At 34.1% G+C, this 144,179-nt stretch overlaps 5 protein-coding genes and 6 long non-coding RNA genes across 17 annotated transcripts; 7 read left to right on the top strand and 4 right to left on the bottom strand.

Moving 5' to 3' along the window:
• Positions 1-12,702: 12,702 nt before the first annotated feature.
• LOC139432284 (uncharacterized) lies at positions 12,703-14,646 on the top strand. Its single transcript, XM_071200772.1, has one exon. It carries the CDS (start codon positions 13,187-13,189, stop codon positions 14,597-14,599), a length of 1,413 nt encoding a protein of 470 aa, XP_071056873.1. The 5' UTR covers positions 12,703-13,186; the 3' UTR covers positions 14,600-14,646.
• An 18,422-nt stretch (positions 14,647-33,068) lies between these two features.
• Positions 33,069-51,061, top strand: LOC111421686 (vanin-like protein 1). 3 transcript variants are annotated; one of them, XM_071200770.1, is made up of 6 exons: positions 33,069-33,131; positions 48,897-49,551; positions 49,611-49,715; positions 49,781-49,975; positions 50,027-50,255; positions 50,320-51,061. In XM_071200770.1, exons 1-6 carry the CDS (start codon positions 33,084-33,086, stop codon positions 50,594-50,596), a joined length of 1,509 nt encoding a protein of 502 aa, XP_071056871.1. In that variant the 5' UTR covers positions 33,069-33,083; the 3' UTR covers positions 50,597-51,061. The 3 variants fall into 3 exon arrangements, with proteins under 3 accessions (XP_071056871.1, XP_071056872.1, XP_022910631.2); XM_071200771.1 differs by lacking the exon at positions 33,069-33,131 and adding an exon at positions 35,825-35,913; XM_023054863.2 differs by lacking the exon at positions 33,069-33,131 and adding an exon at positions 39,176-39,285.
• Positions 51,062-68,151: 17,090 nt separating this feature from the next.
• Positions 68,152-70,423, top strand: LOC139432283 (uncharacterized). Of its 3 annotated transcripts, XR_011642134.1 has the most exons (7): positions 68,152-68,486; positions 68,548-68,719; positions 68,806-69,163; positions 69,223-69,469; positions 69,525-69,654; positions 69,713-70,338; positions 70,392-70,423. It is a non-coding gene; the product is annotated as an uncharacterized lncRNA (long non-coding RNA). The 3 variants fall into 3 exon arrangements; XR_011642135.1 differs by lacking the exon at positions 70,392-70,423 and having other exon boundaries at positions 68,156-68,486; positions 69,230-69,469; positions 69,713-69,996; XR_011642133.1 differs by lacking the exon at positions 70,392-70,423 and having other exon boundaries at positions 68,156-68,486; positions 68,794-69,163; positions 69,713-69,996.
• A 6,481-nt stretch (positions 70,424-76,904) lies between these two features.
• Positions 76,905-87,731, bottom strand: LOC111416601 (fatty acyl-CoA reductase 1-like). The gene is made up of 8 exons (XM_071200768.1): positions 87,241-87,731; positions 86,942-87,187; positions 86,740-86,885; positions 78,077-78,186; positions 77,733-77,925; positions 77,445-77,681; positions 77,114-77,377; positions 76,905-77,058 (listed from the first exon to the last, which is right to left on the bottom strand). Exons 1-8 carry the CDS (start codon positions 87,427-87,429, stop codon positions 76,980-76,982), a joined length of 1,464 nt encoding a protein of 487 aa, XP_071056869.1. The 5' UTR covers positions 87,430-87,731; the 3' UTR covers positions 76,905-76,979.
• A 2,035-nt stretch (positions 87,732-89,766) lies between these two features.
• LOC139432294 (uncharacterized) lies at positions 89,767-94,703 on the top strand. Its single transcript, XM_071200786.1, has 3 exons — positions 89,767-90,065; positions 91,389-94,325; positions 94,523-94,703. The coding sequence occupies exons 1-3, from the start codon at positions 89,767-89,769 to the stop codon at positions 94,701-94,703; spliced, it is 3,417 nt and encodes a 1,138-aa protein (XP_071056887.1).
• A 6,543-nt stretch (positions 94,704-101,246) lies between these two features.
• Positions 101,247-101,789, bottom strand: LOC139432322 (uncharacterized). The gene is made up of 3 exons (XR_011642159.1): positions 101,696-101,789; positions 101,491-101,639; positions 101,247-101,440 (listed from the first exon to the last, which is right to left on the bottom strand). It is a non-coding gene; the product is annotated as an uncharacterized lncRNA (long non-coding RNA).
• Positions 101,790-103,918: 2,129 nt separating this feature from the next.
• On the top strand, positions 103,919-105,566 carry LOC139432293 (E3 SUMO-protein ligase ZBED1-like). Its single transcript, XM_071200785.1, has one exon. It carries the CDS (start codon positions 104,013-104,015, stop codon positions 105,564-105,566), a length of 1,554 nt encoding a protein of 517 aa, XP_071056886.1. The 5' UTR covers positions 103,919-104,012.
• A 5,432-nt stretch (positions 105,567-110,998) lies between these two features.
• On the bottom strand, positions 110,999-113,236 carry LOC139432288 (uncharacterized). The gene is made up of 3 exons (XR_011642136.1): positions 113,133-113,236; positions 112,033-113,051; positions 110,999-111,975 (listed from the first exon to the last, which is right to left on the bottom strand). It is a non-coding gene; the product is annotated as an uncharacterized lncRNA (long non-coding RNA).
• Positions 113,237-123,431: 10,195 nt separating this feature from the next.
• LOC111416595 (uncharacterized) lies at positions 123,432-127,757 on the top strand. Of its 2 annotated transcripts, XR_011642143.1 has the most exons (4): positions 123,433-125,195; positions 125,251-125,509; positions 125,566-126,319; positions 127,223-127,757. It is a non-coding gene; the product is annotated as an uncharacterized lncRNA (long non-coding RNA). The 2 variants fall into 2 exon arrangements; XR_002706572.2 differs by lacking the exon at positions 127,223-127,757 and having other exon boundaries at positions 123,432-125,195; positions 125,566-125,934.
• A 10,660-nt stretch (positions 127,758-138,417) lies between these two features.
• Positions 138,418-140,296, top strand: LOC111416591 (uncharacterized). Of its 2 annotated transcripts, none has more exons than XR_002706569.2 (5): positions 138,418-138,565; positions 138,615-138,779; positions 138,851-138,914; positions 139,203-139,404; positions 139,981-140,296. It is a non-coding gene; the product is annotated as an uncharacterized lncRNA (long non-coding RNA). The 2 variants fall into 2 exon arrangements; XR_011642141.1 differs by having other exon boundaries at positions 139,203-139,409.
• On the bottom strand, positions 139,744-140,014 carry LOC139432292 (uncharacterized). The gene is made up of 3 exons (XR_011642142.1): positions 139,955-140,014; positions 139,819-139,904; positions 139,744-139,762 (listed from the first exon to the last, which is right to left on the bottom strand). It is a non-coding gene; the product is annotated as an uncharacterized lncRNA (long non-coding RNA).
• Positions 140,297-144,179: the final 3,883 nt, after the last annotated feature.

Genomic DNA, 144,179 nt, shown 5'->3' with positions numbered 1-144,179 from the left:
GTTTTAGTTTTAATTTTAGTTCAATTTACTCCGGCCGTGAAAGCCTTCGTACTTACAAAAAAAGTAGATATTTCAAGTGTTCCAGTTTTTTGCCGCACTGTATCTAACAACCACTTCCGGTTGTTAGATATGCCTGAAACTTTAAGTCTGGTATTCTATTATTGTTATGCAAGTTTACACCAAATATACGAGATTTATCTTTTAAGAAAAAGAATATAAGCATTTTATATGAAAACGGTCAAATAACACACTCAGTCACTGATCATCTTTGATCGTTAATATCTTGGAAAGGAGAGCAAGATGTGGTTATCATGTTATATAGAGCACATCTCAAAGAATAAGAATATTCTAGCAACAAAAGTTCTTCTTGCGTCTTCTGCGAGATATATATGTTAAAACATTTGGTTGTAACTTCAAGTAGGTGTTAATTAGCTTTAAGAGAAGTGCTTATTACGTATTTCTGCAAAAATATTTTAAAAATTAGAAAAGTGCCAAATGAAGACCTTTCTATACTGTTCAAGATAGCTAGATATATAGAACACAATATATTTTCTTCATCTAAAGTTGTAGCATTTTATGATATTTAATACACAAGAATTGTAGTACTGTTTTATTGCGTACAGTTAGCACTAGAAAGTACATAACACTTTATTCCTTTCACCTCTCAGTCTATTAGGACCTAAAGTACACATAACATGAAAAAAAAAAAACGAAAAAAAAAATTTCGAAAATTTGATTTTCGTTCACATTTTACCGCTTGTGGACCACTGTGCGTCGGGGGTTCCTCAGGGTCTGTCCTTGGAACTATTCTGTACCTAGTTTATACTGCGTATCTACATAAAGTTTTACGATGTTGCAAAGTTCATATGTATGCTGATGATATCCAATTGTACTTCCCATTTGATATCACATATATTGGATTCACAAAATAAAATCAATTCTGACCTTAACAGATTAATTTCTGAGGTTGCTAAAGTAAGCTTGTCTATTAACGCGGCGAAGTCGTCAGTCATGGTCTTTGGACATAGGAAAGCTGTTACCATGCTAAAGACAAACTTGAGGGTTGCAACTGGTGGGGTGCAATTAAATATTGTTGATGATGCTCGGAATCTAGATATAGCATTGGACTCAACTGTAAGGTTCTTCATCTTCTTCAACGTGCGTACTCCACACTTAAACTATTGTATAGTAGCAAGCACTTACTGAATGAGCGTATACGATCACACCTTTGTGATGCTTTGGTGGTATCCATTTTTAATTACGGGGATGCTGTTTATAATTCGTGCCTTGATAGTCAGACCTCCCTTCGCATACAGCGGTTGCAAAACTCATGTTTGCGTTTTATTTATGGAATTAGAAAAAGAAGTAGAATATCTCATGCACTGCAGTGGGTTGGCTGGTTGGACATGTCTCGCCGGAGATTGTTACATTCAGCCTGTCTATATCATCGAGTCATAAAGCTTATGAAACCACCTTATCTTTATCAAAAAATTAGATTTCGGTGTGACGTTCACAACATTAATGTTCGACGCCGGCATGCCCTATCTATACCGAAACATAACTTACAAATTTTTAAGCGCTCATTTACATATTGCATTGCAAATATTTATAATTTGATTCCGGACTCGTTTAAGGGACTAAGTATGGGTGGTTTTAAGAATGCATTCAAGTTCTTTTGTTATGACGAACAGATTCGGTGAGCTTTGCGGGATTGGGAGTGTGAATCGGACGGGATAAGGCATCATATAACTCTTTTTTTCTTGTTTTTTTTAGTTATCTTATTATTCTCTCTCTTTTTGACTTTTTGTTGTTGGTTTCTTATAATCAGTTTTTTTTCTTTATATATTTGCCATGTGATAGTTTACATTTAATTTGATTTTTTTTGTTATGAATTTTAAAAGTTCTTTTCATTGATGTTTTTTTTCATTGTCGGGCCGATGAAAAACAAGTACTGAGATCTTCTCAACACATTGACTCGCTCCAAGTTGATGACAGTAAACTGTTTTTTCTTTTTTTCTTCTCTTATTTACTTTGCTTTATTTGTATTTCTGTAAATGTAATCAATAAATAAATAAATAAAAATAAATAAATGCAACAGAAAGTTGCAGTTGTTAATGGTAACACTTGGGAATTGGAACATGTTATAAAAAAACTTTTAGAACAAAACTTGTAGCAAATTTTATTCTTAACAATATTGCCATCTCCACATCCTCGACTCCTCGCCCCAATCACCTCCCTCATCTATCTTTTGCTCTCACACCCCTCTCCCAAAAGTCTGCTTCCTGTCCATCGCCTCCTCCCTGCGCTCACTACACCCTCTCAGCATGTGTTCCAGCGTCTCCCAATCCTCTCCGCACAGCCGATACCACCTCTTCACATTATCCGCCGAGTACCTGTTCGCTCTCTCCTCATTGCCACACTGAAATCTGGCCACCAACCTCTTCCCTTCCTCACTCCCCTCCTTCACCAAGTATTTTGGAAGCCCTTCCGTCATTTTGGCCCCATATCTTTCATTGTACCTTCCCTCTCTTATCTGCGTCCTTCTCTCCTTTCTCGGGACGTCCCTCTCCCTGTCGCTTGCCTCCCCACATCACCACCCCTTCCCTTCTTCTGTTGTTTATCTCTGCCTCCAATCCGTCCTTTTGTAATATTCCCTCCTCTCTCCTTTACCATCTAATCTTCCTCCCAACACTCCCTCGGTATCCCGCAGTATGGTCTTCTATCAATCATTTCTTCATATTTAACTGCTGTTGTAACTTGCTCTTGCCTTCCAAACCCGCCGTATACAGGCTGTCCCGTTAAGCGTACGGAGCGGCTGTATCTCAACAACGGTAAGGCCTAGAGGTTTGGGAAAAAAATCCTTATAAGCAAAGTGGGCAGGAGAAATACCTGGAAATTATTTTGAAGTTCGTAATTCGACCGCTAGGGGGCGTCACTGCCATAGAGAAATATAAAATTCCCGCTATCTCAGAAAGTTAGACGATGAGCTATAACTTTGACCACATCATTTAGTAGCTTGGATAATACCGCATCGCTTTTGTTTTGCGATATTTCTCATATCTGTCATAATAAGGGAAGGGGAGGCCAATGCGTTTTCAAATATTTACATTTGAATATCTCCTGGACCATTCAACCGATTTGAATATTTTTTCCGCATTTCATGCTCTTTTAAAAGATATTTTCAGTAAAACCGCTTGGTTTAAAACAAATAAGCTAGAGGGCGTTATCTGCAGCGGTTACATATTTTTGTGATTTTTAAAAAAAAGTTATATTGAGCGGTTCTGTTTACTTCACAGACCATTAATCACCATAAAATTTGCTAAATATTAGTGAAAACCGCATCTCGATATCTCCATCCATTCTCGAATTATAAAAGAAAATGTTAAAAATTCGTATATCTTAATCGGATCAAGTTACCTTAGGAAACAAATAAGAGAGAACAAAAATTTTATTATCTAGAACCTTCCTTCACACTTTATCCAAGCTTAGAATTGCTTCAAAACTACTTTTGAGGCGTGTTGAAAAGCCAACGGATCAATGAAACATCAACAATGATAATAAAACAAAATAAACCAAAACACTTAGAATAACTTAAATTTTTGGCAAAAGTAACTCACTAATGTGCGAAATGCCTTCCATAAACCTCGATGCATTTATTTAATCTAGTTTCGACGAAGAAAAAGCGCTGCTTAAGTCTCGGCCCTGGACACGTTTCTACTGGTATTTAGTGTTTTGTCATATTTTCCCTGGTTATTGGTTTTTCTTGAAAAGTCAGGTCGTTTAGTCTACCCAATAGATAAAGGGGTGAAAGCAATGTGGGTTTTGCTCGAACCAAGAATGCATATTATGCAAGTTTACATCAGTTTGTGGACAGATGCTTCATGCATCCATAGCATTTGTGATAAAAAGTTTGGATTTGCCCAAATCATATTTAAAAGTCAATGGTAATAGTTCAGTCTGTTATCATAATCGGTATCTGTTAAGGCCTGATGTAAAACAACGTGGTGGAGATATTATTCTCTTGAGAAATCTTGTGGACAATTGTTTTCGGAGTTCCCAGATTATGTGGGATCACATTGCGCACCAATGTGATTTACGAATTCATAGTGATGTCTGAATGGGCTACACGTTGCCAGTTTTCCGTAATCGTTAAGTCAATATTAAAAACACTTCTAAAGAAAAATGTCTTCGTCGTAATTGCATTGCACATTTTTGCCATGCAGTTGCATCGTATTCAAAACATTGAAATGTTTACAGTTACTATGGTTATGTGATTTGTTTTTGTCGATGAGGTAACTGGATCCGATTGATGGCACTCGAGTTTTTAACATTTTCTTCTATAATTCGAGAACGATATTGAGATGCGGTTTTCACTAAATTAATATCTCCTGGTCTAGGAGATATTAAAATGTAAACATATGAAAACGCATTGGCCTCCCCCTCCCTTATTATGACAAATATGAGAAATATCGCAAAACAAAAGCGATGCGGTATTATCCAAGCTGTTAAATGATGTTGTCAAAGTTATAGCTCATCGTCTAAGTTTCTGAGATAGCGGGAACTTTATGTTTCTCAATGGCAGTTAGGCCCCCTAGCGGTAGAATTACGAACTTTAAAATAATTTCCAGCTATTTCTATTGGTCACTTTGCTTATAAGAATTTTTTTCCCAAACCTCTAGGCCTTAACGTTCTAGAGATACAGCCGCTCCGTACGCTTAACGGGACACTCTGTACAGGGCAAAAAGGCTGGGGCTCAGTGGATATTCCCTTCACCCTCTTCCTCAGCACCTCCGTGTTTGGGATACCCTTCTAAAAATTGACATTTGGAGAGCTCCATAGATTCCAGATCTACTTCTTTACTCCAATTCCTAATATTTCTCCTCACAATGGATTGGTTTTGATTGAATGGTTGTGCTGTACAAAAGAGCTTTTATGGTGTTTATACATGACTTACTCTGGCGCATTTTGATAACTTTGCCGAAATTTGACGCTGTCAACCGTTTGCGACGTTCTTCTAGCCACAAAGGGTTCGAACTTTGCTTTCTGGTGGATATTTCCACCACAGAAATTTCTTCGGCAGTTTTTTTAAAGAATTTATAAATTTTATACATTTATTAGAAAACTTTTCCTCTGACATCTCTGTAATTGCAGGATTTGTAAGCTCTTCTTCCGTCTATTTATTATTCTCTTCTTGTTCGAAATATATTTTTTGGTAACACTGGAAGTTTTTTTATTCAAGGCATTGTGTAAGACCAGCAGCTTCACACCTCATTTCATACGATTTTCCCAAACCAAAATCAATTGTTTTGCTACCAATAAATTTACATACAATAGAATTGTATGATTCGGCAGAATTATTTGTCATGTTGAGGACGAGGCTGTAGGCAAAATATTCTAATCTATGTAAACATGAGTTTAGTCTTGAAAAACACAGTATTCGGCCATATCATGGACTAAATTTTTTTCTGTGGTGTGACCTGTGCAATAATACGCATCACATTTTTCGTGGTCACCAAAAATGTGATGTACACTATTTAATATGTCTATTAACCTAAAACTAATAGAAGCACTCTTTTGACAAAGTGTTTGACGTTTCGGATGCCATGTGATGAAAGCGGTAAAAATTTGGACAATAAATATTGTTACAGTCTAATTTATTCCAATGTTTTGTATTTATGTTACTTGTAAATTTTTTTTATATTGTAATTTCTTTTAAGCGACAGAATCTGGAGATCCTTTTTTCCCTTCCTATTATTCCTTCATTTGTACGGAATTATCATTATAAATTTTCTTTTCTTTCTATTCTTTTCTTATATTTCGCCTTCTCTTTAATAGATGTCATTTTCTTAATTCTTTACTTATTTTAAATTTCATACGGAAAAGTTATTGCGCGCAGGTCGAGTTTTTTTTTTCGAAATTGGATTTAGGTTTTCGAAGAGGAAGTCTCACTCTTTTTGGTGGCACGAGACTCAACGTGTAGCGTCGTTGTGTAGGCGTTTTGGTTGACATTTTGAGTGATTCATTTGGTCATAATTTGATTTAACGCATCCGAATTAATCGGGATCATCACATCGACAATTTATTTGAGGACAAGTTTAAGTTCTTTCTTACGGTTAACCCGGCTATTTTGCGTTTTGAGTCGATTTACTTTTCACACGTGCGAGGCCTTTAACATCTGAGGTATGTGATAGTAATTTAATAGAAATTTAATCATTCAATCATTTATTCAGACACAATCAATACTTATAATATTTGATAAGTCCAAAAAAAAAAATTTGTTTAACTTAATAATTTAACAATTCTTTTTCTTTCTTCTCTTTCTCCTTCTTTTTTAATTTTTGTATCGTCCTTTTACTAATTTTTAGGCCTCCTATTTTGGGATATTATTATTCCGGGAATAGTTTCTTTGGATTTTTACATTGGGATTTTTCCATTCCAAAAGAAAAAAAAAAATTCAAATAATATAATTGTATGGTGGAGTGCCTCCCCTCTGCCGACTCCGAATACTTTCCCTCTCCAGAGGAATCGCTGCATAAAGAAGAATCTTACCCATATCAAGGTCAGAACGTATATGTAAAGTTATTTTGTGTTCATTAATGTGTTGAATCGCTATAAAAAAAAAAGTTAATAATACTTACATTTGAGAATTTACTATAAGCATTTAAAAATTTTACTTACCTTGCAAATAAATTATTGCAGATTGTAAGGGTAAAATCTAACTTTTGGGGTGATTTTTTTTTATTTTTTTTCTCGTCGAATTTTTTTTTTTGGTTTTACTACGTTTCAAAAGACAAGCTTGTACTTTATACAAAACGTATCGGGATCAATTTGTTTCAATTTTGTTTTGTTGAATTTTTTTTATTACCGAATATTTTCTACAGTTTTTTTTTATTTTCATTTTAAAGTTAATTTTAACGTCTCCCAAAACAGTGGGTTTCCCATTTATTTAAATTTGAGTTATAAGTTATAATACTTTAGTTTATATTTTCGAATCTTCATTTTTTTTTATTATTCAATTTCTTTCTACAATTCAATTTTTGTTTTTAATAAACCAAATTATTTTTTTTTGTAATATCAGGTGTTTTATAGAAATTTTGTACATGTGATCCTTGTGTGCCTATTCCTATTCCTGAACATCTACATTTCGTAATTGATGGACATCGCTGTAATAAATTACGTGGCGCCAGATATAAATTAACGAACCTCCCCGTCTTCACTGTGCTAGTTGAGGTTCGGCGGTGTTTTCATTTTTTTTGGGTTGGCACGGAAGGGTTAAGGGAAAACCATCTTGGTCAAAAATTTTTTTTTGTTGATTCCGGTACGTAACGGCGTTATAATATGTAAAAAGGTGATTAATAACCAATTAGTATCAAATTGTCAACAAAGTTGTTTTGGTGGAGAAGGTTTCGTTGAGTTTACTAGCATCTTCCATGTGCGGCTGAGGTCCCGGCCGTCTTCTCTATTCATCTTGTTCCCATGTCGATGAATCTCTATTGCCTCTCTCGTCATTCTTTGGAAGTCATGTTCTTGCTAGCACTTTAGTAACTTTAGCAAACAATTTCCAAATCACTAACAGGCGTGTTAAACGATGTGTGAAACTTTCGCCATAAATCATATTTCAAAATACCGTCAGCTATACTGAGTAAAAATGAAGATGGTCAATTTTTTAACATGAGTTTCTTTTTACGATTCTTCACACGAAACTTGTTTTTTTCTTTTCAACGTACAATTTTTTTATAAATTTTACTAAACGTTCTAAATAGTTTGATTTGATACAATTACATTGTAGTCAATAAAGAAAGAGAATTGAAAATGATGTATTTTCTTCATATTGAAATGTGATTAAACCTGTATTTATAATTGAAGGAGTTAGATGCAAAAGGGTATAACAGCACGAAGGCAATAACAGCAAGCAAATATGACTGTTGTAATTTTGACTTTATCGTCAATTTACATACAGGTTCAATTTTATTTATATTTTTTTAATCTTTTTTAGTCTCTCCAATTCCCAACTTTATATAGATACAAGACAGAGCCAAAATGATGAACATCACGTTCATCGTTTTGTAAAAACAATGAACGTGATCGAAGGCCAATGGCGCAGAATATATAAGATGCTTGAGATGGGAAGGTCATGTGTATCGTATGCCAGATTCGGAGGTTACCAAGAAAGCCACGACAGGTAAACCGGAGTGAAGAAGAAATAGAGACCGGTGCGCGTTGGATGAATGGTATCAAGGATGACCTTAAGACCCTGAAAGTGTCCAGATGGTGGGAGATGGACAGAGACAGAGTAGAATTCAAATTTATCGTCCAGTTCATTCTCTTTGCCTCGTATACTTCTAATGTTCCATGATCCAAATCTCCCTTTCCCTTTACCTTTGTTATTGTCCTTTTAACCTTGTCTACATTTATATTTAGTTTTTGAATCTATATTTCCAAATCCATTTATTATTGTCGACCGTAAGATATTCCAATCTTATTTTCTTTCCTTTTCCCCTTTCCTCCATGGCTGCGTTTTTAACATCGTTTTTCAAAGCGTTTTAATTTGTTATAAAGTCGGTAGATAGCGAAAGATATGAAAAAGTTATACATACCCTAGTGCCCCATATAAAAAGACGAGAGTTATTTATTTCAGATTATGAAATGTACAGGTTGTTCAGAAATTGGCGGATAATCGACACGTAGCGACATTCTTCGATCGACTCTGAATGGAAAAATGTTGTTCTACTATGTTGCCAAATGTGTTTTTCATGAAGATGTGATAATGAAACAATGTTAAAAACGAATTTTAATGCTAAAGAAAATAACTTTAACAAAAAAACTAGTTTTCAACATTCTTTTTATTCTAAATTACAGCTTATTTATCAAGAGATATTGAATATTAATGATTATTCTAGACAAATTATCCGAAATATGAGAACCTCATATACAATTAAGATTTTCGCTTTAGATTCGAACGGAGAATGTCGGTACGTGTACAGGGTTGACCGAAATTGGATATTTTTAACGGGTAGCTCCTAAAAATGATATCAGTGTCTGAAGCTCGATTTTTATAAGAAACTTAATGGCGAAAACCGCATATCGATATCTCTTGGTTCCGAGATACGATATATAAAGGAGGGGGAGGCCAATGCGTTTTCATATGTTTACATTTTAATATGTCCTGGACCATTCAACCGATTTGAATATTTTCGGTGTTGTTTGAAAGAACATTTTATGCTCTTTTTAAAGATATTTTCAGTAAGACCGTTTGCTTTAAAACAAATAAGCTACGGGGCGTTATCTGCAGCGATTACATATTTTTCTGATTTTTGAATTAAAGTTAAATGGAACGATACTATTTACTTCACAGACCCTTAGTTACCTTAAAATTTGCTAAATTTTAGTGAAAACCGCATCTCGATGTCGCCACCCGTTCTCGAATTATAGAAGAAAATGTTAAAAACTCGAGTGCCATCAATCGGATCCAGTTACCTCATCGAGAAAAACAAATCACATAAACATGGTAACTGTAAACATGTCATTTACTAACGCAGAAGCGTATGATTATTTATTTTCAATGTTTCGAATACGATGCAACTGCATGGCAAACATGTGCAATGCAATTACGACAAAGAAAGACATTTTTCTCTAAAAGTGTTTTTAAGATTGACTTAGCGATTACGGAAAACTGGCAACGTGTAGCCCATTCAGACATTTCTATGAATTCATAAATCACATTGGTGCTCAATGTGATCCCACATAATCTGGGAACTCCGAAAACAATTGTCCACAAGATTCCTCAACAGAATAATATCTCCACCACGTTGTTTTACATCAGGCCTTAAGAGATACCGATTATGATAACAAACTGAACTATTATCATTGACTTTTAAATATGATTTGGGCAAATCCAAATCTTTTATCAGAAATGCTATGGATACATGAAGCATCTGTCCACAAGCTAGTGTAAACTTGCATAATATGAATTCTTGGTTCGAGCAAAACCCACATTGCTTTCACCCCTTTAGGTATTGCGTAGACTAAACGACCTGACTTTTCAAGAAAAACCAATAACCAGGGAAAATATGACAAAACACTAAATACCAGTAGAATCGTGTCCAAGGCCGAGACTTAAGCAGCGTTTTTTTCATCGAAACTAGATTAAATAAATGCATCGAGGTTTACGGAAGGCATGTCGCACATTACTGAGCTATTTTTGCCAAAAATGTAAGTTATTCTAAGTGTTTTGGTTTATTTTGTTTTATTATCATTGTTGATGTTTCATTGATCCGTTAGCTTTTAAACACGCTTCAAAAGTAGTTTTGAAGCAGTTCTAAGCTTGGATAAAGTGTGAAGGAAGGTTCTAGGTAATAAAATTTTTGTGCTGTCTTATTTGTTTCCTAAGGTAACTTGATCCGATTAAGATATACGGATTTTTAACATTTTCTTCTATAATTCGAGAATGGATGGAGATATCGAGATGCGGGTTTCACTAATATTTAGTAAATTTTATAGTGATTAAGGGTCTGTGAGGAAAATAATACCGTTCCATTTAACTTTTTTTCAACAATCACAAAAATATGTAACCGCAGCAGATAGCGCCCTCTAGCTTATTTGTTTTAAACCAAGCGGTCTTACTGAAAATATCTTTTAAAGGTGGGTTCATGCAAAGTGTTTTAGTTTTAGTCATAGTTATAAGCGTTTGCTGTAGCTGTAGTTATAAGGAAAGGGATTGGTTCATGCAATATTTAAGCACAGCAAATTAAAACATTTTGATATATAACCAGTCGTGCCAAATTAAAAAAAAGAAATCGGGAGTGTTTTGTTTATTATGATTAAAACGAAAATTGTTGTCGCTGCTAGTGTAATGTGCTTGAATGCAGCTCTATTAATCGCACAAAGATTAAGAAATAAAGGACGACGGCGTTTTGGCAGAAGACCTATCAATATAAATAGAGAATTAGAGAGAAATTATGCCACTCTGATTAGAAACATGTTGGAAAAAGAGGAAGACGACTTGCAATTTTTTAAGTATATTCGTATGTCGTTCGAAGAGTTTAAAGAATTGTTAAGAGTCAGCAAAAACACCAAATAAAGGTGCAATTTCACCAGCTCAAAAGTTGATAGTAACCCTACAGTAAGTTTTTGTTTAATTTGATATTATAAAAACATTTAAATTATGTAATAAAATTATTGTAGTTATTTGTCAGAAGAAAGTTCTATGCAAGAGCTAGCCTGGAATTTTCGAATGGGAAAATCCACTGTTCATTATATAATTAAAGAGACGACAGCTGTTCTGTCGATGGTACTACAGCCCAGAGTGTTACCAGAGCTAACAAGAGACGTATTAGCCTCTGTTAAAGATACTTTCTACAAAAGATGGAACATACCCAACTGTATCGGGGCTGTTGATGGGAAACACATCCATATACAAGCACCAAAAGCATCGGGAAGTGAGTTCTTCAATTATAAACATACCTTCAGCATTGTTTTAATGGCATGTGTAGATGCGGATTATAATTTCATTGTAGCAGATATTGGAGCTAGTGAAAGAAAGCATGACAGCACATCTTGAAAGAATCTTCTTTGGGGAGAGCTTTTTTAAATGGAAACATAGATATCCCTTTTCCAAACAAATAGCCTGGCAGCAACATTATACATACTTCCATATTTTGTTGTAACGAGACCATATCCCGGACAGTACTTTGGGCTAGAAAAAAACATGTTCAATTATCGTTTATCCAGGGCAAGGAGGACCGTTGAAAATGCCTTTGGTATACTCTGCCAGCGGTGGCGAATGCTACGGAGGCGATTCTACGGATTATAAATGGTCAGTGGCGAGCTGAACCAATGCCACTGCAAAATATAGGACGGGTTGGAAGCAACAATGCGGCAAGAAGGTTCAAGAAGAACAGAGACTTGTTGTGTGAATATTTTAACGGTATTGGAATTATGACCATGTATCGCGCGTTAGACCTTAAATTTTTTATATTAATAAAATATTCATAAATAATGTATTTTGTGTTTAATTTCAAAACAAAAGATAAATAAAAATAAAATTACTTTATAGTAAGAAACATTAATATTTATTAGTAAACTACAAAAATATCACAACTATTACACTAATGAGTTACAAAGTAAAAATAAATTATCACACATGATAAAACAAAATAAAAGAATAATACTAGAGTTAAAAAACAAATTAATTATTACTCATGGTAATATAAAACAATAACAAATTGAACTGGATGAACAACTAAAAAAACAAAAGCAAATTTTTAAATGATAAAATTAATTTAAGTGCTCTGTACCAGCTGTAATATTTTGGCTCTGAATCGCTGCTGAACCTCTGAGGGCTTTTCATTCACAAGTTTATTGATAAATTTAAAAAAAGAAGCATTTTCGTCTTCTTCTTCACTAATACAATTTGTAATTTTCTGCATTGATATTGTGATGCATTCTGCCAGATTGTCTCAGGAATCTGCTATTAATAAATATACCTACCATTCATTAATAACTTACTTCCAATTTCCACAAAAGCGTTTTCGGACATTAATTTATTTTTATGGTCTGTAAGACGGAGAATTTCGGTTCTCGTAGATGTGGATTGGTAATGTGGGTGAGCGCGAGGGGGATTGTGTCGTGGTTCGTTGGGAGGGGGGAAAAAAGGGACAGTCGGGGTTTGAAACCGTTTATCAAAAAACACGTGTGAACGGTGAAAAGTCAGTGTAAAAACATATCGTGAGTCGTTATGAGTGATGACGAAGGTGCGAAAAACGGCCGACGACGGCAGGAGTTGGTGGTTTTGCGTTCGAGTTACCGGATGGTGGACGTGAGCGTTCAACGAGCGAGGGAACCATGATTGCAATGATGGCGACGATGACGGAGATGATACGCGAAATGAGGGCGGAGCGCCAACCATCTTCACAATTCCAAATAATGCCGGATCTGACGAAAACAGTAAATACATTCGATGGTGATCGAGATCTATCGCGAGCAGTAGACTGGCTGACGAGCGTAAAAACCAGTGCGGTGCTTTACAAGTGGCCGGAATCCGTGAAAATTGAGACGGCATTTGGTGGGTCCAGCGGCGAATTGGTACCGTGCGCGCGCGACTGACATTGGTTCGTGGGACGATTTCGAACGATTGTTTAAAAAGACTTTTGTGGACACATTAACAACTAGCGATAAATGGGAGCGGATGAAAAGCAGCGTTCAGAAATACGGTGAAAGCGCGAGTGCTTACTTTCACGATAAATTCAAATTGTGTCGGGACTTGAACTTAACGGTTTCGGAAACGGTTGAAGAAATTTTGAAAGGGTTGATGTCGAATGAAATCGCAGGTAATCTGTGCGTTAAATCTTTCGCTGATACCGAGGAACTATATCGCGACATTTTGACGGCCGAAAGAATTAGTGCTGCGAGAAAAGACACGAGACCGAGGGGTACCGTAATTAAAGATGTTAAACAGGTGCATGGTGAACCAGACTCGAAGAAAGAAGAGAGTTCCTGGAAATCTGAAGAACCTAGACGACAACAACGTTCAGATCGATGTTACAGATGTGGTGAGCGAGGTCATATGGCGAATAAATGCACCCAACCGAGGATCGTATGCTTCGGATGCAAAGGGTCGGGTCACCTGAAGAAGGATTGTCCAAATTCAACAGGAGAAACAACACAAAAGAGAATCATGATGGTGGAAGATACGGTAACAAATTTAACTAAATATTTGAAGCGTGTATTGTTGAATGAAGAGGAACTCTTGGGTCTTATCGATCCAGGCAGCGCCGTATGTACGATTCAGAGATCAATGATTGGTGAGAAATTACAAAGAGAACAATGTGACTTGAAATTAACCGGTTTTGGGGGTGGATCGTCTGTAATCTGCAATGAAAAGGTTCGTGGAAGAGTAGTCCTGGACAGCGTTTTTGCGAATGCAGTTGAATTTTATGTTGTTCCGGATGAAGCTCAGAAGGTACCGTTAATAATTGGGAGACCATTTACTGAACGTCCAGAGATAGCCTATGCAAGGGTGAAAGATGAACTTGTGTTTGGGTGGCAAGATGCAAAACCTTTCAAAGATTTTGAATTTACACCGCCAAATAAGGTAACTGTTACGGTGAAAGACGATAACGTAGTTCTGCGTCCGAATTCCATAAACTTGATTGTGGCGGAGGAGCCGAATGGGGAGTCTATTCTGTTACCCGTGTACAATGAGACAAGCAAGGAAGTGAATATAAAACGGGGAGCTGTCATGGGCGAGATTCGTGAAGGAAAGAAGACTGCAGAAATAGATACCGTAAACGAGCAATGCAACAACCAAATCACCGAAGAAGATATCAATTACGACGGTGCAGGAGATGCAAAACATTCAGTGCTAGAGCTTTGTACTAAGTATAGGAATTGTTTCGCATTTTCTTTAAAGGAGCTTGGGTGTACAAATAAAATAAAAATGGATATTCGTGATACAAATATTCCAGTTAGACGAAAACCATATAGAGTAACAATCGGTGAACGCGAGAGTCGTGTACGGAAGAAGCCAGAATGGATGAAGGACTTTGTGACAGGGGATTTCGACCAGGAGGTCGAATACTGTCAGAATAGCCGAATGTAAGACGGGGAATTTCGGTTCTCGTAGATGTGGATTGGTAGTGCGGGTGAGCGCGGGGGGGATTGTGTCGTGGTTCGTTAGGAGGGGGGAAGAAAGGGACAGTCGGGGTTTGAAACCGTTGAAACCGAACGTGTGTGTTACGAAGAGAGGTTATGAGAAAGACTATTCAGAGATTGTCGTAGTTTATTCAATTATTATCATATATTATACAACAAGACGATCGAAAATACTCGATAATACGAGACGTATTGCCTGAAACACCACGAGACCGAAGGTCGAGTGGTGTTTTTTAAGGCAATATGTCGAGATTCGAGTATTTTCGATTGTCGTGTTGTATATGGCTAGACTATTTCATGAATAAAAAATATACATATTTTTAGGATTTTTATATTTTTTTAATAAATTACATTGATTGTTATGGAAACATTCATGGATGTCTCGAAATTAATGAAATGTCAAACAAGCGATAATACAAAGGTTCGTATTACAGCGATAATACAAAGGTTCGTATTATCGTTCTCCATGGTTACGGCTAAATAACCGCTGAAATACTCGCAATTGACGGAAAACCCCGAATTCCTATTGGCTGTTAACGAAATGAATGAAATAGTCATATATATACTTTTTTCATGAGGATATATTAAATAGAGTTCTCAGTCTTGTGTGTGGTATTTATTTCTTACAGGTCTTTATGTTGTGGATCATAAAGATATTGATATCCATGTATCAATTCTATTAATTTTAAGTCAATTTGGTCCACATTTGACTCCATTGAAATAATTGTCGAAACAATAACACACAACAACCGTAACACGTTCGCTGCCGAGCGACTCCGTTAACCATGGTTTAGATACGAGTTAACTCGTAGTCGGCAGCGAACGTGTTAATACAATAAAATACAAAACCTAACTGACCTAACCTCAATTTATAAAATAAAACAAAACACTGCTATATTACAAGGACACAAAAGAGTAAAGTGCGCATGCGTCACGTTACGACCGATTGTTTTAGCTTTAAGAAGTTAAAACTTGGGCAACTCTTAGTCGTAAGGTGTTGTATGAACAGTACTACTATAACACAATACCGTAACTTTTCACTCTTACGACTATGCCAACAATTAAGACTAAAACACGTTGCATGAACCCACCTTAAAAGAGCGTGAAATGCTCTTTCAAACAACACCAAAAATATTCAAATCGGTTAATGGTCCAGGAGATATTAAAATGTAAACATTTGAAAACGCATTGGCCTCCCCTTTTCTTATTATGACAGATATGAGAAATATCGCAAAACAAAAGCGATGCGGTCCGATTATCCAAGCTACTAAATGATGCTGTCAAAGTTATAGCTCATCGTCTAACTTTCTGAGATAGCGGAAGTTTTATGTTTCTCAATGGCAGTTATAATTTCCAGCTATTTCTCTTGCCCACTTTGCTTATAAGGATTTTTTTTCCCAAACCTCTAGGCCTTACCGTTGTCGAGATACAGCCGCTCCGTACGCTTAACGGGACACCTGTACAAATCGATCACTTTTCCGGGAAACATCTCAACTGATATTAAGAAAATTTAAATAGAAATAAAATAACGGTATCTTTCAAAAACAAAAACACTCTACAGGACATACTAATTAACAATAAAGAAAAAACATTCATCCTATCAAAGAGCGGACATGCTACAATGCGACTCCTGCTCCCCACCTACATTGGCCAAACCGGAAGAAGCCTAGGAACAAGATTAAAAGAATATAAAAACATAATACTCCTACACCAACTAGTGTCAATTCAATCGACAACTACCTTTCTTTAATTATAATTCTAGTTTATCACTATCTTATTATTCATTAATTTACGTTTACCTTTTGTAAAGGTTTTCTGATGTAAGTTGATTTTAATTTTGGTTTTAGAACGATTTTGAAATGTATATAGGTAAATTATATAGGTTATTATATACATTATATACGAAATGTATATTGTAGGATTTCTACTGATGATGGGCAGGACCCGAAACCTGGTATAGAAAAATAAATTAAACATATACATCATCTCAGTATAATTTTATTCAAAACCTACTGACTAATTAAATAATTCCCGAATTATTACAATCTTTCGATTCTTAAGGAATAATCCGATTCGCAATCTGTTGGCGGCGAATCGATGGCCATTCTCGATGATTGTAACCTTAAGGGGCTCTCTGTGAATGAGTTTCTTGTTTTAGAAGAATTTGATCGTGTCTCTAAGGACCTTGATGAATCGGGGGTTCCTCCACGAGACCTCAACAATCTTGAAGTTCTATCCGTGCTTAAAAAAATGAAATATATTAATGTATGTATTAATTTATTAATCAAGATAAGATTAAATATAGTATATAATCAATAAAGGTATTTAATTTGAATTATTTGACTTTTTTTAATTAAATAGCCGTACTTTTCGGATTTCTCCTCGTTCATTATACCGAGATAATTTGAAAACGGTGAGATCATCGGGTAAAGCAAATAAAGGTTTTGATGGAGTGCTTTACTATCTTTTCTTAATGATACACACGTGGAGGTGGAAAAATGGAGATGTTACATCGTTGGGAGAGGTAAAACTGGATGAAACGACGACTCACCTGATCTGGTTACAGAGGTATGACGACATGATGGCTGGCAACATTCACCTTACAACAGAATAACATTAGCAATAATCATTAGAATCAACTTAAATATTAAAAATCATTAGAATCAACTTAGATATTAAAAATCATTAAAATCAACTTAGATATTAGAAATCTTTAGAATCAACTTACATATTAAAAATCATTAGAATCAACTTAGATATTAAAAATCATTAGAATCAACTTACTTACTAAAAATCATTAGAATCAACCTACATATTGAAAATCATTAGAATCAACTTACATATTAAAAATCATTAGAATCAACCTAGATACTAAAAATCATTAGAATCAACTTAGATATTAAGAATCATTAGAATCTACTTAGATATTAAAAATCATTAGAATCAACTTACATATAAAATCATTAGAATCAACCTAGATGTTAAAAATCATTAGGATCAACTTAGATATTAAAAATCATTAGAATCAACTTACATATTAAAAATCATTGGAGTCAACTTACATATTAAAAATCATTAGAATCAATTTAGATATTAAAAATCATTGGAGTCAACTTAGATATTAAAAATAACTATCTACATTATTCTGGTTTACTTTTAACGTTAACAGATAAATAAATATTTACGGAAACCTTATTTTCCAAAATGATAATATACGATAACGTTTTGCTATCTATAACACATCTCTTTCCATTAAATGTAATTTGATAGCACTTATCATAATTCAGAAACCAATAGTTTTTGAAGCAATAGTCTTGGTGACGTTCCAGATCCTCCTCAAGTATCAAGCTGTGGGATATGGAACTAATCCTGGAAAAATTTTACAGTACCCGCATAAAGCAAAAAGTTGGAGTGGCTATTCTATTAACAATTTTCTTTGTTATAAAATACAGCAGACGAGAAACTTATTACACGGTGGTAAGAACAGCTCATTCTCTGTGTAAATCCTAAAATGACCAGCGGAAACTGGGACACTTAACACCATCCCATTTCTGTAATAGTATATTAAAAAACAAGTTTCGTAAGACACGCTTGAAATGCACGAATTCAAGTTGAAAAACGAGTGGCGAAGCCACGAGTTTTTTAATGAATGAGTGCTTTAAGTCTTATGAAACGTGTTTTTTATGCTATTTTTTGTAATTCGCGTTTTTATACTTTTTTTTAACAGAAATAAAGTAAATTTTGGCAATGTAGGGAAATAGGTATGTAGCAGTTGGTAACACCGGAACACTTGAAACTAGAAATTTTGAATTGACAATTAGAAACTGTCAAAACACAAAATATATTCACCTGAAAAAAATGTTTGATGTACACCTGCCAAAATAAGAGAAATTGCTCAGAGTCAACATGTCCTCATCATTGTGGACCTTGTATTCGATGCTAAGAACGTGTTTAAACATCCATAGACAAAAATTGTCACATTGACAACTAGAAAAATTAATGACCCAATGTCACCAACTTGAACTGGTTCCATAAAATGTTACTAAAATCTCATTACAGCATCGGATGCTGTAAGGAGTCTCATTACAGCACCCGTTTGAGTACTGTTATAGCTTCCATTACCGTAGCGAATTACAAAATAGTCCATTAACCTTTCCTCCAGAGGTGAAATATCTTGGTGTTATTTTCCATTTCGCTAGGGTCGTATTGCACGACTACTCAGGCTGAAATAACTGCTATAAGTATAGCAGCTAATGTGATCATCGACACCAAAAAAAGTTGGTAATAACGTCATAATCTGCACTGATTGCAGACATGCTATGCATCGAACTACATCAACGCTTGTGAAATCTTGTCGGCAATCACTTGAGATAAAGTCACCGGCTTCCTCTGAACCGTTTGTACCGCTAACTTTTAATACAGCATGAAAGCTGATCAACTCCCTCTCCCACGAGATTTTGCGATAGATGGGTTGAGACTGCAGTAGGTGTCTTTGCATAGACTTTGTTCTAGCTTGATCGGACTACTCAATTTCTGGGAAAATCAAAAAGTGACTTGAGACTCCTCATCCACTTTCTGACCGGACACTGACAGTTACGTAAGCACATGTTCTACATGAAGCTGGAAAACACATCCCTTTGTAGAGGATGTGAAATGAAAGACGACACGGTAAGTCATATTGTTTCTGACTGTCCCAACCTCGCGTACTTAAGGGAAACCATTTTTCGCGTACAATGGCCCCAAATTTCGAACATAAGGAACATACCTTTTGTTTTATATTACCGTCTATAAAAACCTTGGGCTGGTTTTCTAACCCTTGAATGAACTGTAACTTGGAGGTTGCTTGCAACCGAGGCGTTACAATATGATTATGATATTAGTATTAGTATATGATATTAGTTTTAGGTTAATCTAATGTTAATTACTGAGCCTTGTCCGCAAGCAACCTTAATTGGTTGATAAGGTCTAAATGGGTTAAAGAGGCTGAATTGTGAATTTTGCTGGGTTATACTGAAGTTGGGTATAGAGTTTTAGTAAATAACAGAATCATTGTAGCTAGACATATTGATGTTGTGGAGGAGAATGTTAAATGCTTAGGTATAAATACAAACGGAACTGAAAACTAGTTTGAAAGTGATTATTCCATTGACTCAGAAATGCAAAATGAAAGTAAAGTACACCAGTGAGTATAAACGGTGACACCGAAGTTGGAGAACTTCAATTAATGCAGCAGAGGTAAAAAAACAAACACCAAATAATCCTAATTGTACATCCAGTACAGCTAAAAGAAAATCTAGAAGGCTTATGAGGAGTTATTATTAGATATACTACGTGAAAAGAGAACGGAGTAAGTAAATAAAGATAAATATTTTCTTCTATCGCTACTTCCAGCGGTTAAGAAATTCTACGAAGGTCAGAATTTTATGGCTAAGGCAGAAGTTATGAACGTAATAAGGCTCGCCCGCATACCTGGACCATGCATCTCTTCTGCTAGTCCATCAATTCAAGATGCATTACCGTTTGATCTATGATGTCGTTTTTTGTACTTGAGTGTGTTCCTACTTGAGCGTTACAGACAATCTTTCCGGTATTCGCTCTACTAAGTGTATACGAGTATTTAGATGTACAATTCAATCTTGAACTACGGCCAGTAAGATATTAAAACTCATTTCAAAGTAATTGAAGAATTTTATGAATTCAATGATTCACAAAGTTTATAAAATTGGACATTAAATAGTCTAGCTATGCTATATAGGGTCGCTGATAAAGGGATAGTCCATGTTGAAATTTAAGACTACAGCAATTATCCAGTCGATAATGCGTGCTTGGTCTTAATTAGATATATAGTCAAAGACTGTGCACCTGTATTATTAGAGCCTCTTCAGCATATTTTCAATTTAATAATCAAACATTCTGAATTCCCGAAAATTTGGAAATTCAGCAGAGTTTGCCGTTTTTAAGAAAGGTGATAGATGCTGCGTAACAAATTATCGACCTATAGCCATCATAAATAATTTTTCCAAGCTTTTTGAGTGAGATTGTAACACGCAAAATCGAATTTTACACTAAGGCCCGTGTATCTGACCAACAACATGGGTTTTGCAAAGGTACATCCACAGCCACCAACCTTCTCAGTTTCACTCATATTGAATGCATTAGACTGTCGAGAGCAGGTGGATGTGATATACACCGACTTTTCTCGGGCTTTTGATTGCTTGGATCATGATTTGTTGGCCGAAAAGTTGTGGAGATTTGGATGTGATCACTTTCTCACACGACTCCTAGTATCGTATGTATCCAATCGCAGACAATACGTCGAGTTAAGTGATTTGAAGTCAAGACAGATTTATGTTACTAGTAGCGTACCCCAGGGATTAGGTACGCCACTAGTATCTAATCCCTGGGTATAAATCATTTACATAGATGTTGAACACGAATTCACTCTTATACGCAGACGACCTGAAACTATTTAGATCTATTAGTTGTGAGCAGCACTGTGAATCACTCCAGTTAGATTTAGATAAACTTTATTCATGCTGTTCTGAGAACAAATTAGCTTTAAATACTCTTAAATGTCAGGTAATGACATACAGTCAAAAACGTAATACCATACTTTTCGATTATGTGCTTGGAGTGGATTACTTGTTGCGTATCTCAACAATAAAAGATCTTGGAGTGTGGTTTGATGGAACTTTGTCCTTCAATGAACATATCGACAGAACATCGGTGCCCTTAGAACGTTGGGGTTTATCACTAGAAATACGTTGAAGTTTACGAATTTAAAAACAATAATAGATCTTTATTCTACGCTGGTACGGAGTAAACATTGCTACCATCGAGAAAGTACAGAGGAAGTTCATTAGGTTTATCCACTACCTCGATTCTGGGTATTATCCACCTAGAGGAGAACTAAACTATATAAATCTGCTACAACGATATGGCCTCCAGAGCCTTGAGGACCGTAGAAGATTGTTGATACCAGCTCAATTGAATGTGAGGGCACTAAATTGATTATTGTTGATTTATATAATATTGTCTCTTTATTGGATTGTAATCCGTTGGGATAATAAAGATTATTATTATTATTCCCTTTATTTCTCAAACTTAAAATTTGGTTACATAATTTGTATAACGACCCACAAGAAGGTAAGTATATACAATATTTGTGTAAAGTATAACATTAAATATACATTGTAAAAAACATATATATATATATACATATACCATTATCCCGTACAAAGACGAATCGCATACACATCCGGTCACACACAATTCCCCCCGCTTCCCCTCACACCATCACTACACGTCTCACACCACGCACCATCAACTCCCCATCACTCTCCGTATCCCGGCACGTCTGCAGCACCACCGCCTTCTGCATCCGAGTGTAGAGTTCCGGCGCAACGCCCATCTCCTTGAGGCTCTCGTGAAGCTTCATTGGGACCTCTCCTGTGGCTCCTATTACCTCAGGCAGGATACGCACGCTCTCGACGTTCCACATCTTCTTAGTTTCTTCAGCTAGCGGTACGTATTTGCTGATCTTTTCTCTGTTGGTTTTTTGGATATTTGCAGCCAGCGGTACTGCTACGTCGGCCATGGTTACCTTGTTTTCAGCCTTTTGGTATATCAGTATATCCGGCTTGTTGTGATGGATAGGCCGATCCGTAAGTATATGTCTGTCCCAGTAAACCTTTACTAATTCATTTTCTGTTACAGGTCTCGGTTCGTACTGGTAATATGTCCAGGTACTGCGTCGGCGCCAGCATTGTACATCCGGCCATTATATGGTCCAGTGATTCCTCCTTATTGTTACATATTCGACACTTAACAGAACCGATGTTTTCCTGCATTATCCTCTTTCCATAGGATCTAGTGGGGAGCACTTGATCTTGGATTGCGATAAGAAACCCCTCGGTTTCTACAAAGAGTCCCGTTCCGCGAAGCCATTGGAGACTTGCTACTTTGTCGATTCCCTCCTCTTCTATCATAGCTCTATATCGGCCGTGTAACGGTTTACTTTTCCACTGTTCCACAAGCTGCCCTTGGGTGGCGTACTGCGTCTCCGGATCATAATTCACATCGGCCAACCGCAGCGGAGTGGACTTTTGCTCTTCACCCACAATGGCCTTATGAATTGGGCTGCTTTCCGACTTTTCCGTAAAGTATTGACGTAGGTTCTGTATTTGTCTGTAGTGACTTCGCCCGACGCTAGGGATTCCCCTTCCACCTTCTTTTCGAGGTAAGTGAAATCTCTCAATTGCACTGTTCGGGTGGTGTGCTCGAAATTTGCGAAATTCTTTACGTGTTTTTGTGTCTAAAGCATCAAGTTCGGTTTCAGTCCATCTTATGATGCCGAAACTGTAGTTTAGTACCGATGTTGCGTACGTGCCCACAGCCTTCGAAATGTTCTGCGCAGACAGCTGTGATTTTCGAAGAGCTCTTGTCCTTTTAGCGTACGTCTCAGTTAGATTCTTTTTGGCTCTGACGTGATCAATTCCGCGCGCTTGTAGCTATCCAAGGTATTCGTATCTTTCACCTTCCTCCAAACCCGCTATTCCTTTCTCTCCTGCTATTTCATACCCCTCATGCTCTGTCCACTCCCCCCTAAACATTGAATGTGTCTTGTATTTATCAACTCCGAACTTCATCCGGATATCATCGCTAAATTGCTGCACTGTATCCAATAGCTTAGTAAGATGTTCTTTCTTTTCTGCGTACAACTTCAGGTCGTCCATGTACCACAGATGGCTTATGCAAACCTTGGAGCGACCCAAGTTTATTCCTTTCTTAAGCTTATTAAGTATCGATGTAAGAGGCTTTATGGCCATGCAGAACCACAGAGGGCTTAATGAGTCCCCCTGGAATATACCTCTTCGGATGTTAATCGTTCCGGCATTCAGAGTATTCTCCGGACTTCGCAGTATCAAACTGATGTTCCACAGCGACATCGCATGAGTCAGGAACCGGGTTAAGCGTTCTTCTACATTGTACACGGTCAAGCACCTCGGCGAGCCACGAGTGTGGCACACTGTCAAACGCCTTCTGATAATTAATGTACACAGTGTGTAAGGATGTTTTTGTTCTCTTTGCATAGTTCGTAACAATAGCGTCAATAATTAGTTGTTCTTTACACCCTCTAGATGCCTTCCTGCATCCTTTCTGCTCCTCGTCCAACAACTTATTTATTTTCAGGTGGTCATAGATTTTCTCCGATATTATGGAGCTAAGTATCTTGTATATTGTTGGCAAACAAGTTATAGGCCTATAACACCGCGGATCATCGGTGTACGAGTCGCCCTTTGGAAGGAGGTAAGTATTACCCGTTGTCATAAATATTGGTTTTTAATAATAATAATAATAATTATTTATGGTGCCAACACATGATACAACAAACCAAAAAAAAACAAATACAATTCATAATATTCAATAAAAAAAATACAAATCAATAAAATAATTAAATTAATCAATAATAACTCAATAAGATATATTAGCACAAATGGTGAAAGAACAGATAAAAATCTGGTTTAACTTCCACCGCGAGACAAAAAGAAAAGAATAAACAAACAAAACAAAAATGCATAATATAAAATAAAAAATAGAAAAAACTGAGCAATAATGAAACTTATTTACATAGTACCAAATTTCATAATCATTAAAACAAAACTAACCAAGCACGAAAAACCTATAGTCGACCATACAACCTGTCTCGCAACACTAAAAATCTAAATTTCGCGATAGAACCCACCTCACGGAATCAGGGATCACGTTCCACATCCTAGCCACTTGATACGAAAACGATTGCTTAAATTTGGTAGATTTGTGCCTAGGAATGGTAACACAGGAACGATGCCTCAAATTAAGGTGGTGAACATCAGTCCTGAACTTTATTTTATTACCCAAATAAGGAGGCTTCCCATGAAATAACACGGAATAGACCAGACACAGATAGTGAATAGTGAATCTCTGTCCCATATTCAGCCACCTACAGAGCAATAGCTTATCAGAAATATGCTCTCTACGCCCGATACTATAAATAAAACGTAAGCAAGAGTTTTGAACTACTTGCACCCTACGAGCACTGTCATACGATAAACACGGACTAAACACAGCACTACAATAATTAAAATGGGAAAGAACTAGTGAATCACACAAGAGTCGTTTCAATTCACAAGAAAGAATATTCCTGTTACCATAAAGCGCCTTCAACGATCCAAATGCCCTACCACAAAGCATACTCACATGACCACAAAAAGACAGCTGCTCATCAATCACCACACCCAGGCTTTTAACAGAAGTTTCAAATATTAATGGCTGATTTAAAATATCAATATTAATGTCAACTCTATCAACATCTGGTTTTTTTTTTATTATTATTATTAATTCCCTCTCTCTCTCTGGAGGCGGAAGATTGCAACTAAGTACGCTCTGTGATTAATTTATGAATTTTGTGGGTTTTGCGTGACCAACAATCTTAAATCAAAGTGTATTTCAAAGTTCATAACAATTATGACTAATGGAATCCTATATTCCGGTGTAAATTGTTGATATTGTGAGTGAATCTCGCGTTTTATTTCCACGTACTATTAACCTCGAGCCTGTGAGGTACAAGTTTCGGCATGAGACCGGTTCTTTTCCTTCTCTACCGAACTCTGTCAACTTTTGGATCTTCGATACGGCGAATTTAATTTGTGATTTAAAATTTTTTTTACTTTAATTGGTGATTTAGAAAAATGGATTACTCAGCTCTAAATGTCGATATTTGAAGCTTGTTGAGCATATTGTGTCAATTGGGAGGCGATACGACCGGCAATAAAAATGACTTAAAGTACAAATTGAACCAAATTTTAAAATTAAAAAATATATCTGACCAAAATACTAGTATTGAATCATTAAATGATAGCTCCGATAGTATCGAAACGATTGTCGAAAAAAATCTTAAATCTCTACCGGCTCCGAATCGATACGATAATAGCAATAAAAAGCTGGTTTTTCGGCTACTTAATAGGATTGAATATCTTGAAAGGTCAGTGCGAGCGTTGTCGATCCGTCTTACTAAAAGTCTGAAAATGAAAAACAAATTGAGGAACAAATCTACTAAACCTAGAACTAATAATCAAGTTGTTGCTGTTCCTAATGGTACCGAGCGGAGATCTATGGACATTCGGAAACCCCCGGTAAGAAATGTTGAATCAATAACCAGCCAATCGGAAAGAAGCCCAACAGTCCTCCGCGTCCAGTCCTCAAGCCTGACCTAGAGCTGGAACAACCCTCTTATAGAAAACGTAGAGTTCTGATCATCAGCGATAGTCACGGACGGCACTCGGGAAGTATTTTAAGTAATCACTTGCCGAATTTTGACGTTTTAACAATTTGCAAACCGAACGCCACCTTGCAAAACGTAATACTAGATTCTGAGAATTTATGTAAAGATCTCAATAAACATGACTTTCTTATTATCATGGGCGGGTCAAACGACGTGTTTGCAGGTAAAACGATTAGTCCACTTGTGTTTAAAAAAATTAATCATTTGTGTAAGTTATGTAATGTTATATTTTTATCGATTCCTTTTTGGCACCAGCGTCCTATTTTGAATAAATTGATTTTCGAGTTGAATTGTAATATATATGATGTAATAATGAAATATTTTAAAGACGGTTGTGCTTACATAGAAACTAACTCTTTGATAACTTACTACGACAAAACTCGGCACGGTTTGCATCTTAATCACGCCGGTAAATCTAAAGTTTTTGAACATGTTGCTACTTTTGTCAGGGATTCCTGTGGGCGCTATGTAAATCATGATAATCTAATAACCGTAAATTGTAAATCTTCGAGTTCTTTTTGACAATTGTCTTAATCTGTCTTCGGGGGGGCGACACACGTTCAGACTTTTACATTATAATACACAGGGTCTGGTAAAAAAAATTAACGAATTCGAATCTTACTTAATGAGCAATAGTTTTGAGGTGTTATGTTTAAATGAACATTGGTTAACGGCTCCTGAAATTTGTAATTTAAAATTTCCCGGTTACTCGTGTGTATCCCACTTCTGCCGTTCTGAACATAAGCGTGGCGGATCTGCTGTTTACATTAAAGAGGACCTTGCACCTGCTGTTTGCCCCTTGCCGTTTGATTTAGTTAATCTTTCCAACGAAATAAATATTGAGATTGCAGGCGTCGATTATCAGGCGGTACAACTCTTAACTGTCTATAGATCACCGCTCGGCGATTTTCAGATGTTTCTAAGCAAAAACGAACGATACGCTGTCAAAGCTTTCATACACACGCATTATTATAATTACTGGTGACTTTAATGTACGCTTTGAGCTAGATAGTAGAGAGGCTCAGAGTTTGTGCAACCTATGCGAATCTTATGGTCTGCACAAATGTGTTAATGATTGTACCCGTGAAACTTCATGTCTAGACAACATATTTACCAACCTTGATCCAACTCTGTTTTTGGTCAATGTTATCGATCCGTCAATTTCAGATCACCTAGCCGTTTCCTTTCAAGGTGACTGGTTGGGCAGTTCTCCAGTAATAAAGAACCGTATCATTTGTAGACCCATCACAGACGAGGGTCTCTTCCATTTTTATAACCTTCTCGAGTCAACTGATTTTAGCTTTGTCAGTGACACTAATTTACATGTAATCGACAAATTTTCAGTATTTATTGACGTGATTGTAGATTCTTTTCATCTCTGCTTCAGGGAGAAATCTAGAGTAGTTGACCATCTTAAGGATAATAGACCGAAAATATCCTGGTTCAACAACGAAATTAAGTCTGCTAGGAATGTACTTCACTTGCTGGTCGATATCAACAGACACCGGCCAACGGTAGTGTCGAGTGCTCAGGTCAGGTACCATAAAGATTTTTACCGGAAATTTATTACTGACTCTAAGAAGAGAGCCAACAGTCAACACATTGAAAACTCAGGAAACAAACAGCGTGCTATTTGGGAAGTTATTCGGAACACCAATCCTTCAATTTGTAAACGTTCGTCCGACAAACTCACGGCCTCAGACCTAAACGCGTACTTTGTTAATGTGGCTGAAAGTGTTCTTAATGATATTAACCTTCTTACACTAAACAATCATAATGTCTCTTCGGGTCCGTTGGTCAATGATCATAATAATAAACTTTTCGAATTTAAACCGATATCTTATAACGAACTACGTGACATAATTTCAAAATTAAAAAATTCGACGTCCAGGGATGTGCATCAATTAAACAGTAGGTTAATAAAAACAGTCTCAAATATAATTGTTTATCCATTATGTAAACTAATAAACCAGTGCTTATTGAACTCGATTTTTTCGGACTGCCTGAAAGTGGCAAAGGTTATTCCTATTCACAAAAAAGGCCCGCTACACGACCCCTGCAATTACAGACCAATATCCATTCTGCCAATTTTCGGGAAAATCTTTGAAATAATTTTAAACGATCAACTGGCAACTCACCTCAATTCTAATAGCCTATTGTTTTCCGGACAGTTTGGCTTTAGAAGAAATAGGTCGACATCGGACGCCATCCGCACTTTGGTACAATTTGTTCAGAATGGCTTCGAAGCCAATAATTATTCGGGAGCTGCTTTTTATGATTTAACAAAGGCGTTCGACTGCGTCTCTCATGACTTACTAATTCGTAAATTTAGTGCCTTCAATATGGACATCAGCAGCATAAATCTTCTCGAATCTTATTTGACGAACAGATCGCAGTATGTTTCCCTTGACGGTCTAGAGTCCGGTCGTCTTCCACTTAGGTTTGGTGTACCTCAGGGCTCAGTATTGGGGCCACTCCTGTTTTTGATATTTATCAACGACCTACCCAGTAACATTCCCCATGATTCCGACCTCATCCTTTTTGCTGATGATACAACCGTAATGGCCTCCTCAACAGATGCCGATGCTTTGCATCACCGCATATCTGAGTCACAAGCCTGCATCTCAAATCGGATTCAGGCCAACAGACTAAGCATGAATAGAGAAAAAACACAAACTTTAAACTTTTCACTTAAACATCTCAGGTCGTGTTCGGAGCCGGTCAAGTTACTGGGGGTCTATCTGGACTCTGGTTTGACGTGGAAGGCCCACATTGACCAATTGACGAAAAAACTGAATACCATTGTATTCGTCATTCGGAGACTGAGAGACCTTGTCCCGTTCAATGTTGTGATGAACACATACTACGGCTATTTCTTCAGCCACGTATCGTACGCGTTAATTTGTTGGGGTCACTCCGCCCATGCGGATCGTGTTTTTGGTGTGCAGCGAAGATGTGTTAGAGTTATGGCCGGTCTAGGTTTTCGGGACTGTTGTAGAGCCAATTTCATTGATTATAAGATACTAACTTTCCCTTCGCTTTATATTCTCCATTGTCTCTTATATATCAAGGGTAATATCTCCAAATTTAAAACTCTTAATAGTTATCATAATTACCACACAAGGGCAGGTGATACCTTAATTACGGACTATTCTCGGACGGCAAGGGCCAGGGATGGCGTCAATTATTTTGGCATAAAATTCTACAATGTCCTTCCGAAGCACATAAAATTGTTAGAGAGTAACAATTTCAAACACAAAATAAAAAATTATTTAGTGGCGAAGGCCTTTTATACTGTTGAGGAGTTTTTGACCAATGATTTTGATGACTTGCTATGACCAGTGTGTCGCCTCCCAGAAGCCTTTTTCTCTCTTTTTTGTTTGTTCTTTTGCTTACCTGTTGTTACTGATTACTACGTTTAGTGTACTTACTATTATTGAAAATTGCATTTTTGCGTTTATTGTATTCTTTTCTTTTATGACCTGTGAAAATCACTTTGATGCTATCACCAATAAAGTATTATTATTATTATTATTATTATTATTACATTACTTACAAGTACATGGCAATATTACACTTAAATTTTCTATTTTTCATCATTTATGAATTATATTATTATTGCTTATCTAAATTCCATCTTATCTTCGTCTGCTTTCAAGTGTTACTGTTTAGTACTTTGTCCAAAAATGTAATTGAGAATATTAGTTAATAACAATGTTGTTAAATACTTTTACCTTATTAGCAGAATAAAATGAGTCGGTTAAGAAATTAATGTAATCAATTTAATTATCGATTGTCTGCTAATTATTACTTGGTTGATATTGGTGTAATTATTATTTGTTTCCACCATTCGTATCAAAATAGAATAAAGAGTTGCACTTCTGGATGATGAATGGTCGAAAAAACAAAAAAAGATTGACAATTTACGTAAGGAGAAACACACAAAAGAGAAGAGATCACAGATTAATAACAACAATGATGTGATACATACATTCCATAAGAGAATCACAAACCTAACGGATATTATATTTAACCAACAGGAAATGAAATTACTCAACAAGGGACCGAAATATGCCTTACCTTCAAAACCTAATTTAAGAAGAACTGCCATAGAATTGGAAGCCATCACGAAGTATGTACCAAACAGAGAGAATATACAGAGAGAACTACGTCAACTAATTATTAAGGAAGACACAAAGAGGACAACAAAAAGAAAAAAAGAGACAATGCAATTAAGGATCCAAGAGGAAAACAAAACAATAAACAGTATCAAACTAAAGATCAAGCAGCAGGATCTGACAGTTACCAATGCAGACAAAAATGCAGGTATCGTAATAATGTACAAACAAGAATATATAGATAAAACCAAAAAGTTTTTAATGGACAATAATTTTAATATTACTACAAAGAACCCTACAACATCTTTCCATAAAAATGTAAAAAAGATCTTAGCAGAATCAAAAATGACACTAGAGAAATTTAACACAAAACCAGCTACATTGATACCGATGAACCCAAAAACACCACGATTATATGCTTTACCTAAGCTGCACAAACAGAACATACCTATTCGACCAATAATTGCATCAATTGACTCAAGCACATACAGAATCTCCAAGTTTTTGATTGGAATTTTTAAGAACATCACTAACTTTACACCCGACTATACAATAACCAATCGGAATGACCTCTTAAACAAACTTGAAGACATATCTCTACCTAATAATTACACAATGATTTCTTTCGACATTACTAATTTATATACAAACATACCAACTGATGAAACACTCAAGATACTGAAACAAATCCTAGATGAGAAGGTCACGAATGCAGAGGATAGTAGAAACTTTTTCAATCTCTTTAAAATATGCATACAACAGAATTTTTGTTCATTTAATGATAAAATATACACATACACCAAAGGTCTTCCGATGGGATCTCCGCTCAGCGGATTGCTAGCTGACATCTTCCTAAACAATATAGAAAAAGATTTCATTTGTAATGACATAAACCCATACAGAAATAATATAATATTATGGCAACGTTACGTAGACGATATTCCTGTTTTCATAAATACGAAGGAAGATACTATTATTGAAGGTTTACACACATACATAAATGAACTGCACGAAGACATAAAATTCACAATAGAAAAAGAACAAAACAACAGATTAAACTTTCTTGACATAACATTAGATAAAAATGATAACCACCTCCAATACAAAATATATCGAAAACAAACACAAACAGATTTAATTATCCCACAAGACTCTCACCACGAATATACCCATGAAATGGCAGCATTTAGAGCCTATATAAATAGAGCTCTAAATACAAAATTAGATCAAACCGAAATGAAAAGAGAGATAACAATAATTAAGCAGATTGGTGAAAATAACGGGTATAAACCAGATTTTGTTGATAGAATGCTTAACAAACAAATTAACAAAAACGCTCTCAACAGCATGACAACACTTAGCAACCGACAAGAAACTCAAACCTTGTCATACAAATCTATAGAATATCAGGGGAACATTAACAGCAAACTAAAGAAAATCTTTAAGACATACAACATGAAACTAACATCTAAAAGTAACAACACCATAGGACGAATATTAACCAACAACAAAGACAGGATAAAGAAATTAAACAACAACGGAGTATATAAACTAGAATGCGGAACCTGTAATGCTACATATATAGGAGAGACAGGGAGATCACTGAGGACACGGATTAATGAACACAAAACCCAAGATAGATCTAATTTCGGCAGACATTTGATCTTCAATAAAGACCACCAATTCAATGAAGAAGAAAACACCACGTTACTTCATTCCAAAAATAAGAGCAACTTACTCGAAGCCCTCGAGAATTACGAAATTAACAAATTCAAATATAATTATCCAGAGAAGATCTGCCTAAACGACCAGATCACAACCAGTACCCGACCAATATACACCTTTCTCAGAACACCATATACTCCCCCTAAAAAACCCCCAGACGAACGAGGAACTCAAGCTAGGGTAGTAGCTTGAGTGTCGCAACGTCTGGGCTCCTTGACTACCAACACCTCCTTTCTCTCCCAGAATTCCTACCTATTCCCATACCCCCAAAGAAACTATCACACCATCCCTCATCTTTATAATTCGACATTTAATATTCTCCGATCTCCCATTTTGATTGTTACTAAAAACACTACCTTGTGTCTATATCCTGGTGTCTTTGTGTCAAGTATTTTGATTTGTGACGTGAGATTTTGAGCTTTTTAATTTTTTAATTTTTTAATTTTCTAAAAAAAAAAAAAATTTTTAACTTTATTTTGTTCAATTCAGTGTTTAATAACCCAGTATGAACGAGGAACTCAAGCCAAGGTGGCAGCTTGAGCTCGCAACATACTGGATTCCTTTGGCTACCTATCCCTTCTCCTCCCCAAAATATCCCTCAAGATCCCCCTTTTTCTCCCTTAAACTTCACCATAACCCCCCCCCCCCTTCCTTTGAATTGTGTTTTTTAAATCGTGTTTTCTACATACTATTTATTACTTTTTGAAATTTGAAAATTTATTGATAACCGCAAACTTCAGGATATAAATTTGACCTTGACAATCACGTTCCAGACAACCATTTTATTCATCGCATCCGCCCATAATTACATCTTTATTTTTGATTTTCTTAAGTTTTTAACCACAAACAAATGTTTAATATTGATACCATGCCCTTTTTTCAAATCATGACGTAAGTTTAAGTTCATCTATTTTGTTTTATTATCTTTAATGAAAACATAACCTATAAATTTTAAGTGAACACATGTATCTATTATAACTAATGATCTATTCTTATTTCGTTGTAACATTAGGCGTTCCTGAAGATGACTCTATGTTGAGTCGAAACCGGTAGAACATAAATATAACAAGTATCCATTAAAAAAGTGCAACTCTTTATTCTATTTTGACTTGGTTGATGTTTGTAAACTAAATGAAGTATTTGTTTTCGGCGACGTTTAAAGATAATCACGTATTAGTGATAAATAGAAGTGAGAATAACATTTTATGGAATCGTTTATTTGATAGTAATAAGAGGTGTGGCTAAAAAATAAAGAAACGGGAAAAATGATTGTTTATCGATTACTTTTTAGTTTTGTTGTTTTAATACAAACGGTAAGTCTCTTTAATTTTTTTTATATACGACTGCTTGGATAAGTCATCATTACCACATCCATTTGAGGTGATTTGAGTTACGTAATGAAGTTCATTACCGAACTGGTTTCATTACGTAACGCATTTTTAGCGCAATCAGAACAGACTTAATTCATTGAAACGAGCAACAATACAAAAGGAAAAGTGCTACCTATTTAAAGAGAAACAAAATATTTGTTATAAACATTAATTGTTATGTTTTTAGATTTCGAAACACTTATTCCAGATGAGTAAACATGTTATTGAAACTGACATTAATTTAAAATTGTTAACAATCATTTCAAAATATTTTTATAAATGTCAAAATAGAGATGATTTTTAAGTAATTTTTAGCAGTCGTAGAAAAAATGTTGTACTCGTATGATTACACGACTCGGTCTACAACCTCGTTGTGCAATTCTCCACACTCGTACAGTAATTATGTTTCTAGCCCACTTGTAATATAAATAACTATTTTTCTATATTTTCTTATAGTTTATAATATTGACTATGAAAATATTTAAATTCTTACCTAGAAAGTTATGAATGTATCAACATAAATAAACATCAATATAAATTTTTGAAATTGTTGCTTTTGTGTATATTATGTGGGTTATGTGTTTATTGTACAGGCAGTCCCAAATTCGCTGTCCGTATAGCCTATCTCCGAAACTAAAACAGATAGAAAAAAAGTAGCTTACTTGTCATCATCTCGTTTTCCGACAAACTGCTAATGCCGAAAACTCGGAACAGCTCAAATAAGTGAGATATTGGCGTTTATCGTTTTCGAAAACAAAAGACGATAGCTGTTCAGAGTTTTCTGCATTAGAAGTTTCTTGAAAAACGAGATCATGACATGTAAGCTACTTTTCTTCTATCTCTTTTAGTGTTGGAGATAGCCTATGCGGAAAACGAATTTGGAACACCCTGTACAGTAATAAAATGCGGTCATTTGGTTTAAAAGCGATACTGATTCAATTTAAACTTTAATATTGGTCATTTTTAACAGTTTTAGTGAGTAATTTGTTATGATTGTTTTATTAATCTCTATACAGGGTGAGCAAATTTGCGTGTTATTATGGGCTATCTCAGAAACTATAAGAGATACGAAAAAAGTAAGTGCCATGGCCCTGTCTCTCTTTCCAAGACTAATCCAACACCGCAAACACCAATCATCTATCTTCTTTTGTTTTTAAGTTATAGCCAAAAAGTCAAATTTCCGTGATTTCAAAAAATGTTCATATTTCGTTTATTTTTGAAATTAGAGAAATGAGATTGATACGTTCTTAAGACACTTTTTTGCGGCTTTTGGGTCAGACGTCTTGTTCAACTTCACTGCAATATGTTCATGGTTTTATCGCAACTGAACTCTACACATTGACTTCATCCTTCTGAAAGTCATTTTGGTATGTTTTTGCTCGTGGTTTTGTGAAGGACCAAAAATCCATTAAATTTTTCTGATAACCGAGTAAAGGTTCTTGCGTGCGGTTATCTTCTTTCCGGTTACTTTGTGAAATATAATTCTGCGGCTAACATCGCATTCTTATTTGATAGCATGGCATTCCATCAGGTGACATTTTTCATAATTTTCGAAATTTATTGTAAAGTTTTAGGGTAAGTCCGACAGACAACTTATCAGGATTGATTAGTTGCGGTTTTTTTTCTGTTACAAAAAATGCCTACCTTTTATAAAAGAAAAGGCATGTCTGGGAGAGGAGAATGGTGTGCAGATAGTTTAAAAAATGCAGTCAAAGCTATTGAGAATAAGGAAATGGGAGTTAATGCTGCCGCAAAAATGTATGGCATACCGAAAACCACTCTAAAGAGGCGTCTCAACTCACAAAGTTTTAATAAAGGTTATATGGGGAAAAACTCATTATTGGGAATTGAAAACAAAAAAGAATCATTAGAGATATAAAAAAATTAGAATCAAAAGGGTTTACTCCAACTGGAGATTCAGTACGTTAAATAGTTTATTATTTAGCAGAAAGCCTACAATTGAAACATAATGCAACTGGCTTTCTTCTTTTCTTGTACGCAATCGTGAACTTTCCATCCGGTAATCTGAAGGGGTGTCTGACATGTGTAAATGGAGAATGTACCCTATTCTTGCCACCTTGTGGCATAATGAAAGGAAAGAATCTAAAGCAGGAGTTTTGTAACGGTTCGCCACCTGGAGGTGAAGTAAAAATGTCTTCAAAGTCTGGCTGTGTAAATAGTGATTTATATTTTTATTGGATGGAAACCCATTTTACACCAAGAAAACCAGCAGGAAAGGCACTCCTCCTGCTAGATGGATACACATCGCATACTACCTGTGTTAAAATGCTGGAGTTGGCAGAAAAAAATGAAATAATTTTGATGAGTATTCCTCCCCACACCAGCCTTTGGTTTCAGCCATTATATCGTGCTTTCTTCAAGTCTTTAAAAATGAAAAAAAAAATAAAAACAGTTACTTTGACCTTCTTAGCAGAATAAAATGAATCGGTTAAAAATTAATGTAATCGATTTAATTGTCGATTGTCTGCTAATTATTACTTGGTTGATGTTTGTAAACTACTAAAGTGAAGTATTTGTTTTCGGTGACGTTTAAAGATAACGTTTAAGATTTATCACGTATTAGTGATAAATAGAAGTGAGAATAACATTTTATGGAATCGTTTATTTGATAGCAATAAGAGGTGGAGTGCGGCTAAAAAATAAGGAAACGGAAAAAATGATTGTTTATCGATTACTTTTTAGTTTTGTTGTTTTAATACAAACGGTAAGTCTTTTTATTTTTTTTATCTACGACTGCTTCGATAAGTCATCATTACCGCACTCATTTGAGGTGATTTGAGTTACGTAACGCATTTTTAGCGCAATCAGAACAGACTTAATTTATTGAAACGAGCAACAATACAAAAAGAAAAGTACTACCTAGTTAAAGAGAAACAATATATTTGTTATAAACATTAATTGTTATGTTTTTACATTTCGAAACACCTTTGAGATCTTATATATAATCTAGAGTGCGTATGCTGTTGTCCCACCACGTCTAAAATGAAGCCAGAAAGGTCGCCATGTTAGATGTACCAACTTAGGGGGAAATTCGAAATTCTTATATATAGTTATGCAAGAATTTACATTATTATAAACTGGAAACACAGAAAATAATAACCAAAACAAAATACATTAATATTTTATTAATAAATAATTATTAATTATATAGTATTTTAAAAGAACTTAATAATTTTTAACAATAACACTTATAATTAACATAAACTAAAAAGAAAATATTTAAAACAATTCTGATTGATCACGTTAATCTTTTGCTTATAAATAATTGTTAGTTTATTTTAAAAGAACTGAACATTCCTTAATAATAAACTTTACTTGAACTTCATTGTTAATTTCAAGTCAACTAACCAGAAACATTTTATGGACTTTGTAAATAATCTTCCAACCAATCAAATTATAAACAACATATGTGAATCAAAAAGAATTCGAAAACCTTCAATAAAATTTTAATAAAAATAACAATATATTTATAAGAATTGTGAGGTTATAATTGTAGGTACAATAGAGACTTGAAACTATAGCTAAGTTCGGGTCGGTACATCCAACATGTCTGACTTTCTGATTACCCCCACCACCACCACATACGCACTCTAGATTATATATAAGACATCAATGCGAAACACTTATTCCAGATGAGTAAACATGTTATTGAACTGACATTAATTTAAAATTGTCAACAATCATTTCAAAATATTTTTATAAATGCCAAAATAGAGATGATTTTTAAGTAATTTTTAGCAGTCGTAGATAAAATGTTGTACTCGTGTAATTACACGACTCTGTCTACAACCTCGTCGTGCCATTCTCCACACTCGTACAGTAATTATGTTTCTAGCCCACTTGTAATAAAATAAATAACTATTTTTCTATATTTTCTTATAGTTTATAATATTGACTATGAAAATATTTAAATTCTTACCTAGAAAGTTATGAATGTATCAACATAAATAAACATCAATATAAATTTTTGAAATTGTTGTTTTTGTGTATATGTGGGTTATGTGTTTACTGTAAAGGCGGTCCCAAATTCGCTGTCCGCATAGGCTATTTCCGAAACTAAAACAGATACAAAAAAAGTAGCTTACTTGTCATCATCTCGTTTTCCGACAAACTGGTAATGCCGAAAGATCGGAACAGCTCAAATAAGTGAGATATTCGCGTTTGTCGTTTTCGAAAATAGGAGTTTTCGGCATTAGAAGTTTCTTGAAAAACGAGATCATAACATGTAAACTACTTTTCTTCTATCTCTTTTAGTGTCGGAGATAGCCTATGCGGAAAACGAATTTGGAACACTCTGTACAGTAATAAAATGCGGTCGTTTGGTTTAAAAGCGATACTGATGCAGTTTGAACTTTACTATTGGTCATTTATAACAGTTTTAGTGAGTAATTTGTTATGATTGTTTTATTAATATTAAAGAAAAAAGTAAGTGCCATGGCCCGGTCTCTCTTTCCAAGACTAATCCAACACCGCAAACACCAATCATCTATCTTCTTTTGTTTTTAAGTTATAGCCAAAATGTCAAATTTACGTGATTTCAAAAAATGCTCATGTTTCGTTTATTTTTGAAATTAGAGAAATGGGATTGATACGTTCTTAAGACTCTTTTTTGCCGCTTTTGGGTCAGACGTCTTGTTCAACTTCACTGCAAGATGGTCATGGATTTATCGCAACTGAACTCAACATATTGACTTCATCCTCCTGAAGGTCATTTTGGTATGTTTTTGCACGTGGTTTTGTGAAGGACCAAAAATCCATTAAATTTTTCTGTTAACCGAGTAAAGGTTCTTGCGTGCGGTTATCTTCTTCCCGGCTACCTTGTGAAATATAATTCTACGGCTAACATCGCATTCTTATTTGATAGCATGGCATTCCATCAGGTGACATTTTTCATAATTTTCGAAGTTTATTGTAAAGTTTTAGAGTAAGTCCGACAGACAACTTATCAGGATTGATTAGTTGCGGTTTTTTTTCTGTTACAAAAAAATGCCTACCTCTTATAAAAGAAAAGGCATGTCTGGGAGAGGAGAATGGTGTGCAGATAGTTTAAAAAATGCGGTCAAAGCTATTGAGAATAAGGAAATGGGTGTTAATGCTGCAGCAAAAATGTATGGCATACCGAAAACCATTCTAAAGAGGCGTCTCAAGTCACAAAGTTTTAATAAAGGTTCTATGGTGAAAAACTCATTATTGGGAATTGAAAACAAAAAAAAATCATTAGCGATATAAAAAAATTACAATCAAAGGGGTTTACTCCAACTGGAGATTTAGTACGTTAAATAGTTTATTATTATTAAGCAGAAAACCTGCAATTGAAACATAATGCAACTGGCTTTCTTCTTTTCTTGTACGCAATCGTGAACTTTCCATCCGGTAATTTGAAGGGGTGTCTGACATGTGTAAATGGAGAATGTACCCTATTCTTGCCACCTTGTGGCATAATGAAAGGAAAGAATCTAAAGCAGGAGTTTTGTGACGGTTCGCCACCTGGAGGTGAAGTAAAAATGTCTTCAAAGTCTGGCTGTGTAAATAGTGATTTATATTTTTATTGGATGCAAACCCATTTTACACCAAGAAAACCAGCAGGAAAGGCACTCCTCCTGCTAGATGGATACATCGCATACTACCTGTGTTGAAATGCTGGAGTTGGCAGAAAAAAATGAAATAATTTTGATAAGTATTCCTCCCCACACCAGCCTTTAGTTTCAGCCATTATATCGTGCTTTCTTCAAGTCTTTAAAAATGAAAAAAAAATAAAAACAGTTGCTTTGACCTTCTTAGCAGAATAAAATGAATCGGTTAAGAAATTAATGTGATCGATTTAATTGTCGATTGTCTGCTAATTATTACTTGGTTGATGTTTGTAAACTACTAAAGTGAAGTATTTGTTTTCGGTGACGTTTAAAGATAACGTTTAAGATTTATCACGTATTAGTGATAAATAGAAGTAAGAATAACATTTTATGGAATCGTTTATTTGATAGCAATAAGAGGTGGAGTGCGACTAAAAACTAAGGAAACGGGAAAAATGACTGTTTATCGATTACTTTTTAGTTTTGTTGTTTTAATACAAACGGTAAGTCTCTTTAATTTTTTTTATCTACGACTGCTTGGATAAGTCATCATTACCACACCCATTTGAGGTGATTTGAGTTACGTAATGAAGTTCATTACCGCACTGGTTTCATTACGTAACGCATTTTTAGCGCAATCAGAACAGACTTAATTTATTCAAACAAGCAACAATACAAAAGGAAAAGTGTTACCTATTTAAAGAGAAACAATATATTTGTTATAAACATTAATTGTTATGTACTTAGATTTCGAAACACTTATTCCAGATGAGTAAACATGTTATTGAAATTGACATTAATTTAAAATTGTCAACAATCATTTCAAAATATTTTTATAAATGTCGAAATAGAGATGATTTTTAAGTAATTTTTAGCAGTCGTAGATAAAATGTTGTACTCGTGTGATTACACGACTCGGTCTACAACCTCGTCGTGCAATTCTCCACACTCGTACAGTAATTATGTTTCTAGCCCACTTGTAATATAAATAACTATTTTTCTATACTTTCTTATAGTTTATAATATTGACTATGAAAATATTTAAATTCTTACCTAGAAAGTTATGAATGTATCAACATAAATAAACATCAATATAAATTTTTTAAATTATTGTTTTTGTGTATATGTGGGTTATGTGTTTATTGTACAGGCCATCCCAAATTCGCTGTCCGCATAGGCTATCTCTGAAACTAAAAGAGATAGAAAAAAAGTAGCTTACTTGTCATCATCTCGTTTTCCGACAAACTGCTAATGCCGAAAACTCATACGCTGGTTACGCGTACCAGTTCCAGATACGCAATGCTGGTACTTTAGGTTAAAAGCTATGAGCATGTCCCTCGAAGTTATTGAACAAAATACATCCAGTGCCTTGTGTCAATAAAATTCAGACTCTGAAAAAAGAAGGGTCAAACTATAGCAACTGTTTTAAGCTCTCCGGAACACATAATTGCCCTTAAAAAGAAAAAAGATGAAAAAGAGTTAAAGATTAAGATAAAAGAAGAAAGACAGGAAGGAAAAGAATAGACACAGTTAGTAAAAGGAAGAGAAAGCAAAAGAAGAAAGTATTTACGTCATCCTCAAAATCTGAAGATATAGATATTAACACAATTGGCAACGATAAGCTGTAAGAAAGTGACTGCGATGATCAAATCAGTGCACAAGATTCGAAAATAAATGCGATTATTGTGGGAAGCGAGATTCTCGAAAGAAGAAAATTGCATAATGACTAAATGTTCTGAACCATGTGAAAATAAATCTGACTACTTTTATTTTCTAAGTATATTGACTATTATATTCACTTATCCCTTTTTAAATAGTTTATAACTCTATATTAATCACTTTTCAATCCGTTTATAACTTTCCACTTTGAAATAAATAATGTTTATACCTTTGATAACCTGTATTTCTTGCGTAATACCCTGATTTAGTAACGTATACCAGAGGTCCATCAATCCCTAGCAGGTGGTCCATCAAATCCGAGTACCTTCGGGATAGATGGATTACAGAGTAAAAAAAGGAAAAAATCATAACTTGAAGTGTGATTAGTGTAACAATGTGCTTACAATTGTTTAAGGTCATATACATACATATTACACATATTATAAAAATTTATCCTGAATCCTAGATATTGCAAAGTTTCGGAAAAATGATGTTCAATAAACAGCAATTGTCGAGCGAAAAGAAAGTTTATTTTAATAAACAAAGCAAAAACTTCTTCAACAAATACAATCGATAAAACTTGATAAAACCGTTAACAACGTTTAACCGCCTTTTTACTTTTCTAACTGTCTAAAATATGTAACCAACTACTGCTAACCACCCAACACCAAAAATAACTATATTGATAAAACTCCCCAACTTAACCACACACCCCCTCAATAAAGTTATTTGATGTTTTTACACTAATACCATCTCTGAACATTTCAAATTTAATTCTACTTAGCGCCGATGTTACAAAACAGTTTATACCGCTCCGTATACCAAGAATAACTAAATGTTGGTATAAACACTAAAATAAACGTCTTACAATATCGGCGTATAGCATAAGTAACGGTATTCGGCGCAGGATATCTATACCGTGCAATTCAATGGGAATAGCTTATACTAGGAATAAGTCAGAGACTGTTTGACATTGATTATAATCAATCAGACGTAATAATTATTGTATGGAATGGCTTCAACAAATAAAGAAAAACGTGTGGGATGTGCAAATTACAGTTACGATGAAACAGAATCTTTATTAAGCCTTGTCTAAAAGAGCATTTTATTGAGCCTAAAAAAAATCTTTTGCGATTACGATATAATTCCGCATTTTCGCCAACTGGGGACTGAATGCGCACATGGGTACAGGCAATAGCACCTATGACATACGGGAATTTTGCTATGCGATAAAATTGCAGCTTAACGCTAACCAGTTCTTGAGAGCCTCAGATTTTGAGACATAAAAATATATTGTAGCCTTAACGATGCGATTGCCAACGTCACAGCCTTTACGATCTGTCGAGTAGATGCTTTACTGATGCCAACAAAATCTATCATTGTAAGGAGCATAGAACCAGAAACGTAAAACCGTAACGTCAGCAGGGGCATTTCACTGGTAATCGGTTTCTGGTTTCTATTAGTAGGATGAGGTTCGCCCTCTAATTTGATCAAGAATAATGTGGATTGTATTTTTGGTTAACCTAAACTGCATCTTAAACTCGTCTTCTGATAATGTTTCCAAATAATTTACCCTGAGAAGAAGTACATAACTACAGTCATGTTCACGGGAAATGCACACTCAAGGTCAAGCGCTGTTGTGAGATCCGACATGCCGCTAGCTCGGCTGGCTAAACGGGCTGAGCCGAACACCTACGAGCCACGAGCTTCGTGTGCGACTGTACATAGAATAATTATAAACGGACTAGTAATAAGGCACTTTTACCGTATTTTAGATTGTTTCGCACGTCTAAACCGTTGTCCCCTATGACTAATCTCGTCATCATTATCGGAGTCAAACACATCTACGTCCATATTCATATTCGTAAGGACGTAAAATGAAAATGAAACAGAATAATGGTAAACACCGCTGATCAATTTGACAGTCGCTAAACGTAAACAACGTAAACAAACCACATGAGCGCTGCGCGTTATACCCACAGTATTACCAACTTCAACCAACCATTGTAATAACTATTCTGGCATAAAAAAGGCTTTATAAGACGCATTCGTTAAATTAATGCCGAGAAGAAATTATTCTGGGAATAACTATTCCACTGATTATACTAACACTTGTAAGATCGGCCCTTAGTCAGTCTTAATATGCACTATTTTAATAATATTATTATCTATTTTTTCTTTCAGAAAGCAAAACTTTACATCTACTGTTTGAGTCTTTTAGTAGTTAGTAGTATTGCCTTCATACAATACTATCGGTTCATCACATATTGGTAAATTGAAGTCTATAATATGTTTTCGTAACCAACAGATCTCTGCCACGGCTAAACTCAATGCTACATACTCAGACTCTGTTGATGAGATTAATACATTTTGTTGTTTTTTACTCAACTACGAAACGGTACAATCAAACATTTTAGAAACATAGCCTGTGATCGATTTACGATCAATCTCCCCCCAATTCGAATCTACATAACCGCACATCACATAATTATTGTCAGGTCTCAACACCAAAGCACAATCTAAACTTCCTTTAATATATCTCAAAATTCTCTTCAATGATTTATACAAATTCACATTTGCTTTATCCTGAAAACGACTTAACAAACTAACACTTTGGCACAAATCGGGTCTAGTTCCTAATGCTGCGTACATTAAACTTCCGATTATTTTTCAATAAATGTTTTGCATTTTTGGATCATATTTATCACCTTTTAAGTTTTCATAGTTAACATTATTTTCTAACGGTGTATTTACAGATTTACATTCTTCCATTTTAAATCTTTTTAATACATTTTTTAAGTAATTTCTCTGACTCAGTTCGATAACATCACCATTCGCATTGTGCACAACCTTTATCCCTAAATATTTTGATATTATCCCTAAATCTTTCATACAAAAATTTTTATTCAAAATTTGTTTTATCGATTCCACATCACTCTTATTACTTCCCACGACATGTATAGGTATACATGTCTTCTTCTAAATCTCCATACAAAAATGCACTTCTCACGTCCATTTGTTGTACTTGACCACTGGCGCATACACATCGTACGTTTCTTTTTGACCGTCCTGTTGAAAAACCTCCTTTTCTCTTTTGGAACATGTACTGCAACAATTGATCCATATTCCTTTAGCAATTTAATATCATATTTTCTATCTAACCATGTTTCGTATGGTGTTTCATCTTTCTTTGAACGATTGCTTGTCCTATTTAACGTAAATACAGCTACAATCACAGCTTCAGCTCAAAATCTTTTATCTACATTTTTGCTGTGTAATAGAGTTCTTGCTGCTTACACTATAGTTCGCATTTCGCGTTAAAACAAAACAAAAGCCCCACTTGTCCTTAACTAGTTTATTATTAATATTATAACTATTATTTCCACTTCAATGAGTTTATTTCACTTATACTATAACAAATCTCTGCGTGTCGTCTTCTCACATCTTTACTCTATGCCGTCTTCGCCATCTTCATCGTGTGTTCCCCTTTTTGGCTGTGTCGTCTTGTGTGTTCTCCTGGGATCAGTGTTGCCAACGACATCGTAGAGTAAAACTCCATTGATGCTTAAAAAAAACTGTAGAAAACTGTAAATATTAATTTAAAAAACGGTTATCTACAGCTTTCCTTTATGTTGTATAACTTAATATTAAAATTAATATTAATGGTGGTAATTATAGTAAAAAAATTATGAGTTCCTTAAATGTATTAAAATTAACAAATGTAACAATACTTATGAAGAAGTTAGATATTATTAGCTATTATATCATTTTCAATTTGTAAATCTTCTTTATTCTCTGTTTCATTTTTTTTAAAGCATACATATTCAAACTTCAAACTCAAAACAGTTTTTAATTTCTGATTTTGTGTGCAAAGTACCCTTTATTGTGGTCGTAGAAAGCTTATTTTTAAGTTTCGTCTTCATAATATTAACAGTTGAAAACAAACGTTCTACCGTAGCAGTACTGTGTGGTAGACACAAAAGTTTTTTTGTTAAATTAGATAACAGTGGAAATATTGTTGATTCATCGCCTTTTTGTAATCTGGAAACGTGTCCCCAAAATTTTTCCACATTAAGCGTGTCAGCTTCGTCAAAATTCAAATTGGTGTTGCGAAGAGTTCGCCATTCCCTATCCAATTCCGTTATATTTTCCGGGCAAATACTTGGGAAATAATATAATAGTTCAGCAATTAAAGTTATTTGCTTTTTGTTCAAAGTATGGTCTAAAATCGCTTGTGAGTTCAACATCTTTAAACACTTTAAAGCCCTACGTTCTTTGTCATCGAAAGGAAATCTCCGTCTGATTTGGGTTGCTGACTCAATGTAAAACTCTGTACATTTTCTATAAAAATTTGTTAGTTTATCGTCATCCAACTCTTTAGTGTCCTTTTTTAACCGAATCAAATTTAGTATCATTCCGCCTACATATGTTTCAAATAACGGTAAATGGGTCCTAACGTCGTTTACATCAATACTTTCTGTTCTTTGGCAGTTGAAATATTTTTTGGCATTGTTTTTATCTTCTTCTGTTAATTCTAAATAAATTGGTTGTATAAAGCAGTCTAACATAGTTACATACACAGTGTAAATTTGATCATATAGTAAGTACAACTTCGGTTTCTCTGCTTGCATTTCTTTATTTAAATCAGTGAATATAGGTAACGCAAAAAACTCCAAGTATAATTCAGTTGTCGGTTCCAGGGCTTTCGTTAAAATACCTTGCGCAGAAAGAAGACGATCTGTAAAAACTGCCGATTGAAAATATAGTTTAATAGCCGGGAGCTGTTCTAGCAATCTATTTACAACATCGTTAAACGACAGCCATCTGGTTTGTGCAGGGTGTAATATTTTATGTCGTTTTATATTTGCAAACGCCTGAAATGTTTTGAAATCACCAATGCGTTTCGGTGAGTTTTGGATGTGATCAAAAACTTCGCGACAAAAGTCCTGAAGGCCCCTCGGTAATTTTTCACATGCATTGGACGCGCAAAGCGCAAATGAATGACATTTAATAATGAAAAGATTGGGTATATCGTTCTTTAAATGAGTAACCATCGAGTTATTGCCTCCAAACATTACATGGGCGCCATCGGACGCAAACCCTATCATATTTTTCTTGTACGGGATTTGTTTCTCAATAAAATATTCGACAGTTTTATTGTATAAACCATTAGAACTGGTAACTGAACCGTCGGTAACTGGTATTAACGTTAGAAATTTATCTTCTACTTCATAATTTGGGTTGACTAACCTCGCGATCAAAGCTAAATGCTCGACTTATCAGTACTGTCATCTACCAACAATGAAAAATGGTTTTGTCTTAAATTTTCTGTCAAGTTTTCTTCAGCTGTTTTTCCTGTTATATTTACTACAATTGCGCGCGCTTTAGTTCTGCTCATAGACAATTTTTCAGCAATTTTTGAGTCTGGACATACAGATTTTACTAAATTAGTTTGATGTGAGGCAACATTAAATGCGAGGTTATGTTCTGCAATAAAACAAGCCAGCTTAATTTCACCGGCTTTTGCCATCCGAATGCGAATTTGAAGATGATAAAAACAAACATGTAAGTTTAGGTTGCTTTTGTAATATCTTACAATTCCCTTCATGCTTAGACGAATTTTTATGCCGCATCAGTTCTTGAATACCGCATTTCCTATCACAGTCGCATGCAGAACAATAAAAATACGTATTACCTTTTTTTACTTTTTGCAAGCCATCCACTAAATTTTTCATCTTTGAGCCAAGAATCAATAAATTTTTGCTCATATCTGACTACTTTCTTCTTTTTAGGTGGTGATTTAGCAAAATCTGACTCACTGTCACTGCTACTAACCATAGTCCTAACTTTTTGATTGTTTTCAAAGCACTTATTATTATAAAAATACTCAAAACAACAATCGGTCGCTAAAAAATCTAAACAAATGACAGCTCTGGCAAGACAGGGGATTTCTGCGTCACAAACAATAGAAAACAGGAACTCTGTTTTGTCTCTATTTTCTATCGACTAACGCCATCTATTAAATCGATTAACAGTTACATAGAAGGAATATAGATGTAAAGATGAAAATTTTTTTTATTAACTATTCAGGATCTGTGCTACATATGTTTCGACTCACCGCAGAGTCGTCATCATGCACGACTAAAATAATATATAAAGTAAATAATATAAATAAAAAATATTAAATTAATTACCGTCAAATGGGTTCACAAGTAAAGGTTGTAGAATAATGATCTCATTATAAATCTCAATGTTTAAACAATGTTTTCTCGTGTACAAACAATACAACCAAATATTATGGTACTTTAAAACAACGGAAAAATCCTCGAATAATCAGATACAATCACAAGTTAATTTGCTACACATTAAAAATTAAAACGAATACGAAATAAAACCGGATTAGGCGGGAGTTATAACCTGAAATGCCAAAGTGTATGGCAGGAATATGGTCACGTGAACGAAATAGAGTGGCAGAATCAAATTAAAAATCACTGCATCAGTTTTAGAAATATTTTGTTGTTATTGATATCAGTTATATCATTTAATAATAGCTCTGGGAAATTCTTTTTGTTCAGCGTTATATAGTATTCCTCATATAGGTCTAACAATTTTGATTTTTTAAGATTTTTAATAATATTTATATCCATTTTATTAGGTTTATGTTTATATTCATAGTTTATATATAATGTCATATTTTTGGTGACATTTCGATTCTTCTTCCATAGAGCTACACACATTCCACTTAGCAATATAAACAACCTAATTTTCCCTAGACGTAAACAAAAACTAACTTATTTAAAATTACCTTATCAACCTAGTCTACAATACAAATTTAAAGAAATCCTATTCAAGCATAACATTAATGTCGCCTTCACAAACATCAATAACATGAGTCAAATGCTTATAAATAACAAACACAAATTTGAAAAGAACGAAATGAGTGGTATTTATAGATTAAAATGTAACGACTGCGAGAAATTTTATATAGGACAAACAGGAAGAAATATGACTACAAGATATGGCCACATGCGGCTCTTTGAATGTTTATTTGTAGCTCTCGATAAATGTACTCGGGGTCCTTTTTTTTTTCTTTTTTTAGTATATAAAATATGATTTCTCTAAAAAAATTGTTTTTAATACCTTTTTTGCATACCTTTTTAATATATACGTATTTAATTGCGGCTCGCGAAAAATTTCGAATTTTGAAAAATGGCTCGGACTATCAAGGAGCTTCGCCACCCCTGCTATATAACGCTGAACAAAAAGAATTTCCCAGAGCTATTATTAAATGATATAACTGATATCAATAACAACAGAATATTTCTAAAACTGATGCAGTGATTTTTAATTTGATTCTGCCACTCTATTTCTATTTTGTCTCCTCTATTTCGTTCACGTGACCATATTCTTGCCATACACTTTGACATTTGAGGTTATAACTCTCGCCTAATCCGGTTTTATATCGTATTCGTTTTAATTTTTAATGTGTAACAAATTAACTTGTGATTGTATCTGATTAATCGAGGATTTTTCCGTTGTTTTAAAGTACCATAACATTTGGTTGTATTGTTTGTACACGAGAAAACATTGTTTAAACATTGAGATTTATAATGAGGTCATCTTCTACAACATTCTACAACCTTTACTTGTGAACCCATTTGACGGTAATTAATTTAATATTTTTTATTTATATTATTTACTTTATATATTATTTTAGTCGTGCCTGATGACGACTCTGCGGTGAGTCGAAACATATGTAGCACAGATCCTGAATAGTTAATAAAAAAAATTTTTCATCTTTACATCTATATTCCTTTATCTATACATCAAAGATGAACCTGGAGAATCTAATAGCTATATTAACATTTACGTAGTTTGGTCTCCTAGATTTTAGATGGCAAGTTTATCTGAAGCAGAATTAGTGTACGGGCGATATGTAATACGTGAAATAGATGGCATTACAATATTAACTAAAAAACAGTAGATTTGTAGGTCTAAACTAAAAACTAGGAAGATTTTAAAAAAACTGCAAATCTACAGTTAAAACTGTAGTGTTGGCAACAGTGCCTGGGATCTCGTCCTCAAGAGTGGTGGGGGTCGCCATTGGCGTCCCTACAATAATATGTATGGTTATCACCATAGCAACATTAACTTTTAAATACATACATTAGTTTTAGATAGAATAAAAAGAATTTTTCTAAATAAACTATATTTTTTTAATAACTATAAGAAATATACTCAACAAACTATAGTATATAATATATATTATCAGAAAAAACATAACAAATTCTACCTATATAATGTTTTACTTGTAATACTCCATTTTTGGTAATAAGTGAGATATGCGCGTTTGTCGTTTTTGCAAATCGGAGTTTTCGGCATTAGCAGGTTCTCTCAGCTACTTTTTATGTATCTCTTTTAGTTTCGGAGATATAACGTAATTTTTTCTTTTAAGTGTTTATCATCAAACGAAACCCACTACACAGCGGCCGTAATTGAGTACAACTTCTCAAATTTAAACTCAAACCAAAACCAATCCTACGAAGATAGCACCAACGAAATAATAAACGACTTCGTAAATTTAATCGCATCGGAAACCGCAAAATCCTTCGATATAATCGTGCTTCCAGAATCCGTAATCACCACCGATATCAATACTCGCCAAGATTTAATCGATCTCTCCCCCCTAATCGCAACAGGAAACAACCCGTGCAATAACCCACAATTATTCCCGGATTATTACCGAACATTATCATGTTCGGCTGCAAACTTTAACACTTACATCGTTGCAAACGTCGTCGAAAAGTCTTTGTGCGAACGCGAACCTTGTGCTTCGGATGGATATGATTTATACAATACTAACGTGGTGTTCGATCGAGCCGGATTTGTAGCGGCTAGATACAGGAAGTTCCATCTTTTTGGGGAATATGAGAAAAATGTTACGGAAGAAGTTGATTTGACCACTTTTAAAACTGATTTTGGGGTTAATTTTGGAACTTTTATTTGTTTTGATATTTTATTCGAGGAGCCAAGTTTATGGTTAACTAGAAATGGGACGAAACATTTGGCGTTTCCATCGATGTGGTTTTCAGAAGCTCCATTTTTAACCGGTATTAATTAATTAATTTATTTATTTAATTATCGTTGATATAATTTCCAATTTTTGTAGCATTACAAGTTCAAAATATGTTCGCTGTGACTACTGACAGTGTTTTATTAGCTTCCGGGGCGAATTATCCTGCAATTGGTAGCGGAGGATCAGGATTTTACATTGGTATAAATCTATATATCTTTTTAAATTAAAAAAAACGTTTTAACTAATATTTATTAATTTAATAGGTGTTGAAGGCCCCAAAAACATCGGAATCGTCTCCCAAGGTGGTACCAAAATCTTCATTGCCGACCTCCCTAAAGATTTAAACAGAAATTCCAAAAGAAACATTCAAAACAATCAAAGGAAAAAATCCGTGGAGGAAATCGATCAAGTTGCAAAAAGCTTGGATGAATTTTATTTAAAAAGGGATCAATTAGATGGTAACACATCCTTTCAATACATCTTAATCTCTCTTTAATTATTATTTTCAGTTTACACAACACATTTAATAACGGAAAACATCAACTCAACGTATTGCCACGAAGATTTCTGTTGCAAATTTGTTGTCGAGTTTACAAACACTCAGAAATCTTTAAAAAGTTATTATTATAGAATATTTATTTATTCCGGTGTTCGAACTTTCGGTGGAATTTACGGTGGCGTTGATGTTTGCGCTGTTAGTTTTTGTAATGATACTTCTTTGGAATCTTGTGGAAGACGGTGAATAATTCCCACTTTCTCACTAATAAGCCTTTATTAAAAGGATATTTTGCCTATATTTTAGGATTATTCCGTATGAAGATATCGAATGGAACTTGATTTTCGAAAATATTGAAATAACCGGAAATTTTGATGATTCGAAACGAAAACAACAATACCCTAATAGCTTATTAAGCGATTTAGAGCCATTGCAAGCAGTTGAATATGCTTGGGAAAGTGATGAATCAAACTTGTTGAGTAACGGAAAAATCGAACGGAAAATTAAATTATTGACTTCTCAAGAGCGATTATTGACGTTTGGTATTTATGGGCGGGATTTTACTAGAGATAGTTCCATTTGAAGATGGGTTACCAGCAAATTAAGACTACTTATATTGTAATGTTATTGAATTAAACATAGTCGATATGATTTTTTGAAAATTTCGTCGTTTAGTTTCTTCTTTAATAATTTTTTTATATACAAATTTCAATAATATTATCTAATAGTTTTTAAATCACATCATAAACTAGAATCTTTAAGCGTCAACTTGATACTTATATCATTAGTGTCCGACCGAAACCTACATTTTCCTCCGAAACCAAAATTCGACTTTTCTCTCAGAGTTTCAGACTTTCCAACAAATTCAGTTTTTCCAAATTTTTAAATAAAATCAAAAGAAATGTAAATTCTTCATAATTTCGATTTTGTAACACATTATCATCGACTCTTTTTCTCGTCGATGTTGTTAATGAAAAAATTAAACGACTTCTTCTAAATATTATTGTTTATTAAAAAATTTTCTTAATTACAAATCATTATCAATCTTTTTATTGACTTTCCAATTTATTTATTATTTTAGTTGTTATTTTATTTTATATCAACAAGGGTGCTTTTAATAACACCTACGAATGCGACTGAATTCAGCGTGGGTTCACAAATTAACAAAAAACTTTTTTGAAGTTAGGATAATTAGATTTTACCACCAAAAGTCATAGATGCAGATATGCAAATCTTATTACATCGATAAAGAAGGAAACTAATAGTTATTAATTTGAAAACTCTTAATTATGTTAATATAGTCTGTACACATATAATATGTAAAATATCGGTATGAATTTATGTATTATAAATATTGCAGGAATAGGCAGGGAAATATAGGAATAAAAGGGAAGAAAGGTTGGGAGTGCAGCTGAGGGGAATTCCGGATGTTGCGGTAAATAAACGCTACGTATTTATTTACCCTCGTACATCTGGAATAAATAAATTAATGCCAAGGAAAGTGTGAAAAGGTATGTATTATAAAAATATAGCTGGGGGTAATGTAAGGATGTGTTGCTAAGTAAGGTTGGGAATGCAGCTGAATGGGAAAATCTAGACGTTGCGGTGTACTAAGTGCTACATACTCAGTCACCCTCGTGCATCTAGAAAAATGTTTAATAGGTAAAATTAAAGTGCCAAACATGAATAACTAAATCCAAAATTTTTTAAACGGTAAAAAATGTTATGGATAATACGTAAGGCATCAAAATAATAAATATGGGTCACATTAAGCAGATACAATAGTGTGAGCTGAAGAGGATATTGTTGGAATAGGTAGGAAGCGTTGGGAGTGTAGTTGAGAGGTTTTCCAGATGTACGTGGATGGTTGAATACTACATATTCAACCATCCACGTACATCTGGAAAAATTTTTTTGTATTATTTTCTTTTTTGTTTTTTGGGGGGTGTATGGGGTCTTTAAGTACATGTACAGTGGCTTCCTGGTGGTTTGGATTTGTTCGTTCAGACAGTGGCATGTTGGAAAGTTGTGTTTGAATTTGTTAATTTCGTAGTATTCAAGTATCTCCATCATGTACCCTTTATTAGTTTTATGTATCAAAGTTGTGTTGTCATTGTCATCGAATTCATGTTCTATGTTAAATAGAAGGTGTTTGCCGAAATTGAGTTCTGTTTGGTTTTATGTTCGTATATTCTCTGTTCTAATCTTCTACCTGTCTGCCCAATGTATGTTGCTCTGCATGTTTCGCATTCCAATTTGTATATACCATTATCTTCAAGTTTATTTATTCTATCTTTATTGTTAACAAGTAGTCTACCTACTAGTTTTATGTATCAAAGTTGTGTTGTCATTGTCATCGAATTCATGTTCTATGTTAAATAGAAGGTGTTTGCCGAAATTTGAGTTCTGTTTGGTTTTATGTTCGTATATTCTCTGTTCTAATCTTCTACCTGTCTGTCCAATGTATGTCGCTCTGCATGTTCCGCATTCCAATTTGTATATACATGTTGCCGAAACCTTCGGTGTGACAAAATTAGAAGCTAAGGCTCGATAGCTCAGTCTTATAGATTGGGTCGTGGGAGAACGATCCAAAAAGAGTGAGAAACACAATAAGTATAGATAGTAAAAGGGCGCCACCAAGCTCTACCTTTTCCACTTCTAAAATAGTAAACCTAATATGTTGAACTTGGAAACATAAAATATCTGAACAGGTAATGTGAGCGACGAACGATTGAAATGGGGAGAAAATGGGGAGAATTATGTTGAGAACTACTGCAATAATACAAAGAAAATATAGTGATAATTCAATATAATAAATCAATAAAAAATTAATAATAATACACAAAAAAAAAATTATAATAAATTTATGTGACTCCTTTTGAGACACGAAATCTCACATAGAGAGAGAGTAAAAAAAAAAAAATAATAAATCGAACGTTGATTAAAACTTGATGTCAAACAATCTGAAGGTTATGAATATGGTTACAGAAAGTCTTACTTCTATTCTCGCAAAAAAAATAAAATCATCAATAAAATCAATAAAATTGATATTAAACAAAATGAATGTTATTTGATAGTGAACGTAAGACATAGATCTTTGACTTCAATCAGGGACTCTACTGGTCCACAAAACAAACCAAAATCTTGCGAGTCAAGATCACACATAAATAAAATAACCTCAAAGATTAACAGATTTAATTACGATTATCTCTCTCTGTTATTTAATGTGAAAATGTACTATTATTGAACATTATCTAAATACTTAAACATGAATTCAGTTACATTAACTATTAATACTCAAGATCAACAAAAAAGAAATTTAAGTTAAATTATTATATATAAAAGAGAAAATTATCAAAATAGAAGCTTTAAGAAAACTTATCTCAAAATAACAATCGTGGTTTGAATTCGGCAGTTATCCAAAACCAATTCCATTCCAGTTCGTTATTAGATGTATTCCATCGTATACAACCAAATAAGAAGTTAGGTTAGGGTAGCGACATCAGCTGACTATACCAGATTATTCTTCGATCTACGATGCAAAGCGACCTTTGATACAGGACATTCAAGGTCAACTATAACTCTATACTAAATTACAAGTTAAACTTGTAACAGTTTGTTCTTCCGGGCTATCGTCTTCTGAGAAATGATCGCGTGTATTCTAGGGGTGGGGGTGTGGCTGCGTATGTCAAAGATCAACTACAGGTTGACTCGATTGAATTGTCCGATGGATCTTCGCGAGCAATGGAATTCCTTTTGATTGAGGTTAAGTTAAGTGTGTTTTTTATTGTCCCCCAATGATGAATTACTTTGAGCAATTTGAGGATCTCCTTGAAAGACATAGTATGTGCTATGACACCATAGTATTAATGGGCGATTTCAAAAGTGTACATTGAGAGATGACCTGCGTAGTGATAAACTTCGATTTGTCACTTCTTCCTCAAATCTATCTATCATCCCTTCTCAGCCAACCCATCACCTTCCTTCGTCCGACTCTCTGCTTGACTTGATCATCTCGTCTTGCACCGATAAGATTCTTGTTCACGGTCAACTACCTGCTCTGCAATTCTCCAACCATGATCTTATTTATTGCGCTGTCCAAGTCCGAAATGTAGTGTGTCCTCAGCGTATTCTATCTTACCGTGATTTCAAACATGTTGACTATCAACAACTCAACTCTGATGCGCTGAGGATAGACTGGAAACCGTTATATCTTATGACGGACATTGACGCGAAGGTTAACTATTTTAATAATAAAGTAACATGTTTGTATGACAAACATGCTCCGGTAAAGCAAAGGAGAGTGAAACATTTTCCTGCCCCTTGGTTAACTAATGATATTAGGGGTCTCATGAGCGAACGTAATAGAGCAAAAACGTTGTACAGACGTAACCCGTCAGTTGATAACTACGACTGCTATCGTTCTTTGCGTAATAGGTGCAATCACAAATGCAAAAATGCTAAAAAAAAATATTTTTATTGGAAATTATCTGTGTCGACACCAACTACATTTTGGAAGACCTTGCGATCTCTTGGCGTCACTGACAGCAAACTCACGCAATCCACTCCGGATCCTAACTTGTTGGCCAGCTATTTTGCCGAATCGCCGGTAACGCTTGACGCTACTCAGAAGGCGACCTTAATTCAAACCATTTGTGCATCAGAGAATGGGATCGTGGATGATGCACGTAGTTTTTCATTGACTACGGTTGACTCGGAGGTTGTTCGTGAGGCTCTCACTCAAACCCGCTCTACGTGCTCTGGTGCTGACTTTATCTGTCTAAAACAGATCTTGCCAATACTAGATGCTGTTCTGCCTCCGCTGAATCATATTTTTAACTTGTCTTTTGAATCATCCTCTTTTCCATCTATATGGAAACATGCTCAGGTTGTTCCCATTCCCAAATTGAAAACTCCAATTTTGGCTATCGTCCTATTTCAATACTTTCTCTTTTGTCAAAGGTTCTTGAGCGTATTGTGTATACCCAGGTTTATGATTTTCTTGAGAAGCATCGATTGATCAGTGACAAACAGTCTGGTTTCCGACGGGGTCGTGGTACTACTACTTCCTTGATCAAGATCACGGATGATATAAGACTTGCTTGTGATAATCGTCGTCTCACTATTTTGGTTCTACTTGATTTCAGCAAAGCCTTCGACTCTGTCGATTACGATCTTCTTCTTTCTATACTTTCATCTATTGGTTTTTCTTCCTCGAGTCTTTCATGGTTTCATTCATATCTTTCGCATCGCACACTGTGTGTCCGTGCCAATTCAACCTTTTCCAACCGCTTTGAACTTTCTTGTGGTGTGCCCCAGGGCAGTGTTTTCGGTCCGTTGCTGTTTTCTATCTTCATTGATAGTGTCACCAAGGTTATTTCTTCAAATTTTCATCTTTACGCGGATGACCTGCAGATCTATACCGATACAACAGTTGATGACTTTCCTCAAGCAATTGAGCGAAATAATAATGATCTTGCGACAGTGCTTGAGTGGTCTAAACTATACGGTTTGAAGCTCAATGCTAATAAGACCCAAGCCATAATATTTGGTACAAATCCTCTACGGGGCAGGGTGGCTACTTTTGCTAACTCGCAACTTCTACTTGGTGACACCGTCATTAAATTTTCGGATGTAATTAAGAATCTTGGAGTTATGATGGACTCTGCACTGTCTTGGCGCCCCCAGGTTCAGGCGATTTGTAAGAGGGTTTACTCTTGTTTCTACTCCCTCCGTAAATTTAAGTGTTTTCTTCCACCTTACATTCGACGCAACCTCTGTTATTCGCTGATTTTTCCACATCTTGATTATGCGGATACGGTTTGTACTGACCTGTCGATATCTTTGTGTAATAAACTCCAGAGATTACAAAATAATTGCATACGTTTTATATTCGATCTTGGGAAATATTGTCATATTACTCCTTACCGCAATAAGTCTCTATAAGATTATTAAGACTCAGTCCACAGTACTTATTTAATAATTTTAAATTCTTAGCATCACACGAGCGTCCCACTCGTTCGCAATCGGACTTAATTCTTCTATTCCCAATACATCATACGAATTTATACCACAGGTCATTTACGCTGTACGCCATATCCCTCTGGAATGGTCTCCCCATGGATATTAGAAACGCTCCAACCCTATCATCTTTCAAGACTTGTCTTACACATTTCCTCTTCTCCCGTCAAATTGCGATCTTGTAATATTTTACTTCCTTTCCTTCTTTTCTACTTTCTTTCCTATGTTCCTTATTCAACTTCTTTCTTTTCTGCTTTGTTACTCTGTGCATTTCTTACACTTTTCTTCCCTCCTTTTTGTTGTTTGTTTTTTTTTTCTTTTTCGCTTTTGGTTAATAATGCGTGCGTTAATTACTTACTATTCTGTATATCTGGTGGTATCATTGTAATATAGTTTAGACTGGGTCGATTGGAAGATATCGTCTTTGGCGATAAATCGTTCCGTTTGTCAGAATTCAATTTATGATTTGTTTTCCACTATCACTGTCATTCTTATAATTATCTTTGCTTTTTTTTTTGTTTCACTACCGCCGCTAATATAGGATAATTATAATAATGTACAATTTTCCTTTGTTCTTTTATGGCAATAAAGTTTGTTTATTATTATTACACTGTTGGAAATAATTCACGAGCACACCCTGTATAATCTGAACGCGTGTGTCTAGCGGAATAAAATTTGGTATGGAAGTAGTACTAAAGTAGTGTAACTTACTCTCACATGGAGAGCGGCACAACTCTGCTGGGAGATGAAACATCAATAGCGAGAGTATCCCCCGTGAGCTTCGCGTACCATCGCCACACGACGTGGCATGGAGTCTATAAGTCGCTGTATTGTAGCGAGAGGGATGGCCAACTATGCTACCTCAACTCGCCTCCATAGCTCCAAAACGTTAGCCGGGGAAGCCGGATAACGTTGAAGTCTCCGACCAGTCATTTCCCAAACATGTTCGATTGGACTCAGATCCGGAAAACGAGCTGACCTAGGAAGCATTTGTATACGGTGCTCTTCCACAAAGGTCTGTACAATACGCCCGATGTGCGTTCGGACGTTGTCGTGCATGTATAGGAGACCTGGACGCCGCTGAACGTAGGGAAGCACAACGGACCGTAGCACCTCATCTACGTATCGTTGACCCGTCATGGTCTGCTATACACGCAGCAGACAAAAATATTACTAATGGAAATTAAGAGACGATTTTTACATCGAATTTTAACTAAATTCTTTAACTTTACGAAGATATACAGTACAGAAACGTATTTAAAATTAAGAAACAATTTTTTTTCACTTATTAAAGTTCAATTATTTTATTTTAATGAATATATTTGACTATTTTATGAATTTTTAAAATCGACTACGTCATAACATTGGTACAGTTATTTGAATTGTAAAAACGAAATTGTGTATTTTTGTTCGAATCCAAGGCGCGCTCGACTTTAAGCTGGCATCGGGCGCCCGGCACTTCAGGGTTGAAGAGACGACAAGGCTAGAGCAAAGGTTCGAGAGAAAATGAGTACGCCCCTCCAGTCTTCGATTCTTCGGCCGTACTCGGCAAAGCGACCGTGCGGGGGATTTGTTTTCTGTCCCTTACGCCATGTAGTAAATAAGGTTTGGCCGATAGTACGTCCACCATGTGTAATAGCACCCCATACCAAAATGCTCGGTTGTCGGTGGATAGGGCATTCTTGCACGCACTGCTCGAGTAGACGATCACCACGTCTCCGACGAACTAAAATTCGCGAATCACTGGTGCTCAATTCGAATCTTGATTCGTCGGAAAACAAAATGTCCCTCTACTCGGCAACCCACTAATGCCTAGCGTTGACCCACTCGTGACGTATGCTGCGGTGCTCGGGTGTTACTGGGATCCGCTGTATCGCACGACGCGCACGTAGTCCACTATCTACCAAACGCCGCCGTACAGTTCGCGTAGTGAGTGCGCCTTCCCCTGCCAGTGGCCAAACAGCTCCAAGTTGCCTTGAGGAGGACGCACACGACGCTAAAGCGCTGAGCACAAGAGTGCGATCCTCGTGTGCTGGGGTCGTGCAGGGCCGTCCCGGCAGCGGCTGTAGGTACCTATGTCCTACCTCAGACCATTCTCGCCATGCCCGTTGCACTGCCGATAACGACCGCTCGAGACGACGCGCAATTTCACGGAACGATACACCCTCAATGTGCATACCCACAAACATTCCTCGCCCAAACTCGCTTAAGTAACGCGATCGCTCATCCATTGCGCACAGAGTACGATAACAATGTGGTCCCTCACACCACATTAAAAACGACCGGTATTTTCCATCCACTTCGGTCTCCATAGCGACGGAATGTTCCACTTGGAAGGGCTGCTCAGTCAACAATGCCGCGACGGAACAACTCAAAACTCGCTGAATAAACTCATCTACAGTAAAGCTTTGTGCTACGCAAATATTATGGATTTATCTTCAGGCGTTCAGATTATATAGGGTGTGCTCGTGAATTATTTCCAACAGTGTATTATTATTATTAAAATAAATCAACATATCGAGTTATTAATTAAAAAATGTAAAGAGTGTGAGAGATATCAAAAAAGCAATATCTCCCGAGCCTTTGTTAAATCACGAAATTACTGAATTACCATTCACTAAAATAGGACTAGATATTGGCGAATATGCAGGTCGCAGTTATTTAATAACTGTATACTATTTATCAAAATGGATTGACATTATACCTTTAAAAACAAAAGCAATGGGAGAGATGTTTTTGAGAACACCTACTTTTCATTTAATGATCAAGTTTATTTGCAGAAGTTTGGTACACCCATGGGTTCACCTATAAGTCCCATTTTAGCTCTTATAGTTATGGACTTTGTTCTTGATGGTGTTATTCCTCAGTTATTCCTCAATTACCGTTCATTAAAAAATTTGTTGATGATATTATCACTAGTGTTCCCAGGGATGGTGCTGATCACATGTTGACAGTCTTTAATTCGTTTGATAGTAACATTCAATACACTGTTGAGACGGAAAAGGATAATTTTGTTCCGTTCCTTGATTGTAAGGTTATTCGTGAGAACACCTCTATAGTCATTGACTGGTACACCAAGCCTACATATTCGGGTCGTTACATTAACTTTTATTCGAGTCATTCGTTTAATCATACACACAAAGAAAGATTGCTTATTTCAAGTAAATTTTACTTCACTGGAGTAAATGGTAGGTTCCTATATAATCAAGCGTATGTTTACTGGAACAGAGGAAAATATATATTCAGATTTCTAAGTAAATATATACTCAATTTGAATATATCACTTATTTAACACAAGAAAACTGTGTTTTCAGAGAAGTAGGTTGTAATTTCAGAACAACCGATTCACATATTCTAATTAAGTATTTTATTGTTTCAGTGTAGATTATGGTGTAGTTAAAAGAAAATATCAATTAGTTTCTTCAATCTATTAAAAAGGTTCACCAGACCTACTTGATATTTGAAAGAACGTAATCGTGTCATTGGGATAAATGTATCAACTACTTTGTTTAAAGTATCATTTTTTCCCTTTGAACTTTTGTAGTGTTATATCAATCGGATTATACCTTCACTCAATGATTTGATATTATTTAATGAAGTATTAGTACAGGCGTTTTTAATAAATAATACACTGTTGGAAATAATTCACGAGCACACCCTATATAATCTGAACGCGTGAAGATAAATCCATAATATTTGCGGAGCACAAATATTTACTGTAGACGAGTTTATTCAGGGAGTTTTGAGTTGTTCCGTCGCGGCATTGTTGACTGAGCCGCCCTTCCAAGTGGAACATTCCGTCGCTATGGAGACCGAAGTGGATGGAAAATACCGGTCGTTTTTAGTGTGGTGTGAGGGACCACATTGTTATCGTACTCTGTGCGCAATGGATGGACGATCGCGTTACTTAAGCGAGTTTGAGTGAGGAATGTTTGTGGGTATGCACATTGAGGGTGTATCGTTCTGTGAAATTGCGCGTCGTCTCGAGCGGTCGTTATCAGCAGTGCAACGGGCATGGCGAGAATGGTCTGAGGTAGGACATAGGTACCTACAGCCTCGGCCGGGAGGGCCCTGCGCGTCCCCAGCACTCGAGGATCACGTTCTTGTGCTCAGCGCTTTAGCGTCGTGTGTGTCCTCCTCAAGGCAACTTGGAGCTGTTTGGCCACTGGCAGGGGAAGGCGCACTCACTACGCGAACTGTACGGCGGCGTTTGGTAGATAGTGGACTGGCGCGCGCGTCGTGCGATGCAGTGGATTCCAGTAACACCCGAGCACCGCAGCATACGTCACGAGTGGGTCGACGCTAGGCATTAGTAGGTTGCCGAGTAGAGGGACATTTTGTTTTCCGACGAATCAAGATTCGAATTGAGCACCGGTGATGCGCGAATTTTAGTTCGTCGGAGCCGTGATGATCGTCTACTCGAGCAGTGTCTGCAAGAACGCCCTATCCACCGACAACCGAGCATTATGGTATGGGGTGCGATTACATATGGTGGACGTACACGTCTGGTGCGTGTATAGCAGACCATGACGGGTCAACGATACGTAGATGAGGTGCTACGGTCCGTTGTGCTTCCCTACGTTCGGCGACTCCCAGGTCTGCTATACATGCACGACAAAGTACGACAGCATATCGGGCGTGTTGTACAGACCTTTGTGGAAGAGCACCGTATACGAATGCTTCCATGGCTAGCTCGGATTCCGCATCTGAATCCGATCGAACATGTTTTGGGACATGACTGGTCGGAGACTTCTACGTTATCCGGCTTCCTCGGCTAACGTTGAGGAGCTATGGAGGCGAGTTGAGGTGGCATGGTTGGCCATCCCTCTCGCTACAGTATAGCGACTTATAGACTCCATGCCACGTCGTGTAGCGATGGTACGCGAAGATCATGGGGGATACTCTCGCTATTGATGTTTCTCCTCCCAGCAGAGTTGTGCCGTTCTCAATGTGAGAGTAAGTTACACTACTTTAGTACTACTTCTATACCAAATTTTATTGCGCTAGACACACGCGTTCAGATTATACAGGGTGTGCTCGTGAATTATTTCCAACAGTGTAGAATTGAATTACTACTTTATGTTAAGACGTTTATTTGTTCACTTATTTACAGTTCTAAAAATATCGCAATAGATTTCAACCCACTTATAATGAGTAAAACGGCAACTATTGTGGTTCCTAAAAAAGGGTTACAGGGGACGCTAGATGGAGCACCTTTTTCATAATAATGTTGTCAAAACTTGAGTTCTTATATTTAGCGTTCCCAATCACCCATTTTCGAGTCCTGCAATAGTTACTATTCTGAAACCCAACCATATATTAATGACTATTACTTAATACTTAATATTAAACGGCCAGGTAGCAGAAACCTCTAGCATTTTAATCTCTCGTGTTAACGAACCGTAAAAGATGGATTTTTTAATCTGATTATCTAGGTTTTTGATAAAACTCGATTAAAATTATATGAAAGTTTCTGCAACCGAGCATTAAAACAATGAAATATACATAGAAATAGGATTTCACAATAGTTATCGAAAGTTAATAAAGACAAACTAAATAAACTTAACACGACCCAGAAACATAAACATCCCCATTTGAAAGTTCATGTAGATTAAAAGGGGTTTCAAAAAATATATCATTAATTTGAATAATTTTAGTATTTCGTTCATTATTATCGGAAATCACTTTGTAACCCTTATAATGAGAACTATATTCACGTGTATTCATGTAGGACTGCTGGGGAAATAAATAAAAAAAAAACACGCATTCAGTAACTATAATTATAATGTTATTAAAAAAGAATAAAAACAAAACAAATCCAGGTAATGTCGTTTGTAACTATGAACTTGTTTTATGCATTTCAACAGTTATGGTCTCTGATATTAGTTATATATCGACTCAAGAACGTGTTTTCTGTTAAGCGCGCACGTCTTCTTCTCTTAGCTGCGACCGACTGACTCACAGGCCTATCTCTCGTCTACTCCTCAACCGACGACAGCCGACACTTCCCGATTCCATTCCCACATCTCGTCCATCCTGACTGACATTCGCCTCGAATGTATCTTCATCTGGACTGTCATTTTCTCCAAATGCGTCTTCATCCGGATTGATACTGACCCAAGGTTTCATGTTGTCTACACTCGTAGTAGTCTTCCGTGGTCCTGCATGATCTCCAATCCTGTCTACTTCATACCGGTCTGGACCTATCTTCTTAACGACACGATAAGGACCTAGGAACTTTGGCAGTAACTTTGACGTATTCTGGAATTGTGTCCTCTTGATGGCCACCCATTCTCCTTCTTCATAGTTCCTTGCTAGTTTTCGTTTCTTATTATAGGTTTTCATATTTTCATCTTGAACTTTTTTCATTTGCTCTTTCGCTTTGCATGTGTTGTCTCTCTTTCACAAATGAGTTTATGATTTCTTCTTCTACCATCTCTTTCAACTTTATTTGGTCTTTTCTCTTCATTTCTACTCCAAAAAGTAATTCAAATGGGGTTCGACCAATACTCCGGTGATATGTACTATTGAGGATCTCTTGCAGCTTTCTAACATGTCGAAACCAATTTTCAGGTTGGTCGATGCATAATTTGGTTAACGTTGGTGTGATTACTCTATTGACACTCTCAACCTGTCCATTTCCTCGTGGTACGCCAGTTGTGATTTTCACATGTTTTATTTTCTCGTCAACACAATAGTCTTTGAAATCCCTTGAGGTAAACGCAGCTCCACTGTCCGAAATAATCATCCTGGGACTTCCAAAAATTTCTTTTTGCTTTTCTAGTTTTTCAAGAACTTCTTTTGTTGCTGTCGTTTTTGTTGGGTGTATCCAAACGAATTTTGTGAAAGAATCAATGACTACAAATAAATATTGATATCCTTTTCCTGTCTTTGTCATAGGACCTAAATGGTCTATATGATAGGCCTGCAATGGAGCATCGCCCTTTTCTATTGAATTCAAGTATCCTTCTTGTTTACCCATCTTCCTCTCGGTAAGTATACATGGTACACAGTTCATAATTACCTTTCGAATCTTCTCCTCTAGGTTGTCGATATAATATTCTCGTTCGATCAAGTCTTTTGTTTTCTTCACTGCGAAATGACCATTGTCATGTGCACTTCGTATTACTTGGTGTTGCATTATCGTAGGGACAACTAGTAGTTCACATCCATTTTTGTTCTTATACAAGATGCCATTTTTTAGTTCATAATCCCCATAAGGTTGAGTTTCCAATATTTTCGTAATTGCCTTAAGATGTTCGTCCTGTAGTTGAGCCCTTTTCAATCGCTCTAGAAATTCTGTTTGTATTATCATTGTTATTGGGTTCCGACTCAGTGCGTCACAATGCTTCATTTGATTTCCTGGCCTATGTTGAATGGTATAGTTAAATTCTTCGAGCAATAAAGCCGATCTAGCGACTCTGGTGCACAGGTCTTTTTTGTTCATTGTAGCTGCAAATGCTGCACAATCAGTTAAGATTTTGAAGTGTATGCCCAGCAGATACACACGGAACCTCTTTAAAGCTTCTATGACAGCCAGCACCTCCAATTCATAGCTGTGATATTTCTTCTGGGCATCATTTGTCTTTCTACTCCAGTAGTAAACAGGATATAATCTTCCGTCTTCTTGACACTTTTGCAATAACACTGCCCCGAATCCGTCTTGGCTTGCGTCTACATGCAGTTCAGTTTCCTTGATATGATCAAAGATTTTCAATATTGGTTCTGTACTTAAAATCTCCTTTAGTTTTCTAAATGCAACTTCCTCTTCCGGTCCAAATGAAAATTTCTTTTTTCCTTTCAGAAGATCACTTAATGGTTTCGCAATCAAAGCGTAGTCTTTGATGTACTTTCGGAAATAGCCTGCCAATCCCAGGAAACTCTGAACCTTTTTCATTGTAGCTGGTTTTGGAAAATTTACAACGGCCGCTACTTTCTGCTTGTTAGGCTTCACTCTTCCGTTTTCTATTTCGTGTCCTAGATATTCCACTTTAGTCTTTAAAAACTGACATTTCTGCCTCTTGAAATCTAATCCAAACTTCTTTACTGTTTCCAGAACTTCTTCTAGTCTTTTTATTGCTTCTTCGACATCTTCCGCTGGTATTATAATGTCATCCATGTACATAATAACTATTCCCTTTCTCATTAACTCCCTGAAAACATTATTGACATATGGTTGAAATACTGCTGGCGAATTACATAACCCAAACGGCATGCGCAAGAATTCAAACTGTCCACTCGGAGTTACGAACGAGGTATATTTTATACTATCTTCTGCGACTGGTACGTGAAAAAATCCATTTTTCAGGTCCAAAGTCGTAAATATTCTTGATCCTGTTAGTTGGTCAATAACGTCTTCGATCACGGGAAGTGGATAGCGGTCTTTAATAATCTTTCGGTTTAGCTTTCTGAAGTCAATGCAAATTCGAGTACTTCCGTCTTCTTTCTTGGCTAAGACAATCGGACTAGCATAATCTGAAGTGCTTGGTCTTATTTTACCAGTGTTGAGCCATTCCTCGATCTGTTTTTCGACTTCGTATTTTTCTGGAATTGATAGTCTTCTTGGAGGCTGGTACACCGGTATGTCGTCTTGAAGGATAATCTTTACCTGTATGTCTGACGGTGGTGTAATGACTTCTTTCGGCTTATATTTTGCAATCATATTCGCTACATCTTCGTAATATGCTTGCGCTCCTACATCTAAAGGTGAGTCTTGTACATCTATGAGAAATATGTCATTTTCCTCTGAGTGCTTTTGGATTTCGACCGGTGTTCCTCGACTGCTCACTTCGATTTCATCCGAGTTAATCATCAATGTAACATTTTCCAAAATAGGTTTTCCAACAATTAATTCCATGGGTATCGCGTCGTCAGGTACTATATGTATAGCTGTTCTAAAATCGCATTCATCCACAACAATTCGACCATTGAATCTTCCCAAGGTTTTGACTGAGTTGTCTCCTATTCCTTTTAGTGTTATAGTATTTTCTTGGAATTTAGGCGCTCCTATTCTAATATAACTACTGGCCTTTAACAAATTTAAATCGCTTCCAGTGTCAATGAATGCTTGAATTACGTGGTCGTTTAATCTGATTTGTTTATATCCTGGTAATTGTTGTTTGGTTTCATGAATTACATACGACCTTTTTGTCTCTTCTTGTTTCTCACCTGTCCTCTTTGTTCCATTCTTGCAGTCTCTGGCAGTATGTCCGAATCCATTACATGAGAAACATTTCATACCTTTCTCTATTGCGGCAGTTCTGGGAAACGTGCCCTATCTTTCCACAGTTAAAACACCGCTCTTCTCTTTTGTTATCCTGCTTCCTCAGTTTGCTGCTCTTATAATTTCCATCATCATTTCCCTTTGTCTGTTTACCTTTCATTTTCTCGTAAAGCTTCAATTTCTCTTTAAATTCTTTTAAGGAATGTGTTCCGTATAGGATCGCTTTATTGATTTCGTCATCTACGATGCCGTCAATTACGTATTCGATGAGAGCGTCCTCTTCGATACTTCCTTGTGCTGCTATTTCTCTCATTTTCAATAAGTACTGTTGTAGAGTCTCTTCTTTCTTCCTTTTTCTAGCCGATAACATTTTGTGTAACGCTGCTGTGTTAATTGTTTTCCTAAATTCTCCCTGCAGTTTAGTCTTAAAGGAGTTCCAATTTGAGATTCCTTTTTCCGACTTTATAAATAACAGAGCTTCGCCTTTTAATAGTCTTTTCGCATAAATTAGCATCTCCACGTCATTCCAACCCATCAATGTGGCGGTCTCTTCAAATTCCGTCATCCATTTGTCCACCGAACAAGTGTCACTTCCGTCAAAAACACTTACGGTGTCTTCTACGTCTTTGAACGTCAAAACGAACTTTGGTACAGTCTTCTTCTGGTTTGTTTTGCCGCTATTTCGACTAGCTGAAAAATCTGCCACGTCGTCATCACTTTCATGCTCTTCTTCGTCGTTATTTACTAAATCTTCGGCCTCTTCACTCTTGTCGTCTTTCTGTGTTAGCGGTACTCTTTCATCGTCGTCGTTTGTTGCGCCGCTTCCGCATTTCAAAAGTTTCAGATTTGTTAGCTTATTACAGAGCATCCCGATTAATTCTTCTTTATCGTTCGCGTCGTTATCGATTTTCAGAACCTGACAGATCGAATTTAGTTCACCCAGCGTGAGAGTGTTCTTTGCAAGATCGATTTTCTCTTTCATAGCGCCTTCGTCGTCAAAATTAAATCCGCTAAATTCTCGTTATCTCTTGCGATTATTACGGTCACCGTCAGTTATTACGGTCAGTAACTATAATTATAATGTTATTAAAAAAGAATAAAAACAAAACAAATCCAGGTAGTGTCTTTTGTAACTATGAACTTGTTTTATGCATTTCAACAGTTATGGTCTCTGATATTAGTTATATATCGATTCACGAACGTGTTTTCTGTTAAGCGCGCACGTCTTCTTCTCTTAGCAGCGACCGACTGACTCACAGGCCTATCTCTCGTCCACTCCTCAACCGACGACAGCCGACACTTTCCGATTCCATTCCCACATTCATAGTGCTACAAAGAAAATAAATAATGTTATCGTCCGAAATATCAATAAAAACATGATTTAATTTACAAAATTCTGGTATGAATCCATCGGAATTGTAAAGTAATATACTATTTTGATTATACTGAATATTATTAATTTGAATCCAAGCTACACAATAAAACTGCGATAAATTTAAAATTGAGTTTTGAACAATGCTGTTTTTGATTATATTACTATGAGAAACTGGCCCAAAGGAAACACACTTATGAAAACCTTTTTCAGATGCAAGTCTATACGAAACTTTTAATTGATGACGTCCCAGTAAACAAATTTGCGTTTCAGAAACATTTCTGATACATATTATTGAAACATGAAACGTTTCTTCGACATATTTCTGAAACATAGATGAAACGTGTCTGAAACTGCTAATGTCCGACCCTTTTTATGTTTTATTGAAACGTTTCTATTGAAACGTTTCTGCAACATACAGCTGACAATTACGGTACACTACTAAAATGTTTCATTAATGGTTTTGAATTATTTCTGTAATGTTTTGTTTACATTTACATTACATTAATAGTATGTATCATAAACATTTAAAAATAATTTCTGAAAGGTTTCGTTGACGTTTTAGGGATGTACATATGTATGTAAAGATCTAATTTCGAGGTGTAGCGTCTGCATCCTGGACAAGATGCTCCTCAAATACATGCTTCCTCAAAAGATATGCATATGCTGAGGAAGCATTTCTGAGCATACCACCCAGGGCGCAGACGGTGGACGCTGCAACAAAATCATACCTTAAGGTAGGAAAAATAATAATAGAAGTACGATATGGTACGATACTTGTTACTTACCGCCTACTGTACCAAATTTCAAAATTATCAGTCAATAATTTCTACTATTCTGTTTTCTCATTGATTATGACATATAAAGTAAGTATAAGAGTAGGTATGCATTAACTATATTTAGTAAATATGTATACAAAATATATTAAAATGGTAACTAAAACAAAATTCTTATTTGTAAACAAATTAAACATAAACATTCCAATAATTTATGTAGGTCATTTAAATATAAAGTTAAATTTAGATCATATTAGTGGTATTTTTAATTATTTTTACTTCTTTTTATATATACCTACATAAAACTAAAACATAAAAGTACAAAACTACATAAAATATACATATATGGAGAAATGGCAACACAAAATCTTGCACTACGTTTTCAGTATTGCGACGAGTAAACGAAAGAAAGAATACTAAAAGAAAATAACAATATTCTTTATTATCTCATCTGCGGTTTCCTTATTTCGCCTATTATAACGTAAATTCGCTTGTCGTAACCAATTGCTTACTACCACTTCATATTTTTTATCAGTTAAATGGAAGCTCTTCCTAACTGCCACTAAAATGTATGTTTAAATTAGAATTCGGTCATGGAAAAAGTTTTAAACTCCTCCTTAACCAACGAGATTTATTTATGTAACGGCGATTGTTTCGCATGACGTTGTCGCCAGGTCAACACGGAGCCCCGGCAAATGAACATACCCAGACCGACGCGAAAGTATCGCTACACCCACGGTTTTTGTCGTTGTCACCCATTGAGGTCTTATATATAATCTAGAGTGCGTATGTGGTGGTGGTGGGGGTAATCAGAAAGTCGGACATGTTGGATGTACCGACCTGAACTTAGCTATAGTTTCAAATCTCTCTTGTCCCTAAAATTATAACCTCAAAATTCTCATAAACGTCACTTTCGTAGTTTCGTATACGGTTTCGTATTTGGATACATCGTTATTTTCCAGTGTTGTGTTTGGTTCGTGTTATTGTGTTTTTTAGGACAAATTTTAGTAAACATGGGACGAACATGTAGTGTTATCACTTGTAAAAATTCGTATAAAAACAAAAATATTACGTTTCACCAGTAAGTTGCTACTTTCGGAATGTAAATAACCTTGTAAATAATTCTGTTTTTATTTATTTAGAATTCCAGACGATGCGATTTTGAAGAGAAAAAGGATAGAAGTTTTGGAAGGGAATGTAAAGCGCACTGTAAAGACTATTTTTATTTGTAGTGATCATTTTAATAATGAGAGTTTGGACAAGTCGGGGCCTAATGTTCGAGTAAAATTAGGTTGTGTACCGACAAAAATACAGGTTAGTGAAGAATTGTTTGAATACACCTTGAAATCTAATCCAACAAGAATATATTTTATGTTATTTATTTTAAGAATTTATTTTAGTTTACTTTAAAAAAGAATAAATTTTAATTTATAATCAAGAACAGACACTTGACAATAAAGTGTGTAGGTATTTTAATGTGATTAATATACATTAAGTAGGTAGTTAAATAAGTACTTAGCAATGCTTTAGCTTGAACGTAAGTAGATCAATTATTTTTAACCTGTATTTATGTGAATATGTGTACATTTGTGTAAGTATACTCTGCAGCATGTTGAGCATAATCTAATATGTTTCACACATCTTTAATAACTTGTTATTATATAGGGCAATTGGCATACACCTAAAAGTTCTAGGGTTAAAAGTAACAGATTCCGATTAAAGCGGAATCTTAAGCTGTCATTCGATAACGAACCTGATGTAAGAAAGTTATTTAGATCTACACACAATAACCATATAGTCACAAGTGCACGATTTAGGTTTCAGAAAAAAGGCGAAGAGTCGCTTTAGACCATACCTACTGCATTAATGATGAAAAATTATATAAAGAAGTACAGATGTTAAGAAAAAAAATTGTTTTTTACAAGAAGAAAATTCATTTGCTTCAGCAAAATTTGAGGCATCAGAAAAAGAAAATCTGTAATGGCAAAGCACTATTAAATAACTTGAAACTAAGTGGTAAAATTTCGTCAATAGCAGAAAATATTTTAGAACATTCCTTTTCAGGTGACTTGTTCTATTTTTCTATTAAAATATTCTTGTATAATTTCATATTTTGTAGATGTTTTAGATAGTCTTCTTTCTAGATGTGCCTTGCAAAAAAAGAATGATTATACTATTAAAAAAAAGTTTGATGCGGATTTAAGGACATTTGCATTAACGCTTAATTTTTTGTCATCTAAGGCTTATGAGTAATATTTTTTATTTTTCTATGTTGTTATTCTTATTAAAGTTTTATTTTTGTTGTAGGTTTTCGAATTCTTCTTGTTTCACATATATTTTTATAATTTGGTAGGTTGGAAGATTATTTACAACAGTCCATAAAATGTTTCTGGTTACTTGATTTGAAATTAACAATTGAAGTTCAAGTAAAATTTATTATTAAGGAATGTTCAGTTCTTTTAAAATAAACTAACAATTATCTATAAGCAGATGGTAATATTTTCTTCTTAGTTTATGTTAAAAATTATTAAGTTCTGTTAAAATATTATATAATTAATAATTATTTATCAATAAAAAATTAATGTGTTTTATTTTGGTTATTATTTTCTGTCTTTCCAGTTTATAATAATGTAAATTCTTGCATAAGTATCTATAAGAATTTCGAATTTCCCGCTAAATTGGTACATCCAACATGGCGACTTTTTGGGCTTCATTTTTGGCGTGGTGGGGACAATAGCATACGCACTCTAGATTATATATAAGACCTCAATGTTGTCACCTGACAGTTGAAAAAGTTGGTTTGAGCACGTTTGTGCATGTTCATTTGCTGCCGTGTCGACTTGGCGACAACATTATCAAGCGTAACAATCGCCGTCGCAGCGAATACATCGCGTTGGTTAAGGAATAACTTTATGTCAATATAATATTCTTCGGTTAAATTCAATCACAAGATTTAAGTCACCATTTTAAACAAGAATGTTTTTAGATAAATTTAAAAATAACTAAACCTAGTGGTGATATATAAAAAAACTTATACGAAACTTACCTGCGCCATTCTAAACCAATACTCGAGCCACAGAACAGATATATAGAAAACGATTCGAAGGAACTGAGAACAGAACTGAACGAACTGAACAGAACAAAACACACAATAGAACAAGTCGTGACAAGACGCTGATGAGTCACCGCGTCCTGGAACATGAGCATACATTCACAGGCGCTGATGAAGATATTCAGACATGTTTCAGACACATTTGTAGAGAAATATTTCAAATGAAATGTTTCTGCTACATATTTTAATGATATTTCATAAATATTCCTACTGAAATGTATTTGATACATATCTTTAGATACGTTTCGTAACAATCGTATTTGTCACGTATATGAAACGTAGTTGTAAAATGTTTCATTTAATTCATTGTACGTTAAAATTGAAAACAGATGTTTCTTGTTTACTGGGGTAAAGCTAAACTGTATGGTAAGTTCTTCCGTGATCTTATGTTATATGCTACAGTTTTTAAATCTTTATGTTTAGCCTCGAACCTCATATACAGTGTGTCCCAGGATAGATGTTACAAGAGGTATAATGATTTAAAAATTTTTGAATTTTATTTTAAGGCTGAGGAATTAAGCCCTGCTTAGTGTGGAGAGAATTATAAGTATATTTTCATATTTTGTAAATCACCTCGGCCTTGATACTGAAGCGAAAACTATTTTGAGTTCTGGTAAAGTAAGGTTTTTTGTTCATGATACGGCAAAATATCATTAAGAAAAGTTGTTCAGAATGAAAAATTATGCAACTATGCAAAATTTCAGAAAGATCTACCTACATTGATTAAACCACCATATTTTAGATTATAAATAGATCAGAGTGAAGAAAAAAAAAAGCAATGAAAAATGCCATGAAAAAAAAAATGATTTAAGTAGTCGCAAATATTCACAAATAAATTGTATTTTCCCTCAGTTTTAGTTCAAATTTCAAATATTATACAATATTTGTTATTTAAACTAAAATGTGATGGTTCAACCAAAGTAGATAGATCCTTCTGAAATATTGTATAAGACTATAATTTCTCATTTTGAACAACTTTTCTTAATAAAATTTTTCCGTATCATGATCAAAAAGATTACTTTACCTAAACTAAAAATAGTTTTCGATTCATTGTCAAGGCCGCCTTTGTTTTCAAAATATGAAAATATTCTTAAAATTCTCTTCACACCAAGCAGGGCTTAATTCCTTAGCCTCAAAATAAATTTTTCAGTCATTATACCTCTTGTAACATCTATCCTGGGACACACTGTATGATATGTTGGATACAGGTCCAACTTTTGCAATTATTTTTGGATAATGTAGTAATATGTGATGTTTTGGCTTTAAATTAGTGTTAAATAGACTTATGTATAAAGAATGATGTTCCTCTATTAATGATTTTAATAGATCAACTTCATCGTTTCGTATTGTAGTAGCTGTTATAATATCATTAATGTCTAACAATTTTAATTAAAATATCCACACTTTATGATTCTCTGGGATTACATCGCCTATTATAAATCTAAAATTTCGTACAAGGTTTAGCATTTCTGCAGCAGACATAATTATACAGCCTTTCTTCAAATGTTCTTTTGTAATAATTGGGGGAATATTCTTTTCTAAACTGTGGTAAGTGTAATACTTTATTCTGGAATTTAACGTGTCTAGTGAAAAAACTGCGTCATTAATAAATGCGTTTACTATAAGTGCCATATCGTAACGGTAAACTCCATGATCGCTATGATCTGAATACCAATGTATGTTATCGTGTACCATACGTAATGACGATAAAATAACATAAACTAAGTAAAAATAGAGAAATTTAGGGTGTTTGGTTATTGTAAGTTGTCAAAACAAGTCTGAAAAGGGGGATTCACGTCTTCAAAACGAATTCACGTATAGTATCAACGTAAGAAAAAATATATTATTACCTCAAATATATTTATATCGTCCGTTCAAACATAATTTACTCCATTGGAGTAAAATTCTTGTTTACTTCAAATATATTTATTTTTATTCCTGTTGACTCTACCGATTAATTAAATTGAATACAAGTTTCATTAAAACAAAGCTTTGTTTTGAGTATAATATCCGGTCAAGTAAACCTTTCAAGTTTACTCATATTAACCAATAAGTGTTGAAGTAAGTGTTCAGTTCATTCAAAGAATTAAACATTTTTGAAGATATATATATGGTTGATTTGACCAATCTTTTTTTTGTGTGTAAGATCAATAGTTTGGTGGGAATGAAAAACAGAATTCTGAAAATTTGCAATACTAAATTTCAAACTGAAGCTCTTGCTAAACTTAAGAAAGTTTTTATCAATAATGGTTTTCCTTTGAAGATTATCAATAAGGTTCTGCTTTCCAGTTCCACCCTGAGTGATGTTGGTGTGGCTCCTAGTATTTTTGATGCTGTTTCGGTGCAACCTACAAAGTATAGTAAAATTATGAAAATTGATGGTCTTTCTAAAAAATTAATTAATCTCTTAAAAGTATACTTACCTGAAGATAGAAGACTTGTTGAATATTACCCGTTAAAAATTAAGAACTTTTTTTCTAAAGTGAAGGATTCCGACCCTATGTGGCTGAAGTTAGATTCACTCGCCAGACACAGATTCGAATATTTACAGTCGATCAAACAAGTAGTGGTGCTAAAATTTTATTTCAAATATGAACTTCTTTTGTCACCACTTGGGAGCGTTTCACTCTAAAATCACGCTAAGTACTTAAGTTGAACCCTCTAGAACCCCCGTGCACGATCAGAACCCCCGAATTTAGAGATGGGGATGCAGGGTGAGGGTTTAATTTTTGTTAATTTTGTAGAGTAACTTTACGATTTTTTTTCTCATCCCCCGTGGAGTGCTTCACTTTGCAACCACGTTAAATAATTAAGTCGAACCCTCTAGAACCCCCGTGCACGATCAGCACCTCCGAATTTAGAGATGGGGATGCAGGGTGAGGGTTTAATTTTTGTTAATTTTGTAGGGTAACTTTAGGATTTTTTTTCTCATCCCCCGTGGTGTGCTTCACTTTGCAACCACGTTAAATAATTAAGTCGAACCCTCTAAAACCCCCGTGCACGATCAGCACCTAGGAATTTAGAGATGGGGATGCAGGGTGAGGGTTTAATTTTTGTTAATTTTGTAGGGTAACTTTAGGATTTTTTTTCTCATCCCCCGTGGAGTGCTTCACTTTGCAACTACGCTAAATAATTAAGTCGAACCCTCTAGAACCCCCGTGCACGATCAAAACCCCCGAATTTAGAGATGGGGATGCAGGGTGAGGGTTTAATTTTTGTTAATTTTGTAGGGTACCTTTAGGATTTTTTTTCTCATCCCCCGTGGAGTGCTTCACTTTGCAACCACGTTAAATAATTAAGTCGAACCCTCTAGAACCCCCGTGCACGATCAGAACCCCTGAATTTAGAGATGGGGATGCAGGGTGAGGGTTTAATTTTTGTTAATTTTGTAGAGTAACTTTACAATTTTTTTTCTCATCCTCCGTGGAGTGTTTCACTCTGCAACCACGTAAAATAACTCGGAAGGATCCTCTATAAAGCCCGTGCACGAACAACATTTTTGCAAAGTATTGTTATACTCTCAGGGCGAAGTAAGGATTTATTTTTAATTTATTAGGAAATAAAAGAAAATATTGATGAAACAACCATAACGTTGAAACAATGATTTATTTAAAATTTAAAAGCATTGACAATGTATGATGTCTTAACAAATAATAAAATAAACAAATTAATATATTAACAAATAATAAAAGTAACACTTTGAACGTTTACATTCTTGCTGGTACAGAAAAATACAAATATAAGTTAATAACAGTTAAAATATGTTTTTAATATTGGAATGCGACTATGTTCGGCAAAACAAACAATTAAAAAGAAAGGAAGGATGGGAGGCAGCATCAAATGAAATGGTTTTTGGAATATCGGAACAATTGTAGAAATGGTACCAACGATGACACAGGTTACAGTTAATGTATTTTGATACATTGTACAGTCCACAACAAGGACAATATTTCCTTATATCACTAGATTTTTCCAATAAATAATTCTGAAGGAAAATTCTGTGATTTTCGAGATCAAAGTTTTTATGGTTTAAAAACAAATCATGGATTCCACTTTCACCTATGGTGTTAATAAAGAATGTCACAAACACGCCACAGTTTACACTATCCAACTGTTTGGGATTTTTACAGTTTGGTGCCATTTTCCATTCATCCACGTCAATTTGGTTATCAGAATTGTTGAAATTGTTGTAAAGTAAAAAAAACTTTTTTACCATTTTAAAAATTTTGGATTGGGCATTTGTGTGTCCTGGATCAAAAAAATATATTAAGTGGTTAGGTACACTTAAAACAATTAAAGTCCAATGCGAAAAATTAATATTATAAGGAATTAATATGTATCTGTACTTATTGAAGCATTCCGAATAAATTTATAGCTTCAGAGAGGTATTGTTTGAAAACATAAACTGTGTTGAGACTGTGTCAACATAATATATATCAGCAAAATTTTGCAAATATGCAAACGCGAAGGCATCAATACAGGAATCTGATAGCCACCTATCAGCAGTGTCTTTTTTGCTCTCCCTGCATCCTCATCTCTAGATTCGGGGGTTCTGATCATACTCGGGGGGTTCTAGAGGATTCGACTTAATTATTTAGCGTGGTTGCAAAGTGAAGCACTCCACGGGGGATGAGAAAAAAAATCCTAAAGTTACCCTACAAAATTAACAAAAATTAAACCCTCATCCTGCATCCCCATCTCTAAATTCGTGGGTTCTGATCGTGCACGGGGGTTCTAGAGGGTTCGACTTAATTATTTAGCATGGTTGCAAAGTGAAGCACTCCGCGGGGGATGAGAAAAAAAATCCTAAAGTTACCCTACAAAATTAACAAAAATTAAACCCTCACCCTGCATCTCCATCTATAAATTTGGGGGTTCTGATCTTGCACGGGGGTTCTAGAGGGTTTGACTTAATTATTTAGCGTAGTTGCAAAGTGAAGCACCCCCCGGGGGATGAGAAAAAAAATCCTAAAATTACTCTACAAAATTATCAGAAATTAAACCCTCCTCCAGCATCCCCATCTCTAGATACGGGGGTTCTAGAGGGTTCAACTTAAGTACTTAGCGTGATTTTAGAGTGAAACGCTCCCAAGTGGTGAGAAAAGTTCATATTTGAAATAAAATTTTAGGACCACTACTTGTTTGATCGACTGTAAATATTCGAATCTGTGTCTGGCGAGTGAATCTAACTTCAGCCACATTCCGACCCTTTGCTTTGCAAATCGAATGTCATCTATCAGATTGATTGTAAAGATTGTACCGGTTGTTATATTGGTGTTATTGGTCAATGGTTGAAGAGACGTATTAGCTCGCATAAAAGCGATTTTAACACTAAAAAAACTCAATGTGCCTTAGCTAATCATATGGTTACTTGTAATCATAATTTTGACTGTGAAAACCCTGTCATTCTTGACAGTGATGCGAATTACTATAGTAGATTATTTTTGGAAATGTATCAAATCAATTTGAGTGATAATACGGTTAATTTTAAGACGGATACCAGTAATTTAAGTAACATTTACTCTTTTTTATTTCACTGGGATAAAACCAGAAAGGAGATTAATGTAAATCCTACAGATAACGATTCACTAACATTTTAATTTATAATTTGACTTTCAATTTTAATTTGTTTGTTTTAAGTTATTAAATTTTTTTTTCTTTTTGTTTTGTTAAGTTCAAATTTAAAAATTGGCGGTTTTTGTTTATTTTTGTTCATCCGCGTTAGACGTTTGGGATTGGTGGATGATGCGCAGACGCAAAGTTGTTTAACCGGTTCAAAAAAATTGTTTCTCGACGCATTTATCGTTTCATACACGTTTTAAGTTCTTAACTTTCACCCATTTTGTAATGATCAAATGATTGTGGCTTTTTTGGTCTTAATGAGTAGTCAAGAATTGTTTTGATGGACTTCAACTAAACCGATTTAATTTAAGTATGATGTAAGTAAATTTAAAAGTTGTTTTTTCATGTTAGTAACTTCGGTGGTTTTTTCTAGTAATTGCCTGTAGAAGAAACAATAAAGTTTCGAAATATTGCAAGTAATAAGTTAGTTACTTTTTGTGTCTGATCGCCTCACCCACTAATCCTACCGTATTGTCATAAGAATTTTGGTCATTATCATTTTTTCTGGAAGTTCTTCGCCCACGGTTTTTAATTTTGTGTTTATATCTTCTACTTTTGACATAAACGTACTCACCGTGCTGTCGAATTCGAGTATGAAGAATCTTTGCTGTAGGAGGTGTCATACACGGTTTTTAGTTTTGTCCACATTTCCTTTGCTGTGTTACATGATAAAATATGCGTCAATGGTTTTTGCTTTGATCCATCTACAATCTCCAGGTAGTGTTAATGACTTTTTTGAAGGTATAATAATTATGACGAACGAGATTAATAAAATCGATTTAATAGACGTAATTAGTAATTTAAGGGTAATGTTTTATGTTAACATTTCATTTTCTATAACTAAAAATATTTTCCTAGAACCCACCTTAACACAACATAAATAAAACACAGCTTAATCAACAGATCTAATAGATACAATCTGAAAAAAAATGTCCATTAAAAAGTTATTCATAATTTAATTCTTCTCAACTTACATTTTATTACGGAGTTTGTAAATAGAATAATTTTCTGAATGTTCCTTAAATAAGTATTTGGCCGATGTCTTACAATTATTAATATTGTAATTTTCAAATTCTATTCCTTGTAAATGAGCAAGCATAGGAAACATCTTCTTATCATTATCGTCAAGTTTTTCGTTTAATTGTATACAATTGGTGTTATCAAACGACCATTTATTTAGCGTAAAGTGTTGCAAAACATTAAAAGTCTGTAGCAATCGTTTCTGAATGGCAGTCAAGCTTTAATTCATAAAAAATAATTTATCTTACAATGATGTTTATCTATATTTATTTTATAGATACTTACAAAGGTTTCTGCAAAAAAATAATCATTATAAAATCAATGACCAGCGCTGGAATGATATGAAAAAGAATCATATGGATCATGTATAGATAATAAGACTTTGTATAAGTGACTTTGGGGTACCATAAAACTAATTTAAATGGATGTTCCCAGTTATAATCTTCACACCTAGTGAAGTAATCGCTCCAAGTTGGGGTAGTAACGTTACCGATAGTTACGTTAAGCACACTTGGGGAATATCTGTATAAAATATACAGTAGATAGATTCATTATTTTTTAAATATATCTTACACGTTTGTAGCCCGTTCGTATCCGCTAACAATTAAAGTATTTATAGCAACATCAACCGGTATCATTTGTGGAACACTTTTGTCATCAATTAGCCCTATTCTTAAAATTCCTTTTCCAAATGCGTAAAATAAGCTTACTGGTCCATTAAAACTATCTACCCAACCAGCAATAGGTTCTCTTAGTGAAGGCATAACTAAAACGGATTTTTTTAATATCATTTGAATGATACATTATTAGTGTGAAACGAAACGGAATTTTTGGAATAACAATCTTTGTGTTTTTCCCTTATAAAGTTTGTATTCCAAGATTCTCGTTTATGCTTTAATGAAACGTTGTACCCTTACCAATAGATGGTCTTGTTATGATAATGGGAATTTTATCACCCATATCTTTCGCGATAAGTTCGGTAAGCCTTTTGGTGAAAGTGTAAGTATTGGGATGGGGTCCTAATAATCTAAAAACATTTTTTGTTTAATTTCTAATATTATTTTAAATATATGTGCATAAAAATTATGACTTTGTGTTGGGTTTGTCGTAGCCTATTCGTGAATTTTTGTCTTTAGGGAAGTTCTCAATCACTGTAATATCTTAGTCTCTCAATTAGTCTCTTATTATCCGTAATACAGGTGAAAAGTTGACGCTCTCCTCTGAAAGAGATTTTCTTTCTCCTTTTTTGTAAATCGGGTGTATAATTCCGACCCGCCACTACTAAGGAAATTCCTTGCTAAGTTTAATTTGAATCATTTATGGGTAATTCTGCATTTCGGCTATAGTAGTGGATATAAAGGGCGCAACTTTGTTGATATCTGTAACATCTAAATTTACATTATCACTATAACATACACTCTACGTGTATTTGGTTGCCCATTCTTAAAAAAGTGCTGTAATCTAAGTCCTACGTCCATGTCTTATTTCGCATAGTTTCAAGCAATGACTCATTCGCGTTTCTCGTGGTAAGGACTATAACACAGTTCTTTGTTAAAATATGCTAGAGTAGAAAAAAGATTTCCCTTCCACTTGTTCAATTATTAAAATATTATCCGAAATCTGGATATGGGATAGGATATGGGAAATATATGCTGAGGTGAAATTACAAGATATTCTGGAGCGCCCTTGTTCCTGTTTTATCTTTATGAGGTTTTTGAAGATTTAAGTTAAAATTGGGATGTAAAGCGGTAGTGATGCGTAATACATGACATCGTACCCAATTGATGTCAAGGCTCTCCTATCCAATCCCGACTCTCACCGCCTAGTTGGTGCTCTCTGGCAACCTGACCAATCTTGCACAAGATTACAGCAACCAACCCCGGTAGAAAGCAGGGTGTGGCGTTGCGCATATTCCCTGCCATATTGATTTTAATTACTTTTCAAAAATCAAGAAATCGGTTATTGTTGTTTTACGTTACTATGTATAAATTCATTTATTATTATTATTCAATAGACTTCAGCCAAAGGAAGTCAATTTTTCATTTTACAAATACAAAATCAATTTCTAAAAATACTGGTTATATTATTTATAATATGTGAGAAAACCCCACACTGGGTCAGGACTAATGAAAGCGGGAGAAATGCCCCTCCGAAGAAGAGGTGGTTGAGCGTGAGCGCAATAAACTTACGGCGTAAAAAAAGCACTTGTTATGAAACATAAAAATTTGTTGCGGATCCAGGCTGGTTTATAGATCCACCAATAACACCAATTTATGGTTTGCCAAAAATCTATAATATGATCAAGATGATTTTTTATATAACACCATCTATAAATAGCGATGTAAATTTTTGAAAATGTTAAAAGTACGAGCTTGTTTAAACGCCAATTTTTAAAGACGACGCTTCTGATGATGACTCATAGTCGAAACATGTAAAGCAGAATTTTTATAATTAATAAACCAGTGATAAAGTACAGAAACTATAATTGCCATAATTTTCATCTTTAAAGTGAAAAATCTATAAGACTATAACTGTCATGCAAGTGTAGGAAATACTATAAAGAGACAACAGATTAGGAAAACAGAGTAGTCAGCAGTTACAGAACATTTCCATACGAAACGATACCACAAAACAGATTTTGATAACACGAAGATACTTTCCAGAAGCAGCCACTACCACCACAAAATGACCAGAGAAGTCATATTGTCATAAGTCACTTTTAGAAAGGATGAAAATAGCGTGCGAGAAGACCCAATCGATGGTAATTGCTAAAGACCCCATAGAAGCAAATTAGTTTAAAAAAGTAATGACGTATAACTGTTTCGGGGTGAAAACATCCAGCAGCAGGCTGCTGATGGATGAAGTGAGGAATCAGGGAAATAAGACAGCGAGACTATAGGACAGAGCGTAACGTTACGACGTTACTCGTTACTTTGAACTACGGTTCAAAGTAACTAACCAAGACCGGAACCGTAGTTCAAAGTAACGAGTACTTAGTAGAAAAGAAACAGTTAGAAACAAATACTATAATGTATCAGTAAGAAATTTGGGATACGGAGATTCCAAGTTTAACTAGTTACCTGTCAACGTTCGCAATGTTGACAGATTTACCGTTTTTAAAAGTCAAAGAAAAAAGTCAAGATATAAATAAAGGCATAAAACAAGGGGACGTCATCATCAATCATCGGTGTCAAGTCGATTCAGGTCAAACATCGTCAGTAAGATAATAGCGAGTCGTCGTCATCGAGTCGGCGTCAGTAAAAATGAACATCAACGATATCCAAGAGCTTGGCAATAAAACCTTGGAGGACCTTTTAAGGACCATCGCGATGTTACTTCAAGAGAGAAGAAAAACCAAAAACGAAGATGAGGGGTTTTGCCCAGCGATAAGCAAGAAAAAACGAAATATACTACAAGAAGATCTAGAAATCGAAACAAGCAACAGATATTCCCAACTGGGCGACCACGAAGAAGACAACATGGAAGAAGAAGGACACGACGAGGAAGAGGCAGAAAACGAACAAAGAGAGCAGAGGCCAAAAAATAAACTAGAACCGACACAACAAACAGAAAAAAAAATTGGCAACAGCCGTCGCAATAAAGAAACCGAGAGAGAGAATAACAAGAAAATAAACTACGTAAAAGCAAAACTGGTCGCACAGGGAATAAACATAGAACCCACAACCGACGATGATTACAGACAGCTCAAAAAACTATTAGAAGATGAGCAAATTCAGTTCTACACATACGACTTAAGGTCAGAAAAAAAGGTGAAGATAGTAATTAGGGGAGTCATGCACGACACTACCCTAGAGGAAGCAGAAATAGACCTAATGGCACAAGGATACCCAATAACAAAAGTTACCCGCATGAATGGCAAACAGGGTAAACCAGCGCCAATGATTCTTGTCGAAATAAACAAAGAGTACCGCTCTATCTACAACATCACTAAGGTATGCGGAATGGCAGTCAATGTAGAATTGTTACGAACAAAAACAGAGATCATACGGTGCCATTGGTGTCAAGTTTTTGGACACGCACAGAAAAACTGCAACGGCGAATTCAAGTGCATGAAGTGTGGTCAAAGCCATATGACGAAGGACTGCACCAAACCCAAAACTAGTGCTCCGCGATTCGCCAACTGCGGCGATGAACATCTATCCACTTCTATACGATATGCAAAAAATCCAAACATCCCAAACTTAAAAAACTGTCAACACGCACAAGCCAGAGAACAACTTCTGGAACAAGAGAGAGGAGGCCCGTAGAAAGGAAGTGCTCCATAACGAAAGAAATGATGAAAATACGAAACGAAAAGAAACTGAAACAAACGATGACAAAGAACACAACGACAACAACACAAACAATATCACAGACGAACTTAAAAGAACACTGGGCGAGATGTACGCTGAATTTGTCTTTACAAATCCTACAGAAAAACAAATGAAAACATTCCCCGTAAAGACAAAGAAAATAATTTAAATATTCAACCATTAATGAGAGACAACAAATATATAGAATCTTTAAAAATAGCATTCTGGAACGCAAACAGCATGAGTCTGAAAAAAAACGAAACGACTCTCTTCCTGGAAGAACACAAAATTGACATATTACTGGTCTCCGAGACATCACTGAAGCCTTGCAACCGATTCAACATACAAAACTACAAACTCTATCGAAGGGATCGACCTGACGGAAGAAAAGGAAGAGGCACAGCAGTCATCGTCTTAAATCAAATCAAACACGAAGAACTCCCAATCCCGAACATCACACACCTCAACGTAAACGGCATCAAAGTTAATACCAAGAAAGGAGATATTAACATGTTTGCAGCGTACCATCAGAAAAACTAGTAGAAGAATTTAAAAGAATACTTTGCCCAAACAAAGCGACAATCATAGCTGGTGATCTGAACTCCAAGCACCCGGACTGGAACAGCAGCGTCACAAACACACACGCCATAAGATTAAAAAACCTTGCCGGGGAAGTAGACCTACTGGTCATCGGCCCAGAAGAGCCAACTCATATTCGCACAGCAAACAGTTCGGGTGATGTCCTCGACATAACCATCATTAAAAACTTAAATAATAGAATAACAATCAAGACAATAAATGAGCTCTCCTCAGACCACTACCCAGTAGATATGGAAATAGAAATCCAACCAGAAATTCAAAAACAACTAATCAAAACCACCGACTGGAAGAAGTTTAAAGAAACAATAAAAATTAAGAAGACGCAGATCAATTCAACACTAAGCTTAGAAACAGCAATAACAAGCCTTGAAAAAAGGATAGTAGATGCCCTAACAGTATCAACAACAACCAGGACAATAAATCCATGCAAAACTCAACTCTCAGCTGAATTAAAACAGAAATTTGCGGAAAAGAAAAAACTCATAAAAGAATACGTAAGAACAAGAGACCCAAACACCAAGAATAAACTTAATAGAATCATTACGGAAATTCACAAAAGCATTGACAAAATAAACCAAGAAAAGTGGTGCAAGGAAATAAAAGAGCTAACAACGGAGAACCAATCACTTTGGAAGATGACAGCAGCACTAACTGGGAAAAGGAACAAACAGACGATCCCACAACTAAAAACCGAAAACAAAATTGCAACGACAGACGAAAAGAAAGCAAATATCTTTGCTTTCAAAAAACAATTCAGCCCGAACCACATCGTGACGCAGGTAAAGAATCAAGACTTCTACGACTACATAGAAGCAATGACCACTGAACACGAAAACGACACGGATCAAACAATCGAACCTGTCGGAACAGAAGAAATATTTACAACAAATAATCAAAAATCTAAAAAACAGACAAGCATCTGGCATTGAAGGCATAACAAACGAGGCACTAAAGCAACTGCCACCTCACAGCATAGACGAAATAAAAACGATAGCCAACGCAATAATAGAACTTGGATATTTTCCACAAACATGGAAAAAAGCAATCACAAGAGTGATACACAAATAAACAAGCCAAAAGACCAACTAACCTCCTACAGACAGCCTTCTACCAGCAATCTTTCAGCCTTCTATTAGGCTTCTACCAGCAATCAGTAAAGTCATCGAGAAGATATTGCTCAGCAGACTTAAAACTGCCACCAAAGACAACAATGTAATCCCAAACCACCAGTTTGGATTCAGAAATGAACATTCCACCGAACAACAGGTCATCCGGCTGACCGAACATGTAATAGACAGAATGAATGTCAGCAAACACACTGGAGCGATCTTTCTGGATATTGAGAAAGCTTTTGATAAAGTCTGGCACGCAGGCCTAATCTATAAAATAAAGAAAGCAAACATACCACCAAGACTAACTAAAATCATAAGGTCATACCTTCAAAACAGAAAATTCCACGTGAAAATAGAGAATGCAATTTCGGAAGGAACAGAAGTAGAGGCCCACAAGGCTCCGTCCTGGGCCCAACGCTATTCAACATCTATATTTCGGATATTCCAACGCCGACCAATACCGTTTGCAGACGATACCGTAATATACACCACGGCCAGGATGAAATCATTCATTAAAAACCGACTACAAGAAGCCACTGATACCATCATGAAATACATGAATACATGTCATGTTCATACAAGGTCACCAAAAGAAACCCAACCCCGAAAAATCGAAATAAACGGAAAAGAAAGAGAGTGGAAAAGGCATGCTAAATATCTAGGCATCATACTAGACGAAAAAATAAACTTAAACACATAAAAGAAACAAAAAAAGTAAGAGGATTAGCAGCACAACTCTACCCAATCATTAACAGATGCAGTAAATTTAACATAGAGAACAGAATAAATATTTTCAAAGCAATCATCAGAGCCGCGATGTTTCGGGCTATTGATGTCACCATCTGTATAGAGCAGTGAACGGGTTATAGCGTAGTAGTAACATGCTTCTATCGAGCACATCGATGTGCCGCAACGTAACAATACTGGTTGAAAGCTGGCCTATGTAAAATTTGGGGGGTTCTCTGCGGTGCAGCGTTCAATACGTGTTTGGCCGATTGTCCGACTAAAACTCAACCAGTGGCGTGGTATACTATATGTGGCGTGATGTGGTCCATGTGGCCCGAGTCTCTACCGTAAGGCGACGAGCCACCAATGAGTTGCCCGACAACGTCGTGGCTCTGGCAATCATCCTACCAGCGGCCACCTACGGGGGAGCAATATGGAACATAGCCAGCAAAAGTGGATTAAACCAACAACAACGAACGCTTAACAAGATTCTAAGAATGACTATGAATGCAGATAGCTACGTCAGCAATACTCAACTAAAAAAAGAAGCTAACATTAAAGACATGGTAACCTTCATAGAGGAGACTACCGATAAATAAATCAAAAAAATAAAACACCACTACAACGCAGAGATACAAAAAGCAACTCTAACAAACCCAGAAAAACAGACAAAAGAGCCACAGTAATGACGAAACGCAAGAGGGAACCTGAAAACATCGGCTTCAACCCCAAACGACAAAACAATGAACCAACACAAAGAAAGGAAAGAAACCCCACATCAGATGAATCACTCAATCATTCAAAAAAAATTAAAACAAAAAAATGGAAAATAGAGACGAACAGGCAAAAGAGTCAAAACTCGACCCCGAATCAAAAATGAGTTTCAGTCAAGGGGACGGACTTGCTCCGACAAGGTTTAACTTGACCCTTGAATATGTCATATAAATGTCGGAAAAACAAACTCACTAATAAATTAATCCGTACAAATTACAGCAATGTTCCAATGTGGGTTGGACGCGTCAGGACGAGCATCAAAATGGTCGGAGTTTGTTCGAAAACTTATAAGCCCAAATCTTTTTGACGAAACCCTTAACGGGCAACGGTTTTTGGAATATTTAAATGTATTCCTTGCCTACTTTGCTGATAAGAATTGTTTCCCAAACCTCTCGGTCTTACCGCTCCGTACCCTTGTCAGTACACCCGGTATAGAAGGATCGAAGGAACCAATATACAACATAGAATAAGGACCGTGTACAGAAGCTACTTTGCCCTATCAAATGTAGTTCATTCCAAAAGTGTGCATAGACATTCAAAAATTAGAGTCTATAAAACCATCATTAGACCTATACGGTGCTATGGGTGCGAGATATCGATTATGACAGAGAGCGGAAAGAATAAGCTGTAAGTATTTGAAAGAAAAATTCTGACAACAATATTTGGTCCAATAGCGGAGAATGAGATATGGAGAAAGCGATAGAAAGTGGAAGTTAACCATCTGTTCAAGGAAGCCTTGTCTCAGTATTTATCAGGTTGTAAAGTGTGGAATGGGGTGGTCATGAAATACAAATGAGCGAGAATAGGAATAGAAAGCCTAAGAGGTTCTTAAGCACCAGAATGCAAAGCAAGAGACCAAGAAGGATGTCAAGAAAACGATGGGAGGGCGCACAACGATTTATGAGCATCACGACGTGGAAGAAAGTAGCTCTTGACCGGGAGTATGTTAGGCAAAAGATAATGGAGGGCAAGACTCAATTTGGGCTGTGGCGCCTATGGTGAGAGAGAATGAATAATACAAAACAGTTTTATCACAAAATAAGGAATCAAAGGCAAAAAAAGAGGAGCTCAGCATACATTGGCAGACGATTTGGCAGTTTTCCAAACACAAACGCTTTTTGCATATTTTGCAAAAATATAAGCATTTAGTCAAACGTTTTGTTTTATTGACTTTGCAAGATAAATCTTTTCCTTCTCTAGCTATCAGCTTCTAAAGTAAGCACTTAGTTTGACTAATTTTCTTCTTCACATTCTTTTAGGTCTTTTATCACATTTGTCATGTGTTTGATCATTTTTTTCTTAATATTTGATCGGAATGTTTCGCACAATTTGTCATTTATATCAATACTTATTTCCTGTGGGTGTAATAGGTTATGATTTCTAGTGATGGGACGGTATTTTGGAGCGGTATTTTTGAGGAGCGTACCGCTTCCACGCGATTTTAAAATACCCGTTACAGAACGTTACTAATATTACATATTTGTAGTGATGGTTCGGTATTTGAGGAACGATATTTTGGAGCATTATTCTTATGGAACATACTATTCCGGCGCGATTTTTAAAATATCCGATTCCGAACGTTATATTATAACGTTATATAAGACGGTCAGGTTAAACGCCGTTATATTGATATTTGTTTAAGGCTCCCTTAATATCTTCTTTTTTCAATTTTAGGATAGCGTGTAATTTTTTAAAATTATGATATTAGGGGTAGGAAATATATAATTTTTTCTAACTTGCTACGAAACCAGCTATGTTTTTGCTCATGGTCACGGTATTTTGGAACGGTATTTTTGTGTAGCGACCGTTCCTGGAGCGCGACACGATTATGAGCGGTATTCCCATCACTAATGATTTCTCCTTTGATGAATCAATTTGATCACAACGCATGCCAGAAAAAAGAATTACATTTCTTTATTCTTTGGTACATAGAAAACAAGAGTGGATTTTTTCCAAATTATGGTTTAAAACGCGTTATTTTCAATAAAAAAATAAAGCCATACAAAATAATACAATACTTACCTAGTTTATTTTTTGAAATAAGCAAATACATACTTTTTTGTAATAGCAACTAAAGATTTCTCATCCATCCATTTAACGAGATCCATAATTTTATAAGGATCAACATCCATAGGATAAATTTTCTCTTCCATGTAATCAATTTCAACGTTACAAAAAGCTGTAGATACGTGGACAAACGCCTAAAATATTTTTTTTAAATAATATCTCCATATTATGCCTTTATAGTACTACTTACTTGTAATATTTTCATATTCATGCATAATTTAAATAGTTGATACGTCGATGTAGTATTAGTTATTACGGCTTCTTTTAGCGGAAGATTCATACGAATAGAAGCGGCAACATGAAATACAATCGATACCTCCTCAATTAACTTTTCCTTATCGATTTCGGACAGATTCAAGTTTTCCATCATAAAATCGCCGCTTATTGCCTCGATTTTATCGTAAGCTTTTTCGTTCACGTTATGAAATGTAAATATCTAAAATTTAATATTTTTTAACTTATTACATTAATTGGAAATTAATGACTTACGATGCCATTCGTTAATTGCTTAACCCTTTCTTGAGGAGTACATCCTTTTTTGGAACGTATAAGAATGTAGATTTTTTTTATATCCGGGAAACTTCGCACTAACTTTTCCAGCAAAACTTTACCCATGTATCCAGTTGCGCCGGTCACTAAAACCGTTTTTCCGGTATAAAATTCAGTAATTGGACTCATTTTGCGGAAATGACAATCTATAAAAGAAAGTAATAAGAGAATGAAGGAAGTTGCAATGTTTTGAACTCTTTATATGAATATTTGGATATAGAAATGTATTTATGCATATTTTAATTACGTATGTAACGAATAAATTATGGGAACAATGACAATGTTGACAATGTATGACTCGCAATTTTGAAGGATGTTAAGTATTTTATTCCTTAACATTAACATCCTTAATACAGAAGGTTCTTAACATTCACCAAATTTGGTTTGTAATGTACTAGGAATTATAATTGTACTAGGAATGTAAAAATGACATATTTTTACTTCATATTTTACTGTTTGAACTCAGTATAACATTTTTCGTATCTCACTTTCGACTTGGTTGGAATAAGTGCTTGCATAGCTTCCTCAGCACTTTCTAGCACGTTTCCAGGAAATTTAACGCCAATCATTTTACAAATTATTGAATCTTTTTGATATTTTTGACACTTAGAATTCATTTAATGTTATGTCAAAAACTTAACGTCACATCGATTTAACCTCACATATTGAACAAATGTACTATTATAAATTTGCATTTAAACGTGAAATGAAATGATAAAACAATTAAATGTTGATTATTTTATGTTTATAATTTGTTCATAACAATAAATTAACAATTAATAGTACCAAATTCTTTGATTGTCGTAGCTGGACGTAAAAGTCTTTTACGTGACAAAAAACTATCGTTCTGACGGTCGCTAAGTACTACGCAAAAGTCAACTTTTAATAGCAGTTTTCGAAAAATGAATTTTTGATTTATTAATGTTCGCATTAAAGTCATAATAATTCATCAAAATGCGAAGGTCAAAATGGTCGCCTGAAACCGATAAATTATTGAACAAACTTCGATATTATGACACATTAAAACCTTAGATGTCTTAAAATCCTGACATCTCGGCTGTAATAAGGCTAGGTGCAAATTAAGCATAAATTGAGACACGTGTGACGCGTGCGACATGACGTAACATGACCGACACGACGCGAACACATGGCTTTCGCAAATTGCCACGCAATTTCTTATGCCTCTCGACCACTAGCAACGCGGTTTTAATTTAGTCTTAAAGTGAACGACGGAAGAAGAAAACTGGAGTTGTTATTAAGCTCTGAATGTGATTCAGACTGGACTCCTGGAGGAGAAGAGGTATTTAATACTCGTTGACGAAAAAAAAAACTGAAATCCCCTAATAACTTTTGCCTATCGAAAAGGAAAATCATGGGCAATTTAAAATGCCCGTGATGTATTCCCAGTGAAGTGTGAATGTCTTCATGATGAGGACATCCCGATGATGTCTTCACCAATTACTTCCGTTTGAACCGAAACCAGTTTACCGAAGTACATGGAATGATTCAACAATTTATTGATGCAGATGGATATACTGCTCAAAAGCCGATAGAGACTGAAGAAAAACTTGGAGTATTACAAGTGTTCACGCACGCTCACAGGGGGAGCTTGTCCGCCCCGCGCCGGTATGATTTGAGTTGGGTCATGCGCGTGCACCGTTACCCCCGATACCTTTTAAAAAAACCGAACAATCACTCTTATCGTTTGACTGTCGGGCGATAAACATCGTTATATATTGTAATTATTACAATAATTTATAAATTACTTCTATAGTGTATATTAAAATTAAAACCACACGAACAACAACAAAGGTAAAAGTAAGATCATTTATTTCTTATTATTTCACCGAATTCAGCACCTTCCTCTTTTCGTTCCCGATTTTTTATCGAGCGAACATTGGTCCTTCGAGCCGGATTCTTATTCCGTTTATTCTTAGGTTCTTGTTCAGCTTCTTCCGCCAGCGTACGTTAGTGGGCCTTCTGGTGATACGATTTTTTATCGTATTAGAATTAGGTGATCCGGACGTACGACGCCGCTGTTCGAGATTTTTCCACTACAATTATCCACGTTACTTCTTTTTTCATTCCTTTCAGCCATTTCGATCCGAACCACATGGTTCACATTTGGTCTCTTGGGGAGTAAACAAGAAGATAAAAACTGGATTTTCTTTATTTTTCAAAATTTTATTAATTCCGTTCCATTTTTCTACACACGTTTTCATTTTATTTATTTTTGCCGATATTCCCTTTGGAATCATCCATCCTATTTTCTTGATTTTCATCAGAATTAATTTTATTTTCCTTTTTGTCATATTCCAGGTGGAATCATTTTCTTTCTATAGAATCCATTTAGTTTTGGAATCATCTACTTTTTATTTTATTACTATCTTTTCTAGAAAAAGGGGATTATCCTTTTCATTTTTTCTGTGCCACTCTTATTTTTTATTTTTTTTTTTCTCGTTAACGATGTCAAAGAAACTCGATAAACTGATCTTGCGTCGTAACACTCTTTTAAGCCGCCTTTCGGAATCGATGATAGCTGGTCGTGATCTTCCCGATGATCCTTTTGAACATGATATTTTTCTTCAAAGAGCCCAAGACTCTGAGGAGATCTACAAAGAATTCAAATTACTACACAATCAAATCATCGGTCTGATAACCGATGAAGACTTTGAAACTCACGATCAAATTCGTAAAGAAGCTGACATTAATTTTTACACCATCAAAGCCCTCGTGCACAAATTAAATCTAGTTTCTCAAAAACTGTCAGAGTCAGCCTCGTCTATTGTAACGCCAAAACTTAATAAATTAATATTACCAATTTTTGATGGCAATCTTAAGAATTGGCCTACATTCTTTGATTTGTTTAGCAGTATGGTCCATGATAATTCTTCTCTCTCTCCCGTGGCAAAACATCAATATTTAATTACGTCCCTGAAAGGTGAGCCTTTTAATTTGTTGAAAGGGCTTCCGGCCACAAATGATAATTACATAATCGCCTACAATACACTTAAAGGGCGTTATCAAAATAAACGCCACTTGGCCACTCTGTATTTTAACGAAATTCTGAGTATTAAGGCTGTTTCCGAAGAGTCTTCTAAATTTTATCGTCTATTAATTGACACATTCAGCGAGAATGTAGAGGGTTTTCGGACCCTTGGTTTTCCTGTAGATGAGTGGGATTTTTTATTATTCAATTTATTACTTCAGAAACTTAATCAATCTACCAAAACTAAGTTTGAAGGAGAACACACGTCTTATGAAATACCCACCTACAAACAACTTATGACATTTTTAGAAAACCAATCAAAGGCTTTTGAATCTGTTTTACTTACTTCTCAAGATAAAACATCTCTCAATCGTCAAAGGCCCCTGTCAAACATTCGTGGAAAGACCGTAATGAGTTTAAACTTTGAAGACAATTCATCAACATCTAAATGCATTTTATGCTCCGATAATCATTCTATTTATCGCTGTTCATCATTTAACTCAAAATCACCATCTGAGCGTCTGGCTCTTGCTCGACAACACAATCTTTGTAGAAACTGCCTTAATTCAAAGCATTCTACCCAAAATTGTCCCTCTTCTCACCGTTGTCGTGTATGTCAACAACACCACCATTCGTTATTGCACTTTGAATCTCAAAAGAGTTCCCCTGTTCATGTTGGCACCACTGATTGTAATCTGAAACATAACTCAATTAATGAAACGAATTCTTATGTCATTTTGCCTATCGCATTTTTGCATATCAGAGACAAATTCGGAAAGTTGCATCCCGTTAGAGCCTTAATTGACTCGGGTAGCATGTCAAATTTCATAACTGACAGGTTATCTAAGAAGCTTCGTCTCCCTCGTACCTTTAATTCTTCTCTAGAAATTAAAGGTCTTAATTCAATGACATCCATTTGTAACAAAGGTTCGGTTAACTGTTTCATCCAACCTTGTCAATCACAAACACCCTCCTTTGAATTTAATGCTATCATAACACCCAACATCTGCTCTGATCAACCGTCATTATCATCCATTATAAGGTCTCATAGTCATTTAAAGGGATTAAAATTCCCTATGGAACATAATTCCAATGTAAGACAAATCGATTTATTATTGGGTGCAGAATTGGTCCCGAAGATACTCACTGGTGGGCGTGTACTTGGGGAATCTAGTGATCCGGTTGCCGTTGATTCCGTCTTCGGGTGGATCGTGATGGGACGTTCAAGTTCCTCTTCTGGAACTTCCATAGCTACATGCTTATCGACAACGGAATCATCTCTCGATCATTCAATTCAACGCTTTTGGGAATTAGAATCAATTCCCAAAGAAGCTTCCTTAACCACAGATGAAAAACAATGCGAACGTCATTTTGTGGAAAATTATAAGCGTACTGTTTCTGGACGCTTTGTCGTGTCATTACCCTTTAAAAATGATAAACAAGTTTTAGGTCACTCTTATCAAATTGCAGTAAAACGTCTTACCTCCTTAGAGTTTCGTCTTTCAAAAAATTCCTTAATGCGTAAAGAGTACGTACAATTCATGAAAGATTATTTGGAGTCTGGTCATATGTCTGCTGTGCCGCCCCCTAAAACGCCGTTATCAGAAGCTTATTATATTCCCCATCATTGTGTCATGCGCACTGACAGTCCTTCTACAAAGTTTCGAGTTGTTTTCGACGCTTCTATGTCAACGTCCAATGGAAAATCTTTAAATGATCTCCTTCATGTAGGACCTAAACTACAACAGGACATTAGTCAAATTTTATTGTTGTTCCGATGTTATCCTTTCGCATTTACCTGCGATATAAAGCAGATGTACAGACAGATCCTTATATCTCCAATGCAAAGGGACTTTCAAAGAATTCTGTGGCGATTCTCTCCAGACAATCCAATACAAGAGTATGTGCTTAATACGGTAACTTATGGCATCTCCTCAGCTCCTTTTCTTGCCCTCAGAACACTTGTAGAATTATCAGACATCTATCATCAGGAATTTCCGAGAGCGTCCAAAGCCCTAAAACATAATATTTATGTTGATGATATTGTAGTTAGTAGTCCAACAATAGAAGAAGCACTAAATTTACAAGAAGAATTAATAGCTTTATTAAAAAAGGGGAAGTTTGAACTCCGTAAATGGGCCAGTAACTGCCCTGAAATTCTAAATCTGGTTTCTGAGTCCGATGTCCAACAACCTATTTCGCTGGACTACGACGAAATCAATTATATAAAGGTTTTGGGTCTCCAATGGGATCCCTGTACAGATGAGTTTAGATATTCATATTCAGCTAGAACGTCAAGTTGCACAAAAAGAAACATCCTTTCTGATGTGGCACGGATTTATGACCCGCTTGGCTTTTTAACTCCCTGTACATTGAAGGCCAAACATTTTATTCAACAATTGTGGCAAATAAAAAGCGATTGGGATGAAATCGCCCCTTCATTGATGGCCTCAAATTGGAATAAATTTAAATCTCAATTGGAACTATTATCTGTAATTCGTTTACCTCGATTAATGATCCCAGACAATTCTAGTTCTCTTCAACTTCACGTCTTTTGCGATGCTTCTCAGGTGGGCTACTGTGCAGTGGCGTATTTGCGTAGCCAATATTCCTCTCAAGTTGTCAGCACTTCCTTTGTTTGTGCCAAATCCCGCGTAGCCCCATTGAAAGTCATATCGGTTCCTCGCCTTGAGCTCTGCGGAGCTACTCTTTTAGCCGATCTGGTTAAGAATGTTCTTGAATATCTATCACCTACAATAAAAATAGATTCTGTTACTGCTTGGACAGACTCTCAGGTAGTGCTAAATTGGATTAATTCCGAACCTTGTACATGGAAAGTGTTCATCGCAAATCGCGTCAGTCATATTCAAGAAATTGTTCCGTCGGAGTCATGGAGATATGTTCCGTCTCTCGAAAATCCTGCTGATTGTGGCTCGCGGGGATTTTATCCTGGTCAATTGTCAACATTTGATTTATGGTGGAAGGGTCCATCTTGGTTGATTGACGACAGCAACAATTGGCCTGCCAATCCAATTCGTAATTTTATTCAAGAAGATATCCTTAAAGAAAAAAGAACGATTACAGTTAATTCTACTGAAACACAACTGTCATTTTTTGATCATTTACTTACCAAATTTTCTTCCTTGTCAAAGGTTAAACGTATCATTGCCTACATGAGGCGGTTTATTACTCAAATTCAACGAAAAAGATCATCTTATTCCATATTATTATCTCCTATTGAACTTCAGAGTGCTCTCTATTCAATTATAAAACATGTACAACATCAACACTTTCCGGATGTATATCAAGCCATCTTAAAAAATCAATTACCTAAAAAACCATTCCATAAGCTGGCTCTATTTATTGACCGAGATGGATTGATGAGGGTGGGTGGACGCTTGAAGAATTCGGACATGCCATTTGAACAGAAACATCCTTTGTTACTTCCAAGTGACTCCCGATTGAGCGAAATGATAATTGAAAAAACCCATCAGTCATTTTTACATCCAGGACTTCGTACTTTACATTGCCTTCTTTTACAACAGTTTTGGATTGTTTCTGCGAGAAAGGTAATATATCGAGTATTATCAAAGTGTATTAAATGTTTTAGAGCCAAACCACGTTCTTATGCTCCAATAATGGCGGACTTACCAAAATACCGAGTTTCAGCACTTAAAGCCTTTTCGGTTGTTGGAATAGATTACGCTGGACCATTTCTTATATCCATGAGACGATGCCGGGGAACCATTTCCGTTAAAGGCTACGTGTGCATATTCGTCTGCTCGGCAACCAAGGCCATCCATCTCGAATTGGTATCGGATATGTCCACAGAGGCTTTCATTGCCTCCCTGAGACGTTTTGTGTCAAGACGGGGTCGCTGTGAGCTCATATTTAGCGACAATGGCACCAATTTTGTGGGGGCAAATCGTAGATTGGAAGAGATGGCGAATACAGCAAAGGTTAAATTGGGTCTTAATTGGCAATTCAACCCCCCATCAGCGCCACATTTTAATGGTTTGGTCGAGGCCGGAGTAAAGTCTGTCAAGACGCACCTAAACCGAGTAATTGGGGATCAGATTCTCACTTTTGAAGAATTATTTACTATACTCACACAGATTGAAGCTGTATTAAATTCACGTCCATTAACAGCTATCAGTTCTGACCCGAATGACTATCAGCCTCTTACACCATTTCATTTTCTTTGTCTAGAACCTTTAAATTCGACTATTCCAGACCCGGACCTTTCTCACTTAAAGTTGAATCGTCTTACCAGGTGGCAACTGTTGCAACGGATGGTACAGGACTTTTGGGGCCGATGGAAGAACGAATATCTTCATACACTCCAGCAACGTCAAAAATGGAATTTGGGCCTTCCGAATTTACGTGTGGGAGATTTGGTAGTCCTGAAGAATGATCAGAAGCCTCCTACACAGTGGTCTCTCGCTCGAATAGATAAAACTCACCCCGGTAAAGACGGCGTCGTCAGAGTTGTTACCGTTCGAACCCATAACAGTCAATTTACAAGGCCGGTGGCTAATATCTGTCCGCTTCCGCTGCCAACCTAAAAAAGAAAAAAATTATTATTTTAATTATATTCAAAATTTATTCATTTTTTGTTATATTATTTTACTTACCTGTAAAAAAAAAATATATATTTGTACTATTTTTTTTTGGTGGGTGGAAAATGTTCACGCACGCTCACAGGGGGAGCTTGTCCGCCCCGCGCCGGTATGATTTGAGTTGGGTCATGCGCGTGCACCGTTACCCCCGATACCTTTTAAAAAACCGAACAATCACTCTTATCGTTTGACTGTCGGGCGATAAACATCGTTATATATTGTAATTATTACAATAATTTATAAATTACTTCTATAGTGTATATTAAAATTAAAACCACAAGAACAACAACAAAGGTAAAAGTAAGATCATTTATTTCTTATTATTTCACCGAATTCAGCACCTTCCTCTTTTCGTTCCCGATTCTTTATCGAGCGAACAGCTCGGGTCGATCGATAGAAGCAGATGGGAGATGAGAAAAGAAGTTGAGAAGCAGAGGTTAGAAGACAATAAGCAAACAGTAAAGACGTATTGTGTTGAAATTAGTTAATCGAATAAAACTTTAATTGTTAATAGAAATAATAAATTAATCAAGAATAAGTGGGGTCTTGGTGATTTATTCAAATAGAATCCTACATATATCTACTTGAAATCCACGAAAATGTTGTATACATCTATGTTCTATTTCCAAGCCTTGCTCAAAATTTGTTCACTAAGAAAAGCTGATTGATTGTTTGTAGTGTTCTTTTTTAAAACCAGCTTGATATTCGTCGATTAAGTTTTCTGCGACAAATTTTCTTGTCTCCATATTTTGGAGAAAAATGAATGCAGTTCATGTGTTCGCCCCCTAGCTTGTACAGCTCTGGAGGAAGGTTATCAATACTGGGCATCTTGTTATTTCTTTGTGCTTTGATAGCTTGTTTAATGTCCTCTAATTTTGTAGGTTCTACCTCTTCCTTTTGTTTCTCTCGGACCGTCATTTTTAGAATTTAACTCTCTTCTTCCTCTTCGTGTCTACCAAGCAAGCTTTGGAGGTGTATTTTCAAGGATGTTTTTATCATTTGTGTGTCGTTTCTTATCAAGATACAAATAACACCACACCATAGAAATAACAATAATCGGTGGGATAAGCAGCTGAAAGATGTCGGCAGTTTATTGGATAAACCCCATTCTGGTAGGCTATCGGTAAGTGATGAGTCTATAGGGGCTATACGGGAGAGCTGACTAAAGAATTCTAATAACTTTGTGCGTGCATGTGTTCGACTATTACATCTAAGAAAGAGTTCAGTTTTGAACTTTATTATCGATTAAATCTGCGTAGAGACACCACACCGAACTGCGCTGAACAGAATACACTGCATAACCTTGATCTTGAGGTTTCAGGAGTGAAGGAGAGAACCTTGAGTCAAGATCGATATCCAAGTATATATTATGCAAATAGAAGGATAGATACTATTTGCAGAAGATTAGATAATGCTTACAGAAAACTTGAGACTATTTGTAGAAAAGAAGACTAGACCTGTGAACGGAAGGTGCTGCTAATGAAGGATCAGACGACTAGATTTTGGCAATGGAAAACCACAAGCTACTGATAAGAGACCAGATATTGTAGCAGAAAATTAATTAAGATGTTCTTGCGACTTGATCAAACTTGCACCCGTGTATTTTACTATTACAGTTAAAGCAACAATTAATGAGGATTTGATAGCATTTCAATGCTACCAATAACCTGTTTTTGTTGGCGTAGTTTCCTTCGATAGATAGTTTTTGAAATGCCTTGACAATCTCAGGGATGTATTATTTCGAATTCTCTCAGACTAATTAGTCTCACACAGTCGTGAAAGTTAGGCATTGAATTCCTACGTATTGTGGATTTCCTAAAAAAGTTTATAACATCCTTTACCGTGCCGATAGTGTTTCTAATTTCCATTGTTAGTGTTCAATATTGTTGTGTCGTTTACATTTAATCTTTAACATAACGTAAAATTGGTTGGTCACCTATGGTTTTCCTCCTTACTTTCGTATATGTGGATATGTAAAATAACCGTGTGGCACATTCTCACCATGGAGGCACGATTTCACCCCATTTTACGGTACTAATGTTTCTAGTAGCATGACATGTTAAATTAAAATTCTGCCTAACTTCCCCTAACCTGACGCAGCAACAGCAAATAAAGAAAATAGCAACTCCGGCGAATCCAATTACCCTTAGCATGGTAGCAGTGGAAACTTCGTTGATTTTTTGATTTATTCGTTTACTTCTTTGGGCATTTGTTTCCCCATAATGTCTTCCGCTGAATCGCACTGGCAGGATCGCCATGATTACATGGCGATCCTGCCAGTGCGATAATAACTTATGTTATTCTTGAGTTTTAATGAGGAGTATGTAGTAAAAATCTCTTTGGATAATTAACGTTTGTATTTACTACATGGAATGACGTGTTCACAGTCTCGTATACTCTTCTCTTATTACATTCATTTATACTCTACTGATTCTAAACTTAATGGAAACATGGTTGCAACAACTAACCTTCTTATGTTCCATATCAACTTTATTAATTGGCTTTCTACTTATAATCTACTTAATATTAATGACATTTATACCCACTTAGTCATACCTTACAGCAGTGTTAAGTATTTTGCCAGTAATATTTCGACTTCTGAAAGTCATATTGAGCCTTCTGAAAGCAGTAATCAGTCTTCTAGAAGCAGTATTTAGTCTCCTGTAAACTGTATTAATTGTTCTTCAAGCATTATTTAGCCTTCTGCCCTCAATATTATGTATTCTACAAACAGTATATAGTTTTCTGCAAACAGTATAAACACTTGTGGAAGTAGCATTTAATGCTGTGTATACAGTATTTTGTCCTCTGTCTGTAGTATTGAGTCTTGTGCAATGAATATTTAGTCTTCTGCAAAATGTATTAAGTCTTCTATAATCAGTATTTAGTCTTCTGCAAATAATATTAAGTCTTCTGCAAAAGCTTAAAGTAATCTGGAAGCCGTATTTAACAATTTGCAGGCAGTGTTTAGCCTTCTGTATTAATGTCAAGTCCTTTGCAATTAGTATTTAGTCTTCTACAAACAGTTTTTAGCCTTCTGCAAACAGTATTAAGTCATTTGGAAGCAGTATTTGACCAGCAGTAAGCTGCATTTAGCCTTTTTCAAGCAGTATTTAGCCCTCTGTAGTCAGTATTTAACCTTCTGCCCGCAGTATTATGTCACCCCGAAGCAGTATTTAGCCGTTTCAAGTAATATTTAATTGAAGCAGTGTTTAATACTCTGAAAGAAGTGTTTAGCCTTCCATCCGCAGCATTAAGTATTCTGCAAACAGTATTAAGTCGTTTGAAAGCAGTATTTAACCCGAAGCAAGTTGTATTTATCCTTCTTCAAGCAGTATTAAGTTTCAAGACAGAAAAAAGAGGAAAAACGGAAGCAGTATTTAATCCTCCGAAAAATCTATAAGTTTACATAAATTTGTATAATTACATATCAAGTGTTCATAAATGGGACGTAATTATGTTGTATCGATCTACCTTATACACAATGTCCTTTTGTATATTGTTCCCTTATAAATTAATAACTGTAACAGATAGGTGTAGGGACTCCTCTTAATAAGTTGTGTGGAATTAAATACTCTATTTGATGGAATAGAGTACAATACATACTGTTCAATACTTCGTTAATTTAATAAACTGGAACACCGTTACTTATTATATTTATATTCATACAATTAATAACGTTCTTACTTCTTACTAAAAATTATTATTATACTAATTACTTATTAGCAATGCCAACTCTGATCTGTTACGCGTGGCCTTGTTCTTCCATTGATTGCTCATGCCACCTTTTCGTGTTACCAACCTCTTATTATAAACAGTAATCATAATTCAAACAACCAACACATACAATACATACAATTTTTGGCCACCCTACGTAAGATAGATCGATACAATTAATTATGTTCCATTTGCAACTTTCTTGCTTATACATTGGCTGGGAAATGTGATTTAAAAAAACGTATTGATAACTGTCAAAGCAAATGAAAAGCTATGGGATGGTATCAACCATCCTTATTAAAGTCAACTGGTTTTTGTATTAAGAATTTGAATGTGTAATAAAAACTATAGCGTTAAGTTTAAAATAACAATTTTGTTATTTTCTTCCGGTGGACCGGAAATGGCGACCATGATCAGGATGAACATCCCATATAAAAATAATTTCAGAAACGTGGGTGTAATGGAACCAAAAAACACGGTGTTGCTGACTGTTTAGCGGACACTGTATATACATTGATTGTATGAATCCATTTTGTAAGTTTATATTATACAGGGTGAGTCAGGAAGAATGGGAAATCCGAATACCGGAGACACTAGACACCAAAATATGACGATTTAACCTAACATCTCTTATACAAATGTCGCTGGTTTTCAAGACACAGGGTGTTGAAATTTAAATTCTTATTTCGAAATTTCTTGATAATTTTGAAGCTTTTTGTATTATTAACATAAAATTTGGTAGTTATATGTTTTCGAGCATAAGAAATACGAATTTGAAATTTGTTTTGTGATTACTCGTAGAGGGCGCTAGATACACACTGCACGTTTGAGATATCAAGTCATGACTATTTTGTCAGTTGAGGTATGGTGAATTAGAACCAAAAATCTGAAGGAGCTTTCAATCCTACACAAAAAAGGTTGCCTTGCTTACATTGTCTAAGTCTACTGGTTTCCAAGTTATCTGCTTTTAATTGTTTCAAAGTAATTTTAAGGTTAACATTTAAAATCAATAACACACAGTAACTATAGCAATTAGTAACAGTAATAATCGATAACAATAACAATTAATTAATAACAATGGAATATTGTGACTATATTCAAAAATCCAGTGGCTTTAAATCTGGATTTCTCACTGTTAGAAAACTCTTACGTCGTGGCATTTTCAAATTGGTAGTAACTTTATTGTTGGTAAAAATGATTATTGCGCACGGAAATTAGATCAATGTTGACAATTAACAAGCAATTGTCGAAACATAAGCGGAAAAATAAGCCAATTGTGCTTATGTTAAAAAATAAAAATTAAAAAAAAAAAAAAAATACATTTAAACATTTAAAAGTAAATAAATCGAAAACTGATAGACTTATTGTTAGACAATTTAAATAAGAGTACCTTTTTTATGTAAAATTCAATGCTCTTTGTGATTTGTGGCTCTTATTGGTCGTAGCTCCACAGCCAAAAAACTTATGATTTGATTTATCGAACGAGCAGTGTGTATCTAGCGGCCTCTACGAGCAATAACAAAACAAGGTTCAAATTCGTATTTCTCATGCTTGAAAACATAAAACTAAGAAATTTTATGCTAATAGTACAAAAAGCTTCAAAATTATCAAGAAATTTCGAAATAAGAATTTAACTTTCAACACCCTGTGCCTCGAAAACCACTGACATTTGTATAAGATATGTTAGGTTAAATCATCATATTTTGGTGTCTAGTATCTCCGGTATTCGGATTTCCGATTCTTTCTGTCTCACCCTGTATATTGGAAAATGTATATGTATACAGGGTGAGTTTTTTTCCATGTTTAGTATGGAGATCTCGAAAACTAGCGGAGATAGAGAGACGATTAAATAGGGAAAGAATTGCAGTTCCATGAACTCAATTTAATGAGCTTTTTGTTTTTTGGATTAAATGCATGGCTAACTAGATATCTAAAAAAAACCTTTTTTTTGTTATATGGTTAGATACCTATGGCTCCGCTATTATTGATTTTAGGAAAAATATGTAAAGGAACAATTTGTAGGGTATTACATCTTTAATAAAGCAGTGTAACTGATTTTTTTATTTAAGCAATAATTTTTGAGTTATGACACAAACTTGTATTTTTGCTAATGGAAACCATAGTTGGAACCATTATAGCCGCTTTTTATTTATTAACCCAGATATTTTAGCACAAAAAATTGTTTATTAGTTTTAATTTTTCTGGAAAAACTGTCCACATTATATTTTCTAATAGAATATCCTATGTACACATATGTACATTATATGAATATCAAGGGGAAAGTTGAGCGGTGAAATGATTGATAAATTATGTGCCTATTATGAACTAACTAACTATTCATCGCGATATGTGCAACATATTGTCGCTAAACGCGAAAAATAAAAATACGCAACTTAAATATTGCTCAAATAGAATCATGGTGTCGACAGTAGTCCGCATCTGTGCAGTTACAAGATAAATACAAATAAATGTCTTTTCAGACGATTAGGACACATTACCCGTAGATGAATTAATGGCTGTTAAACCTACTAATGAGAATTTGAGTAAGGAAGAATAATTGCACCGATATCTCGATGAATTTATTCGAAGTAACAGTGAATATTAGAACAAACTTACACAAGTTCCACAATTTTAGTTTTTATTCTTTAAATATTTTACTATAATAAAGTGAGTACAATTTTGTGATAATTATAAAATCAATTAGAGTTAGTCATTTAGAAGCCAAATCGTTTACCGAAGCGCAAAAACACGTGATCAACTGCTTGTCTCTTGATTCCCCGTTCTGAGTGCTTATCCCCAATGGTGTCACCTACAACTAAAAAAAAAATTTTCAAAAAGAATTAATTGATTGTTATATTTAATTACTCATATTTTTCATAATATAATAACAAAGTTGTTGGAGTTCACTCGAAGTCTCAGATAACGAATTTGGTTCGCAGTTGATGATGGGTACAGAATCGACCGATTTCGAAATGCAGAGTAACGTCAGGGCAAAAATAATTAAATGATTCATACTAAAAAGTTAACTCCATTAGAATTAAAATTAAATTAAAAACTTTTTCATCTTTACCTTATTTGAGCTTACTTGAAAAACTTGTGAACTGTAGTTGCTGGATTCTGGTGTGCTTTTAGCTTGTGGGGTCTTTTATAGAACCGTTTTGATGTTTTGCGCATGTTCCTAATTCATTTTTTATCCTTTTTCTCTTCATCTTTTGCAAATACTAAATATTAGAATATGTTAATGTAAGAAGCGTTGGTGCGTGAAATCATAAACATCAAAAGTGTCATCTAAAAGTAAGTGCTAAATATTTGATAAATGAATCTTTAATTCATAATTTTTAGTATCCAATTATAGAAAACGTAAACTTTTTGGTATTCCTTAAATAATATGTTTTGTATTAATTTAAAATTAAGTAATTAAAAAATATCTTCCGATGCAACAAGGGAGAATTGACCAAAGAATGGGAGCTCGACTGCGAGTGCTTTTTGCGTTGTATGAATTAGAATGTTTTTATGCATTGATACATCCGCTGCGTACCAATTAAGGTTATATATTTCTTCTATATAAAAAAGTAATTTAAGAAAACTTCTGACTTGCATATTAAATATTTATTGGTACCGGTTTCGAATTACTTCATCATCAAACAATATCTATTTAAGTGGAAACACAATTATCTCATTAAAATATTAATCGTTATAAATAAATAACTTACATCAATTCTATGTAGATGATAATCAAGTTAATTTAAGTATATACATATGAATCAGTAAAAACATTTTAAAATCAAGCACAGTCACAATGAAAGTAAAATATACAAACGAATGAGACATTGCACAACAATGGATTTTTCAATGATACTCTGCAAAATTACATACATAAATATATACAGTGTGTTTCTGTAAGTCGTGGGACAATTTTAATCACAAATACTAGAGTCAAAATGAAGATTCTTGTAAAAATTTTTGGTTTAAATCCTGACCTTCAAAGTTAAAAAATCTTAGAAAGATAAAGTTTGGAAATCAATGCAATGTTTGCGAAACCATTCACATTAAATACAGATGCACGCAATTATGCTTATGATTATTGACAACTGCTGAGAGAAACTACACTAGTGTATGTACAGTAACTGTTGATCTAAAAGAATATATAAACAATAAGTGGAATTAATATAAACGTGTATGTAACATATAAATGAAACACAACCAGAAGGAAGGACACCTTTACACGTTAAGGACAGGAATAACTGAAAGGAAAAATTAGCAGCGCCGGGACTCGAACCCAGGTCTCCCGTTTGCCGGACGGTGCGAATGCGGTCCAGAAATGTACAGGTTGAAAGGAATCCTTGTCTGTTAATTTCCCTACACCTTGTGGCGTAGCATAGAGGTCAGTGCAACCGTCCGGCAAACGGGAGACCTGGGTTCGAGTCCCGGCGCTGCTAATTTTTCCTTTCAGTTATTCCTGTCCTTAACGTGTAAAGGTGTCCTTCCTTCTGGTTGTGTTTCATTTATAAAAGAATATAGTTTAGAGAAATTGTGGTCTGATCAATTGGCAGATCCAGAGTTGGACAAGATTTTCAAATCCTTTGAAACTGTTCCTAAGAATAAAGAGTACGCCCATAGGACGGGAAAAGGTTATTTAATGAACAATGGTGTTTCTTCGTTATTCTGCAGAATCAGATGAGGAAGAAGCACAATATGTAGTGCCATCACAATGCAGAGCCGAAATCATGAGAGAATACCATGATGATGCAACCGCAGGGCACTATGAATCCGAGAAAAAACCATTGAACGAATAGCAAAAAGGTACTATTGGCCTGGAATGAGGCGCTATCTCCAGAACTATGTTAAGGCATGTGTCCCTTGCCAAAAGTATAAACCAACCAATTTAAAACCAGCGGGTTTATTGCAAACTCCTACTTACAACCGAAGATTTGAAGTATTGTCTATTGATCTATTTAATAATAATAATATATGACTTTATTCGTTCACTTACACCTATATAAATTATACAAATTATATTTTATGCAAATAAAAAGTAGTGATGGGCATAATCGAGATATATGAATAATTGATTATTAATAGATTATTTTATAATCGAATAAAATAATCAATTATAAAATAATCGAATGAAATAGTCGATTGTTTTTCCATTCGATTATATTTTCATTCGATGATGAAAGTTGAAATAAAATTCTATCTAAAATATTTACAGTATTACTACTTCAGAGGGCTGTTACGGGGATTTACCGAATTCTTTGAAACTCGCTGTAAATATATACACGTTGCACACCCCTACCCGAACTACGTTCGTCGTTCACTCGAGCACAAACTCGCGCAACCAGGTCAAGTGTTTGTGTATTGTTCTGTGTTTATTAAGATTTAATGATATGCCTCGACAAACTGCAAAGAGATCCTTCGTCTGGGATCATTTTGTACGAAGAGGAGATATCTCAATGTGTAGTGAATGTAAGCGAGAATTTAAATTCTTTGGCAATACTACAAATTTAAGTGAACACCTAAAACGAAAGCACCCAGCCTTATTATTACAAAAATCTAAACCTTCTCAAGATACATCATGCGAAGAAATTCGAGGTACACTCCCGTCAACTTCTACAACTGAAACTTCCTCACAACATTCTATAATACACCCACCGCCTTCCAAACGTAAACGTCAAGTTGCTCTTTACGGAAAAACACAAACATATAGTATTTCAGAAAATGAGCAAACCGAAATAGATCAAAGTTTAGTTGAAATGATAGTTTCTGATTTTCAGCCCTTATCCATTGTTGAAAATAAGGGGTTCATGAAATATACAAATAAACTTAATGGGCATTATGACTTACCAAGTCGAAAAAAAATTACAACTTCCCTTATACTAAATATATATACAGCGACGTTGAGTAAGGTAAAAAATGAGTTGAATTTGTCGTCAAATTTGTCTACAACAACAGATATATGGACATCATCATCTACGAAAGCATTTTTGGCAGTTACTGCTCATTATATAAACGGAAGCCAATTGAACAGTTACCTACTGGAAACAAAACAATTGGTTGATCGTCATTCAGCAGGAAATGTTGCCAGCTCACTTCGCGAAGTTTTTGAAAGTTGGGATATCTTTGAAAAAGTTCACTGTATTGTAACAGATAACGCTTCAAATATGAGAAACGCTATCACTGTTCATCTCAATAAGACTCACCAACCCTGCATAGCACATACGCTGAACCTATGTACCATGGACACCCTCAAACATGCAGATCTACAGCAATTGCTCGAGAAATGCAAAAATATTGTGGGACACTTTAAAAGAAGCACTGTAGCATCTGGTGAACTGGCCAAAATGCACGATCAAATGAAACTTCCTCTGCTAAAAGTGAAACAGGACGTTTCAACAAGATGGAATTCTTGCTTGGCGATGATGCAAAGATTAGAGGAATTAAAAGTTCCGTTGTCAGCAGCAATGTCCAATCTTCCCGGATCACCTTCACTTTTGTCATCGGAAGACTGGGCACTAATTAAAGACTGCATATGTATTTTAAAACCTATTGAAGCTATGACTTCCGAGTTGTCGGGAGAAAAATATATAACGTTGTCCATTATTATCCCCTTAATTCGTGGTGTCCAACACGCTGTTGAGAATGCACAACCAATAACTTCCACGGGAAAGATATTGCAAACTAATTTTCATGATATCCTATTGAGGAGATTGGGTTATGTTGAATCATCAAAAATTTGTGCAAAGGCGACATTATTGGACCCCAGATTAAAGATATTGGCCTTTGATAAGGTAATAAATGGTAATCAAGCCCTTAAATGGATTACACAAGAAGTAGAGGATTTGATTGTGACTATCACTCAGCATCTAGAAACTCCAAATTCTGAAATACCTTGTACTCAGGGGCGTGTAGGTAAATTATTACTATTAACTCATTTTCGTTAAAAGTTTTTTTTGTTTGTTATTGCAATAGTTCGATAATAGAGTATATTTGAATATAAATTTTAGATTCCAGCGAGAACCAAGCTAGTTTACTTTGGGAGCATTTTGATATAAAGGCTAAGCAGGAATTCAGCGCGTCCACACCTACACATTCTGCCGAAGCACAAATAAATCAGTACCTAGACCTACCATTGGTAGATAGGAAGCTGAATCCTTTAGACTTTTGGGAGTCCAAGAAGGAGATGTTCCCGGAACTATATAAACTTGCAAATAAGTACCTCTGCGTGCCAGCAACATCAGTGCCATCTGAGAGGGTATTCTCAAAAGCAGGCGAGTTAACAAAGGACAGAAGGAGTAGGTTAAGCAGCAATATGATCAACGAAATCATGTTTTTAAATAGTAATATGTAGTGCAATAAATATTTTCTTTGAAATATGTATTTTGACTGACCATCCTCCATATTATCATGGGGAATCAAATAATCATTCTTTTTTTACTTCATATTAAACAACTAGTAATGAATACAAACATAAAACGTCGATTTTACTAATCATTTGAGGCTCTATTTAATTTAAATATTAAAATGAGACATTCAGAGAAGTCGGTAAATTCCCAAAACAGCCTTGAAGTAGTATGTCAGTCAATATTTTATATAGAATTTTATTTTAACTTTCAACATCGAATGAAAAAATAATCGAATAGAAATATAATCGAATGGAAAAATAATCGATTATTTTATTCGATTATTTCATTCGATTATTTTATTATAATCGATTATTTTTTAGAATAATCGATACCTCGAATGATCGTGTATAATCGGATAATCGATTATGGTCATTCGATTATGCCCATCACTAATAAAAAGGTGAACGAAAAGGCGAAGTTCAGTATAATACTGATTTTCAACTTAACCTTAAGAGAGCGAAAAAAAACAGATACGTAATATAATAACGAAAATAATACCAAAAAATAATAATAATAATAATACAACCAAAACATAATAATATAAAACAATAATTCAAAAGAAAAAGAAACAGCAAATAATATTGCCATCTGTAGTGAGAACCTTGCACACCCTCTAATATTTAAACTCAGCGATGTCACGGCGACGGCTGCTATATCATCGTAAATCAAATTATGCACTAAATAAATGAACAAATAATTTATTTTTGAATGACCTTATCGTATTACAACTTCTGATATCTATCGGGAGACTGTTAATAACTGTTGTAATCTGAAACGTAAACGAATTTTTAAAAAATTCAAGCGAGTGTAGAGGAGTTAGTGTACCTTTAAAACGGACATTTATTGTGTGTACGTCTGATCGAAATACTATTTTTCTATATAGATACGGTGGCTTTTCAGTTTTTAGTATTGTAAAATATAAACGCGCTGAATGCAGAGCTCGTCGCTGCTTCATATTTAACCAATTTACCTCCCGCAACTTATGACTTATATGTTGGCGACGCCGAACAGCAAAAATCAGCCTCAAACAAGAACTTTGCACTCGTTGTATTCTTTGAGTTGTAAGCGCTGTAATAAAGGGAGAATACACGACATCGCAGAAGTTGAAATGGGAAAGAACCAACGCATTACAAAGCATAGTTTTAATTTTTTTGTTTAAAAACTTTCTGTTGCTATATCTTGACCGCAAATTAGCGTAAGCTCTCTGAGTACATTTATTTATATGATCAATAAATCTCAGCTTTTCGTCAATAATCAGGCCCAAAGTCTTTGCCGACGCTGCAAAGGGTACCCTCACGTCACCAACACAAATATCAAGGCTAGACTTAATTGAATCACGATATTTTTGCGATGAGAATAAAACCAGTTTAGTTTTCATGGAGTTAATTTTAAGGCCATGCCTGCGAGAGATCTCAACAACATTCCGCAAGTCATCATTAATGTGTTGATTAGCTAACGCACACTATGTTGGCAACAAACTGTGGTACAACTGAGTGTCGTCTGCATAAAAATGTATTCTGCAATATTTTAAGTGAGAATAAAATCTACTAGTGTAAACAGTGTATAGAAGCGGACCCAGGACAGAACCCTGCGGCACACCGGACCTTAAATGAATAGGACACGATAATACCTCATCTATAATAACATCTTGTTGCCGATGCGTTATATAATTATATAGCAAAGTGACTGCAATATCATCCAGCCCAATAAACTGTAACACAGATAGCAACAGTTCATGATCAATCGTATCGAATGCCTTCGAAAAATCTAGCAGACACAATACAGTAGCTTTACCCGTATCCAACTCCCTCACAATATCGTCAACATTCAATCCAGACTGTACATCTAGTAAGATTTTATTTTTATTAATATAGCGTTGCAGCTGGCCAGCAATATCCTTTTCGGCAATCTTTGATATCACCGGAAGTACACTTATAGGTCTGAGATCAGCAAACACTAAGGGCCGACTAACTTTAGGCAACGGCTTTACCAGTGCTATCTTCCACTCTATTGGAAAAACACCCTCCGTCAAACAATGATTTATTATATGTGTGATATAATCTGTAATGTAAAGACAACAAAGTTTAATTAAGTTTATATTCAATGTATCTATTCCTGCTGCACTTGTTTTTATAGAATTTATAATTTCGTATATGTCAGAGTTACTTATCCTTTGAAATGTAAAAGTGTTACTATTAATTCGATTACTACTATAATATCTGTACAAATCATCATCGAAAGGTAATAAAGATGAAACAGAATTGACATAATAAAAATTTAAATCATCAGGTCGTTGAAGATGCCCTGGTATTGAATTGCCCGCAATACCGCCCATACCTACCGACTTCAACGCCCTCCAAGCATTACCTTTTTCACTCCGAACCCATTTGGCTCATTACTCGAAACAGCAACGAAAAATCGATGGATTTTTATTGTGGAAGATACTTCTACAAAATGGGTGGAATTTTTCCCAATAAAAGAAGCAACAGCCGTCGTGTGTGCTCAAATTTTGGTAGAAGAAGTATTTCTCCGATATGACTTACTAAGACGAGTTCTTAGTGATAATGGCATACAATTTGTTTCCAAGGTAATGCAGCAAACCATGTATATACTGGATGTCAAGCAGACTTTGAATCCTGTATATCATCCTGAAGCAAACACAGTAGAATGGAAAAACCGTAATTTAAAACCACAGTTGGATATCTTTGCGGGAAATGATCACGCAACATGGGATGAGAAACTCCCACATATCCAATTTGCGATTAATACAGCAACATGTACCACAACAGAATATTTATTATATTTATATATTATAACAAACATTTTAACAAGCTTTTAATCTTGCATACAAACTGAATCGAAGAAATGCTCCTGACATACATAAAGGTTTAGGGTTTTAACGGAATTATTTAGGTTATATAACTTTTAGATAATTATGGTTAAAATCCATTATACCAGTTGTTTGATTCGTGAGAAGGTAATTAAATTTAATATTCTTAGTATTGTACTTTTGAAACTGGTTTTATTATTTATTTAATTAAGTCTTACTAGTTTCGGCCCATGGCCATCTTCAGAGTCTACAATGAGATTAACAATCGGTCAATTTAATTATTTAACATAAAGGTTTCGAAATTTGATATGAAAGTCGAATTAAATTTATAAAACATACAACAAGTAAATATAAGAAATCATATAAAAAATATAAAAGTGTACTTACAATGTCATAAGAGTTAACTAAGATGTCATATTGCAAAGTATTAAGTGTAATTGCAAGTATTTTAAATAAAATTACTTTGAGGTTACGACAAACAACAGATCGACACGTTAAAAAGGAAGAACGAAGAAAGGAGTTGTGACGTTTTAGTACATAAGTCGTAACGAAAAAATATAAGAGAGAAAACACCATTTTTGTAAAAGATGAAACGTAATTAATTTGAAAATAAAAGTAAAGCAACTTAAAATAGTTAAAAATTAGAAACAGACTCTGAGACAAAGAAAAAACATTGTAACTTATTTTGTTGTAAACATAAAAAGGTAATCCGAAGTTGCCTGTATAAACAAGTAGTAAATTTGTTATAATTTGAAAATTTATAAATGTTAGTTTGTTGTGATATAGTTCAACATTTGGGATGTAAAAAAAGTGGATTTTAAATTAATTTATAAAAAAGGGATAAAGGGTAGTAAGGGTAGGTATAGGGGAGGAAGGTGGGTGTTGGCCGCTGGGACCGCAAAAAGTGCGAAGAATGCATGCGGTCCTCTCCATTTTGGGGAAAGGGGTAGAAAAGGAGTTTTAGAACTGTAGATCTACTCGTTAAGGCATTCAATTTTGGGGATTTTTAAATTTAAACTTGTCTGTCTCGTATTGGTCTAAAAGGTTTAATTTGAAAAGTTTGTTATGTGCATGTAATAATGAAACATTTTGCTGTATGTCAAAATCATGTTTGGAATTAAGCATGTGTCTGCCGAAATTGGAATTATCGTTGTGCTGGTGCTCTCTAATTCTGGTTTTTAAGGATCTACCAGTTTCTCCTATGTAGGTAGTACTACAAGTGTTACATTGTAGTTTATATGCCTCACTTTGATCTAACAAACCTATTCTGTCTTTGGCATTGAAAAACTTTTGTTTTATGGTGTTGTTATTTTTAAATGAAACATCAATATTATAATTCTTAAAAATCCTTTTATGTTATAACTAATGTTGCCTACAAAATTTATAAATCTATAAATTTTATTGTTGGTATTTTCGTTATGTGTTATACTTTGTAAAGCTGTAGATGAATTGAGATTGTGTTTTAATTGTAATTTATTAATGAACGAATCAATTGATCATTGGAAAATCCATTATTAATTGCTATTGTTTTTATAATTAGAAGTTCATTGTTTTTTTTTTTCTTCTGAAGAAGGAGTATGAATGTAAGATCTAATGGCAGATATTTTATGTGAATAATGATGAAAAGATGTTTGAGGAATTATTGTATCAGTTTGAGTTGGTTTTCGATATATCTTATATTCAATATCATTGTTAATGTTCATTAGTGTAAGGTCTAAAAAGTTAAGGCTGTTCGACCGTTTCGTGGGAATAAGTTCGTTGAAAGAGAAACGAAAGTTCAAAAAAGGATAGCATATATCGGTATTACAATGCCTCTGCTTTTCTATTGGTCGAGATCAGTTGCTAAAAATTTTTTTTTATCGTCAGTCACAAAACAGATGTAAAAAAGAAATGTCTATTATAATTATTATAATATTGAATGTTTTTATCGCGTAATCCAAAACTTCTGAATTTAAAAAATTTTATTTTAAAACCTTTGAAAAATTTGAATAATTTGATAGTAATTAATCGTACCTAATACGATTAAATATGTATATGTATTTTCATTCTCTTACTTTTATGATACGAAGAAGATAAACATAAGAACCAAATGTCATAAATATTCAGGTATAGTTAAAGAAATCAAGAAAAACTACAACAATAACATTATAATGGTTGTTTAATGATTTCATTTAACATTTCATTTGTAAAAAATAATTGTAACTGGTTTTTCATTTTTAAGTTAAAAAAATTATCGTCTTTACTTATTTCTTCTATATGCGGGGGTCCTATCGGACTCCACACAACAAAATAACATTTTTCCTTTTTTGTTATCTGAAGTTGCCCTTGAATTTGGTAAAAATAATTATGGTTTGTTTTTAATTTTAATTCGCCGTTTCGATGTTGAAAAATATTAATTTTTTTGGTACGGATGCCATGTTCTATAGATATATTTCTTAAATTATATGGGCATTTAACTTCTATAATGGAATTGTTGCTATGGATTACCCCATCTGGACTGGCTCCTAAAAAATAAAAGTCTCCTTGACCTACATATAAACCACATGGATCTACATGTAGGCCAGAAATATTTTGAAAAGCTTCTATTGCTGCGTTTTCATATTGACAACCATATTCGGTGGCTTTGTTTTCTCGAAAACTATTTGCCAATAGGCATTTTAAAAGATTGTTCGGTGGTGTTGATGCTTTTCTTTTGCACACTACTCCAAAATTGGAAGCTGTTAATCTATATAACCTTTCTTGTCTCCAACAAGGATTGCTATATTGACCTCTAGTTCGTACTTCTATTATATCTGCTTCTTCTTTTGTTTTTTTCAATAAATTGAATATAACTTCTTTTCTTCTAGCAATTTCTTCTTGTGGTGGTAATTCAACATCTCCATAGTCGCTGTCCGCTTCTAGTGCAACTGGTCTGACCCTTTTACGTTTTTTCCCTTGCTGCGTCTTTCGCCGTTTCATCAACATTTCATATTTTTGTTCACAACACTTTTTAGTGTAGTGTCCTAATTTCTTTCCCATATTTTCTGCAATTTTCTTTAAATAATGCTCTCGACAATTGAACAGAATTGCTGCAATGAGGCACCGTAGTTGGTAGGATCCCCCTAAAGAGAAATTGATCTGCAAAACTGAACATTAAAAAAGGAAAATACTAATGATATTTACATACTCGTTTACCACCAATAAATTTATTTACTAAACTATTGAACTCCTCGGCGCTATTATTATTTTTATTCAGCAAACAAGATGAAGAATTAGATATAATTCGTTGCAAACAGGTGTTGATATCTGCTTCTAAACCGCATTCCTTTACGTTTGCAAATATATTATCTACGCCATTTACTTTATTACAAAAGTATTGGGCACAGTTTTAGTGGTCTCCAAATATATGGGATTGAATATTTGATAAATCTTTTTGAAATAATAAAAGTTTTTGTTCATATGGAACATTTTGTCCATTTCTATATTCGGCAGATTTTTTTATAGCTACCCGAAATCTTAATACACTGGTGGATATCTTTCTACGAAGTTGTAGTGGAACGAATTTTCCACTAGTGCTACGCACTTTTTTAGAAAGTTCAACCAATTTATTGCTAAAATTCCGTAATAAATGATTGATGCATTCTACTTTTTCTATTAAACATGTCCCATAGGGTTTAACGGAATTTAACTTTTTTGTGACACTACTATCCCCGTCACCTATTAATTTTATATATTTCAGGCCATGTACACCCACGCTATGTTGGAATCCCTCAAGAAAAATGTCCGATTCCATTGCGGTGGATGGGCCAGACCAATTTTTAAAACATTTGTGTGTACGTCGGTTGGTAAAATGCTCTGTGCAAATCCTGCAATATCTATTGCGTACTCCTATGTGCAGAATTTTTTTTGTTGCTTCTCCTATGATCACACCCACGCCTGATGCTGCGTTATAATTCGTTCGATATGAACGCTTTGACCAGGCACCATCGGACACAACACTAACAAGAGCAACGCCATGATCATCTACATCACCCTTTCCTTTTGCAATGGCAACTTCCTCTTCTCCGGCGTCCTTTAATTGTTTTGAAACAACAGTTTCAACTACCTCTAGTAAGTTTGTATGAATATTGTTATATCGACGCTGCGTCATATTAGGAATATTTAACAAAAAAAATCTTTCAGCTGGGAATATCCTGCACCAATTGACACTATTCCTGTTAGAATATGTGAAATATTAAAATATTTACATACAGTTCGCGTCGCAATTTTTTTTTATTGTGTAAATACAGTCTTACCGATTACTGCTGAAGTATTCACATTTAATTCGTCTTTATTGCCATTTGTGTGTACTTCAGATTCCATTCCGCACATTTGACATTTAATTGTAAAAATAGATTCATAACCAATTTGGCGTTCGGCTACAATGTCGGATAAGTCTATTGTGCAATTAAAAGCGGGTGCGTGTTTAATATCTTTTATTTGCCTCCAAAATGATGCAATATCAATTATTCTTCTACCAGTAAAGTTTTGAAAATGTACTGTTTGTGATTGTGGTTCTTCCATTCTGTAAAAACAGTCGTAGTATTGAGTAATTTATCATTACAAAATTTTATCTGAATTCAATTTTCGATACATGCTGTAAAGCACATATCATACGTTGAATTAAATACGTTTCCAAAAACTAAAGATATTTAGGAAAAAAATAATTCTTTTTTAAAAAAACCTTACAATATAATGTTATTGCCTTTGATATTTACCGACTTTGAGATTAATTCATTAAAATTTTGGGAAATAATATATACATACCCTAAATCAACAGAAATCTCATCTAACGAACGGTCTGTGGTTACATTATGGGAAACAGTTTTTCTGCAAGTACGAATAAATAAAAAGAATTAAATATTTATATAAATAACATGTTTGTCACAATTATTCTTGAATAGTTTAAAAGCTCATGTTTTATCTGATAACTAATATTTTTAAATTGTGTCAAATTGGGTAATATTTAAAGTGAAGTCAAAAATTCGTACTTACTTGTGCCCTGCTTTATTTATCAAAAACTGTCGTTTTTTTGACAACACCTTTGAAGGTGATTTTCTTGTTTTCACCATAATTCATAAAAAGTCACTATCTCAAACTTAAATAACTACTAACTATACACACGTAAACACTAAATTAACACTAACTTCCACTAAACTTTAGTTTAACAACGAAAATTATCTCTGTGCACGATGTTCACCCAAGACAACTCGAGAAAGGAATGTTTCAAAAATCTCTTGACTTTTAGAAAAACAAAGTTGTAAAATAAACCCTTTTTTGTTATGGGATGTAAAAACGGGCTGGTTTCAATACCTGCGTCTCTCTAGTACCAAAATTAAACAGTAATATTCTTACGTAAAGAAATAAAATAAATACATTTTAGTTAGTGTGTAAAAAGGGACTGGTTTCAGTACCTGCGTCTCTCTAGTACAAAAATTCCAAAGTTATATATATTCTTAGGTAAAGAAATTAAATAAATTTAAGTATTTCTTAAATATTTAGAACAGTAAAAGATTTTGTTGAGGATTATATTTATTTTTGTTTTACAAAATTTAGAAACATATTCAATTATTGTAGATTCCTAAATACATAATATACAGGTGTGTACATTATGGCGAATAATCAACACATAGCGACAATCTTCAGTTGATTCAAAACAGAAAAGTCTAATGTTAAAATGTTGTAACATACTTCATATGCCTTAGGAATAATATGAAAGTACATGAAAACGTATACATTGGATGATTATTTGTATCAAAATAATTCATGTAAATAAATTTCATTAATTTTAATCAATAATAAAAATCTAACTCAACAAACAATTATTGCATTTGTGCACACTGTATAGGAGTACTATTTATTATAATATATTTAATTTATATTCTGGATTTTTTTAATTTTTAGTCTACTATCGAATTTACTTCAAATTTTTGTTTTTATTAAACATTCATATCTTAATTAAATTATTAAAACGAAACGTAAGAATTAGGATGGATATACCTACTTTAAAAAATGGTAAGTTATATTTCATTTCATATTTTTTTGGGCTTTTATGGCTAATTCCTAAAGAATGAATTTATATTTCTACGAAGTCGTAAAAGTTATCGATTCACAGGATGCAATGGTAGATAGAATACGCACGATTTCGCTAAAACTGGTACGCCACACCACCAATCTTTGAGGGCAGAGCTAATACAAAAATTAGGAAATTATTACCTTATTTCGGCGTGGGAATTTCTCATTTTCCTCCTTTATTTTATGAAATATCAAAAAATTTTATTTAGAAAAAGTGTTCGTTTAATAATTATCTATGCCTCTTCTAAGCCCTTTTAAAAATGCTTCTTAATAATCTCGGTAATTAACAATAATTAATCAAATATCTCGCAGAAGAAGCATAGATTTTCCATTTTTAAACAACTTTTGTTTGAAACTTTTTTTGATATTTCAAACGGTTAACGCGTATTATTAGAAATACGTTTGTCGTAGCGGTCGAACAGCCTTAAGTTGTTTTTCTTTTTCTAATTCGACGGTAAATTTTATATTAGGATGAAAAGAGTTAATGTAATCATGAAATCAGTAATTTGTATGTCATAGTGATTGTTCCAAATAATCAAAATGTCATCCACATATCTACGCCATAAAAGGATGTTCTTGTTAATAGGGTTGTTAAGATCGAGAATAATATTTTCCATCTGATCAAGAAAAATATCAGAGAGGAGGCCACTCAGAGGGGATCCCATGGGTAAACCTTCATTGTAAACATAGAATTTTTGTTGAAATTGGAAAAAGTTCTGTTCTGTACAGAGTTTTAATAAATTGTAAATGTGGTTAACTTCTCTTAGGGGAATTTTCTCTTTAATGATATCTTTAGTAATGTTCAAAGTTTCTGCTATAGGAATATTTGTGTATAGGTTTGTGACATCAAATGATAAAAGTGTAAAGTTCTGTGGTAGTTCAATGTTTTTAATGCTATTGATTCTATTCTATTGTTGACGGTGTATTTAGCTTTGAAATAAGAAATTTCAGGGTTCATAGGTGATAAGTGATAACTTAAACTTAACTTATCATATTCACTTTAAGTTCTCTTTAATCTGCTTTATCCTATTTTAATTTTGTTACTTCCGATTTGATCTATATACAATAGTTTGTAGTTTTTTTATATTGGTTTTATGAAGGCGTTATTGCTCGGTACACCTCTTAAGTTATTTAACCTGATGCTGGCGGTGTTTTTCATTTACATAACCTTAAATTTCGAAGCATGTTGTAAGAAAGAGATTCAGATCTGTAACAGAGTTCCGTTTTCTCTCGTTGTAAAACATGAAGTGCAAACAAACAAATTGACGGTAAATAATAGATAATTTCTTTTTTGTATGTTTTTATTAAAAAATGTTTTTCTACTTTTACTCCGCAGTTGTGTCCGAAGATGACAAAATTGTCGAAACACATAAGATTAAATATATTTACTGGTTCATCGTTTAAGGCCATCCAGCTTGGTTTTATTCTCCCTTATACATTTTCCGATGCATCTGGAGAAAGAATTGTATTACTTGGAAAAAGTCTTGAGCACCGTTGGCAGCACTTTCTAGGTCGATAGCCAATTTGGGCAGGTCCAGATGCGTGGGTGTTATGGTGTATTATTGTCCTTTATTAAGTAGATCCAGTTCTTTTTAATTGAAGTTAATGTTGGATAAATTGGTAATTCTCGGGTGAAATGTATGTGTTGACAGTGAAGGATTTTTGTGGTCTTATGTTTGTTCTTTGTCCCTAAGTCTGTTTATTTTATTGTTTTTGTTTCTCCATGAATTGTTTAAACGCTTTCTATCAAAATGTTTCGCTTGTTCTATAATATCGTGCAACTCTAAATAATGTAATTGATCTGCTAGTATGTTGTAAATGTAGTTAATTTTTCTGTTGATTGAATCTAACTTTCGATGACTTTTCTTTATTAATGTGATTCCTACGGATATATCTCTTTTGTGAATTTGTTAGGTGTTCAGGTAGTTTATATTCTGTGTATTTTGGAAATAATTCTTCTCTCAAACATATTTTGTTAAACTTAATATGTACTTTGCAAAATCAGCTCGATCTGATATGTTAATCTCTTGTAGTTTAGGATTAGTTTTGTAGTACCAATATTGTTTAGATAATTATAGTTAAAATCCATTATACCAGTTGTTTGATTCGTGAGAAGGTAATTAAATTTAATATTCGTAGTATTGTACTTTTGAAACTGGTTTTATTATTTATTTAATTAAATCTTACTAGTTTCGGCCCATGGCCATTTTCAGAGACTCTACAATGAGATTAACAATCGGTCAATTTAATTATTTAACAAAAAGGTCTCGAAATTTGATATGAAAGTCGAATTAAATTTATAAAACATACAACAAGTAAATATAAGAAATCATATAAAATATAAAAGTGTACTTACAATGTCATAAGAGTTAGATGTCATATTGCAAAGTATTAAGTGTAATTGCAAGTATTTTAAATAAAATTACTTTATATCATAACAAACTAACATTTATAAATTTTTCAAATTATAACAAATTTACTAATTGTTTATACAAGCAACTTATTTCTTTATGTAGGTAAGATAAAGGCGCGACGTACTGTCTGGGACATACTATCTGTTCCGATTGGACGGAACCCTCTTCTCCCCGCAGAACTTACTTCTGTTTCTCTTTAATTTATAATTCCATTAAATCGCTCTTAAAAAATTAGGAAGCCCTAATTTTGAAAAAGTGATAACGGAATCCGACAACCGACATTATTTGACATATTTTGGTAAAAACCGCGTTTTAATCCGCCAGGTAGTTTTCGAAATAACCGCATCCTACTAAACCGCGATTTTCCGCGAAACTATATGGAATATCGAAAAAATAAAATATGCCCCACATTAAGAACACATCGGTTTACCACCAGTTCAAATTTGAAATTTTTCATGAAATAGTTTTGGAGAAAGAAAATCGCAAAGTAGACAAAGTTGCTGGCACTCTCAAAAATCGGGTAGTTTTCTCACTTAACCCGCGATAAAAGAAAAACCGCGGATCCGAAAATTTTCAAATTAACATATAATACGCAGAAATGTTCACTGATTACAATAAACTTTACCGCAATTTTTTCCATCAAGCGGTTACGAAGATATCGATCACTAAAGTGAGGGGCCTTGTCTTTTTGCACGGATAGTAGTCAGACTTAATTAATAAAACTAATTTCAAAAGTACAAATTGGGAAAATTAAATTTAATTACCTTTTTAACATTATAAATGTTATCATCCAATGCTTCATACCAAAAGGAACGTAATATTCAATAAGTAAACGATTTTGATAATTACTTAAATTTCCACAATCATCGTTCAACACAACAAAATATATCATAAAATAGGCGATAAGAAATGATGCGTAACGATTAGTTTTAATTATATTTTTTAAATTTGTTTCAATGCATTTATCGCTTTGAATTTCCAAGTGATTAAAATCATTCAATAAATGAATCATTTAAAAAAAGCGGTGTCGATTTCGTAATAGTTGAACGTTAGCGGATAATAATACTCCCATTGCAATAAATGCCACATTAAATAAACATTTCGCAAAATTAATCCTGTAACCTGAAACGTATAAAACGTAAATAAAAGTATGTACACGTATACACGTTTATTTGCTACTTATAATTTCCGATATCAATGTGTGGATTGTTCAAACTAAATTTAATGGATAACGACTTAATCGGGGTGACGGTCAATAATACAGAAACAACTTTTGTAAATTTGCTTATTGTTGAGAAGTATTAAAAATAATATATTTGTTACTATATTTTTCATCTTTTGTTTTTGTAAATAAAATAAAAGACAATTCTGTCATCTGTCCAGAATAAGGAATAATTAAAGAATACCTGTCCCTCTTAAAAATCGATGAATTTTTTTTAATTGGTAAGAAGTATAATAGCTTATATAATAGTACCTTACTTAAGTTAAAAAGTTAATTAAAAATTAATATTAAACAAGACGTGTACATGGTTACAAAATAATAATAAAAAAGTAACCCGTGTGACGATGGCAACAAACTGTGCATTTAACCAAATGACAATTACAACTGACAACACAAGCAATGTTAACCATGTATTTTCGTATTAAATCCTAACCTGAAATTGTTTAATTTATACCCACGCACAAAATAAAAAGTTATTTTCACTAAACTTGTTGAGACTACAACATAATTATTCATAATGACACCTATGTGAAGTTAGCCCCCAATTAAGGTCGCCGTTCAATCACGTGATGTTTGCAAAAATTTGTATAGTTCCGCTGTTGGTTAAAAGAGGTCGTCCTGAGCTCAATTCAGTTATTCATAGCGACGCTTTTTTATATCAGCTTACAATTATTAGTCATCCTACCGTTGAAAGATTTTATTCATTGGAGAATATATTCCGCTGTAGTCTTACGCGATTCCTATTCTCGATATTATTTGGTGTTTTCTTCGTGTTTTTTTTGTGCTCGAATGCCTGTTGGTTTGCGAAATGCCGCACAAACATTTCAGAAATTTATCAATGAACTTGATTAGGCCTTACTGGCCTAACTTTCCACCAGCGGCTTTCTTCTCTAAAAAGATGACCAATGGTCAAATGAAATATTCCACATTCGATAGAGAACTGCTAGCTATATATCTAGCAGTTAGACATTCTACCTCTAATAAACGCATTTTTTTCAAAAACTGATAAACCCCAAAACAAACTCGATATATCAACTATATAGTTGAATTTACCTCCGAGATATTATATATCAAAGGCAAATTCAACACAGTCCCGGATGCATTATCAAGAGTTGACATCAATCCCTCAGAGACAATAATAGGAAACGCACAAAATTTAGATAAACAACTAAAATTTCTACTTCAAAAACAAAATCTAAATTTAAACAAAACTTTCCATTTATCTAAGATTAGATCATCCACTTCTAACTTAGATCTTTGGTACGAGAATTCTTTTACACGTCCTAGATTATATATACCTATGAAATTCCGAAAAATCATTTTCGACAAATTTCATGCTCTAACATATTTAGGTTTCAAAACCACCTTAAATAATATCAAAAATCGTTTCTTTTGGCCACATTTAACCAAGCAAGTAAAATCATGGTGTAAAACTTGCATACCTTGCCAGAAAACTAAAATCCAAAGATACACGTTGAAGATTTTCTTCACGTCAGAAATTTAATCTACCTACTGGTAGGTTCGAACATATACACACAGATCTAATAGGTCCTTTTACTCCTTCATTAGGCTGTTCTTTTGTACTAACAGTCGTAAATCGCTTCACTAGATAGTCCGAAGCGTACCCAATACCTGATGAACATTTTGCAAGATTTGGTATACCACACAGTATCACACACGACCAAGGAAGGCAATTCGAGTACCGATTATTTCGCAATTTCAATAGATTGTTAGGAACGCCTGTAGACGTATATAGGTGGAACAACGCCCTCTCAATTATGCTATTGGGCCTTAGACCTTCACTTAAAGGAGATCTAGGTTGTTCCCCCGCAGAGTTAGTGTATGGTCAAACCCTCCGTCTACCCGAAGAATTTATTATCACTTCACAGGACCATTTAGAAACGGAACAACTTCTAGTTAGTCTCAAAGAAACGTTTTCAAGTTTAAAACCAGTACCTACTACTTTTCATTCAAAAATGAAACCTTTCATTCATAAAGATCTATTTGTTTCAGACTTTGTTTCCCAAGGTTTCCCTTGCACCAAGGTTTGAAGGCACTTTTAAAGTTATTAAACGCTTTCAAAAAACTTTATTATTTTAAAAGATAACAAGGAATTACACTAGTCTACAAAAAAAAATTCATAAAATGTACATTTAACGCCACTGTATTTTTCTTATGTATTTTGGTCCCCTAAACCCAAAAATCACTTTTAAAATTTTTTCTATGGATACATTTTGGAGATATGATTTTTTTTAGGGGTACGACCGATCTGGTCGTGCAATTCATCAAATTAAAGAGTATTGTATAGCCAATAAATGGTATTAATACTTTTTCCAATTGGTTTCGTAGTTTTAAAACAATGGTTCATAATATGTGAAAAAGGGATATTTTTTAGACGATATGTGAATCAAAAATTCATTCAATATCCGTGGAGAGTCGCAGAAAATTTCTTTTTTACCTTCTACGTAAAGTTTGCTCTTTTAAGAAGACAACAAGGTACGCAGGATGAGAAACTATGATTAAGAATACCAAGACCTGATCTGTCAAATCTAACTCGAGATATCCTGCAAACAGTCAACTAACCCCTAAAAAAAATCATAGCTCCAAAACGTATCTATAGAAAAAAATTTAAATGTGAAACTACATAAGAAAAATACAGTGGCGTCAAATGTACATTTTATGAATTTTTTTTTGTAGACTAGTGTTAGCAGTTAGTATTGATCGATTATCGCCAGCATTTATAGCTAACGATAAACTTGAAATTGCTTCTAATCAAAATTCAATTCCAAATAAATCTTTAAGAATACGTTTTCAAAATTAAAATATTTATAACTACTTGATTTACATTTCCTTGTTAACCTTATTTCTTCTTGGAAGGGGGAGTATTTGTAGCGTCATGTCTACAAAATCCATTTCGCGTACGGAGCGGCTGTATCTCTACAACGGTAAGTCCTAGAGGTTTGGGAACAAATCCTTATAAGCAAAGTGACCAAGAGAAATAGCTGGAAATTATTTTGAAGTTCGTAATTCGACCGTTAGGAGGCGTAACTGCCATTGAGAAACATAAAGTTCCCACTATCTCAGAAACTTAGACGATGAGCTATAACTTTGACAACATCATTTAATAGCTTGGATAATACCGCATCGCTTTTGTTTTGCGATATTTCTCATATCTGTCATAATAAGGGAGGGGGAGGCCAATGCGTTTTCATATGTTTACATTTTAATATCTCCTAGACCATTCAACCGATTTAAATATTTTCAGTGTTGTTTGAAAGAGCATTTTATGCTCTTTTTAAAGATATTTTCAGTAAGACCGTTTGCTTTAAAACAAATGAGCTAGAGGGCGTTATCTGCAGCGATTACATATTTTTGTGATTTTTGAAGAAAAGTTAAATGGAACGATACTATTTACTTCACAAATTCTTAGTCACCTTAAAATTTGCTAAATTTTAGTGAAAACCGCATCTGGATATCGCTACCCGTTCTCGAATTATAGAAGAAAATGTTAAAAACTCGAGTGCCATCTATCGCATCCAGTTACCTCATTGATAAAAACAAATCACATAACCATGGTAACTGTAAACATGTCATTTACCAACGCAGAAGCGTATGATTGATAGAGCGTATGATGATTTATTTTCAATGTTTCGAATACGATGCAACTGCATGGCAAAAATGTGTAATGCAATTACGACAAAGAAAGACATTTTTCTCTGGAAGTGTTTTTAAGATTGACTTAGCGATTACGGAAAACTGGCAACGTGTAGCCCATTCAGACATCTCAATGAATTCGTAAATCATATTGATGCGCAATGTGATCCTACATAATCTGGGAACTCCGAAAACAATTGCCCACAAGAGTTCTCAAGAGAATAATATCTCCACCACGTTGTTTTACATCAGGCCTTAACAGATACCGATTATGATAACAGACTGAACTATTACCATTGACTTATAAATATGATTTGGACAAATCCAAACCTTTTATCACAAATGCTATGGTTGCATGAAGCATCTGTCCACAAGCTGATGTAAACTTGCATAATATGCATTTTTGGTTCGAGCAAAACCCACATTGCTTTCACCCCTTTATCTATTGGGTAGACTAAACGACCTGCCTTTTCAAGAAAAACCAATAACCAGGGAAAATATGACAAAACACTAAATACCAGTAGAAACGTGTCCATGGCCGAGACTTAAGCAGCGCTTTTTTTTCGTCGAAACTAGATTAAATAAATGCATCGAAGTTTATAGAAGGCATTTCGCACATTAGTGAGTTATTTTTGCCAAAAATTTAAGTTATTCTAAGTGTTTTGGTTTATTTTGTTTTATTATCATTGTTGATGTTTCATTAATCCGTTGGCTTTTCAACACGCCTCAAAAGTAGTTTTGAAGCAGTTCTAAGCTTGGATAAAGTGTGAAGGAAGGTTCTAGATAATAAAATTTTTGTTCTCTCTTAATCTCTCTTATAAAACTGCTTGACTAATTTAATTTTGATTAAATTTTTTATTAATTATGAAGGGGAAAATAAAATTTATTAACAATCCCACAACATTCAATATATCACGAATATTTTATTCTTTAAATATCGCCATCTATAAGACGATTGCCAAAATACCAAAGTTAGGTTGTTCAGCAGATTCCCTTACATATTTCAATAATTACCTGAAAATTGCACATTTTTAGATAAAACACAATCCTGAGATAACAACAAATCTATTATAGTTACACTGTCACGGAATCTCTTCTTATATTACACATCTAGTAAATGAAGCATTGTCGCCTCGTTTAAGTGCTTAATTTGTCATAAAAGTCAGTTTTTATTACGCCCTTTTCATGACAAAGTTTAGTAATTTATTATTGTTAATATAACAACTATTTTACAAAATAAATTATGTCATTCACTACTACAATATGTGTACTTCAATCCTATGTATTTACTTTTCTGTAATAATTTGGTAGAAAGTCATAAATGTGTTAGAAAGTAACCTCTATCAGCCTCTATGGGCCCATATAAAAATGGCCATTGAACGGTGACCTTAAATAGCATTTTACATGTATAGTATTTTGATTATAACATGAGAACCAGTGAACCGATTTCGATAAACAATGTCTCATTCGAAAGCTTAATAATTATACGTCACTCGATTCGTCATAGTGTCTTCTATCGAAATCACAAAATGCTCGATTTCAACTCTCCCGCTAAGTATATACAGCCCTCGGAATGACACTGTCTTCGGCTCGTTGTTTATGCACGTGTGAACACTCGTGCTAAAAAATTAATTTAAACTAAATCGACTATAATTAGAGAACAGTTTGACGGATTTTAATGTTTTATATCTCAATCGAAAGTTTGTGTGTGGCTGAATGCTGTTGTCGAAATGCCCGATTCGAAATATTTAAGGATTTTGATTAAAACACAACAAACGAATTAATTAAACACATCAATTATTCGTAACTAATTGACCAATTTTAGTCATCAAAATCTCGGTCGAAAGTATGATCTGCAATGAATGCGAAGGTGGAAATGTCCGATTTCAAAATTTACTAATTATGTGCGTACAGCCATTGAAATGACCCCGCGAGAGATTTCGAGTCGAGCATTTCCACTTTCCGATGAGCCAAAGATTAAGCTTTCGAATGAGATTTTGATTATCGAAATCGGTTGACTGGTTTTCTTGTTATAATCAAAATACTATACATATAAAATCCTATCTAATTGGGGGCTAGAAAAATTTGGAGTTAACCTCGCATAGGTCATAATGACTAAGTACCTGTCGTTACATAGACTGTGTGTCTATTAACTATGTACAAGAGCGTCGCCAGATAGGAGCAAAGATAGATTCGAAAAAAGAAATTGAATAGAATATAAGGTACAAATAGATTCTAAAAATCTATTTGAAATGTTTATAATCTATTATCGCATTTAAATAGAGAGAATGAGAGTTACATAAAAAATTGTTAATAAAAGACTTCAAACCACTTAAATATTATAATTAGGATACTTATTAGTTAGTTTAACGTTATTTTGGAACTTAATAACACATATTATTGATGAAAATCCCTTTCGTAGTTACACAGTTTTAACATCAAAAGTTCATAACGTAGGGTCAAATATTCGTAAATATTCGTCAAATCCTTTGGTCAAATCTGACAAAACAAATTCGCGAACGATAGGTAATAAGGAGAAAAAGGAAAGAGTGTGGTTCGAGTGGTCTCAGATCATCTCTGAAGCAGGACTGAGGTTGTTCATTTGCAGAATTGGTTTATGGTCAGCCACTCAGATTACGGGGAGAATTTTTGATATGCACCGAACCATCAATTGAAACTGAACCAATACTATCAAGTTTAAAATCATCTTTTGCTGACATTAAATCAGTTCAGTCAACCATACATGCCAGCGAAGAACCTTTTATACACAAGGAATTGTTCACCTCAAACTTTGTTTTTGTTAAGATCACTGGTATTAAACTTATCTTATCTCTTAGGTACGAAGGTCAGATTTATAAAAAGATATTAAAAATTTTTCGTTATAATGAAATGAAATAAAGAATTAAATGTAAAGCTCGATTTAAAAGCATTATTTGGTTGGAAGACAAAAATATGTTTGTATTAACCAAACTAATTTGTTAAAAGGCTTATATTTATAATACATTTTAGGGTTTTATTCTAAATATCTATTCTAATAAAATATGAACAATTGGCATTTAAGGACTTAGAAAAATTGCTGGAATTTACAGTATGTGGAAAAACCATATTAAAAAATCGGGGTGTTGAGAAGTTTTTAAGTGTAAAAAATAGGCATACACTAACTGCTATAATAACCCAATATCTATTAGACCACGAAGTAGAGGAAGGAAAAGGTGTATACCAGGATATCGCTAAGAAAATAAAAAATATATTTCCTGGAAAGAATGAGGTTTGTTTTATAATAAAATTAAAGTTATGTACAATAATGTTTATTGATGTTTACAGATAACATACATTGGTGGCAAAACCCAAAGAGGGAAACTAGTTGAAAAATACTACAGTATTATAAAAAAGTATCAGATCGCCGGATTCATTACAAGCAAATATAATTTAAAACGAAAACGAATTGCTGATAAGGATCAAACAACAACAAGTGAAGGCTGTAGATGAAGTGAATGGAGTGAACGCTGATCAAGAATGGTTGCGTCATAATCAGTCTCCAATAGAATCTGTCGTGGAAAAATGGAAAAGTACCTACCATATTAGAAGAAGAGATATTCTCAATACTAAAGTGGATATAAACACAAACTGGCCTATACTTAAACAAAATATTGCACCAATATCATTTAATAAATAATTTTTCATCGTACTTAATCTGAAGTTTATTATTATTAATATATTTTCACGATGAACCTGGATTATGCGTTGGCTTCATTATTCACAGCAGAGTTATCTGTTTTAATCCAAACACTAAGAAGTACTGTATTGAAACGAGAAGAAAGATTTAACTGAAAGTTCCTAAACCTTTCCTACAACAAAAAGATCAACTCGAGAAGAGGTTAATAAAGAAGAAACTTCGTGGACACTACAAAAAGCGTACTCAATATTAAAATTTATTCATCGAAAACTTCAAGAGCATCTACACTATTTGGAGTACGAAGAATTGTATGAAAGATTTCAAGAGGAAGCTATTTATAGAACAATGAAGAATAAAGAAACTAAGAAGAAGAAGCTAGAAAGACTGGAAAAAATGAAAAAGGTAACCAGAGGTTTAAAGACTCACATAATAATAAAAGTATTACTAATATTCATTATTCTAATAACGTAAATGTTGCAAAACTTGTAACTTCTGACGAAATTGATAATTGTAATCTTACTAAGAATAATATTACCTGTAATAATAAGTACTTTCATATTAGGAGAATGGATAAATTTAACCATAATATAAAAGTAAGAATAAATGTAAGAGATCTCGATGAAATCACATTTGCACCTAGATTCACCAATTTGAGCAATGTTCATTTCAATGATATAGAGACTACCATCTTAAAATCTAGCCATAAACTAAATTTACCATTCAATATAAAACCCACAGACATAACTATAAAAATGGAAGCCCAATTAATGTTCAACCCACATAAAAAAAAACGAAATTTGAAGACAACTTTAATATTATAAAGAACATAAATTTAACATTAACACTTACAACACCTCTGTTATGAACCCGTTAATCCCTACAATGAAGAGTTTAATTAAATTACACAAAGAGGATAAAAACATTGGACCAATCATGCACCCCAACATGCAATTACTCAAAAATATCTTCTTACAATATTTAAGGACAGATTTTGCTACAACATTACAAATTCACTCGAACTAATACAAAAAACTAATAATTTAATTCTTTCTAAAAATTCAAAACTAATTTCCTTTGATATCTATTACTAATCTATACGCCAACATTCCCATAAAAAAGACAATATCAATCGTTAGGGAATACTTAATAGAGAAACACTTTGAATTAAAACTTAAATACGAAAATATTCAAGCTTTATCCGACCTCCTCGTGCTGGTTTGTAGTCAAAACATCTTCCTTTTCAACAACGAATATTTTCAGATGAATGACGGGCTCTCGATGTGTTAAATTAGACCCAAATTTCAGGTCAGCAATTAATTAATACCAACCACAAATTCGACAATCGAGAGTTAAGTGGACTCTATAAAATTATCTGTGAAGATTGTACTAAATTCTATATAGGACAAACAGGGCGTAATTTAAAAACTAGAGCCAAAGAATATTTATCTAGGAGCTTATCCACACATTTTGTAAACATTTGAGAAATGAAAATCACAATTCTAGCATTAACAACATACACCTAATAAAAAGAATAAACAAATCGAGAGAGCTAGACCTAATTGAAGAGTTCCAGATTTTTAAGCATAAAAGACACAAAGTAGGACCAATTCTTAACGAAATTACAGAATTTAATAACAACAGATACTTTATAAAATTTATGTCTTCAAATGTCTAACCTGTTTATTTGTTCCTTTCATAACTGGTCGTCGTTATGTTGAATTGCTAGTGCTGTCAATTTTTAATGTGTTTTTACTTTACAATATTATTATATATGTATTTCTGTGTTGCTGACTTTTGGCGGACACTGTATATAGTGCAATGTTTCAGAATAAAAGTTATATTCGAAGCTGTTTGGTTTCTTAATTTGAAATACTAACCCCAGTTTACCAGTTTACAGGCTTGGCAATTTATTGAATAGTATTTTTACGAAATAAATGACAATAATGTTCCTAGTGTCGCAGTAACCGCATATATTTCCGAATTGACAGGGTAAGTTAAGCCTTTAACTTACCTTAACGTTTATGCGTTGTTTTATTTACTAATTAACCGTCTTGTAAAATTTAAATATAAACTGTTTTCTTTGTAGAAAATCATTTCAAAGCGTTGAAATTCACATTAAACATTTACAATATGTACATAAATGTAAAAACACATAGTGCAATTTTTCGTGCACTGTTTGCCCACAAACTTTCCAATCTTTGTATTCTTTTAAACGCCATATAGCAAGCAATTTTAAACAAAATTGTTTAACAACCTGTTCATTTAACATTAACAAATCTGTCGCGTCAAGTACTAATGAAGAAAATGTCAATAATTTTTTTACTTCTTCTGTCATCCATTTAACAAGTAAATCATTCGAAAAGTGTTGTGTGGACTTTATAAAACTTAATATCTATCCTGAAATTTTAAAAAAGGTATTAAAAAAGGTGTGTGAGAAAATTGAAATTAATAACACAAAATACCGAAAACATGATATTATTGTCAAAAAGGGCATCTTTGGAATTTCACAATATGGGGAAGAATTACATTGGGAAGGCGATAGGTATGGTAAACGATAAAACAACATATAAAAAAGTGGATAATAACAAAGATATGACTAGCATAATTCAATATAGAATAAATAAATTAGTCAAAGAAATCTATGAAAACAAGTTAATAGAAGAAGTCACATTGAAACAACTTACTACATACAACTCCACTTTATCTAGAGCATACTTTTTGCCTAAAATACATAAAGATGACATACCATTGAGACCGATAATCTCTTCTGTGGGCTCTGCTACTTATGAGATTTCGTCGTTCTTTCACCGTAACACTTGAAAATAGAAATTTGAATTGACAATTAGAAACTGTCAAAACACAAAATGTATTCACCTGAAAAAATGTTTCATGTACACCTCCCAAAATAAGAGAAATTTCTCAGTGTTCAATGTCCTTATCATTGTGGACCTTGTATTCGATGCTAAGAACGTGTTTAAACATCCATAGACAAAAATTGTCACATTGACAACTAGAAAAATTAATGACGCAATGTCACCAACTTGAACTGGCTCCATAAAATGTTACTAAAATCTCATTACAGCATCGGATGCTGTAAGGAGTCTCATTACAGCACCCGTTTGAGTACTGTAATAGCTGTCATTACCGTCGCGAATTACAAAAAACTTTTTACCAACATCCCTATGTCCTTAGTTGTACATACAGGGTGATTTATAACATACGGAGCAGACTAAAAGAGTAGGTACTGGAGGTAAAACTGAAGAGATTTTCTTAATAATGTTTTGTTAAAAACTTAATAGTTACATAGATATCGCATGTTAATTTTTTAAATAATTTAACGTCCATTTTTGAGAACCGCTGATATTCAGTAAAGAATAATTAAAATACTTGTCCGTTGCTAAGTAACCAAATCAACTGGATTAGCAGCAATAAAAACATGGTATCAGCGGTTCTCAATAAACAAACACCACCGTTTGAGCGTTTTAACAAATTTTTAAATAGCCGTAACTGCTATGTTATAAAGATTTTATTATTTTTATTAATTATGCATTGTTTAAGTAACTCCGTAATATTCGCAGTTTGAATTTAAGCGTAGTGTAATACCGTATATGGTAAGAAATGCTCGACCATTACTTCAACTTTAACGTTCTATATCTTTGTGATTATTAAGTTCTGGTCAAAATTTTATTAGAAAAATATCTTCAATTTGGCTCCTAGTACCTATCCTTTTAGTCTGCTCCGTATGTTATAAATCACCCTGTATAATCAAAGAAAGATGGTCTCTTGTTTCTGACATTTTTGACATTGATCAGGATTTATTTGTAAAAGCTTTGAATGTTGTTTTTGAAAACACTTATTTTACCTTCGATAACACCACTTATAAACAAATTTTTGGTACTCCAATGGGTTCACCCATCTCACCCATTCTATCACAAATTGTTATGGACTACAGGTTAGAAAAAATCATTCGTGTTGACAACCTTCAATAATTTTAATAAACACATACAATTCACACTAGAGGTTGAAAATGAAGACCATTTCGTCCCCTTTTTGGACACCAAAGTCATCAGAAACTCTGAGAATAAGCTAACGTTTGATTGGTATACAAAACATTTCAGATCCTCAATTTTTACATAAGAATTTAAATATTTTAAAAAACATCTTTTTACAAAATCACTATCCACATAAAACTTCTCAACAAAATTTTATTTAATATCAGTAACCTTGTTAATACCAATAGTGACACTATAAAGGATCCTGTTACATACAAGAAGTTAACTTTTGTTCCTGGTCTAACGGAAAAATTAATTAAAATTTTTCACGATAGCATCCCTGATTCCAGTTTAAAAATTGTAGAACATTATCCATTCAAATTAGCTTCTGTTTTTTCCAATTTAAAAGATAAAGTGCCCTTAAGGTACCAATCTAACGTCATTTATCGTGTCTCTTGTGGAGAGTGTCATTGCTGTTATGTTGGCCAAACAAAGCAATGGTTAAAAAATCGTATGAACCAACATAGAAATGAATTTAAGAACTGTAAAAACAATAGTTGCGCTCTTTTCCAACCCTCTTTGGAAACTGGACATCTGTTTGACTTTGATAACGTAAAAATTTTAAGATAAGGAAAATAATTACTATAACCGTTTGTTTCTGGAAATGTTTCACATTAGATATGAAAAACATAGTTAACTTTAAAACAGACACAGGTTTACTTAGCAATATTTACTCTTTAATTTTCGATTTTTATAATAAGTTTTGAGGGGAAAACACACCAAATTGTTGGTCGTTAATAGTGATTGTTAGTTATTTTTATGGAATTTCAATTTGTTTTTTTTTGTACTTTTCCTTTTTTCATTTGTGTACAGGTGTCCCAATTTCGATGTCCGCATAGGCTATCTCCGAAACGAGAAAAAAAGAGATAGAAAAAAAGTAGTTTACATGTCATGATCTCGTTTTTCGAGAAAATGTTAATGCCGAAAACTCCGAACAGCTATCGTCTTTTGTTTTCGCCGTATCGGTAAAAACTGAAAATTCTGCGAAAACAACAATCGCGAATATCTCACTTATTATCAAAGATGGAGTATTATAGATAAAACATTATATGGGCAACTTTTTACGAAGAATTCAGTGGCGTAGGTAGAATTTTTTTCCCATCTTTTATTTTCGAGATTTTAGACGTAACTTTATTTTTTTAAATGGAAACCATAGTTGGCTATGACCTAAAATAATTTGTTATTTTCTTCTGATAACAAATATATATAGTTTGTGGGGTATATTTCTTATAGTTATTGAATAATTAACAAAAATTCATTTTATTCTATCTAAAACTATTGTATGTATTTAAAAGTTAATGTTGTTATGGTGATAACCATACCATGATGGAAAACATTGTTTCCAATTATTGCCAAAGTTTGTAGTAGTATTTAAAAATTCACTAACAATTCTGGCATTATGTGTTGGTGCTCCGTCATATTGAAAATATATCATTTGAGACATATTTAATGGCAAATTGTCGACCAAAGACTCAATGTGCTGCCTTAATATATTGAGGTATTTACCTGAGTTTAAGTTTTTATGGTAGATAATATATGCCAAATATCTATTATCTAAAAGCGCACACCATACATTGAACCCCAATCTTCTTTGAACACTCAGAGACTTCATCGGTATGATGACGGTATGATGGTCCAGATGACATTTTGAACAAACAGCAGATTATTTAATTTTTCTAACTATCATCTACAAAATTCTAATCTTAGATCGACATCTCCGGCACGTAAATAATGAGTAAGCCCCGCTTTGTATGGTTTATACTTATTTTTCTTTCATATTCAAGAGTAGCGGCTGTTGGGTCAGCCGTCTTGTTCAATTTCTCTGCAAGATGTTGAAGGATTTATCGCAAGTGACGCCAACATATTGACTTCATCCTCTTGCAGGTTATTTTGGTATGTTTTTGCACGTGGTTTGGGGAAGGACCAAAAATCTATTAAATTTTCTGCTAATTGGCTGAAGGTTCTTACGTGCGGTTGTCTTCTTTCCGGATACCTTGTGAAATATAATTCCGCGGCTATCGTGGCATTCTTATCTGACAACATATAGCATTCCATCATGTTACATGTTTCATAATTTTCGAAATTCATTGTAAAGTTTTATTCAGTTTTGTTATACTTTGACACTTAACATGCTGGTGCTTCGTACCAGCACATAATGCCAGAGTTGTTATCGAATTTTTAAATACAAACTTTGGCAATTATTTGATACATTATATTCCATCATAGTATGTGTGGTTATCACCATAGCAACATTAACTTTTAAATACATACATTGGTTTTAGATAGAAAATGAATTTTTGTTAATTATTCCATAACTATAAGAAATATGTCCCACAAACTATATATATTTGTTATCAGAAGAAAATAACAAATTATTTTAGGTCATAGCCAACTATGGTTTCCATTTAAAAAAATAAAGTTACGTCTAAAATCTCGAAAATAAAAGATGGGATAAAAATTCTACCTACTCCACTGAATTCTTCGTAAAAAGTTACCCATATAATGTTTTATTTATAATACTCCATCTTTGATAATAAGTGAGATATTCGCGATTGTCGTTTTCAAAGAATTTTCAGTTTTTTTGATAGGGCGAAAACAAAAGACGATAGCTGTTCGGAGTTTTCGGCATTAACATTTTCTCGAAAAACGAGATCATGACATGTAAGCTACTTTTTTTCTATCTCTTTTAGTTTCGGAGATAGCCTATGCGGACATCGAAATTGGGACATCCTGTACATGCTATTTGTAATTCTCGTTCCCAACCGATTCACGGAGGAGGGCGTTAGTTGTTTTTTAGTTTTAAGTTTTTGAACCTATCCCTCCTATCACTGTACGCGTTGACGTTTACACGTGTGTTTCCATGTTAGAAGAGAATAGATTTTTCTGTTATGAAAGTTTGATAATAATTTATTGTTTTCGACGTTTTTTTGTATTAATCCAAGCCAGTTTCAAGAACTTAGATATGTTTAAGATGTTAAATTTTTTAATGCTGTTTTTCTATTGATATTTTGTTGTTGTAGAAACAAGCCCTGAGGAAGATTAAAAATTTAATCGAAATATTGGCATGTTAAAATAGTTGTTTTAATTGTCCTAGATCCTAGTCCTGAAATATACTGTTTTTTTTTACTGCTTACGGGATCAAACAACACAGATTTCCTGCTTATTCATTTCACAATATAATATACATATATTATTTTTATTGATAAAGTTTATTTTGTAACGAATCATTTAAATCAGAGAAAGGTCGATGAACACATGTTGTGTTTTCTTGTAGATCAACCTAAAACTGAAGTTACAAATATTGTAGACTCACAAGATGTACTCATTTACCGACAAATATTATAATTTTACAAGACGGTTCTTCTTGAAACAAGGTCCGTTGAGTGATAGTTTCTATGGTAATTAAATATTTCTCGCCCTCATAACGTCATAATTCTTCTTACATGATGTCATCAACAACCACAAAAAAAAATCATTACAACATTTTCGTCTGAAAATGCTGTACGTTTTTATTACATGTATTAAAAGACATGTTATTACTACATGTTCAAAACTATCGTTTTATATTTACATTATTTAAAGCAAATTCAAGTTTTTACAATTATGTTTATGATTAAAAAAGAGTGAAATATTTTTTAGTTTTATAAATAGGAGCTTCGATATTTTATCTTAATGAAATGTATTGAAGACACTTGCCTTGCAAAAAAAAAATTAAAGTAATTTAAAGTTCCATTTATTTTTGTTATTGAGGTTACTATATTTTATTCGTGCATAGCTACTTATTTTCAGCTTTTACAATCATGTTTATGTTTAAAAAAATGTATTAATTTATGAAGTATTGTTAATTTATACAATTAAAGTATAATCTTGTGATTTAAATAAATTGAACAATTTAAATACCAAGTGCATTTTTATTTAATTCTACAACCAACAACTCCTACAATAATAGATACTTGGTTTTAATCTAAATTCAGTGTACTTAATATTTAGAACTTTCATATTTACTAGAAAGAAAGTGAATTATTAATGGTAAAATGTTAATCTTTCGAATTGAAAATATTTTTTCTTTGAAGTAAATGAAAATTCATATTAACATTAAATAGTGTTTCATTTAATTTTAATTTATCTACTTATCAACTTTAAAGATTTCTTTATTTAATTCAGTTAACTAAGTTTTAAGTGTAAATCATCGAGATACATATACTTTACTGGAGTGCGTGCTCACGATATTCGCTTGGTCGAGAAAACGGTCCGGCTCGCCAGCATGTTCCCCACTCTATAACGGCAAGAAATACAAATAGTACTAACTAATGGATGATTCTGCATGAATTTATTCAATATTTACTAAATAATTCAAATAATGTTATTCAATAATGATGAAAAATACCAAATAATATATATTTAAGTTATTATAGTTTAAGAAATAAATAAAAAACACTTCAAAGCTTGTTTTTCTTTGGATTATTTATTAGAAATATAACATAGATATATTTAAATTATACATTATTAAATAATATTAATTTAGTTAGTTTTTGGCGAACAGAAGAATTATTCTTTAGAACATTTTGTAAATTATATTGTTTTCCATAATGATTAGCTCTTATGTTTATAAAATGTTGGGCTATTAAATGGAACAAAGTATATTCATGCGATGGTGTTCCGAATTCAACATTTATCGGATGCATGTTTGGGAAGAAAAATAATGAATGCTTATCACAAATATTTTCTTTGGCGCATTTAATAACGTTGGATTTGACATTCTTTAAATGGTGCTCTTTAAGCACCACAGCTTGGAACGATTTTTCGAGCACCTTTACAATCAAATAGACTGCATTGGATGGTAAAATTAAATTGCCTCTATTCACATGTCGCGTGAAGTTTTCTTTTGCATAATTATGGTGACTGTCATTTTTTAATATCAATAGGTCAATACAAAATTGACAATTTATATTATTTATAATATTTTTTACAATATATCCACTTATATAATGTAAAATATCCTGTACATACAGGCATAAATTAATACTTTCAGTAAGTCCAACATATTTCATAATTTCTTCGTCTTCTGATTGCTCATTTCCATTTTGCAAAGATCTTTTTTCAGATTTAAATTGCAGACAATCATAATTGTCAAAAGTACAACAATTCCCAGTTTCAATCGCAATATTCTTGGTGAAAAGCAAAGTCTGAGACAATTTTTGAACTGTAAACAGTTGGGATTGTTGTTTGAACCACCTCTGGCACGAACACAACTAAAAAATAATTCAAGATGGTCCTGTGACATTTTATAAGTGAGAATATATTTTAAAGGATTCTCTTCCCTATATAATACTTTATATGCGATGTCTAAAGTACTCTGCATGTTCACAATAAATCCTATTGCAAACATTTTCCTTCCGCTTAGAAAGATAGGAATATTGTCTAATTTTAAAGTTTTTATATAATTAGTTGTCTCTGAAAAGACGGCTTTAATAGTATTAATGTTTGAAGCACGTATTGACTTCTTGAAACCACTAGCAAAGGGATTACGAGAATTGAGAATGTCAAAAAGACGATCTATATTTCTAATAAAATGAATTGTAGCTTCGCTGTTTTGGAACTGTTGGTCCCCATTTTTTCGTAAATAGTCCATGGCATCAGCCACTCCACTACTCAAAGTCTGAGCTGCCAATTTCACCTTCATGATACTATTTCTGAAATTAACATGTCGAGAAGTTAGATTATTAGCAAATCTCAATCCAATACTATTTTGCAAATCATTTAAGGCATTTACGAAATACCATTGCACATCTCCGGTTGCAGATTTAATAATTTTTTTATCAGCTAGAGTATTTCGGGCAAGCTTAAGCATATGACATGCATCAAACATTACATTAACTTCTAAAGAAGTACAGGTGGTAAATTTATAATTAAACCTATTACTGTTTATATTGTGATTATCCATGTTGCAAGGTAATTAAGTTTAAAGAAAAATAAAATTAGTAACCTCTTACTTGCAATTTATTGTTATTTTACTTCGATACTAGTTTCGAGGTGTTACCTCATCTTCAGTCGAAACTACAAATTTTGAAAAAATTCTTTTTTATAAAAATAGAAACACGAAAAAATTTCTTAAAAATAAAACTTACAATCAAAATTTAGAGTTGTACACGAGCGAGAAAAAATCCGATATAGAAAAATATTAAAGATGTGAACATGTTGAAAAACTTTTTTAAAAATATGCGTAATAAAATTTTTGAAGGTCAAACGGGATAAAAATGGTTGAAGACCGGTAACTGAATAAGAGGTTAAATCTAAAAATAACTAATTAATAACAAATATAATAAAACTTACGTTTGTTACTTTTATTACATTTGTGTAAAAGTTTAATATCTTTGTAATTGATGTTATGTCCTGTTTCAATATGATGTTTGTATATGTTGAAATTAGTTTTATTTTTATGCTCGCGAACACGTGCCCCAAGCGCACGTCCCGTCTGGCCAACATATATGGCACACAATTAGAGCAACTAATTGAATACACACCGCTTTCCTTTAAAATATCAACATTTTTAGGTTTATGATTAGAAAGAAGATTCATGATAGTATTACTATTAGAGTAAGCAAGGGAAATATTGTACTTAGAAAAGATATGACGGGCCCGGGAAGTGATGTGATTGTATGTTATAGGTTTATAAATAGTGTTAATTTTATTGTTAGTGTGGAGGGGGTCTCTTTGTTGTCTCTTCATCTAAAGGGGCTGGATTTGTGATCCTCGATAGAGAAATTTATAATCAAAAAACTTACGATTTTCTAAATAACAATAATTATGAAAAATTGAAAAACAATCCTTTAGAGAAAATAATGTCATTAACAACTGTAAGGAGACTCTAGTTGAATACACCCCGCATCTCAATAATTCCAAATATTTTTCTACATCATTTTTCTTGAACATGAACCCTAGTATTCCAAAACTTTATTCACTCCCTAAATTACATAAGATTGACATGCCCATCAGGCCCATAACAGCTTTTAATAATTCCCCCACTCAGAAACTTGCTAATTTTATGCTTAAAATTTTTCAGAAAATTAATTTCACCCCCAATTTTATCGTACGTAATTCCACTCAATTTATTAATTCTATCAAAGATATCAGAATTCAGAATGGTATTATGATTTCGTTCGACGTGACTAACCTTTACTCTAATGTCCCCATAGACATTACCTTAGATATAACAGCAAAACTTTTTAGAGACTTTTTTAAAAATAAAATTACAACTATTGATCATCTTAACACAATCTTAAAACACATTGTTACTCAAAACTACTGTTCTTTTAATGAAGATTTTTATTTCGTTTCTGAGGGATTGCCTATGGGAATGCCACTGTCAGGTATTTTAGCTGACATTTTTTTGAATCATATTGAAAACACTTTCATCATGAATAATATTAACCCTTACTTTAAATATGTTACTAAATGGCTACGTTACGTCGACGATGTATTTTGTTTGTGGACGGGAAGTGATGAAGATTTAATATGTTTTCTTGATTATCTTAACAATTTACATAACAATTTAAATTTTACCCTCGAAATCGAGAAAAATAAACAATTAAATTTTTTAGATCTAAGTTTGCATAGAAATAATAACAACTCCATAGATTTTGATATTTACAGAAAGCCTTCAGCGATACCAACCACAATACCCTACGATTCTGAACACCCCTTAACCCATAAGCTAGCTAACTTCCGTTTTCTTTTTAATAGAGTTTTCAATTATCCCCTTTCCGAAACTAATAGATTAACTGAAATAAACTACATTTATACTTTGGCACACAATAATAATTTCCCTAAATATATCATAGATAAACTTTTTTATAAAATTCAACAACAAAGAGACCCCCTCCACACTAACAATAAAATTAACACTATTTATAAACCTATAACATACAATCACATCACTTCCCGGGCCCGTCATATCTTTTCTAAGTACAATATTTCCCTTGCTTACTCTAATAGTAATACTATCATGAATCTTCTTTCTAATCATAAACCTAAAAATGTTGATATTTTAAAGGAAAGCGGTGTGTATTCAATTAGTTGCTCTAATTGTAATGCCATATATGTTGGCCAGACGGGACGTGCGCTTGGGGCACGTGTTCGCGAGCATAAAAATAAAACTAATTCCAACATATACAAACATCATATTGAAACAGGACATAACATCAATTACAAAGATATTAAACTTTTACAGAAATGTAATAAAAGTAACAAACTTGATCTTCTTGAAATTCTCGAAATTATTAAACATAAAAATAATAATGAATTTGTCCTTCTTAATGATCAACTTCAATTAAGTCATAAACCAATTTTTTCATTTTTAAAAGATTTTGAACTTAAATGCTGATTTCCTCCCCCCCCTCGCTCGCGAACACGTTTCCCGACCCACGTTTCCTTCTCCGTTGGTCGTTTGAGTCGTTTTAGTCTCTTCTTTTGCTGTTCCTCTACCGCATCGCTGCGTGGCTTCTAACAAATTTTCTAAATTTATTAACGTTTTTTGGCCTTTTTCTATGTTAGAAGTCTCGCAGCCTATGCCACGTTGGTTTATCTTCGTATCATCGTAAGTTTTTCATGTTTTATTATATTTGTTATTAATTAGTTATTTTTAGATTTAACCTCTTATTCAGTTACCGGTCTTCAACCATTTTTATCCCGTTTGACCTTCAAAAATTTTATTACGCATATTTTTAAAAAAGTTTTTCAACATGTTCACATCTTTAATATTTTTCTATATCGGATTTTTTCTCGCTCGTGTACAACTCTAAATTTTGACTGTAAGTTTTATTTTAAAGAAATTTTTTCGTTTTTCTATTTTTATAAAAAAGAATTTTTTCAAAATTTGTAGTTTCGACTGAAGATGAGGTAACACCTCGAAACTAGTATCGAAGTAAAATAACAATAAATTGCAAGTAAGAAGTTACTAATTTTAGTTTTCTTTATTACTGTTTACATCAAAATTACATCCTAAGTTTTTGAAACTTTGTACATTTGCGGGTGCACCATCACATGTAACATTCCATATTCTTATACCTATGTCACCTAATTTCCTAATTGCAGAATCTAAAAGTGTGGTCAACAAACTACTATTCATCTTATTCACAAAAAAATAGGCTACAGGACATTTAAATCTTTTCGTCATTGATACTACTAATATAACCAACACCTCACTCGCTAACTCCATATTTTCTGTGTTACAGTATTCAACATTGCCTACATAAGCACCTTTCACCGGTTCCCATACAAGCTGTTTTCGAATCGACATTGAGTCGAACACCAAGCAGCAGTCTTGCAACCAAATATTTTTAGTCAGTTCAATTTTCAAAAATTCTAAAACTTCAGTTAAAAAACCTGGTTCACATTTGAAACTATTCATCCAATTCCTAATTGTCGAAGGATGGGGTAAAGTAAATAATTTTCTAACATATGCATAAGCCTTTGGAGAATAATAAAACAAAGTTTTAGCAAAATCTTTCATGCTGTTACTATAACGCACACCAGAGCTTTTAACTTTTTTACTCTTACGGTCATGTAATAGCATGTGTAATGGAAACCCACTAAATTGCTCTGCCAACAGGGTTACTACATCACTAGAAGCTGGGACACGCTTTTTAATTTCTTGAAGTAATTTGTTCAAACTTTTGATTCGTACATCCCGACGTTTTACTTGTTGCTGCAAGATCTTAATTTTTCGTCTCAATTTTATCTTAGTTGGTGACTGAATAATACACTGAATACCCACATCACATTGCATTGCATTCTGAAAAATATTTTATAATTTTGTGATCTCTTCGATAATAGATAATAAAGTTTTACCTGTTCAGATATCTCAGATAAGTCGGGTGTAGTACTTGTACTTGGCATGTTCTCAATATCATCAGCCTATAAAGATTAAAACAAAACTAATTCATATTTTAATTTTCAACATATTTTTAATATAAATGGTATTTACCTTTTTCTCTTTCTCAATTACTCTAGACAATAAACGTCTTTTGGATGGAGGAGGTTTTTGGAGGTGATTTGGAAATCCTTTAAACACTGAAGGAAATGCATCTTCTTTTAGCCATCCCTTGCTGGCACCTGGTCGTATTTGATAATCCGTAGCAAGAAAATGATCACTACATAGAAAACTATACTTTGTTGGCTTAAAATTTTTCCTGCGTACTTCCTTTATCCATTTTTTTTAAACTCCAGGCTTATTTAATGGAAATCTGGAACATTTATACATATATTATAATATTACCACAAACCTGAATCTAAAAATTGTAACTTACCGATGAAATTGTAAACCACTTCCTGTTGACTGTCTATTTGTACATCCGTATGCAGAACAAGAATTTACCATCTTTATAGATTTATATAATACACTAATTTAAACACAATATTAAAAAGTTTATAAAAAAATGTATTTAATGCAATCTTTATTCACTTAAACAACACGTTAACACCTATATGTTACATACGGAACTGAAGCTTCTTGCCGTTATAGGGTGGGGGAAGTCGTCGAGTCGACCGGCTCGTTTTTTAGTCCAAAGCACGCACTCCAGTAAATATAGTATACCTCGATGGTGTAAATACTAGTAACGTTACGATAAAGTGATTTATTATTTAATATTATCGTTAGTCTTTCATTTCTAAAGCAAAATTATTTGTATTAAACGGTTTTGCTTTTTTTGTTAAGTACTTTGATACACTTATAATTGAATGGTGCAACGATTCAATAAGAACAGTAAATTCATTTGGATAAAAACTATATCCCTTTTTCCTTTGGTGTCACGTAAAAATTCTTAATCGTAAAGAATTATTTTTCTGAGTGTACTTTAATAGATGTAATACCAAAAATAATTCTTTAAATATAGGTACTATTAAATACTAGGCAGATTATTTATTAATTTACATTAAAATGACTGTTTTAATAGATGTAATAGCAATAACCATTTTTTGAATCAACTATTAAATAGTAGATAAAATATGTATTAATTTCCATTAAAATGACAATTTTTGTAGATATAATAACAGTAATAATTCTTTAAATCATCAATTAATCAACTCTAAATGAATTATACTTTTCTATAAAATATCTATTAATTTATGTTGAAACAATCATTTTAACAAAAATAATTAGTTGAATTTGCCGTTTGACATCAACTAATTTCAGTTAGCTGTATTTGCTATTTTCTTTAGATAGCTAATTTTTAACGACGAACTTTAGTATTTTTAACTAAAATTTAGTTTAAAAAATCGACTACTATTTTTCGTTCAGTGCAGCTCTCTTTTTCAATAACGAGAAACCTTATTTTAATACTGAATATGTTTGGGTGAGCTGTAGGCATTTCTCAGAGTTTTAGGTTAGATATCGGCAATCTTTACTAATCTATTTATTCTAAGAACTATTTTCACAAAAATAATTAGTTAAATTAAACATCAACTAATTTCTATTTTTAATAGGAACTCTAGTTTCTTAGACTAAAAAAATTAAATGTGCATTAAATAATTGTTGATTGATTAAATTATCGTGTGTTTTCGCATCCTCATTTAGTAACGTGTAATATCCAATTACAAAAAACATAAACCATTTTGTATTCCTTAAAAATAAACCCACAATTAACAATCGTAAATTTATTGAAAGGTATAATTTACATACTTTTGCTGCTGCTGCATGTGACATTTCACCGAATAAAGGTACTTTCGTGGTAAACAATTTTTGGGTCATACACAATAAGAGTAAAAAGTATTTTCGTGTTGAGATATCCGCATCATACCAATTCAAATCATAAACGGCTTCGGTCACACTACTAGCCTATTACAAAAAAAACTTTAATATTGTTTCATTAGATAAATAATTACAAGCACCGTTGAAGTAATTCTTTGTCCGATTGTATGACATAGATACAATATTACGAAGTTGGCCATGGCCATGAAAAAACTTATTAAATCCTTTTTCTAAAAATATTACTTCAATTAATTGAATTACTAACACTCAATAATCACTCGTACCAAAGCAAATTCGGTGGCAGAGGCAGTCAAAGAAAGCAAAATGAAAATCTTTGTAGGTACAAGAAAGCTACCAAAGAATTCTTTCAGCATTTGAAAAATTCTGCAACCATAAAATAATATACAGATTCCGTCAAAAGTCAACAGCACGTATGGGATAGTCATCCTGATCTTATGATGAATGGCTGATAAAACGTTATAGATATTACCAGCCATTAGAACCAAATTCCTAAAAGCGCATAAAGCCAAGATAATTTCTGTTCAACAAGATAGTGCCAAACCGCATTCTTATGAGAGCGATGCAGAATTGCTGACCGAAGGACGAAGAGATCAATGGTGTATTAAATTCAAATGACAGCTAACAAATAGTTCTGATTTGAATGTTTTAGATCATCTTTTGCATTCTGCTGAGTTAATAGACTCGATGTTTTTGGTCATCATTGTTTCCCTTGCCTGGTTCTTGCTGTTTCGTTTTGCAGATTCTTTATAAACAAAAGACGAGAGTTCTATTTTGCCGTTGAAATACTGCTTTCTAGCACTGTCATAGCGTTGTTAACTTTAGATTTAACTTTAAAGAGGGCCGCTCACGATCGTTATATTAAAAATCACAAAAATTCGCAGTCTGCCATGTAGAGCATCGTGAATAAGCATTAACGAATAACCTCGAGTAACATAACCAATTTAATAATTTTTATATAAATAAAAACAAATAATAACTTCCAACTTGCGTTTATTATCTAAATTGGTACCGGTTTCGGAATTAGTATTCCATCTTCAGCCGAAAATGCCAATCATCGGAGCTAATAGAATAGAAGAAATTCTTGGAAAAGAAACATCAAAGAAGTTAATATGAAAACTTTAAAATTTAGAAAATATTTGAAAATGAATAAATTTTGAAACATTGAATATTGAGTCTAAACTTCCAAATAAGTTCAAAATTATTTATCCAAAGTTTCAAAACAATACGAAAAGTTTAAGATCTTATAAAATGGATATGAAAAACGTGGTATTTTAAAAAATTTCTTATAAAATTGATCCAGAATATTTAAAGTTAATGGTCACAAGTAATTAGCATTAAAACAGATTAAATAAAATGAGTTAGATGTTAAAAGCGAACCAATCTGGCGGAGCGAGAAGAAGAGACTAAAAAGAAAGTGATTTAATAATTACTTTCTGGAAATTCTAGCTATCTTTGTCTAACTCAATACAAACTAACATTGATCCATCGACTCTCTGGAAGAGCGATAAACACCCCACGTCACAGGATGGATACTTCCAGTTCAGCGTCTTTTCCGAGGCTTAAATTTAACGTCTACGAAGTCGGCCGAGTTTACTTTTTTACGAATACAAAAGATACAAATATAGATTGTTACAACAACTACAACATATTCATTTTCTTAAAACATGTATAGAAGAAAAATTAAACCCCAATTTCTTAAAACATAAATACCCGAAAAATCTAACAGAGAATACAATCATTAAACTAAAACTAAGAGAAATCAGAAAAGAAATTAAAGAACGCTACAGAAAAATAAACGAATTCAATACATCACCTAGAAATCTAAGAAATATTAATAGAAATAGGAGAGTCACTAGAATTTACACTTACACGAGAATGAGAAAGAAAGGAGAGAAAATTGAACCAACTTCGAAGAAGAAGAACAAGAAGAAAGAAAATTACACCAATCTACATAGATTTCATGACCGAGTCACTAATCTCTCGAATAACACTTTTAACACCGAGGAAATGAAACTTATTAACAAAGGTATTAAATACTCCATAGTAGATGTCAATACATTAACACACTACACACAGACATTCAATTCACAATGGAACTCAAAAACGACAATAAAATAAATTTTCTTAATATCACAATAGACAAAACAAACCATGACATACAATTCGAAATAAATATATAGAAAACCCACTCAGACTGACGCTACTATTCCATACGATTCATCACGATTGAGCATTCAGATCATACATCCATAGGGCCTATAATACAAATTTGAATAAAGAAAAGTTTGACAAAGAAATTAAGATAATAAAAGACATTGCCATAAATAATACTTTTCCAGAAAATATAATAGATAAATTAATCTACAAATATCAAAATAAACAGAATTTAACTAACACCACACAACTACAAAATCAGCAGACACAAAAAATCAAAAACTACAGA

This window comes from Onthophagus taurus, unplaced genomic scaffold (genome assembly GCF_036711975.1).
Source record: "Onthophagus taurus isolate NC unplaced genomic scaffold, IU_Otau_3.0 ScKx7SY_14, whole genome shotgun sequence".
NCBI lineage: Eukaryota > Metazoa > Arthropoda > Insecta > Coleoptera > Scarabaeidae > Onthophagus > Onthophagus taurus.
The sequence above is the reverse complement of the archived record's forward strand: the minus strand, read 5'-3'. Positions and strand labels throughout refer to the sequence as shown.

Coding starts and splice junctions, on each gene's coding strand:
- LOC139432293 (XM_071200785.1), top strand. CDS start 104,013: ATGCCTCGACAAACTGCAAAGAGATCCTTCGTCTGGGATCATTTTGTA.
- LOC111421686 (XM_071200770.1), top strand. CDS start 33,084: ATGATTGTTTATCGATTACTTTTTAGTTTTGTTGTTTTAATACAAACG. Junction 33,132..48,896: donor TTGTTGTTTTAATACAAACG/GTAAGTCTCTTT, acceptor TTTTCTTTTAAG/TGTTTATCATCAAACGAAAC. Junction 49,552..49,610: donor AGAAGCTCCATTTTTAACCG/GTATTAATTAAT, acceptor CAATTTTTGTAG/CATTACAAGTTCAAAATATG.
- LOC139432294 (XM_071200786.1), top strand. CDS start 89,767: ATGTCAAAGAAACTCGATAAACTGATCTTGCGTCGTAACACTCTTTTA. Junction 90,066..91,388: donor AATCTAGTTTCTCAAAAACT/GTCAGAGTCAGC, acceptor TTCCAATGTAAG/ACAAATCGATTTATTATTGG. Junction 94,326..94,522: donor TTGGTCGAGGCCGGAGTAAA/GTCTGTCAAGAC, acceptor CGACTATTCCAG/ACCCGGACCTTTCTCACTTA.
- LOC139432284 (XM_071200772.1), top strand. CDS start 13,187: ATGAAAAGCAGCGTTCAGAAATACGGTGAAAGCGCGAGTGCTTACTTT.
- LOC111416601 (XM_071200768.1), bottom strand. CDS start 87,429: ATGAGTCCAATTACTGAATTTTATACCGGAAAAACGGTTTTAGTGACC. Junction 78,187..86,739: donor TTAGTTGCTATTACAAAAAA/GTATGTATTTGC, acceptor AAATGTTTTTAG/ATTATTAGGACCCCATCCCA. Junction 77,682..77,732: donor TACGAACGGGCTACAAACGT/GTAAGATATATT, acceptor TATTTTATACAG/ATATTCCCCAAGTGTGCTTA.